This window comes from Juglans microcarpa x Juglans regia, chromosome 7D, assembly GCF_004785595.1.
Source record: "Juglans microcarpa x Juglans regia isolate MS1-56 chromosome 7D, Jm3101_v1.0, whole genome shotgun sequence".
Classification (NCBI taxonomy): domain Eukaryota; kingdom Viridiplantae; phylum Streptophyta; class Magnoliopsida; order Fagales; family Juglandaceae; genus Juglans; species Juglans microcarpa x Juglans regia.
Window position 1 is genome coordinate 22,869,453 of NC_054606.1, and position 113,987 is coordinate 22,983,439.

The 113,987-nt window shown below is 37.7% G+C and overlaps 7 protein-coding genes, 3 long non-coding RNA genes and 1 pseudogene across 22 annotated transcripts; 6 read left to right on the forward strand and 5 right to left on the reverse strand.

Annotated features, from left to right (window-relative positions):
• Nucleotides 1-1,790: 1,790 nt before the first annotated feature.
• LOC121239905 lies at nt 1,791-8,671 on the forward strand. 2 transcript variants are annotated; one of them, XM_041137277.1, is made up of 13 exons: nt 1,791-2,119; nt 2,403-2,500; nt 3,499-3,581; nt 3,771-3,897; nt 5,092-5,155; nt 6,143-6,240; nt 6,343-6,427; nt 6,928-7,051; nt 7,496-7,597; nt 7,777-7,841; nt 8,025-8,106; nt 8,181-8,260; nt 8,366-8,671. In XM_041137277.1, exons 1-13 carry the CDS (start codon nt 1,905-1,907, stop codon nt 8,421-8,423), a joined length of 1,281 nt encoding a protein of 426 aa, XP_040993211.1. In that variant the 5' UTR covers nt 1,791-1,904; the 3' UTR covers nt 8,424-8,671. The 2 variants fall into 2 exon arrangements, with proteins under 2 accessions (XP_040993211.1, XP_040993212.1); XM_041137278.1 differs by having other exon boundaries at nt 1,829-2,119; nt 8,185-8,260.
• An 859-nt stretch (nt 8,672-9,530) lies between these two features.
• On the reverse strand, nt 9,531-24,102 carry LOC121238820. 2 transcript variants are annotated; one of them, XM_041135855.1, is made up of 11 exons: nt 21,229-24,100; nt 20,820-21,059; nt 20,024-20,153; nt 17,842-18,000; nt 17,505-17,737; nt 17,343-17,412; nt 16,541-16,747; nt 13,016-13,251; nt 11,422-11,500; nt 11,193-11,330; nt 9,531-10,258 (listed from the first exon to the last, which is right to left on the reverse strand). In XM_041135855.1, the coding sequence occupies exons 1-11, from the start codon at nt 23,712-23,714 to the stop codon at nt 10,073-10,075; spliced, it is 4,164 nt and encodes a 1,387-aa protein (XP_040991789.1). In that variant the 5' UTR covers nt 23,715-24,100; the 3' UTR covers nt 9,531-10,072. The 2 variants fall into 2 exon arrangements, 1 of the variants encoding a protein (XP_040991789.1); XR_005935185.1 differs by lacking the exon at nt 11,422-11,500 and having other exon boundaries at nt 10,182-10,258; nt 21,229-24,102.
• Nucleotides 24,103-27,261: 3,159 nt separating this feature from the next.
• LOC121239808 (glucan endo-1,3-beta-glucosidase-like) lies at nt 27,262-29,727 on the reverse strand. 2 transcript variants are annotated; one of them, XM_041137135.1, is made up of 2 exons: nt 29,465-29,727; nt 27,262-28,284 (listed from the first exon to the last, which is right to left on the reverse strand). In XM_041137135.1, the coding sequence occupies exons 1-2, from the start codon at nt 29,556-29,558 to the stop codon at nt 27,338-27,340; spliced, it is 1,041 nt and encodes a 346-aa protein (XP_040993069.1). In that variant the 5' UTR covers nt 29,559-29,727; the 3' UTR covers nt 27,262-27,337. The 2 variants fall into 2 exon arrangements, with proteins under 2 accessions (XP_040993069.1, XP_040993068.1); XM_041137134.1 differs by having other exon boundaries at nt 27,262-28,335.
• A 629-nt stretch (nt 29,728-30,356) lies between these two features.
• LOC121238345 (glucan endo-1,3-beta-glucosidase, basic vacuolar isoform-like) lies at nt 30,357-31,704 on the reverse strand. The gene is made up of 2 exons (XM_041135183.1): nt 31,548-31,704; nt 30,357-31,411 (listed from the first exon to the last, which is right to left on the reverse strand). The coding sequence occupies exon 2, from the start codon at nt 31,409-31,411 to the stop codon at nt 30,359-30,361; it is 1,053 nt and encodes a 350-aa protein (XP_040991117.1). The 5' UTR covers nt 31,548-31,704; the 3' UTR covers nt 30,357-30,358.
• Nucleotides 31,705-53,171: 21,467 nt separating this feature from the next.
• On the forward strand, nt 53,172-68,157 carry LOC121239530 (glucan endo-1,3-beta-glucosidase, basic vacuolar isoform-like). Of its 2 annotated transcripts, XM_041136795.1 has the most exons (3): nt 53,187-53,298; nt 53,418-54,380; nt 67,787-68,157. In XM_041136795.1, exons 1-2 carry the CDS (start codon nt 53,220-53,222, stop codon nt 54,362-54,364), a joined length of 1,026 nt encoding a protein of 341 aa, XP_040992729.1. In that variant the 5' UTR covers nt 53,187-53,219; the 3' UTR covers nt 54,365-54,380; nt 67,787-68,157. The 2 variants fall into 2 exon arrangements, with proteins under 2 accessions (XP_040992728.1, XP_040992729.1); XM_041136794.1 differs by lacking the exon at nt 67,787-68,157 and having other exon boundaries at nt 53,172-53,298; nt 53,418-54,483.
• Nucleotides 61,791-97,462, forward strand: LOC121239529 (putative disease resistance protein RGA3). 9 transcript variants are annotated; one of them, XR_005935310.1, is made up of 4 exons: nt 79,213-81,792; nt 96,774-96,844; nt 96,919-96,998; nt 97,097-97,462. XR_005935310.1 is itself a non-coding variant. In XM_041136790.1 (4 exons), the coding sequence occupies exons 1-3, from the start codon at nt 79,237-79,239 to the stop codon at nt 96,795-96,797; spliced, it is 2,547 nt and encodes an 848-aa protein (XP_040992724.1). In that variant the 5' UTR covers nt 79,214-79,236; the 3' UTR covers nt 96,798-96,844; nt 96,919-97,462. The 9 variants fall into 9 exon arrangements, 6 of the variants coding, with proteins under 6 accessions (XP_040992726.1, XP_040992725.1, XP_040992721.1 ...); XM_041136790.1 differs by having other exon boundaries at nt 79,214-80,659; nt 80,693-81,792; nt 96,919-97,462; XM_041136791.1 differs by lacking the exon at nt 97,097-97,462 and adding an exon at nt 96,206-96,215 and having other exon boundaries at nt 79,209-81,303; nt 96,376-96,967.
• LOC121239384 lies at nt 66,740-67,794 on the forward strand (annotated as a pseudogene).
• On the forward strand, nt 81,856-82,652 carry LOC121239532. The gene is made up of 3 exons (XR_005935312.1): nt 81,856-82,012; nt 82,103-82,228; nt 82,489-82,652. It is a non-coding gene; the product is annotated as an uncharacterized LOC121239532 (long non-coding RNA).
• On the forward strand, nt 84,379-96,001 carry LOC121239534. The gene is made up of 3 exons (XR_005935314.1): nt 84,379-84,511; nt 93,663-93,671; nt 95,989-96,001. It is a non-coding gene; the product is annotated as an uncharacterized LOC121239534 (long non-coding RNA).
• LOC121239533 lies at nt 95,501-109,992 on the reverse strand. The gene is made up of 4 exons (XR_005935313.1): nt 109,982-109,992; nt 109,592-109,597; nt 96,547-96,551; nt 95,501-95,827 (listed from the first exon to the last, which is right to left on the reverse strand). It is a non-coding gene; the product is annotated as an uncharacterized LOC121239533 (long non-coding RNA).
• LOC121239531 (zinc finger CCCH domain-containing protein 55-like) lies at nt 103,031-109,268 on the reverse strand. The gene is given in 8 exon segments (XM_041136796.1): nt 103,031-103,924; nt 104,108-104,243; nt 104,361-104,633; nt 104,817-104,885; nt 104,888-104,907; nt 104,992-105,171; nt 107,510-107,686; nt 107,926-109,268. Coding segments are annotated over 8 exon segments (2,040 nt in total). The 5' UTR covers nt 108,927-109,268; the 3' UTR covers nt 103,031-103,740.
• Nucleotides 109,993-113,987: the final 3,995 nt, after the last annotated feature.

Consider the following 113,987-nt stretch of genomic DNA (forward strand, 5'->3'; position numbering starts at 1 on the left):
GGTCTGCGCAAAGGGAAAAATGACCAAGTGTAATGCACGGCCAACCAAGTGTGTGTGTGTGTGATAGAACAAACCGAAGGGAAGAATTACAATGGTTTATGGAATGTGTGATAGCAAGTATAAGAATAAAATTAAGAGTAATGTTAAAGGGTAGGCGGATTAATTACCGAAAGTAGAGATAAACAATTACTCCATAACCCCAACGAAGACAATATTCGGAACTCACGAAAACTGCACACAGCCGAAACCCAAGGAAGAAAAAAAAAAAAAAAAGAACTACAAAATCATCTAAGAGGTACAGAGAAAACAATGGGTGGAAGAAGAAAAACAGAAAAAGAAAGAGGGGCCGATTGTTCACCTTCGAAGAACCAGAAGGTTGAGACCCACGAAATCCAGATGACGCCAGCCAAGGTGAAATCACCAGTTCGCGCAAGAGAGTCTGATTAGTTCGGAAATGTGATGAGGAAGACACTCATGTGCGGAACCGAAAATAAAATCGTGGGGGCGTGAGAAGCAGTTGCACGGGAATGGAGGAAATCACGGAAATGCAGACCGAAAGCAAAATGAAGGAACGCAGTGGAGGAAGAAGAGAAACAGTGCACGACATGAAGGGAATTAAATCCCCTCCCCAAAACGACGCCGTTCTTCACTCAACCAAATCGTGGGCTGGGTTTCGCACATCCGACCAAAACAAAGGGGCTGGGCCTAAGCCCGGTTATTACAAATTTATATGCTTCTACATTTTTGCATACTCTTCATAGTGATGTTTGGGGTCCGACCACTCTCTCATCATACGATGGTTATCGATTTTATCTTGTCGTTATTTATGAATATTCTCGCTATGTTTGGCATTTTTCGATAGTTCAATCACACTTTACGATAAGTATTTGTGTCTTATGGGATTGTTCATCGCCTCTCTTGTTCTGGTTCTCTTGAGCAAAACTGTCTACCTAAATGTCGTCACCGCCACATCATTGAAATGGGTTTGACTTTGTAGGCTCATTCCTCCGTTCCATCTAAGTATTGGACAACAGCTTTTCACACTGCAGTGTTTCTCATAAACAAGTTACGCACTCCAGTTCTACAGAATAAATCTCCTCATGAGCTGGTTTTTGGCACTCCTCCCTGCACTCATTTAAGAGTTTTCGGGTGTGCATGTTATCCATATCTCACCCCGTTTGGACGTTCACAACTTGCTTGTAAATCAGCACGGTGTGTGTTTCTTGGATACTCTTTCCAACATAAAGGGTATCGATGCATGGCTGTGGACACATGTCGCATCTATATATCACTGCATGTTATTTTTGATGAACTTACGTTTCATTTTCTACGTTCACAGTCTACTTCCTCAGACAACTTGCAGTTGTTTCGGGTCCGTGCTCTTCTTCGAGCCCTTCAGCATGTTGCGCATGAGTCTATGCCCTCAGCTCCAGTGGCAGCAGCCCCCAGTGACCCCTCTAGGCCGACCTTCTTCTGGCTCCATCGTTTCCTGTTGCGTCATCTCCCACATCAAATGAGCCATCACCCATTATCTTCCCAAGCCCAGTTCGCACTCATCCTATGATTACAAGGACTCAAGATGGCACTAGACATCCTAAGGTCTACCTCTCCACTCGTTATCCTATACCTGCATGTTTTGTGGCTAATTTACAGGCCCATGCTCAAGAGCCCAAGACCTACATCCAGGCCCTCAAAGACCTACGGTGGCAGCAGGCCATGCAAGATGAATTAAGGCCCTTCATGCAAAGTCCGCCTGAAAATGATAGATATAGCAAAACTAAAAACGGCTACTTTCTATTGGATGTATTGAGGGGCCGTATAGTGCCACGTTAGCATCAACATAAACTGGGAACGAGATAAAACAGTTGGGATGGCCATGGAGAGATAGTGAGGTTGGGGTAGCTATGGCGGTGAGGGCTTCGATGCATTTAGTGAAGAGCAGAACTCCGTTGGCTTGCGCTAAAGAAGAGAGCGAGTACAGGGTTCGCCACCCTGAGAACTCGTCTCCTAATGCCCGGGTTTTGGTACTGGGAGGTACGGGTCGGGTTGGAGGATCAACCGCCATCGCCCTCTCCAACCTCCGTCCCGACCTCCGTATCATTGTTGCTGGTCGTAATAGGTGAATGAACTACAAAACGAATTACTCCTTGTCTCGCTTCTTGTTTGTTTCCCGAGAAAATCTATTGAAAGGAAAGAAAACAAACGGAAAAGATTGTTATGCTTTTGTGTTCTTTTGCTTTGTTCAACTGGATAAAGCATGGAATTTTCTTCATATCTTCCCCCAAAAAAAAAAAAAAGCTACTGCTATAATGCCATTTGTCTATCTTATCACAGGAAATCTTCACTGTTATATATTATTACTTCTAAGTCCAAAATTTTATGGAAATTGACACTAATGACAGGGAAAAAGGTGCCTCTATGGTGACTACACTCGGGGGTAACTCTCAGTTTGCTGAAGTCGATATTGAGAATGTCAAATCCCTGGAGGCAGCTTTAAAGGGTAAGTCGGAGTGGCGACCTATACCAAACAAAAACACTTCATAATGCATTTAGTTTTCTGATTCCATGAAACGTCCCTGTATTTTGAATATTGTTCAATCACATGCTCACTACATGCAACCGTCCAGTGGTTTTAAGTTAGACACTGCTGTGGATATAGTTCATGAAATGTTTGAAATGTTTAATTTAACAAGAAGCGCTATTTGTTTTGCCTTCTTCCTCAAAATTCTCATTTAGCCTGCTAAATTTACATTTCGTGAGGTTACAGGCTCAAAGTTGAAAAGGAAAAGAAAACGAAAATGAGGACTAAAGGTTAAAAAAAGGAATTCTTAACTAAACACTCGCTTGACATGCGTGTAAACTTTGAATCACGAGCACAACAAAGGAGAACCATTTGTAATTTCCCAGGTTGAGTATGGGAAAGAGGCTGATAAATGGAATTTCCATGTTTCTTGGGAGGGAGAAGTTTTGCGATTTATAATACTTTAAATGGACTCCAATTGTAATATTGACTGGCGGTTTTTTGGTATATGTCCAAATGTGGCATGGGACAAATGATATCAAAGACAGGCTTCAACCTTTTGCTCTCTAAATGGTTTTTCATATGCTTTTTACGCTGCATATGTAACCTATTCCGTTCACATTATAAATATTTTACTTGAAGTAAACAAATTGGCCTTAATCAGTCTTTGATATATTCCCAGATCAATGATCTACGGTCCTTTAGTGTCATACCTGGGATTTAGATGACTTTGTAACTCTGCTGACACATTATTATCTAAGATCAGTCCCTCCATCCATTTACTGGGCTCCATAAGGACTTTTTCATAAGCCATACAGATCTAGATAGAGTGAGTGCTAAGTAATATCTCCTTGGGATCTTGTTTTGAGGCTCTCTCTCTCTCTCTCTAGAACAGTAATTTATAGTTGATGCCTGAAACGACATCCTTCAAGTAGCTCATTATAGTCAAGCCTTAAACTTTGCAAGTTTTTCGGCAGATGTGGATCTTGTAGTTCATACTGCTGGACCTTTCCAACAGGCAGAGAGGTGCACTGTTCTGGAAGCTGCCATACAAACCAAGGTGAGGCAAAGGTAACTACTACAGTTGAAAACCTAACTTGGTCTGAAGTTTTGGTAAGTCATGAACTACTGGGAACATATACAGCATGCACACTCTCAGACATGTACATATATAAAACATATTTTTGGATAACTCTATAGATAATATATATAGCAAGTTCCCAAATAATGTTTCTCACTCTTTCCTCAGACAGCGTATGTTGACGTTTGTGATGACACAACCTATTCATGGCGTGCTAAATCCTTAAAGGATAGAGCAGTAGCTGCAAATATTCCAGCTATAACAACAGGAGGAATTTATCCAGGAGTGAGCAATGGTGCTGTCGTATTCATTATTGTCATAAGTTTTAACACACTTAATGCATATACATTCTTGAAAATTAATAGGAATGAATGACATTCAATAACCAAGAAAAGAAGTAATCGCACTTTTACTGTAAGGCTATATACTAGGTTACAGCCTGCAGGGCCAGGAGTCTTAAACATGGTAGTGGGCATTCTATTAATCATCTGTGCTCTGTGTTACACCATTTGTATCATGTTAGAAATCAAATAGTTTTTCGGTATCTCACTTGCACTAAAAAGAGGATCTTCTTCCTACATCTGGGCACTGTTTTCCACCATGTGGGCCATGTTAGAAATTACATAGTTTTTTGGTACCTCACTTGCACTGAAAATGGGATCTTGATCATAGTTGTTCCACTTGTTCAGCCCTTCAGGCTTGAAAGATTCATCCCAATAGTGGAGCACACTATGACTAGCGATATTCACAATATCCATGGCCTAAGAGCACTTGCAGTGAGATCAAGCAGAGAGAGATGTTGGACTTTGTGCAATTGCAAAGGGGGAGGGGCTATATGTAGTCCCCTCCTCGTGTAACCCACAGCTGGTTAAGGCCAGCCATTACTTGCAATGAAGTGGCCATTTCGCCACTTCAATTGCAAGGTGCAAATGCTTGGCCCTAATGACCAGGTTTTTTTTAGAGCCAGGGGAGCGCGTCCACTGGGCAACCCCAAGTTATTACAGATTATCATTTAGCAGCTTATGTTGAAGTGAGACTTCCCCATGATGCCAAGTCTAAGAGATCTCCAGTAAATAAACATGCGCTAAAGTATGAGGGTTTCTTAGATAAGACATCCTGCGATATTTTATGAGCATCTCTAATATCTTTCCCTACATGGCTCTAGGTGAAGCTGAATGGCAAAAATAATTTTTTTTTTTAGACAAGTGGGCCCTGTCAATTTAAGATGAGTTGTATCTTAAAGGTATAACTCAACCAATCTAAGCTCAATAGTTCATGATCCATTACATGGGATTGTCTATATCAGTTTTTGAATATTGGAACGGTTCATATTGGTCTTGGGACTACCTATGAAAGAGAATGTTCTACACATATGCATTAGTGTAGAAATTAGGTCAGATTATTTTTTGTGAAAGATAAAAACGTTCTCATGAATGCTACTGGGGTCCTGCATGCCACATATTAATTCTTCTCATCATTTATATGACAGTGATGGCAGCAGAACTAGTTCGTGCTTCAAGAAGTGAAAGTAATGGTGAGCCAGAGAGACTACGGTAATTGCTTCCATTTTATTTTACATGTTATTTTTTACTGATAATAAATTTTATATGTTTATTTCTTTTGTTTGGCACCACCGCTCATACATAGAACTATAGATAGAATTGAGAGGAAACCAATGTACATTTCTTTTCCCTGAGCATGTGCAAAATTCATGTTAAGAAAATCAATGAATCATGTATATCCGAGTACAATCAGGATGCAAAGAACCAGGGACATCAAAAAGTGAGGTTGAGAAAAAACTGTTAAGATTAGTAATCCTTGCAGAAAGAGTGTGTAAAATGGTTAATTTATCTTGAGCCAAAAATACAATCTCTGTGGAAGTACACTAATTCTGTTCTGTGCATGGGCCTGCAAACATAACAGAGCAGCCCACCAAGCACCCAATTAGGAGGTGAGAGACAGCATACCTTAGATAGGATAAGAAGACAGAAAAAGATGCATGTGGTTGTCTCTGATTATTTGCAAATTAAGGCTAAGTTTGGTTGTGTTTATATATAGGCTCTGATACCTTTTGTAATGCCCCAATGAAATGCCCAAACCACATGGCCTATACTCTAAAAGGACTAGTCAATGATACAATTGGAGCTCCATTGGAACCTTATAAAGTGCAAGAACTTCTCCTTCCCAAGCAATGTGGGATCCCATACACCACCTACCCTTATCCTTATTATATGGGGTATCACAATATGACTTCTATTTTTCTTAATTCTAGCATTCTGACGTATGCAGCCTGGTATCCTCATCTCAGTCACACCAAACTTATGCATCTATAATCCTAACATGATTTTTGATTGACTACTTCATGCTCAAAGGAAAAAAATAGAATTAACTATGTAGAAATGCAATTATGACATGCAAATGCAACATCTTTTCTTGTTTGCCAAACAATTGCATTATGTGTTTCAAAGGCTAAAACCGGTTTACTTTCCTCTGTTCCTTTGAAAAAGTTTGCAACTTACACTCAAATATGCTCTTGTCAGATTCTACTACTACACAGCAGGCACTGGTGGTGCAGGTCCTACTATCTTAGCTACTAGCTTTTTACTTCTTGGGGAGGAAGTTGCTGCATATAATAAAGGTCAGCTTCAAAAGCACTATACAAATAAATAATTCCTTTTCTCTTTAGATAGCTCACGATTTTGCACTTGATGCTAACTATGATGGTTGACTATTCAATCAGGAGAAATGATCAAGCTGAAGCCTTATACTGGGATGCTCAATATTGACTTCGGAAAAGGAATTGGAAAGAGAGATGTTTATCTTCTGTAAGTTCTTTTGGCAACAAAAGCTTTCAAAGCAGTGAATTTCATGCACCTGATGCAAGAGTTTCATCCATTATGTCCACCAGTGTTCAAGTTTCTGGTCTGTACATTATTGGTGAAAAAAGAGGAACATACTTCATAAATACCTTAATTGAAGCCTCTTTGTTGAATCCATCCCAAAAGCTGATGTAAAGGTAACTTAATAGGCCCTGTCTAAGTCAAGCTTTAGTTTGTTATAGGCTAGGCTAAATGTAAAGACTCATAAAGCGTATGCCCAACAAGGTTATAGACTACAAGGAAATTGGTATATATCCATTTGTAATTTACACTTCTGTGCTTCCTCAAATAAACTTTTATTAAAACTTTGTTTGTACAGTTAGATGCTGTTTTGATGGAACCAGTTGCTTTCTGTATAGCTGCTCAATGCAACACTCCAAAGCTTCTTTATGTCCTACAACATTTCTACTCAACAGAACTTTCTTTCTCATTTTTCTTCTTCTCAGGAATTTGCCTGAAGTAAGAAGTGTACATGAGGTCCTAGGAATACCAACTGTTAGTGCTCGGTTTGGAACCGCACCGTTCTACTGGAATTGGGGAATGGCAGCTATGACAAGTCTTCTTCCTGCGGTATGCTCTTGTAGTATCAATTATTGATTTCCCCCTTCTCTTCTCTTTTGGACACAATTTAGATTCTTGATATTGGTCTTGTATCCAATTTCGCATTCTCTATTTTTATCAACGTTAGATTACTCTCATATCAACCTCTTTCATCCATCACTATCATACCACGTTCCTGGGAGTGCATAGTAATTATCTAACAAGATAATCTAATTGATGTTAGTTGACCATCAAGTCTCTTGAGAAATTAGCATACAAAAAATAACAGAAACCTGTTTTCTTATGATGGTTTATACTGTGCTACAGAGTTTAATCCCTATATGACATGTGAAGGACCTGAACAATATACCAGTAATTAAGAGATAAATGGCTCACTATTGATTATTTTCGGATCACAGTAACTGCCTTGCTTTTAGCTCCATTTAATAAGCCTATATAATTTGACTATTGCAGGAGTTTCTGAGAGACAGAAGCAAAGTCCAAGAACTAGTTCAACTATTTGACCCTTTAGTTCGAGCAGTGGATAGAATTGCTGGAGAGCGCATGTCAATGAGGGTGAGATACTAATATGACTAAGAAAATTACAAAAGCTTATAGTTTGTTTCTAGTTTACAGTGTTTTAAAGGGAGTTGGTGGAAATCTATTCATTTTACTACAGTTTATAAAACAATTTAGATTTCTTATAATTCTGCACAATCTATCTTTGTTTTGTTTTTCTGGGGTTTGGAGAACAGGTTGATTTGGAGTGTTCAGATGGGCGCAGTGCTGTGGGTATATTCAGTCACAGGAGACTCTCTGTGTAAGATTTTGCTTTCCAGAGATTTATTGTGGTCAAGGGAACCCTGCCGAGTCTTTCTCTGATGTTTCCTTCAATCTCTTGATGCCCTTGTGTTATACATCACTTATGTAAATAAATTTCAATTGATGTAATCTGGGGGCCCTAGAAGCTAGATATCATAACTATAGGGTTCGTTTCTTTCAGCTCTGTGGGAAATGCAACAGCTGCATTTGCTCTAGCAGTTCTTGAGGGAAGCACACAGCCTGGGGTTTGGTTTCCAGAAGAGGTATTACAATAAATCACGTGGAGATCAAAATATTATTTTACAATGTTTGGAACTTTAGTGAAATTCTCTTGCAGCCAGAAGGAATTGCCATCGAGGCGAGGGAAGTTCTACTCAAACGTGCTGCCCAAGGAACAATCAATTTTGTAATGAACAGGTAAAAAAGAAATTCTGATCCCTAAATTGAACTTTCCACTTATTCATCTTCATTTTCTTTATTTCATTATAGTTTAGCTCATTTGTCTTTTTTCCTTCTCGACAGGCCACCATGGATGGTTGAATCAGACCCAAAAGAGCTTGGATTAGGAATATATGTATGAATGTGCTTGGAAATCAAATTATAACTCAAGAGGAATGGTATAACAGGCAGCAAAATCACTGTAAAAGCAATGATTATAGTGCTCTTGATCTGTTTTTGCATAATCATCTTCGACGAAACTTAGGGAAAAATCTACCTTTCACCCTCTAAATGATTAGGTATTTTACACTCTGGAGCCTAAATTATGGAACACTGGCACATTATACCCTCAAATTATTTAAAAAAAAAAAAAGTTACAATGTGTATAATCTATTAAGAGCTTTGTTATTTATCATCTTTACACGTCACGTCACATCACAATACATTTTCTTTTTAATTTTTTTTAATTTTTAATTTTTAATTTATTTTATTTTTTTTAAACTTATTGAATTATTCTATTCATCATTTATATATCACTATTTGGTAAGAGAAAAAAATAAAAAAAAAGTGTGATGTGTTGGGATGAAGAATAGAAATTTTCATCTATTAAATATCTAGTACTTAAGATTGTGCCGCATCACTCATTTTCACATATTTTTTATTTATAATAAAAGTAGATGAGGGTGTTAATAGTCAATTTTTAGTGGTTAGGGTAATGATGTGTTGTTGGTAGTTTGGCATGGAGGATGGAAAGTGCATTTTTGTCTATAACTTTGATGACAAATAAACCTAGGGTTGAACATCACATCCATTAGAATATCCCATGCATGTACCATATGCCCTTTTGGCAATCAGTAGCTCTCTAGCCATGAATTCATTTTAGCTGTAGGTACCTGCCAATCTTTTGTATACCGTGTCAGGTAACCTGACTAATTTTTCTTAATTTCCTCTAAAACTCATTAACTTCTATGAATACATTATTTATTTATAATACTAAAAAAGGCACGAGTTAGAAAAACCAAAATACACATGTTTGGAAAACTAAAACACTATTAACTTCTAAATAAATTTAGTATAACGTTCAAATAAATTAAAGAAAAATTCTTCTTATCAAATATTATTTACTATTCCACACCCCACACCCTATAAAAAAAAAAAAAAAAAAAATATGTGTGGGGTGTGAAAGTGAATAGTGGCTAATGTATAGAATTCCTCTAAACTAAAACACAAAATATTGTGAAGAAAATCCTTCCAATCAATTTTTTTGATCTTCCTTGTTGGATTAGCAGAAGGACATGATAAACGGTGACTATACAATCAAACATCTTTCAATACAATAAAAAAATCAACAATCGTGTGTACAACTGGTGCACCAAACCACTCTCCTACTCTAAAGAATGTTTTGAAAAGAATGCACAACAAACACCAAGAAATATAGCAAAGATTTTGGGACAAACAAGAAAATCCCTTTCTTTACACTCAATTAGTTTAATCTCTCAACAAGGATCAAACTACTAACGCCAACAAGTTTCTGTACATGTTACAAATATATTTAAACAGCTCTCTACTGATATTGTAGAGAAGCAAGCTCTTTCCTTTTTCTTCCTTTCCTTCCTTTCTTTTTGATGAAAACAGTGGAATTAAATCTAAAGAGTGGCCGAAGTAATGGCCCGTCTGCTGGAGACCTCTAATCTGAAGGTACATATAAAGTGAATCTGAACATCTGCTAGTCCCTTCCCTGAGTTGTTGATCAAAACTGAAGAATCCCATTTATGCGTGATGACACAGTTTTCATGAATTCCTGCTCCCTCTAGAGGCTGAATTACCATATGATCGCCAAACCTCCCTCCATTGCCGCCCACTGCCACTTCTTTCAAATGGATAATACTGGGCATCTGTATGAGTTCTAGCTGTGCTGCTTTCATTGCGTTTCTTTTGGGCATTCCGCATCTCTTCTTCAGCATCATACCTTGAACGCTGCAAAAAATAGAAGTCGAGCAAATAAACCAAATTTCATTATAGAGAGTTTTAAAAACCAATAATAAAGGAATGGGTTAGATTATCATACAAAATAGAGGATGAGCAGATAGTAACAGAAAAATAAAAACAAAAAGAAACCTAATCATACCACCCGGGATATTGATCCTGAGATCAGGTGATCAGTCAATTCCTTAAGCAATCAAAGATAAAAGAGCACCGAGGAAACTGATCCAAATCTGTTTAGCATAAAGTTGATTTGCCTTTCTCAGACAATCTTGTCAAACAAGTTAACCAAGCATGACTATGTTAGGAAGACACAGTACGTTTGAGCTGGTTTCAATAGCATGTTGTTCAGGGTAATCAAGTTTCGATGCTTACCTACATTCTAAAATCTAGGCATATTGATGTTAATTGCTGTCTAAATTTAATTTGATTAGAGCAAGCATACACATTATGCAAGTAATTTTTATGTGCGCCTAATAAGAATGTTTAACAAGAAAGCACATCAAATAGAGGAACAAGAAAAAAAGATTTAGCAATGCTTTAATAAATGGTTTTGGAGAAGTGAAGCCGGCCTTCCTTTGACATTAAATATAAATGAGCAATGAAGATATATATTTCTGATTCCCCAAAATAGCAGATATAGAATTTCATTTCTCATTCATCTATGTGAGAGAGTTTTTTTAGTGCCAAGAAACGCATCTTAGATTGTATACCAGCAAGCCAACGAATGCAAGATTCCCGCCAAGTAGCAAAGTCACATTTAGGATTGACTTAACTACTACTTTCTATGTTGAAGTAACATTTTGTCGAGATATTTTAGATGGGAAAAAAACAAGGGAAACAAGAAGTTGGTAAGAAGTTTCAAACTCTTCAAAACTTAGCCAAGGAAAAATAAACAGACTGCATCATGATGATATGCATGTTATACCTTGATAGGGTCTGAAAGTACAGCATATGCCTCTCCAATCATTTTAAAGAGTTTGTCTGCATCCCTGTGAACTTCTTCTGCTATCTCTTTCCACAGCTTGTCATCCCCATTGTCACTTCTTGCTAGGGATTGACCAGCCTACATAAAAAATGATTTGTTTTACAGGTTAAATAACAGTAAGAACGTAAAAATCAGCACCTTCTTTTGTTAAACGAGTGCATTCTGAAACCTTATCAGGATGATGTCTAAGTGCAGCTTTCCTATATGCCTTCTTAATTTCAGATGCCGAAACAGAGGGCTCAATTCCCCTGGAGTCAAAAACTTGAATTAGAACATGATCTCAAAGCTCGAGATTAATGACCCTACTCAGAAGTGATTGTGTTGTGTCAACAGCAAGAAATCTTACCGTGGAAAACAAAATACTTCTAAAGGAAAAACATAAAACATGCATAAAGATTTTTGAAGACATCCATCATGCCACACTTAGAATCAAAAACCCATATGCATATATGCATGTGGATATTAAGTTAAATGAATTGCTCTGTATCCACCAACTCTCTAGGTTTAGGGACTTAACAGGGAATACACATCCACATATAATCCTCAGTACATCATTGTTTATAAATGGCACAATGAATAATCAGCGTAATAATGCATGACAGTCAAGAACATATAGTGGATCTAGATGAACTAAAGATAGAACATAAGCATTACTAGGAACATATCAGGCAATGCTCATTCCTACTAGGAAGTACTCCGCATCCCATCTAATAGGACAATCTGTTTGCAAAACACCCATTGGTGCTTTAACCTTATTGTAAAAGATAGGCATTTCAAGGGGAGGATGTGCTTTAAACTTCTTGTAAGAGACAGGTATTTTGAGGTGAGGGTAAAACAAAGCTAGAAACCTAAACTTCTAACTGTAAAAGTGGGACACAATTGAGACAAACAAAAGTGACAAGAGACCCTCACCGTGGGACAAAGAGAATAAATTTAAGCCAATACACATACTTGAAAAGACCTCAAACACAATTTCCACATGCATCTCAAAGAAAGGAAAAGTGACAACCCACAGATCATCAGATATATACTAGATCAATTTATCGTGCGCCAAAACCTAGGAGGACATGATTATTATGTACATTTGCAACAGTAGACATATCTATGTAGCTATGTTGACTATCTATTTGCAGACCTAAGAACCATAAAGAGTAAACAAGTAATGAAAACTGAAGCTATGCACGATTTTCTTGACAAAGTTATGTTGCACACTTAGGCCTCGTTTGGTTATGCAGTTTAGATGAGATGAGATGAGATGTTTTGTTGAAAGTTAAATAAAATATTGTTAGAATATAATTTTTTAATATAATTTTTATTTTGGGATTTGAAAAATTTTGAATTGTTCATTATATTTTGTGTAGGAGTTCGGGAAAGTTGTAATGATGAGATGAGATGAGATGGTTTTGTGTATCCAAACTGGGCCTTAGCTTACTCATGTGTTTGATATGCCAAATATTTGTTATGGGAAGTGTGTGACATCTCATAGATAAAAGAAACAAAGATAAAAGCAATTAGCTTAATAAATAAAATACACAAGCCATTCGAGCATCCAAATGGCCTATTATTTATATCATGGATTTCATTGAGTGCCAAATTATTTTTATTTTTATTTTCTAAATAAGGTAATTCAACATCAATGGCTAACGTTGTAAAGTCTACCACACTGCAATAGACCATGAGAGGATAATTATGATCACCAGATCCACAAAGAAGTGCAGCTGAAAAAACAAAGGTTGGAATCACACCTAGAAAGAGAAACTTACAGAATATGGTACATATCCAAGGGGATTTCTTTTCTGGCTTCTTCTTCTACTTCAGAAAGCCGCAAGCGAGCTTGTCTCAAATCGTTTGCACCACTAATAGATCTATCAGAAGCTCTAGATTGATTAGTCTTCTCCTCTACTTGCTTATTTAGAAGGGATACAAGTCTCTGAAGATCCTTAGCTGCTTGTCCATAATCTCTGATCATCTCATATAGAGTTGCCCGTCTTGAGAGTGCCTGTCAAAGTATTAACACAAAAAAGCACAAACACAACCAATGAGGTAGCCGAATCACATCATCTCTATCGAAGATTTTGATATGAAATTAAATAGATAAAGTGCTAATGATCAAACAAATATATGAATATAAAATAAGCAATTTAAAAGAGTATAAACACTCACCACCCAGACACTGGCACGAACACAAGAATAACAGGCTACAAAGGCCAATCCAAGAAAATCATATTCATAAAAACAATAGAAAAAACCCTCAACTTCACAAGTCTTCCTAAAGTGCATGGGACTCAGTCAACAGCCCAAGTTATAACATCACTGCAATACTTCCTTAGAAGGCTCAACTGCACAAGCTACAGTTGATAAGCAAAATGATAAAATTGAACAGAAATTATTTTCACAAAAAGGTGATAGATCACATCACTTGTTTCACTGCTCCATCTCAAAAATGACAATAACAAAGAAATTGGGAAGACAAAGGGGCCGGGGCCGGGATCCCATTACCCGTCCCGGGACCCACTGACTTTAACTATACTGATTCCAACTATGAGAATAAGCATCCCAATCCCCACTCCACAAGGAAATGAATTCCTCTCCATTTGGATATCATAAGAGGGGTTATTTTTGTATGATTGAAAGAATACACAGATAGCATTGGAGGGTGCTGCCTTAGTGGTCAAGGTCACCCCCATGAGAATTGGTGGATAGGAGTCTGAGTTGGAGTTTATGTGGACAATGATACCAAGGGAATGGAACTTATGCTTGGTATCCCCATGTTCAACCCTGCATCGTAGGCCCATCTAGGCACCTTATCAAGATATATAGGAGATGCAGGGCAAGGGTCGGACATGGTGGAGAGAGACCTACACCATGGAAGATGAATCCCCCTTCCCATTAGGGATAGACTGTTCTTCTCTAAAATGTCTTAAAAATTTAAACAATTCAAAAAAGCAACGAGTTAAAGCAGGTTCTTACAAGCATCAATAAAATAAGGGACTTCTCAACCTTTAAGGCAACAGAGAAAAATCATTTCATATAGCAAGAAAGTCAATGTGGACAAGAAACAGAATTTTAATCAAAATGCTCAAAAAATGGACTCTTGAACTTTTTTCCATACATCTCAAACTTTAAATCAGGCCCATTCAGCTCTAGAAGGCCCTTGTATTGGCAAGCTATGTTCAAAAAATATTTTTTCCACAAGTTCAATGAAGACTACTCTAAGGCATGCCAATAATGAAATTCATATAACATGCGACGATAGAATGCAGACTAGTTAAGAAGACTATACTTTAAAATAAAAACCTCAAGTTGATTCCACCCAACCTCCAAAAGAAAAAAAAGGCTTTTCTCCCTATAACTGTGTACGAGAATGCTCAACTTTATGAGTTGATACCAGAACCTCAGTTCAAATGTTCAAGGAAAGAAGAAGAAAAGAAAAAAAAGGAGTATGCTTCAACATGTCTTTTTTCCAACATTGCTGATCAGTGACCATCATAAACATGAAATAAGCACAAGCACCTTGATCCACGTGATGCCATTCACAAATTGTAAAGAAATTAATTTTTGGTACTAATTGTAAAGAAATTTTGATCCAGATTCAACAATTGCCTGAAATAACTGTATAGATTGAAGGCTTGATAAATGGGATTGGATAAATTAAAGGGTACTAATGGGGGCACAATCCATTTTGCGTGGAAAATAAAAAATGCAGACTGAAGTGAAATAATTTAAATTTTTTGAAATTAGAGCCGACATTAAGAACATCAGTAAAAATATAAAAAATAGGGCACAGGGATCCAAAAGACAATTTAATGAGGCATCTTATTCTGACCAGACATAAGAAAGAAGCTTCAGGTTTCTTTTAGGCCTGGTTTGGTTTCACAAACCTTTGAAACCATCTCATCTCGACATCCAAACACCATTCAAACACAAACATTTTTCAATTTCAATTTTTCAACTTTTTCATCTAATCATACCTAATCATACAACTTTCCCAAACTTTCAAACAAAATACAAAAAACAATTCAACCTTTTCAAATCCCAAAATAAAAATAATATTAAAAAATAATATTCTAACCCTCTTTTAACTTATAATTTTTTTATTCAACTTTTCTCTCTCATTTCCCAAAACCCCATAAAAATCTTAACTCAAACCATTTCACTACTATTCATAAAACAAATTTCTCATCTCATCTCATCTCATCTCATTTCATCTCATCTGTGTAACCAAACGAGGCCTTAGTGTTCAAATGTGCTTGAAAATTGCTTGAAAATATATCATTGGCCCACTTCCTCGCAACTTAAGCTTGTGGGATTAAAGGAATCTAACATGGTATCAAACTAATTTGTCTAGAATCTTCTATATGGATCCTCAGTATCTCCATTTATTTCAGTTTCTGTCATGGTTTAGTCTAGTGTTCACACTTCTGGAAACATGATCAATGTGAAGTTTTTCAGGCTTTTATGTGATGGGTTGCAAGTGCTAGTATGCGCATGATATGCTTAAGCTTTCGGCAATAGAAATTTCTAAGCTACGACCAGAGGAAACCAACCGAATGCATCTCTTCTCACTCAAACCCATCCTGATGGCTGCAATTTTTTTTTTTTTTTTTTAATGATGAGGGAACCACCCCACGGAAGACCTTTCAAGACTCACTCATGGAACCTAAACCCCCGTGGAGACTAGCACAGCAACCCACCGCCATGACCTCCCACTTAAATCGCAGTTTGATCCTAGTGGAATCGAAACTGTGACATGGGGATCATGCACACAGGTTCGCCCTTACCACTTGGGCCACCCACGTGCGGGTTGATGGCTGCAAAACATCCAACTCGATGTGCTCTCCATCTCAGTAAGATGACTTCATCTGCCATCAGATTGTGCTCAAATTGATTTTCACCTTTTTAATGAAGTTTTATTAACTTAAAAAAATGCGTGTTCAAATTGGATGTAGGGAATTAAATAAAAGAGACTGTTGCATTCATTTTTAGCCCTGCCTATTGCAAACCAATAGAAATTAAATATTCCATTGCCTACAATGACAGTGGACCTTCATTTGCTTACCTCAAAGCTTTAGCAATCCCATAAAACACCGCTTTATATATTTTATATTGGTAATAACGTTGATGATTCCAAGAGAGCAGACTTGTCTACTAAAACCATGAGGAATATTACTATACTGAGTTTAACCCCCACCAGATTTCAAAACACTCTGAAAACTTCTTCCACGCTGCTTTTTATTAAAGGGCTCAAAAGATTGCATTTGTCTATATGTATTTGTTTAGAGGAAAACCTTAAGATAGTTTCCATCGAGAGCAATCGCCAGGCTGCAATCCGCAATAGCATCTGTTATCTGGCCCAATGCTTTGTATGCAGCAGCACGATTGCAAAAACAAACAGCTGCAAAAGGGCGTGACTCCACATTGAATGACAAAGCAGCAGTATAATGTTCAACCGCTTCTGCATGCAATCCTGCCTGAAAGGCTTCATTCCCTGCAGCCTGTGTTGAGATCAACAGATGAGTCAACACAAATAAAACTTTTTGGGTTATTTTTCTTTTTCTTTTAATTTAATTTTATTTAAGCTTTATTTTTTGAACTACCGGAGAGGAAAAAGAGACCAAGTCAAGTGAACCAATAACACCTATACAGTATACAACAAAGGTGATAACCTATATTTTATAAATTTGAACGTATGATCATCCTTCTGGAGTATTAGACATTTATTGAATTGATTATTAGCATTTAGCATTTCTCAAATCATCATCCGATGTATATCTGTTAATTTTGTATGATGGACAAAGGTGAAGAATATCCTTATAATAGCACTTATTGGTCTTGATTGATGGAGGATGTTGAGTAAGTAGATTCAAATACAGACCAATCACATAATTGGATTAATTGTGTCTACAAAATACATTCAAATCAAAATGAAAAATGTGAGCATGCATCAAATTGGAAATACCCAGGTTGTCTTCCTTATTATTATTTTTTTATAAGAGTTGTCTTCCTTATTTAACACAGATGTCTCACACGTTATATGGTGTCCATTTGTAGCAAACAATTTCAAAGCCCAAGAAGAGAAAAAAGCAATACCTTATGATGCAAGAGCTTACGTACAGTACCAACTAGGGGTATTAATGATTCCAGAGACTTGCTTCCACTCCTGACAGTTCAAATTAGCATCAGGAACTTTGTGTTGCAGTAACAAACCGTGTAAATGTAGGGGATCTTTCATATGAGAGGAATATGAGTTACCTATTCGTGATTTCATCTTGCTCAAGTAAAGCAAGACCCTCCTCAAGCCTTCCTAAATGAAAGCAGGCTTGAAAAGTCAGGCGGCATCGCCAAAGTCTGAAGTAAAAGTTCTCCAAATTTTCAGAACCATTCAGAGTTGTTTCCTGGTCATTTGTAGCCACTGGAGGAGAGTTCTTTTCAGCAGAACCAAGGGTCTGATCACACAGCTGAATCACCTCATCATACCTCCGGAGCTGCCAATTAATAGAGAAGTTAACAGAAAACTGGAAACAGACTCTTAATGAGTTTCAATAGTCTAAAAATAAAATTTCTCAATATCAGAAACGGAGCTACAAACCATAAAAAGAGCCTCTGTTTTCATTTCAAGTAACTTTTCCGAGTACGGGCTTATCATCAAAGCCTCAGCAATTACTTCCAGAGCAGTCTCTGCATCATTGGCTGTGCTCCTAGTCCTTGTCAAAATCTCAGCAGAGCAATTCATGCAATCTATCACTTTCTGCTAGCCATAAAACCACAAATTAGTTTGGATAACATACAGAAAGAAATATACACAGAGATTGTAGGAAAAAAAATCTCAAATGGACTCACTGTAAAGGGAAAATATAAAAGAAAATGAAGGAGTAATATCAAGCATTTTCAGAAGTGAAAGCCACATAGCAAATAAATCAGAAACTTTTGACAACATTTTGCCGCAGCTATGTAACTAAAAATGTTTTAGAGAAATCGAAGGAATATTTTAGGCATGGCCTCACAACCAGATTGGTGTAGTTTAACAACTAACGCATCAAAGTACTTAAAACTATAAAATTTTGAATAGATCAAGAGCAACAATTGTATGTAATGGTACAGCAAAATATTACAATTTACTCCCACCATCCCACAATAGTGATGTGCTTTCTTTTTCGGGTTTCTTTTTCGGGTTTGTCTCAAAACAGACAAAAATCCCCAAAATGAGATATCAATTCAGGTAACTTTTCATTTGTTTAAAAAATAAATTCGAACACCATTTTTATAATTTGACCCGCCTTTTTAGGCTCACATAGAGACCTTTAAGAAAACCTTTAGGGGATGTTTGGATGTTAGGATTTTTCATGAATAGCGTTAAAATGTATATGAATAGTCATCAAAACTTTTTGAAAGGAGGTTTTCAATAAGTTTTATAGGAGTGGTGGAACCTATTGAGAATATGTTTGGCTGTAAAAATTTTTTAGATGAGTTATTACGAAGGGTGTAATAAAGAATATAAATATATTGTTTTTTCCCTTAAAAACCTAAAAGCCACCCCATAGTGGCTGCAACCACATGGTGGTTGCCACCATGTTGTGGCCACAAAGTAAGCATTTGTTTTTAGATGGGGCAGCCCAGATCGTCCTCTTGGTGGCTAGAAAAATTTGGCCACCACAGCAGCTACAAGCTTTGGCCACAATAGTGGCTAGAAAACTTTTGCCATCACGGCGGCTAGATCAGACCACTCTTAGTGGCCGGAGGAGCCAGGCTGCCTGGTGGAACTTGGCCACCACAGATCTGGGCCACCCCTGGTGGCCAGGCTGCTCACCCTGTGGCAGCAGCCACGATGGGGCTGTTGCTGCTTGCTTTTTAAGAAAAAATAAATTAGAAGAATACTCTTTGCGAGATGGTGTTTTGAGTTTTGGTGTTTGAGGAGTTTTATACTGTAGATTTAATATGTTTGGGAATGAAAACATCTTTGAAACATCCCCTAGTCTCACTAAAACAAGCACCACTAAAAACTTTCATATATAGCAAGAAAGAAGTATATTTAAGTGATACATCAAGAAGAATTTAATGAATTCACACTCTCAAATAGTTCAGCTGCAAGAAACAATCTGCTGCAGTCTAAAAACAGTTTCTGGCCTTCCATTTCACCAATATAAAAAGGAAAGAAAAACAGAGTTCCCACAAAATATTCAGTTCTGCTCTCTAAGCTTCTGATTTTGTGTGTTCACTTCATTACTATACAGGAAACACCCATGACTACAAAGAGAGTTGACCAAAATGCTTACTTCTGATGGTAGCAACTATGATGAGTGAGAAATGATGTTCCAAATTGCCTTCACAAATACAATAACACGGTTTTTTAAATAAAAAATCAACCCTTTTACTTGTTGGGAAAACTGAATATGATTTAACAATGCTGGAGAAATGAGGAAGTTGGATCAGCCAGTCAAACACTCCAAGGAAGAAATGCTAGCTCATTGATAAGATATTCATGAAAATAAGGGTATAATCGTCAATTCTTCCATACACACTCACACGCACATACATACATGATACACACTTACATAGACATATATTTATTCTATTAATTATCGGTTTATATATACAACAGCTAATCCCGAAACAGTACACCGGAACACACCGGTACCGAAATATTCCATTCCAGTGCTTAAATCGGAATGATCACCGGAACGAGATTTAATACAGTATTAATAGAGAATGAAAAAAATGTTGATAAATACAATGACTGCATCTTTTACATTCCAAAATGTAAGTTACAGTACCTGTGCCTTTTGTAAGCCATCGGATGCTTCTACTGCAATTTTCCGGTCAACACAGATGTCACTTCCTGATTGAAGGCACCTCTTAAAATATTTTGATGCATCTTCAACTTCTCCAAGGGAAAGGTAACAACTTTAAAAATTGAAAAAAAAAAAAAAACATAGATCAGGGGATATAATCTTATATCACTATTTTAAGAAGTTCAGGCTACGGGTACCCAGATATCTATTTACATAGGCCTCAAAAAACTAGTTAAATAAAAATGTAAATAGAAATCAAAAGGAGCGGTAACTTCCACACCATAAACATCTTTCTTCTACCAATATAGAATCTAGCATGAAATTTATTTTAATGGCATATGCCAGAATACAATAGAATATAATAATACGGAAAAAGTACACTTTGCACCTCAAACCACCAAGATTTTGCATTGTGCACACCAAACTTCCAAAATTGACACAGTGCACCCTCCAACTAACAAAAATTTGCACTTTGGTGAATGAAAAATTGGTGAATTGACACATTCTTAATGATCAGATTTTAATGGAGGAAAAAATATTAGTTTTTGGTAGTTTTAGTATGCAATGTGCCAGTTACGGTAGTTTGAGATACAATGTGCAAAATCCCTGATAGTTTTGAGGATGCACGATATACTTTTCTCTAACGTCATTTATCAAGAAAGCTGTCAATTAAATGGTTACATATTCTTTAAGAGCAAACAGATTCAGTCACAGATAAACAAGCATATGCAGACAACGAAATGTTAATATGCATTCAAAATAAAATTAGAACCCTTACTTTGCAGCTCTAAGTTGCACCTTAAGGAAGTTGGGATCAATTGCGGCAGCCATCATACAATCTCCTAATGCATCTCTAATTCTTCCAAGAGCCATACGTGTTGCTGCACGGTTGCTATAGCACAGCATTAAAACCCTGAGACAACCTCTTGACGACTCACTCATAGAAACAGAGTTAACCCCTTTGGTGTAACAATCCTCTGCTTTAGAAAGATCCCCATTCATATAGGCCTGGTTTCCCCTGATTCAAGAAACAAATTGGATCTCAATGCCAGAGGGTATAATGAAAACAAATGGCATGCACATGGCCAACTTACTAAATGCCCCAATGACGAAAAAGATTAGTAAAAGAGAGAATTTTATGAATTTTAAGGACAGATGAAAAGGAAATGATTTGAATTGAAGCTAACCTTTGTCGCCACTTCTCACATACTTCCTGAGCTGCAACATTCGGTGCAGGCTCTAGCTTGATCTCCTGTCTTTTTTCCATTGCGGAATCAGTTTTAACATTTGATTGTGATATAGATAGATCTCCTTTCTGAGTCCGCCCAGGAGACAAGGGCAATGAAGTTCCGGAGAATGGAAAAAGATTCACAGAGGATGATCCATGTGAAACTTTTGCCTTGGGAGAGGAATCATACACATCATGAGCAACTTTCAACAAATTTTTCTTTTTCTGGTGGCGTTTTGAAGAAGATAATTGACCTTTAGTGGCAGAAGAGGCGGCGAATGTAAAGTTAAACCCGCTTATATCTTCCAAACTTGAAGTAACGCCAATTTGCATCCTGTCATCATTATCACAACTCTCAATATTTGAGCTCGGAATGGCTTCAGTTTCTTGTGATGTGATGGTGACGTCACTATTATAGTCCACATCCTCAGCAGCAGATTTGAAGCTTTCAGTTTCAGCCCCAGAAACAGACCCTTCCTGAAGGCCTTTTGCACCACCAATTTTATCAAAATAGTATTCAGAACTAACGAATTTTGCTTCGTGGCACATTGAATTGTCTTTATTAATATTCAAGCATTGAGTTGCTTTAATCAAACCCTCATCTATAGCATCACTCAAAGTTGTTGGTGCTGAATTAGTTGCTTCATAGTTGTTATCCAGCCTAAATGACTCGTCAGATGTCACAGAATTTTCTCTTGAGCGTCGCTTATCAGCTGGTGTTTCCTGATACGGGGAAATATCCATAGGTGAATAAGATTCAGAAACCTCTGCGTTCTCATGGGAAACACTTTCCCTAGAAACGGCATATTGACCAGGCCACAGCTTGACTGGGGTAGGATGTTTCAGTTTTCCACTCTTTTTATTCAGTCTCGTGTCTCTGATTGGTTCCTTCTTCGCACTAAATTCCATTTTCTGATTTAAGCCTGAAAATATGTTAGCTTTTGGTTTCGGTGTTTTAAATTCTACAAAGTCTGTCCCTGTTGCATCTTGTCTGCTAGTAAAGCTAAACTCAGCCTTAGGTACTTCAAAAGCATTCCCAACTGGACGAAGACCCATGTCACTAGATGAGAATGAAGCAGAAGATGCGACTTTTCCATGCAGTTTGGTATCATCTTTTGGTTGGTCCAAAGGAACTTGACTACCACTTACATTCTTACCCTGCATCCCCACCTGAAAATGGGATTCCATCGGTGTTGATTTATCAAGGTCAGGTAATAACATATCACTAAAATCTCTCGTTTGAGTCTCCTTCACATATTCTCGAGAGGAAGATAGCCCCGCATCTGATCGATTAGAGTATCCTGCCCCACTTCCTAATTTTAACTTCTCCATCTTCCTCAACAGCAGATTTTCTCTTCTTCCTCCATAAGAATCACTAGTACTTTCACTGCCTCCAAAGATAGCATTGTTTTCGTCATTGGTCTCAATATTAACATCATTCTTCTCAAAACAGTTGGTATTTATAGAATCCTTCATGTTTAAATTCTTCATCTGATCAGGAAGTGTATCTGCTGAACTTCCAGCACCATCAAACTTACCAGCTTCTTTAATGCCCAATTTATTTTTGAATTCGTTTGGGAGTTCTGCATCCACGCTTCTATCAAAGGAACTGCTCACATTGTCATCACTCCCAAACCCAAACTTGGTCTTGTCATTCGCACTTAGATTAAACCTTACATCTCTATTTTTCTTGATATTTTCGACATCTTCTAGACTTTCAATGTTCAACTTCCTCATTTCTTCTGGAAGCATCGATGCAATGCCTTCATCAATACCAGAACTCTTCTCGTCGCCACTACTGAATACGAAGCCACTACTCACGGACCGACCGGATAGACTTGAACGTGTCCTACCAGGATAGCTATCTTTGGCATTCACGAAATCCTCATTTCCGATTTTCAAGTTCCTCATTTCCGCAAGAACTCCATTTTCAAAACCTACACTAGAATCCCACTTTCCCAGATTCAAATCCGCACCCGAATCGATCCCGTTCGCTCCAAACACAAATGCCTCGCTCCCACTGTTGCCAAAACCGAAGCCGCCAGAAATTGAAGCCCCGGTTTGGGATGCAGACGAGGCTGGAATCGAACGCTCGGAAACGGGCCGAAATGGATTGAAGCCGAGGTCTGCATGGTCGTCGGAGGCTCCCGTTGGTCTCAAATTTTGGGAATTCGAATGCCTCCTCACCTTCACAAACCTCGGCCTTGAGGAACCGGTCGCTGATCCCGTAAACGACGACGTATTGAAACCAGTATTGGAATTTGAATAATCCGAAAAGCCGGAAGTTTGATTCCCGATATTGGATGGGTTCATTGGCACAGACTGAAATTTTGATGGAAGCCCAGAAAAGTTGAATGAGAGAGAACGAGAAAACTGACCGTTAAGGCTGGGGTTTTGGGGGGCTGTGTGCGCCGGAGCTGCAGGGTCTAGCAACGCCGGCAACATGTCAAAGTTGGAGTCATCAAATTGGACGCCTGATGATCCTGGTGTCGATGGAACTTTCTGATCCAATCTTGATTTTGAGATCGAATGCTAATTTTTGCGTGTGTAACCGTAGGATTTCTCAGATTCTAAGAATTCAAGATAGATTAAAGGAAGAAATTTCTGAAGTTTGTATGTATGTGCGTCTGAGGTCTTTATGCGTCTTTGTTTGGTTCGAAAGAGAAAAAAAAAAAAAAAAAAAAGTAAAGAGAAAGAGAGCGTTTCTTTTGACAAATTCACGGGCTGAAAGATGTTTCTTTCTCTTCTCTGTTCCTGATGGGTCAGGTTTTTGATCCTCTCATGGCGTTTTCAAAAAGTGCTTTTCTGTTTTCGCTTTTGGTTTTTGGCCTTCCTTTTTTTCCTCTTTATTTTTAACTTACATTTTACCATATTATTATTATTTTCTATTTTCTATTTTCTATTTTCAAAAGAAAATCCCAATTAAAGTACCATTATTTATTAAATAACTTTTCTATTAAATACCTTTTAATAACATAAGAATTGCATTATCAAACATCATGTCCAAAGTGAAATTGAGACAAAAATTTCGATTGAAATTTGTAAAATCGACAGCATTTTTTAAGATTGTACGATCTTGCATGAGATTGTCTGCTACTCGTTATAAAAGTGTTAGATTTTATTTCAATATGAGAAAAAAAATAATTTTTTTTCATATCTCAAAATATAATTGAGTTTGTAGTAATGAAAATTGTATATGTATTTTCTTTTCATTAATAGCTTATATTGTTTATGTTGACATCATATTAAGCTTAATTCCAAACGTTTAATGAAAATTTTGATTGAAACTCAAGCAAAATATGTTAACAGTGACATCAACTTGAATATATAAAATGGCTAACTTCTAATGTACACAATAAATATTTACACATAATAATCTTTATTATATTTAGCTCCTTAAAACTTTGAAGGAATCCAGAAGGCCATGGGGTGGTAGTGCTGAGCATTGGCCACTTACTATCTATTTCATTGCATCCTTGAGAAATTTTGATAGTATTAACTCTCTTTATTACTTGTTAATGACACTTGGCCCATGTTTTTTTTTTTTTTTTGGCAAAATTAAGGAAGAGATCGTCAAAAGTGCAGAGGAATAATCTTTTATTGACTGTGGATAAGGTCTTGTGTATGTTTATAAGAAATGAACAATCATCTTTTATAGAACCGATTTTATGAGATGAGTTAAGCTCATGAATTTCTTCAAAAAGAGATGATTTGTTATGGTCTAATTGGTGAACTGAATGTTTGTGGCTAGAGACTGCAAATGATGGGAGGGCAATGTGCTCAATGTTTTGGTACATTTATCAGAGATTTTCACTTCCACTATTTTTTCGTTTCTTATTCAGAAAAAACAGTAAGATAACGATATAGCATAGAGCATAGGGAGAACTCAAACGATTTTAGAGGGATATATGTGGCCTCATGCGCTCATTTCAGTGTGTGAGAGACTCGTGCACTGGTGGGAATGTGTGGAAGGGCTGGATCTTGAAAAGTTGAGGCTGATGATGCCATGCATATGGTTTTTGGAGTCACAATTTCACGACGGTATGTGGAAATTACATGTGACTTAGGCGGCAAGTAAGCCCAACATTTTGATTGGATGACTGTGATTCTGAGCTTATCTGAATGATTGGCAACTGGAGAATGCTGTGGTGAAGTAAGCGTGAATGGTGTTTGCTAGAAAGCAATAGATCGTGACTCTTTTGACCTAGAGAATAAAGGGGGGTAGAGGGCTTTTGTAGAGAGGGAGGATAAGAGAATTGAACAACAATAATTGTCAACCCCCTTCTTTATATATAAAAATAGGACAACGATTTCAAAAAAGAACAAAAAAGAAAAAAAAAGAAAAAAAGAAGAAGATGTGCTACATACATAAAGAAATTACACAAAAACAAATCCACAAACTGATGTGATTTTATGAGATCCGTTAGATTTACTTTACAATAAAAGTAACTTTACAATCTAACATATCATATCAAGCTATATTAGTTTGTGAGTTTACTTTTGTGTCTAAAGAATTTCCAAAAACAAAAAAAAAGGGTTACTTCTCCATGAATTTTAGTCCAATTTCACTCAATTATTTGCATACTTGGCCTTAAATCTTTGGTATCCACTTAAGAAACATTTTCGTGCCAACTGAAATAAGTAGTACCAAATCATTATCATTACACTCGTATTTGGCCTTGCAATACTAACCTTTCTGACTTGGTATTTGAACTCTGAGCTAAAATCTTTATGTCATTATTGTAATAGATCTCTATTACACTCTTACTGATTCCTATTTTACAACTTTGAAGATTCTGATATTTTGTTTTGTTTTATGCTATATATCATCACTAACAATGAAGTGTGCAAGGTATGTAGCTTTTATGACAATGAATTTTGAAAGGTTTTCAAGATGCAGAGAATATTTTACTGAGAGGATGCAGATGAAGGGTTGGTAGTGGGCATGAAACCATATCTAGCACAAATGGTTACCCAAAACTATCAAGGCAGGGTGGGATATTCAAAGAAAACAGAGTTCAAGATCTGTCTGATGCTCAAGATCTGCCTTATTAACAGTATCATTCTAAGAAAAAGGACTTCAACTTTGTAGAATTCTCCATTATAATTTTAACAAAAAGTGGAAAAGAAGCAGACAATACCATTAAATATTTCTTGAGTGTCTTTATATATACACAGAAACATACAACCACATACTTGGACACCTAAACACTAGGAACTTCCATAGGAATTAGTATTTTGTATAAAGTGTCTCCCAAAATTAATTTTTAGTCTCCCAAAACTATTCCTACTGAGTTCTGAACGGTTCTCTCTTTAAAAATCAATCAAAATGAACTTTGAGTTAAATCTGGAATGCTTTTTAATAGGGGCTCTTGAAGTCCTCAAAATCTCATATGTCAAAGCACAAACATACTACATATCCATGCGAAACAAACAGTACAAAGCTCAAAAAATCCAAATACTGTACAAGTCCCTTTCTATTCTACTGGCTTTCTCTCCTCTCTTTTTACTTACAGTTCTTCAATTTTGGAATTAGTCAGGCAGTCTTAAAACCTACAATGCTACAAGAAACAAACCTTACGATTTATCATAGCAAACTGGGATATTAACCACAATCAAGGAGAGACAAAAGCGGCAAAACTTCCCATATCCACCTAGCAACAGCTATGAGTCCCAAGATCTCTCTACAATGGTTAATGGCAAACCTTCCTAAACATGTATCATACTCAATTAATATTGATTATTTCCTGGTACATAATAATCTTCAAACGGTAATATTCTTCCTTTCTGATTATACATCTTGTAGCTAATATCTATAAATATGAATAAAAAGGCTCTCAACACTCTCGCGGTGTAAGAGACATTTTTACAAACACCAAGTGTTCATTGTCTTCGTAGGAAACTCGAAATAAAAGTTCCTTTTATGAGATGATCATATGGACATATGATGTTTTGACATTGTTATGGTTTAGAACTCATCATGGATTTAAACTTAAGACCAATTCATTTTTTTCGTTTAATAAAAAAACTAGCACATACTCGGATATAGAAAACATGCATCTATGTGGCTATAGTATACTCACAAAGATTCCTCTTCCCACGCAGAAAATACTATTGCCAAAACTGATTTGGTACTTGGGTTGTTTGTCAGGTAAGAAGAGACCAAAATGTCTTTCAATTGCTGTGGCCGCGCTCTTCTGGTTTTCGTCAAACATGGCGAACAAATATGTTTCTATTGCATGTCCAGGCCTCTTAGGAGTCCCACCCTTCACATGATTAATCAAATTCTTGTAGTAAGTGCCTGCATTTTGTATTGAAGCTGTAGCACCACCTTCTGATGGCCAACCGCTCTCTGATACTACAATCTGCAAATCAGGTGCACCGGCTCTCTCAAGAGCAGAGTACAGAGAATCCAACATTGCATCAAAGAGATTCCTGTATCCATGATTACCATCCATCATCACAACGCTTTGTGAAGTAAATAAGGCATATGGAAGGCTGATGGCTTGAGGGTTAGTTATATAGCTAAAGTAGGGGTACAAATTGGCTAGAAGTGGTGCACCATTCTTGACAAGGAATTTGATGATTGGGTTTATATATGAACTTGCAGAGTCACTGAATGAGCCTTCTGATGGAGGGTAGGAATTTCCCAGCAAAGTTGTGTCTATGGCTGTTGACACCTTTATTCGGTCATTAAAATTGGCAGATGCAGTTGCATTAAGAATGTTTTGCATGGCAGGTAGAACAAATTGGGCTTCATTTTCATTAGGATGTACTTCGTTCCCAACAGCAATGTATCGAAACTTTACTTCCGGCCAGTAGTTTCTGACGTTCTTCTCGACCCAATTTGTTGCAGCTGCAGCATCAGTGAGGGCTTCAAGGTTGTTGTTAGAGATGCCAATGATGAGTTCTATGTTTGATCCTCTAAGGGCGTTGAGAATTGATTGATCTGGTTCATATATCCGCATTCTTCCAATGCCATTGCTTTTATATAGTTCTATGACTTCTCCATCAGCTGGTAGATTATTGCCATTTTTTCCATAACATACACCGACAGATTGTGCACCTTCATTAAAATTAGGCCAAAATATGATGAATTTTATCATCTCTTCATTTGTTTAAATATCATCTCTTTGGTATGGTATCCATGAAGATTCAAACAAACATCTCATAATCTTTCAACCGCCAAATCAGGTGGGAGTAAACCTCGACCCAATACTCTTGATGAGTTGTGGCATAATTAGGCATGTGGGAAAGGCAAATTAAATAACGGAAAGGCATAATTAGGCATGAGTTCCAAACAGTTATAGAACTACAAGCTAAATCCAGTTTGTGCCATGCAGGTCTTAACAATTTTTTTTCAAAGCATAAAAAAAAAAAAACACAGATCCACACAACCTATTCTGAGTTCAACTGACCTAGAATTTCTTATCAAAAGAGTCATGTGGGGAGTTAAAGAAAGTGAACGTCCGAACTCACTGGTAAAAAAAAAAAAAAACAAGATCCACACACCTATTCTGAGTTCAACTGACCTAGAATTTCTTATCAAAAGAGTCATGTGGGGAGTTAAAGAAAGTGAATGTCCGAACTCACTGATAAATTTTTTCTTTTTTCCTCATCACCTGGGAATACATTTATATATTTGTCAATCTGGCTCTTCAACCGAATGCTGCTTTCTACATATAAGGACAAAGAGACCTATCTCAACAGTACACGTTAAACCCTCATTATTAGATTGTCAGGAATATGTCCCCCTGGCAATCCTATTGCCCTAAATTATATGGCTTTGATCACTACAAAACAAGCATTCTTTGATAAGAAGAGGAGGCCCATCTCAAATTATGGGAATAAAATTTACATAGAATTGGGTTGATCACTTGATCGTTTGACCTCACCTGAAAAACGCACCGTCTTTATATCTCTATCTATTGCAAGAGCAGCTTTTTAGGTGAAAAACTGAAAACGAATGAGCCCCACTCAAATGGGAGAGAATTGGAGCCATTTTCTTAAATAGGTTGCTATCGAACGTGCCTCCCCCTCTATCGAACTCACTGGTAAATACCATGGAGTACGTTTGGAAATTTTTTCGATCATCACATCTCAAAACCAAGACAGAGTCTCCAAAGATTAAACTATTAAATGTGCATGCGGTACAAATGCAGAGAGAGAGAGAGAGAGAGAGAGAGAGAGTAGACCTGTTAATTCTAGGCTCGATATCAGAAAACCAAGAAGTAGGAATATGGGAGCCATAGGAGCTTTGCTATCTTTTGCGTCGAGTAAGCCAACCATGGGAAAAGCAAATGAGAAACCCAAAAAACCAGCTCTATTGCTCAGCACAGATATCTCTAATTATGTAAAGATCAAGATCCTTGACCAGAAACGTATACATAATTTGAGTTCGCATTCAATTCAACCGAACTAACCCTGTTGTAAATTGGTCAAGGTCATGGTCGAGGGAGTCATTCTCACGCGTTAGGAATGCGACCCATTTAAATGATTAAGCTTGTTTAGCGGTTCAGAATTATTGTCAACTGAAAGACTGACCCAGTTTCTCTTTGAAAAGACCAGCAGCAAAAGCTGACCCAGTTGTAATCATCCATACATTTCTGCGACTTTAGGTCCTTTTTTTCTAGACAAGGACAAAATTACCAAAAAAATGTCTTTTAATAAAAAACATGAAAGATAGTCACCAAAAAGTCTAACCAGTAACCAAACAAAATAGAGTTGGACTACTCTGCCAATCCGCTCAGAGTCTAATCAGTTTGGCAAGCGGTCAAACTGAACAGTATAATTGGGAGGACAGAATAGTTTTTTTCAACAAAATAAAAGAGACGTAAAACCCAAGTAAACAGGCACACAACTCAACACAATTAGGTACCATTCAAAACAGATGAATTTTAGCAAGTTGAACACAGCTGCAACCTTTTCCTCATGTAACTAGCCTGCAAATCCGGCTGAAGGGATTTCTGGGTTATTTGGATCGAGTTCATACGGTCAATTAAGCTTTTCATAATTTAAAGGCAGAAGCCACTCTTATATTGCACCTATACATGCAAGGTATATATTACAAGAGAGTAAGTTTCTTCCTTTCAAGTGAAACTCGTACTATACTTTGCCGTTTTATTGCCAAAGAATAGGCCAAAGTGTCTATCAACTTCCTTTTCCTTGAGGTTCTCATCAAACAAGCCAAGCAAATAAGTTTCTATGGCCTTTCCTGGCCTTTTTGGAGTCCCTCCTTTCACATGATTAACCAAATTCCTATAATAAGTGCCTGCATTCTCAATAGTTTCCACAGCACCACCAGCAGATGGCCAGCCACTCTCTGACACCACAATTTCCAAACTTCCTGCATTTATTTTCTCAATAGCATAATACAAAGCATCCATCAAGGCATCAAAGAGATTTCTGTACCCTAGCTTGCCAACTTGCACGACAACATCTGTTGCAGTAAATAAGGCAAAGGGGAGTGATTGGTTGTTGTATTTAACTCTGTAATAAGGGTAGATGTTGGCAAGGAGTGGTGCCCCAGTACTGACCAGGAAACTAATGATTGGCTCGATGAATGTCCTTGCCTTGTCACTGAAAGCAGCTGCCGATGGAGGATCAAAAACACCCAACAAATTTGTGCTCACCGCCGTTGAGACCTTGATTTGGTTTTGCAGACCAGCATCTGCAATTGCTTTGTAAATGTTTTGCATTACGGGAAGGACAAACTGAGCTGCTCCATCCGTTGGATCTATTTCGTTTCCAACGCTAATGTACTTGAACTTGACATTGGAGGAATTGTTTTTTTTATTCCTCTGGAATGAATCACACGGTAGAACAAACTGAGCTGTTGGATCTAATTCGTTTCCAACAGCAATGTACTTGAGCTTGACATTGGAAGAATAGCTTTTTACATTCATCTGGACCCAATCAGCTGCAGCTGAAGGGTCGGCAAGGTCTTGAAAGGTGTCCTTAGGGACTCCAACGATGAGTTCCATGTTGGAGTCTCCAAGGGGTTGAAGAATTTCTGGATATGGAGAGTAAATGCGCATCTTTCCAATGCCATGTGTTTTGCAGAGACTTAACAGCTTCCGACTCAGGTGGTAAATTGTTTGCATTGCCACTTCCTCCCTAGCAAACACCGATGGATTGTGCATCTGTAGTGTATTGACCAAAGATTCAATGAGTTTCAAAGAAAGCAATCTTGCAACATGTACTACTATATCTGGTAATCATGCATAACACAAGCGCGCACAGAGAGAGAGAGAGAGAGAGAGAGAGAGAGAGAGAGACCCATATTCTGTAGGCTACACAACAGCTGAAGAAGTAGCAACATCGACATGGCAGCAATAAAAGTTCTATTCCTCATTGTATATATTGAAGTCATAGAGGAGAGGGAAGGAAATAACTAAACACTAAAGTAATTGGCATTTTGCAACATACTCTTACTGGCTCTTATGTATATAGATCAGAGGCAAGCGGCTCACGGAAGTGCCGTCTATCCCTACACATTGGAATATTTTAGTGAATAAGATTCTCCTCCAAAATGGACCTCCATTAGTGACCGACTAGAAATTTCCAAGAGTAGTGTTGCGGAAAGGTCAAGAGTAGTTTTGGAAATTTCAATCTCCTTGAATAGGATTGCCATAATTCGGTCCATCCACAATCAGGGCCTATCAATATCTGTCAACGTGTAGAAATGGTATAAGCACACTTCTTTGGCTTAGCCAAATAGCCAATGATGATTTGGATTCAGAAATGAGTTGAAAAAATTTGTGAATAGCAGAATAAAATATTATTAGAATATTATTTTTTAATATTATTATTATTTTGGGATTTGAAAAAGTTGTATTATTTATTATATTTTGTGTATAAATTTGAAAAACTTGTAATGATGAGATGATATGAGATGAGTTGAAGTGAATTTTGAATCCAAACCACCCTGAACCACGCATTTTTTTTCTTTCCTTTTCATTGTGCAAGTTAAAGTTAGTATGCCTTTTTTCTTTCTTTTTCCTCACGCAAGCCAGTCTTCGACTCTTCCCCACGTTTTTTCCCCTATCGGTTTAACATGAGCAAAATCAGGGAAAAATATCAAATTTTCCGTCTTATCATTAAAGAGAAGGAAAGAGAAGGCAGAGCAAGTGTTTGGGAAAAGTCCTCAATGACATTTTCATATTCTCAAAATTTGCATATAATTTGTATATCTTTTACAACGACTCGTAGGTCCTATTTACACAATATATCTCAAGAAAACGGAAATGAAATTTACACAATATAGAGAATTTCATTTGAAATTTACAAACAAACTTGGGACCATTTGCACCAATTCTGTTAGTGTAGAATTAGCCCAGAGTCTTCTAGACCATATTCGAGCCTTTCCTGCTGAGTTGGTATTTCAACTGCCTTAACAGTCCCCCGTGATTGAAGCACCATGGGGCAAATTGTGAGGCTTGATCGTAATTGAGTAAAACGAGTTGAATAAAGGCTTTGTGAAAACATTTGCAAGTTGGTCCTTACTAGACGCAAAAGAAACTTGTAGGGATTTAGCTGCTACACGATCTCTAACAAAATGATAATCGAGCTCAACATGCTTAGTGTGAGCATGCATAATAGGATTGAGAGTTAAGTAAGTAGCACCCAAATTGTCACAGCATAAAGTGGGTGGATCCTTAAGAAATATACCAAGTTCTTTTAAAAGAGATTGCGGCCAAATAAGTTCACAAGTAGTGTTAGCTACTGCTTTGTATTCTGTTTTAGTAGAAGACAGAGCAATTGTGGGTTGTTTCTTAGAGTCCCAAGAAAGAAGATGAGAACCAAAGTAAATACAAAAACTACCAGTTGACTTACAGTCATCAGGGCAATCGACCCAGTCAGCATCAGAGAAAGCAGACAATATTAATGAAGAAGATGGACTGAATTGGAGACCAAAATGTTGTGTAAGATTTAGATAACGAAGAATGCGTTTTACAGCTTGTTAGTGGGGAAGCCGTGGATAATGCATGAACTAACAAACTTTGTTGACAACAAATGAGATATCTGGCCTAGTAAAGGCTAGAAATTGAAAGTTGCCCACTACACTACGATAAAGTTGAGGATCCTCAAAAGAAGAACCTTTGAGTGCAATGAGTTTAATAGTGGAAGACACAGGGGTCGAGACAGATTTTGATTTGTGCATATTGGTGTGTAGTAACAGATTAGAGATATACTTTAATTGCGAAATAGACAGACCATTGGAATTTCTAGTGACCTCAATACCCAAAAAATAGTGTAAAGGATCGAGATCTTTTACAGGAAAATAAGACCCAAGTGTAGTAATGAAATCAGAAATAAACAAGTTATTTGAACCAGTAACAACAATAACAACAATAAGCTTTTCAATGGAGTCCATTTGATTTATTGAGAAGAAGAAGAAGCATGAGCTTTATGGTAGCTTTGATACCATAAAGAGAAGGAAAGAAAGAAGACAAAGCAAGTGTTTGGAAAAAGTTCTCAACCACATTTTTATATTCTCAGAATTTTCATATATTTTGTATATCATTTACAATGACTCGTAGGTCCTATTTATACAGTATATCTCAAGAAAATGGAAATGACATTTACAGAGAATTTCATTTGAAATTTTCAAACAAACTTGGGACCACTTGCACCAATTTTGTTAGTGTAGAATGCGCCCAGAGTCTTCTAGACCATATTCGAGCCTCTCTTGTTGAGCTGGTATTCTAGCTACCTTAACAATCATCATTCATATCTTCTCAAATTTTCTCAACAATTCGGCACTCATCTTCATCCTCTATTTTTAATTAAAATAAATATATTTTATTTGATTAAAAATAAAATATGTATGATAGATTTGTAAAATATAACAAAATAAGTAACCTTTTTATTATTATATCGAATTTAGATGAATAATTTAATATAAGATTAAATTTTGAGTGGGAATGGCAAAAAATAAAAAGTGCAATATTGACAAAAATTCTACAGACAACCGGCTTGATGACCAGCTATGAACTTGCTGATGTGGCAGACTGCCACGTTAGTAGATAATATTATTAAAAAAAAAAAAGAAACATCTTGTACGCAGAAAGGAAGCTTGCAAGAGAGCGAAATCGGAGAGGGAGATCTGATCGCCGTTGTGCGTCTGAAGAAATCTGGTGGTTCATTTCACGTATGGTCGTTGTCCCGTTGTTGCGGTCGCCATCGTCACAGCCTACAAATCTCTGAGTCGCGGCGTCATGGGTGAGAGAGAGGTCTACAGTCGCCGTGAGAGTTTTCGTTGGTTCTTCAACCCAGTCGTACATTATCTCAGTGAAATCTATCAGGTAATCACAAGCTTGATCTTCTAGAGTTTTGCTTATGTACCATCTTAGTGGAATCTTAGTGAAATCTTTCTATGATGTCTATGAACTATATATTTGCAGTTGTGAACAGGTTATATCTTTGCGTTGAAGGAGAGATTTGAGAGCTGCAAATTAGTTGTAAAAAGTTAAGATAGAATGAAGATTTTTTTTTTTTGCTAGATGAATAAAGAAATTTATACATGAATCATGTAATTTTTCTTGGAGATATAGCTAAGGTCGGAAGTTTTTCTGTTGTTGGTTTATGGCTTTTGGCTTCCTCTTCCCCCCACCTCATTCGTCGGTTGCTTTCTTTCTTCTGCATGCATTTGAGCTAGAGAAGTAACGGAAGGCAACGATCCACTGCTAACTTAAGTTCCTTTACCAAATTGGCTAAATGTTGATGCATCATTTTTACCAAAAGTATTGTGAGCAACTTTTTCTGACTTCTGAAATCATTTTTCATGAAAGAAAAATCCACCAAAAGGAACCCAAGTTCTTAATCTATGAGGCAATCCAAACCAAACTTGATTCTACAATCTCTATTTTCTCTTACATTCGCTTAAATTTGGGAACGTAATCAACCAAAACAGAGTAGTAACAATGTCACTGTGCCCTTGTAGGATTTTTTCTAGAATGTTGGTGTACAACCTAGTCTACGAATGTTGGTGTGCAAATATTAACAGACGAGGAGAACCACCATCTAAATGTGATTTTACATAGGAATCAAACGCATCATTGCATGCATAACCATTTTATTGAGTTTAGTTGGATTTCTGTTCTGCACGTCGAACCATATTCTTTGTTTCACAATGCAAGTAAAAAATGTATGCGCATGTAATAGTTATCTTTGTGATAGTGGGACTTTTTTTTTTTTTTTTTTTCCCTCTAATTCCCATTAAAGGCTCTTCATAAGGTTACTGGTCTATGTTCATGTTCTGCAGGGTGGGATTTGCATCTGAGACCTTAGTGTTCATATATAGAGTGATACGTCGCCCAGGGCATAAGGGGCATGATGACTTGACGTCATCCTCACCTTCCTCCGGCTTATCACCGGCAGTCTGCTCAAGGTTCCAAACTCAACGGTGGCAACTAAACACAAGGGTTGCGCTCGTTGCGGGACTTAACCCAACACCTTACGACACGAGCTGACGACAACCATGCACCACCGGTGTCCGCGTTCCCGAAGGCACCCCTCTCTTTCAAAAGGATTCGCGGCATGTTGTGATCCACTTCAATAGATGTTGTTCTAAGTTTCTGAATTTTGGACAATTATGGTATTTTTCAAACCTTACAAAAAAAATTTCAAAAACTTTAAAGTGACTTTAGGCTTAAGGGTTTTGTAAATCTTAATTTTCCTGGAAATTGGATGTGTGGTGGGGCATCTTAAGGTAGTTGTAGTAGGTATTTAAAAGACATAAGTGAAAACAGGTCAAGCACTTTATTTGATGGGGCATCTTAAGGTAGTTGTAGTAGCTTTGTGATAGTGGGACCTTTTTTTCCTCTAATTTGTTTTAAAATAGGTCAAGCACTTTATTGGCTGAGTATTTGAAGTAGTTTCTTTACATTATTATTATTTTTTGTGTGAGGTTCTCTCTTCATAGACCAGATATGGCCATCATCATCTGTGTTCCTAACTGCACCTTTCAAACCTTATAAAAAAAAATTATTGCACTTTAAAGTCACTTTAGGCTTAAGGGTTTTGTATATCTTAATTTTCCTTTAAATCGGATGTGTGGTGGGGCATCTTAAGGTAGTTGTTGTAGTTATTTAAAAGACATAAGGGGTGATGGATGTAATAGTAGGATATTTGATATGAAGACATTGCATAACGCATATCTTTGTCTTGAAATAATATCAAAATAGCTGCCCCATGTGAAGGAAGCTTGCTTTAGATACTATAAATATTTTCTGATTCCAATTATATAAACCTTTTCCATATTTGTGGCATATTTTAGTGGAACCTGACCATTAGCAAAAGTTCCCTCAATAAGATATTTATAGCTTGCATGATTACTAAGCCCTTATCAAGAATAATTTTGCCAACAAATGATTCTCTCTTTAATGAAGATATGTAAGAGATATATTGACAATGCATTTGTCTCTCTATCAGTATGGGAAACGGGAAAGAACAGCTAAAGTTGGTAACACCATCTACCTCAAATCTCCCATCCAATGTATGTTATATCATTTAATATATCAAAACTGAATTGGAATTTATTGAGTTAATATTTATTTTCAAAATACATCAATAACTTATTCCAATAACATATTAGGACATACCATTAACTTGTCCAAACATTCAAAATTAGATGTCTGGTTACTAAGGACTAGTCCTTGCGTGGTCACAGACTTTTCTGCCATATCCAGTTGGCAACCAATATCCATTCAACATACAGGTGGTGATAACATGTTATTATTTATTTTTAATAAGTTGGCTACTTTTCAGGAGTTTTATTTCCATTTTTTATTTTTATTTTTCTTTTTGCAGAACGTTGGTTACCCATTTCAACATGACATGGAACCTCCAACTCCTCTTATCAATACAAGCTCTGCTACAAGCAGACCGGTTGGCTTAGAGGATAATACCGGATGGTGGAAAAACTGAAGTGCCATGTACATCCTCTAGCATTGAAGAAAGTAATGAGGATAGACCAAATCCACGAGAAACTGAGGATGACTGTGCTGAGACATCTCAAAATGTGCAGATGGATGGTGATGATATGATTGAGGAGCCAAAGTCGGGGATGAAATTTAATTCCCTTGAAGATTTAATGAGTTATTATAAGCAATATGGTAAGAAATGCGGGTTTGGGGCGATGACAAAAAGGACTAAGAGGAGAGATCATGAGACTGTTAGATATGTCACATTTGCTTGTACCGTAGTGGGAAGACCCGAAATAAGACTTTGAATGTCACCAACCTACGTCCGATAGGAAAGATGGAATGTAAGGCAAAGATTATTGCCTTAAAATTTGAGGGAAAGTTTCGGTTGACTACAGTTCATAATTTCCATAACCACAGCCTCAGTCCAAATAAATCCCGTTTCTTTCGATGTAATAGAGAAGTCAATGATGCCGTAAAAAGGGTATTAGATACAAATGATTTGGCTGGCATCCAAATGAATAAGAGTTTCAGATCTTTTGTTGTTGGCGCGGGTGGATTCGAGAACCTTTTATTTTTGAAAAAAATGATTGTCGTAACTACATCAATAAAGCAAGACATCTATGACTTGGCGCAGGTGGTGCTGGAGCGCTTCAAGAGTACTTTTTATGGATACAGTACAAAAATCCTGGGTTATTTGTATTGATGGATTTAGATGATGCAGGGAGGTTAAAGAATGTTTTCTGGGCAGACCCCCGTAGTAGAGCAGCCTACCAATATTTCAGTGATGTGGTCACATTTGACACCACATACTTGACAAATAGATATAGGATGCCCTTTGCACAATTTGTTGGTGTAAACCACTATGGGCAGTCAATTTTGTTGGGAGCAGGCTTGATTTTCAGTGAGGATACTGAGACATTTGTGTGGTTATTCTAGACTTGGTTGTAGTGTATGGATAGTATAGCTCCGAAAGCTATTATCACTGATTAGGATAGAGTGATGAAAAATGCAATCGCTCTTGTTTTTCCAAAAAGCCGACATAGATTTTGTCTATAGCATATACTGAAGAAAGTCCTCAAGAAGCTTGGCTTTTATGGATCCTACAAAAGTGGGGTGAAAAATCACCTAATGAAATGTGTGTATGACACCCAAAGCGTTGAAGAGTTTGAAGAATATTGGGATCAGTTAATTACCACTTACAACTTGCATGAGAATGTATGGTTGCAAAGTTTATATGTTGAGCGTGAACATTGGGTGCTAGCATTCTTGAGAGATTTTTTTTTGGGCTGGAATGAGTACAATGCAGCGGAGCGAGGGCATGCATGCCTTTTTTGACGACTATGTTTATGCTAAGACAAACTTGAAAGAGTTTGTCGATCAGTTTGTGTGGTGCCCACGACCCCCATGTAAGGAGACACGGGAATCGAGATACCGGGATGATGACAACGGGGTCACACATCCCAACGTTAGTGCTAAGTGTGTGTACATGCAACAATGTACAAAAACAACGCAGCGGATAATTAATACAACTAAATATCAAAATTGTTAATACAATTTAAACAATCAGTAAAAAGGTTTAAAAATTATACAGTCATCCAAAATAAATATTTTACAAGTCTCAAACCAAAACGAGTGATCCCAGATCACTCCTCGGGTGGAGCCGAATCCTCAGGCTCATCTGCATCGAAATCTGCGTTACCATAAAATGGTACAGCAGGTAAGTATAGACCAAACAACTAAGGGATAAAAATACATTAATGCGACCAACATGCATGCATATGATGAAATATGCATTAAATCCAAAAATACTATTTTTTCCAAAAATAGATACTTTCCAACACACGCCAAAATCCCATTTTGGCCCAAAAAGTATACTCCTTCATTTTTCCAGAAAATGACCCAAATCAATAAAACCTCATTTTTCTAGAAAATAAATCACATAAAATCCTTTAAATTAACACACGCTATTTTCCCAGAAAACAGCCCATTATTATATTAACCAATGCACCATAATCTCCTCTAGGGATCATCCGCACGTCCTGGCTTCGTAGCGATGCTCAGTTCTGGGCTCAGCGCGTTCGTAGCCAAGCACCCACTACGCAACTAGCGATGCCCAGTTCCGCGCCCAGCGTGTACATGGCCAAGCATCCTTTAGCCCCCGCCAGCAGAGGGGCCACGGAGTCGGCACAAGACCATCTCGTCCGATCCCGTTGTCGCCCAGCGACAACCCAGGGGACGTCACTCAGTATATTCTGCTCCTAAGTGACCAGAGGAGCTCCACCGAGATAATATCCCATCTCGGCTTGGGGTCGTGATACACAGGCACCCAAAATCCTTTAACACATGAAAATCTAGTTTTCATGAAACACATGAACATGAATGCATGTACAAGAAAACTCAGTTTCCTTTACAAACATGATCATGCGTGCAATATGCTATGTACATGAACAACACCAAAACCAACAACCAACAATTCACAATACCAACCAAACACACAACTCCGTCCACAATCCATCCGACCCCCGAACTCCTCGGACTCAGTCCGGCATGTCCAACCAGTTCACAATAATATGAGTTAGTGCAAAAATATATTTAAATCACAATAGTTCTTTGGAAAAATACTTATAGCGCTATAATATGATTTTCGAAGGATCCCGGAGGTGCAAGAAGTGGTGACTCAGCAACGTAATAGTGTAAAATACACTGTCGCCATGGGTCTCAAAAACTCACTTTTCAACGGAGACAAACTAAGACCTGAAATTGATAGGGTAGGGCCTAGAGAGGTCGGTGAAGCCAATGGTGGTGGTGGTTTGCCGTGGGTGGCGGTGCAAATGGTGGTTTTAGGCCAAAAATACCCAAATCGGAAATGGGGTTGGATGTGATTCACCGGTGACGGATCGGAGCTGGGGTTGGGTCCATTGGGTTGTTAGGAGGTCAAGGATGAATTAGTGAAGAAACGGTGGGCGGTGGTGGCGAGACAGCGGCGCTGGAGCTCAAGATGCGCCGCGGCTTGGAGAGGCTCGTGGGGGCAAACGGCGGCGCGATAGGAGCTGAGAATGGAGGGAGGTGGTCGTCGGCCGGTGGGGAAGCGAATGGTAGGGGCGGTGTCGCGCACGGCTGCACGACGGCGGTGGGTTGGGTGGAAGGAGAGAAGCGCACGGGAGAGAGGGAGGGGAGTGTGGCGCGCAGGGAAGGAGAACCGCAGAAGAAAGAAAGAAAAAAGAAAGAAAAATAGAAAAAAGAAAAGTGGGGAAAAGAAATGAGGTCCAATCCTCACCTCTTGGGTCACAAAAAATGATCAAACAAAGATGATTTTAAAACAGCAAATCAATTAAAATAATTTAAACGTAATGATACAATGAAAATAAAATAATTAAATCCCACAATCAATTAATTTAAAAGAAGAATAATTTAAATGTACAACAATAAATAAATATTAAGAAAACATAACAATTTAATTTTCACAATTTAAAGATCATAAAATAACCCATTTAAAATATTCGATAATTATAAAATAAGAGAATAAATTTTTGAATTATTAAAAATAATCATTCAGTGAAAATACACTAAAATACGGGGTGTTACAGTTTGAGAACGTGTTGAAAAAAAGATTGGGAATGAAAATGCCACAGACTTGCACACATTTAATGTCATAATTCCTTGCATATCTAGATCTCCGATTGATAAGAGTTTTCAAGATTTGTACACAAATGCTAAATTCAAAGAAATCCAGCAGCAAGTTACCGGCATGATCAATATCGATCTAGAGTTACTTAAGCGTGATGGTGCAGTAAAGACATATCTAGTAGATGATGAAGTTCTGTAAAGTGTTCTTGTGGTTTATTTGAGATGAGGGAGATATTGTGTCGACACATTTTGGCGATATTCAAATGTAACGGGATTAAATCTTTGGCAGAAATGTACATTTTAGATCGATGGAGGAAGGACATCAAAAGGAGATACAAGTTAATCCACAATAGCTATGATGGATAGGATCAACGAGCAGGTTGTAATAGATATTCATGTTTGTTGAATATCTGTTCAAATGATCACTTATCCAACTACTAAGTTATATGCAATGATTGACTTGCATTATGCCAACCAAGAACCCCCATCGATGACCCAAACGGGTTCCAAAGTTGGTTGTATGAAAAATGATACAATTATAGTTGGTAGTTCTAAGCAAGTACTCAGTACATTTGTTATGCGAGAGAAAGGCAGATCCCCTATCTATGAGGAGAGCATCCAGGATGGAGACAGACATGCAGAAAGCTAAAGCGAAGAAAAAAATGCACCAATAAAAGAGAAACGTAAAGAGGTGCAGATAATTAATGACTTTTGTTTTTATATTTTATAATAACAAATATGACTAATGTATTTTGTACTTTCTTACTTGATTAATAGTGTGATGAAGGAGATACACCAGTCATGGGTACTTGTAAGAATTTATTCAGTACTTTGGAGATAGATATGACAAATGTTGATGACGTGCATGTATATTAAGGGTTTATATTTGAATTACAATATTGTAGAGTTTTCTGACGAATATGTATCACTAGGCTGTTCCAAACATTAGTGGAATCGTGCTCTGCAAAACAATGTTTGCAAGTCAAGAAAGTGTTAGTTTTTAATATTTAGATTGTACTATCGATATCACATTAATATTTGAATATTATTTGTTATAGATGCAATTTGGGTTGAATGGATCACAACCGGTGCAACCTGATAGGGATGGATCACAACTGGCGCAATGAGATGTTTTAATTTTAATATTCAGATACTTTTTGTGTATCGAATGTATTGGAACTGTGTATTGGAACGTAAGTGTAATTTGATGGCCATATATAGCAGGTTTGAGTTTTGTGTACTTGAATAAGATTTTTTTTTGAGCAAATGGGAATGCTTATGAGAATGCTTATGTTGAATGACCATATACAGCAGGCTTATTTGTTCATTATTTTGGAGTAAATGGGAATGATTATAACTGAGTGTGCTTTGTTGGTGGTAATCTTAGGAATAAACAAAGTTTTAAAGTAGTGCACGAGAGGAGTTTTGACTTTTGTGTCCATTAGTTCCGAGTTTACCTAAGGACTTAGAGTAAACATTAGCTGAGAATATGAGGCCATGAATCTTGTTTTACGTTATTTTGAACCTATTCCTTTATAAAGTTTGATTACTTATGGTTCTGATAACTTGATGCATGCCATTATGAGGTTTCTTGTACTAATAGTGCCCATTGCTGATGAGTCACCATCTTCCCCATTCGTATTGGGACATATACCTACATTGGGTTAGGTACGGGTTGAGTTTTGAGTTTGTACATGCACGTGCATGCACTTTTTTCACCCAGCTCCCATTCTCTGTATATCAACTATAATAAGCATGGATCAGACCAACTATAAATATACATACACATGCATATATATATGCCATGGACAAAATCTGTGACAACTCAACAAATATCAAATTACAAATTTTCCGCAATCACATTACAGACTAGTTAGATTAAAGAACATCAAAAAGTTGAACTAATCATTCATTTATACAAAATTCAATCCAAAATCACTTCAGAAACTTAAGTTAAGTACAAATTTCACAAAATTCGTTAGTGAACTCTGGTAAGCACCAACTAATTAGTCGAACATAAACCTACAAATTTTACAACATATACCAAGTTCCAAAATCACCTACATACTATTACATAACATGACACAACAACTGCAAAAGCCCAATATAGCAGGAGTAATATGCGTGAACGCGATATTTCAACTTCTTGCTCCAGAAGCCCCAGAAGCCCCAACTCTGTCTTCTCGATCTCATCCGCTCTCTTATAAAGCTCAATCTCCCTCTTCTTGATATCTTCGAGTTTCTTCTTGAGCTCTTTTTGGCTCCTTAACAGCTCATTGTATCTTTCTCGAAGTTGGAGCTCATAGTTGTGATTACTATCTGCCCACTTGAAAAACTTGCAGTATGGTTATCCCTGATAAGTTTTTACATATATAAAAAATATTAGATGTAAATAATATTAATCATTATATTAAGTATTTTACACTACAAATTATGTAGTTACCTCTATGTTGTATTTTGGACAACCTAAGAAGGGTCGTCTTGGATTTGTCAGTATTTGAGTATCTCAGTGTGGCTTCAACCTCACAGAAGCTTAATAGTTTATGCTTCTGTGAGGTTGAAGAAGTCATAGATGATGATGATGACGACATTTGGACGGAGGCCTAAAGAATGTGCAAGTAAGCAGTTTAACCAATTGATTTGATAAGTAAAGGGGAACAAAAAAATTGGATTCATTAAACTGAATTGATGCTAACAAAAATGAACACAAATATTTCAAAATCAAAACCAGGATCAGAATGCAACAAAAAACAATTCAAAGTCTAAAATCTTAACATTACTTGTGTTTTTTTATTACTTGCTATTGTTTATTTATCTTCTAAACTTATGTTGGCTGAATATAGTAAGTGTTAAGTTGTGAAAATTTATGATTCTTTATGAGATCAATAAGCCAAAGGTGGCTTTTATTACAAAAGATATTCTATAGTATTATTCAGTGTTAGCCAAGTGTTAACCAGTATTATTCTATAGTATCATATAAATCTCTATGATTGTTTAGGTTTTATGTGAATTTCATGAGTGGGGGTCCTTCGAAACCTAAACTTCCAAAGTCATGAACAATAACCTCAATCTCATGTTCTCATGAACACAAATATTTTGCACCAATTATGGTTAAATCCTCTGTTAAACATTGTTGTCTTCTAATCAAACAGGTCTAATTAAACATTGCAACATCCATTTATTTCCTTTATTCTCTATCTTTTTGTGTTTAATTGCATTAGTTTGTTGTCTTGTTCCCAATCACTATATTTGTAAAAAGCCCTTAAGCTCAACCTTAACTTGTTATTTGGCCTTGACAACGTGTCTAATTTTATATATAATATGGTACTAATTCTATATCTTCTTGTTGTTGTTGTCGTTTGCTTTTTTTTTTTTTTTTTTATATATATATATTGATTTAGTCTAGAACCTGGAAATACACAAGAATTAACCACAAACAAAAAAGTCACAAAAAAACTATTGAAATCTATTTTGTAAAAATAAAATGTGTTAAAGAATACCACATTTTATATTATATAACTTCAATCAAACTGAATTTTTTATGTCTACAAATTATGTAATTTTATTCTTAGCACATAATAGTTCCCAGAAGCAAGCACACACATGAAGCCATCAACACAAGCATGCAGTTGTGATCACAAGCATATATGGATTAGTACTAGAGAATAAAATCCATCAACATCACTTCAAATCTAATTCAAAAACTTGGATTTTCACAAGCTGGGTGCTAAAACAATCCATAAAAAATCATAAAAAAAAAAAAAAAATCACCCTTGGAGCTAAAATGTATGCTAGAAGGAAAGTAAAACCAAAATTACACTTACTTGATGTTGAGGTTAGCATTAGATTTTGGACAAATTACCTCAAGGGATTACACTGCGGGTTGGATTAAGGTTAGGATTTCGGCTTCAAATGGACTGCGGTTTCGAGTGGGAAGGTGGGGCTTTCGTGGGAATTGGGAGGGGGGGTGGACAATGCTTGATGAAGATGAATCGTGCTTGGTCGCCGTGCTTGATGAAGACAAATGAAGGTGAAACGCCGTGCTTGAGGACCATGAAGGTGAAACGGCATTGCTACAGAGAGCCACGAAAAAGAAAAGAAATGGCGTCGTTTTTGCCTGCCACGTGGAACTGGTTTCGTGATGGGGACGCAAGGGCAGTTGTCTGTAGAATTTTTATTAGAAAAACTTTGATGGAATAGCCAAACTTATGCTAGTGCTAAGAGCATTGGAGATGACCTAGCCAAATGTCAATGCAAGTCTATAATTTAGCTATAAGTAAGAAAAAACATCTATATTAGACTAGCCAATGGTCCAAAACTCAACATATGAGCTATAGTAATTTTTTAGGACTCTCCATTGCTGTCACTATTCACCCTTCATCAGACTATTTTATTATTTTTATCAACCTCCCCCTATCTTTCCTTCATTCTTTTCTCTCTCTTCAACCTGTAAGCTCCTTCATGTTCTGTTGCCTCGTGAGTCTTCAACCCTTGCTCCTCATTCGTCCCTCTTCTCTTTGTCGGTCGTCTTCTTCTCCATCTTCTTCCAAGCCAATCAAGCCTCGTTTGGTTACGCAATTAAGATGAGATGAGATGAAATATTTTGTTGAAGAGTTAATCTACATACAGTCTGCAAATAAAGACTGCTCATGCAAGTCCATATAGTTATGTTTAAAAAAAATTTAAAATTGCAATAATATCCTTTTTAAAATGACATTTTTTCATTTTTACCCCTATTTATCAATGAGACTGCACACGTAATCCCTCACTCAGGACTGCAAATAGAATTTCTCTTTGTTAAAAGTTGATTAAAATATTGTTAGAATAAAAGTTTTTAGTAGAATTTTTATTTTGTGTAAAAGTTTGAGAAAGTTATAATGATGAGATGAGATGCGATAAGATAGTTTTATCTATCCAAACTAGATAAGTCTCTTTTCCTCTCTCTTCTCCCTCTTCTCTGTGCATTTTCTCTGAGTCTCTCCTCTCCCTCTTCTCTTTCTATTTTCTCCGATTCTGATGTCAAAAATGCTAGAACGCACGACGGAGGAGGGCATGAAATGCACGAATTAAATCCATGTAAGCACCATGAAAACTCAATTTTACCCAAAATATAAAACAATCCCTCTGCACACTTAAAAAGAATCATTCGCTCCCTTTAGATCCCCCTACAACGTAATGCAAGGTACGGAGTTTTGCATCTCACCCTCTCCGTGTTGTCCTCCAATTTTGTTTACAATTCCTGTGACTTTCGCTCTTATGTTCTAGTACTATTGCTTTCTTCTGGCTTTTCGGAATGGTTTCTATTTTCTTTTGGGATTGTGAAGAAACGGTAATTTTTAAGGGTGGTTATTTGATGTGATTTGGAATCTAGGAGCTTGAGTTTCTTCTGGCTTTTCAATTTAGTTTCTATGAATGTTAAATTTGTATCACATTGAACTAATTTTCTAAGTTTATTTGATACTTATCAATGGAGGAATGTTAAGTGAGGGATGCTGAATGAGGAGGTTCGCCACCTTGGGAGAAGAATAGAAGAAACGATTTTTTTTTCGGGGAATGGGGTTTTGTACGAGAAAAGAAACGATTTGGGGGATTTCCTGTACGAGAGAGGAAATGAAATTAGTAATTCTAATTTCCAATGGTGTGATTGATAGGATGGTAGCCTAGGTTTAACTAAATTATTTTTATTGATAGGATGGTAGGCTGGGTTGAATATTCATGTATGGCATCTGATCGTTTTTGTGTGTTCTTAGACTCAATTTAGATTACCTTCCTATAACAAGCATATGCTTTGTAGAAACATACAACATGTACTTGTGGATTGGATAGCCTGTGAAACAGCTAAACATTCTTATGATGACAGAACTATGATTATAGTAATTGAATATATGAAACAAAAGTAAAATACTATTTATAGACGAGTCTTGACAGTCAACCAAATACTTTTATAGACGAGTCTTGACAGTCAACCATATATACTGAAAAAGAAAAATAAACAATGATGCCAAATATAAAGTTGTGCCAACATCACAGCTACCACCCCACACTTCCTGTGTGACACTGCATTGAATCCACCGCCGAACTATATCCTCCCCATTCCCACCACCAAAAAGAGTCCCTAATTTCAACTAATACCAACTCCCACTACCATGGTTTCTGGTCCATGCACATCTCATCTTCTCTGTCTGGAGTGTAAACAAATACATCTAAGTCTCAGTTCCACTTTCAGATGACTAGATGGGACATTGTAAACAAGTCAACCATCAAACACAAAGGGTTCTTAAAAATCTTAAAAATATTATTTTTTTATAGGTAAACAAAACTATATTAATCAAAGAATAAGGCAAAACCCGATACAATAAGAAAATACACAGTGTGCCCTAGCTAGGAAGGCACCAAAGAAATAAGAAAGTCATGGAGGTCTATGCCATTAAAATCAACAGCAATGGCCCAAGTACATAGAGTAGTGTAGAATAAAACTTTATGATCTCTCTCTGTCTTCAAACGTCTTGGCATTGCGTTCCTGCCACAAGCACCACATGATACAAATAAGTATCATCTTCTAAACCGCTTTAATCTACTGCATGCCTCCTAGATTTGTCCAGCTAGCTAGCATTGCCACTACAGTCTCCAGCATAACCCAAGCCAACTCTACCCGACCAATCACCTCATTCCACAAAGCCTTTGCTGTCTCACAATGTAAGAGAAGGTGGTCCACTGACTTTCCCCCTCCCCGACACATGTAACACCAATCTGCTATGATAACCTTCCTTTTCCTCAAACTGTCAGTTGTGAGAATTTTGCCCAACGATGTTGTCCACATGAAAAAAGTAGCTTTGGTGGGTGCCTTATGTCTCCAAAGCCTTTTCCAAGGAAAATGAGTGTTAGGCTCTTGAGTAAGAATCTTATAAAAAGAGCGAACTGAGAATGCACCTTCCCATTGGGTAACCACCACAATCCATCTGTTTGTTGAGTGCTCAGTTTAACAGAGTACAAGAGGCTGTAAAAGTTAGCGACACTGCTCTTCTCCCAATGTTGTGCTGCTCTACTAAAACTGATATCCCAATGAATCTGACCCCCTGAAAGCCTCATGACATCTACCCGTGCAACTTCTGTATCACTCACGATTTGGAATAATCACATGAAATAAACTTGTAATGGGGTATCCCCACACCAAATATCTTTCCAGAATTTAATCCTGGAACCCTCCCCCAACTGTAATCGAGTGTGATGAGTAAACACCCCATCCTTTTCTAATGTGTTTCCACAATTCCACTCCATGTGCTCCTCTAACTTCTTTAGTACTCCATCCCCCCCAAATGCCTCTATATTTATGTTCAATCACCACCTTATATCTCCACAACCATTTTCCAAATAGCGCCTGATTAATGATCCTCACATTTCTAATTCCTAAGCTACCATTGGAGATAGGACGACATACTGTATCCCAGCTTACTAGGTGAAATTTAAACTCCTCCCCCATGCCACCCCATAAGAATTCATGTTGGAGCTTCTCAATTCGATGAGCCACACTTGCAAGTATAGGAAAACGTGATAGAAAGTACATTGGTAGGTTAGAAAGTGTACTCTTGATCAAAGTGATCATGCTGCCTTTCAATAGGTACGTTTTCTTCCATCCCGCTAATCTCTTTTCCAAATAGAGGAAGCCCTCGCAACCACCCCAACGGGAGTCCCAGGTAGGTCAAAGGAAGAGAGGCTATTTTACACCCCAATGTGCTAGCCAGCTGCCGTATATTAGGAACATATCCAATTGGAACCATCTCTGATTTATTTAAATTCACTTTCAATCAGGAGACTGCTTCAAAGCAAAGTAGCAAGGCCTTTAGCACTTGAATTTGATTTCGAACTGGCTTACAAAAAACAAGTGTATCATCTGCAGACAACAAGTGTGAAATATTAATGATACCCCTGTCTGGGTTTCCAATTGAGGAGCCATCCACAAAGCCATTAGAGACCAAAGTCAATGTCATCCTACTTAAACCCTCCATCACAAAAACAAACAGCAGCGGCAACAAATGATCGCCTTGTCTTAGGCCTCGCGAGCTATGGAAGAAACCAATAGGGCTACCATTTATCAAAACCAAAAATTTCACTGTTGATATACACCATCGCATCCAAGTTCGCCACTTCACACCAAAACTGCACCTCCCAAGAAGGTAGAGAAGAAAATCCCAATTAACGTGGTCATACGCTTTCTCCATATCAAGCTTGCAAATGATTCCTGCTATACCATTTTTCAGCCTACTGTCTAGACATTCATTAACAATAAGATACCCGTCTAGAATTTGCCTACCTTTAACAAAAACATTTTATGGTTTGGTGATGATCTTCCCTACTACCTCACGTAGTCGATTTTCTAGGACTTTGGATATGATCTTATACACTCCATTCACTAAGTTAATGGGTCGAAAATGCTTCACTTCATTAGCCCCCACCTTCTTTGGAATCAACGTGATGAAAGTGGTATTTAAGCTTTTCTCAAATTCACAGACACAAAGAGCTCCTGAAACACCTTCATAAGAGCTTCCTTAATGACATCCAACAATCTTGGAAGAAGCCCACAAAGAATCCGTAGGGCCCCAGAGCCTTGTCTTTGCCCATCTTCCTCACTAGTTCGAAGACCTCCTTCTCTTCAAAAGCCCTCTCCATCAGCAATACATCCCTCGGTTTGATGGTGTCAAAAGTAAGGCCATCAAGAGGGGGCTGCCATCCCATCGTCTTGGATTGTAGTTGCTCATAGAAATCAACTAAAAGGTCATGAATTGCTTGTTCTTCCTTACATTCCACCTCGTCAACCTTCAACACCTCTATGTTATTGTTTCTCTTATGAGAATTTGCAATACTATGAAAGAACTTTGTGCTTCTATCTCTTTCCCTTAACCACAAGGCTCTTGATTTTTGCCACCAAGATGTCTCTTCTAATAATATGATTCTCTCTAACTTCGTCCCCACCAGTGCCTTCCACTCTAATTTTTCCTAAGTAAGAGGCCAAAGTTCTTAGAGTCTCTATTTCCTAGATCTCTATCAACTTGCTTTTCTTGTTTTTCCCTATGTCTCTGAACGATTGTGTGTTCCACAACTTCAAATCTCTTTTTAGCGCTTTCAATTTCCCCGCAAGAACGAAACTAGTACTACCATCAAACTGGTACGAAGACCACCATTGCTTTACTCTTTCTACAAAACCTTTAGATTTTAGTCACATGTTTTCAAATTTGAAATACTGTCGTCCTCTACGAAGGCCACCACAATCAAGCATGATAAGCCAGTGATCCGACCCAACACGAGGCATACGCTTTTGCCAAACATTCGGGAAATGAATTTCCCATTTTGGTGATAATAAGAAACGATCCAACCTAGACCAGGTTTAGTTATTAGCCCATGTGGATGTACCCCCAGCTAGTGGCAGATCAACCAAGTTTAAGTCAAAGATATACTCAGAGAACTCATCCATCGTTGACCACCCTCTTCTATAACTTGAGGGCTCACTTGGAAATCTGGTAATATTGAAGTCTCCCCCAATACACCTTGGAAGTTCCACCAAGTGTGAACTCCTACTAATTCATCCCACAGAGATGCTCTATTGTTGTCTAAGTTTGGCCCATAGACACCTGCAAATGCCCACAAAAAGTTATCTGGCACGCTCTTAAAAGAGCATGCAACCGAGTACATCCCTATGAAATCCTTCATTTTTTCCACCACTCTTCTATTCAACATAACCACAACCCCTCCTAACGCCCCATTCAAAGTCAAATGAACCCAATCCACATGAACACAACTCCATAAGCTTCTCACAATTTTCCTAATGATTGACCAAGATGGCACAATCATTTATTTACTTCGTTGAGCTCGCGGACGTTCCACGACACAATTTTGGGTCTCATTGGGAAAAGGCCAGCCCTTCCCTTTCAACCTGCCCTTGCTTCTGCTTCCCTATGTAATCATTGACCACTTTAACCTGTTGAGCTCACGCTATTTTTTGGAGTTAGCTTTACTTTGGGGTTTATGCCCTGCTTCAATGGTTGTGAGCAATGCCATAAACTGTTCCTCGTAGCTTTCGCTTCCCAAGCGCATGAATCTTTGAATAGCTTTTACAAGACCCAATCTGAGGCCTCAGGAAGGCCAGGATACATAAAGTTCAAAGGCAAATGATCTACCTCCTTGCTGTCCACCAAAATAATTTCATCCAGGTGCTCACCCCTGATCTGAACAGTACTTTGCGAGGGCACCAATTCCACCCCATCAGAGTGCCCAGAATTTGCATAAACAACCCCATTAGAGTGCTCTAATTCCACCCCAACAGACTCTTCAACAACCTGGATAGAGAGATTCGCCAGCATCACCTCCTCCTCCTCACTCCTTGTTGGCATTTTCTGGCAACCATGTGGTAGAGCGCAACCACTAGAAAGGGTCAGAGAGCCTTTCGAAACCTCAACAACCTGCATAAAGAGGCTCGCTGGCATCTCCCCCTCATCCTCATGCCTCATCGGCGAGGTCTAGCCCCCACTCGGCAGAGAACAACCAGTAGAAAGTGTCGTCGGCATTGTCTGGCACCCACGATAGCCTGCACAGAGAGGCTCGCCAGCATCTCACCCTCTTCCTAGCAACTCATCGGTGCAGTCTGGCCCTCTCCCGATAGAGGACAACCACCCAAGAGAGTCAGAGTACCCTTCGCTACAACTAACGACACACTCCGAGCTTCCTGCATGTGAGAATCGTCAACGAAAATCGCCACTATCGACGTCGGCATGTTTTGTCTACCCGCAGGCATCTCCACCTGCACCGGCGAGGTCATCGACGTCAACCCACTACAAGGAGTAGCCCTACGGCTGTTGTTGCCTTTCTGCTGAAGGCTGGGCTGAGGTCCAAACTGGCCCACTCCACATGGATGCCTCACTTGGCTACCTCCAGTTGGGCCCGTGGGCTGAGACCCACCCAAGAGAAGGGGCCCCATAACTTGGACCAAGGACTGAGGCCCTGTTATCTTGATCCACTGAGGGTCCTTCCCATTATTCTGTTTAAAAGGCTTTTGCACCAGGCTTCTTATCTTTACACACCCCCATCCTGTCAGCTTCATCTTCCTTTTTATGCCCGACAAAAGGTTTTAAGTCTGCAATTTCCTTTCGCAGTTCCCATAAACAACCCATCACCTCTTCCCACATCCCATTCCACCTTCCTGTCATTTCCCACGTTGTAATTGTCAGAGAAACTGACACCCCCCCACTTTGCTCATGGTGGGCCTCATTTGGTACGAGAGCCTCCTTGTAAGACCGCATCAATGGCTTCTCCACCACCTTCTGCTGCCGTGAAGGGCTCGCCTGGTAAGCCACACTGATTTTCCTGCAAACACTTTCCCAAAGCCTCCCGTAACATCCCCCATCCTCTTCCCTCTCCCCTTCAGGAATGAAAATGAAATTTCTTCTTCCACCCTCATTGTATTCTGCAACCATTATGCAACGGCTCCTTAAATTCGAGCACCTCTGGGCTATAAAGCTATGATACCCTTCTCTAATGGTGCTATAAAACTCCTTCTCCCCTCTCAAACAGACCTCCAACGCTTTCTGAAGCCAACCCACTGTATTTTTATCCACCATAATCTCATGATGCTTCTTCCATCCTCTCTCAATGATATGAAACCAACCTCCCTCCTTTAGTAATAAAAATAATTTTGAATCTATCACCAATTCCTTTGTGAACCCCATCCACACCAGATGATGACAAAAGAAGAGAAAGAAACTTAAGAAGAATAAACTGGGAAAGATCACCAGAAAATTCTACCAATGAACAGAGTATCTTGTGCCATCTTGGTCAATCAAAAAATAACTTAAAAATATTATTAAAATATATAATATAATATTATTATTTTGACTTTAAAATGATTAGTTTAATGTGGATTTATCTAGTCAAAAGTTGAGATTCTAGCCAAACTTTGGACTTGGCAATAATGCTCTCAGTAGGGATAACCATCATTGTAAACCAACTTGCTACCGTGTCCTTCCATCTCCTTCAAGGTAAAAGTCAAAGTCATATCACACAGACGTGTTGATGAAAAAAACGTCGTGAATTGTCAACCACCCTTTGTTGACTCAGTTTTGGATGATAGTCAAGCTTAAGTAACCACTAATTCCGGTGAACTTCTGCATCATTTATTGAGGCCAGGCAGGTTAAATGCATGAATGCATGGCTCCCAAGACTAGGACTATTCAACGACTTAAGACAGAAATTAAAGAAAATTCAGACAAACTCATGAACATTTTGCTACATGGTAGTTGGTCATCTCAGGAATTTTCTGACTTATAAATAGTAATATAATCGATCTGTTTGATAGCCGAGTGTTAACTTATTTCCTCCCTCTCCTCTCCTCTCCTCTCTGGCTTCTATGCATACAATGAGGAATAAACCTTTCATTGCAGCCATTTTGCTGCTACTCCGGCTTTTGTGTAGCCTACAACATATGGGTCTCTCTCTCTCTCTCTCTCTCTCCCCCCTTGCGTTATTCCATGATTACCAAATATAGCAGTACATATTGTTGCCTTCTTTGAAACTCATTTAAATCATTGCTCAATACATTGTGCAGGTGCACAATCCATAGGTGTGTGCTATGGAGGAAGTGGCAATGCAGACAACTTACCACCTGAGTCGGAAGCTGTAAGTCTCTGCAAAACACAAAGCATTGGCAAGATGCGCATTTACTCTCCATATCCAGAAATTCTCGAACCCCTTAGAGATTCCAACATAGAACTCATCGTTGGCGTCCCTAATGACAGCCTTAAAGACCTTGCCGACCTTTCAGCTGCAACAGATTGGGTCCAGAGGAACATTAAAGACTATTCTTCCAATGTCGAGTTCAAGTATATTGCCGTTGGAAACGAAGTGAATCCAATTGGTGCAGCAGCTCGGTTTGTTCTTCCAGCAATGCAAAACGTTTACAAATCAATTGCAGATGCTGGTCTACAAAACCAGATCAAGGTCTCAACCGCGGTGGACACAAACTTGTTGGGTGTTTTTGATCCTCCATCGGCAGCTGCTTTCAGTGCCAATGCAGGGCCATTCATGGAGCCATTCATTGGTTTCCTGGTTAGCACTAGAGCGCCACTTCTTGCTAACATCTACCCTTATTTCAGAGTAAAATACAACAACCAACCAGTCCCGTATGCCTTATTTACTGCAACGGATGTTGTTGTACAAGATGGCAAACTAGAGTACAGAAATCTCTTTGATGCCTTGATGGATGCTTTGTATTCTGCTATTGAGAAAACAAATGGAAGAAGTTTGGATATTGTGGTGTCAGAGAGTGGCTGGCCATCTGCTGGAGGTGCTGTGGAAACTATCGAGAATGCAGGCACTTATTATAGGAATTTGGTTGATCATGTCAAAGGAGGGACTCCGAAAAGGCCCGGAAAGGCCATAGAAACTTATTTGTTTGGCTTGTTTGATGAGAACCTGAAAGAAGAGGAAATTGAAAAACATTTTGGTCTATTCTATCCTAATAAACAGGCCAAGTATAGTATTAGTTTCAATTGAAAGGGAGACAATGGAGTTTGGTAAAAGTCTCTTGGAGCCACTATTATAAATAAGAGTGGTTTAAGGCCAAGTCGCCTTCTACTGCATCATGTATGAAATAGTATGAAAGAGGGCTTACATGTGATAGTTTCCATACAGGGCATTTATCAGTGCCATCAGTGATATCCTTCGCCCATGTTTCCTTTCCTAATAGTTCTGAGTAATGAGGATTTTATACTCCATTAATTTTGCTTCAAATTGTAATCCAAATTCATGAGTACTGGGGTGGTGCGCTATGCATGGTAAGAGACTTACATGTATACATAATTTGTCTTGATCTCAAATTTTGAGTTCAACAGGCCTAGAATTACTTATCAAATGAGTCAATGAGGACTTAAAGTGAATGGCCGAACTCACTGGAAAATACCATAGAGTTTAAAGATATTTTCGATCATCACATCTCAAAACCAAGACAGTGTTTCCAAAGAAAAGACTATGAAATGTGCATGCACTATAAATTCAGAGAGAGAGAGAGAGAGAGAGAGAGAGAGTAGACCTATTAATTAATTCTAGGCTCGATATCAGAAAACCAAGAAGTAGGAGTAAGGGAGCCATAAGAGCATTGCTATCTTTTGGTTTGAGTAAACCAACCATGGGAAAAGCAAATGAGAAACCCAGGAAACCAGCTCTATTGCTCAGCACAGATATCTCTACATTACCATTTGCGCCTATATGTTGTAGGCTACACGACAGCAGAAGTGGTAGAAAAGTAGATGCAGTCAAAAGTTTATTCCTCATTGTATAGACTGAAGCCAGATAAGACGGGACAGGAAATAACTGAACTACACACTCGATCGGCCTTCAAATAGAAGAAAACTGCACATTTCCGTTTATTAATTGGAAATTTCCTGAGACAACCAACATTAATATAGGAAACAATATAAGAGTTTCTCTGTATTGTCTTCAATTTCTGTCTCATTTTTCAGTAAAATCGTTGAGTAGTCCTAGCATAGGGAGCCATGCTTTTAACCTGCCTGCCTTAATTAGTGGCAAACGGAGCTTGAGTGAATCATCCAAAACTTGCGTTAGCAAAATTAATATTATTCATTTTGTTAGTGTTACTGCTTATGTCCATCATTCTATATATTCTAGGCTTTCATTTTGGTTTCTTTCTGATCCCAGATATTGTTGTTTCACATTCTAAATAGAAAAATATTATTCATCGGGCGTTCTTTCAATTACTTTGCTCTCCAAGCACACCACCCCCTTCCATACCCTCTCTGGGGGGGCACTGCACTGTCAAGTATGGTCATGATTCATGTCTGCATTGCAGGATTCAATACATGAAATGAGCTGAATAATGCCTGGTGGCAATTGCATGTACATGATGTACCTACTAGCTACTAGCTAAGCTAGCCCAAGACAAAAATGCCATGATGTAGAGCATCTCTCTCTCTCTCTCTCTGTGTGTGGAAAAAAAGAGAGAGAGATGAAAAGAAAAAATACATTTTAACGATTGCATTATTGTGGATAATTAGATCATATAAAAAGTAGGCAAGAATAAGGAAAAAAAAAAATGCAGCATCCAGAAAGCAACATTTCATAGATGAAAAGAATATTAGCCATATTATATCAACAAATATGATGTCAAAGTAATCAAGCTTATGAAGGAACGAGTATTGGCAGCCACTACTTCTTTTGAAATCTGTGAGATCACCATTTATCTCAAAAGTTTAAACTAATAGAAAGAAGTATATTTTATTATTTATCTCATATCTTATACTTTCCCTCACGTGTGGACTAGACTCTCCCTCAATGGGTGACCCAACAAGTGGAATATTTAATTAAATGAAATAGAGTATAGAGTCAGCCAATCAGGAATTGAACTCAAGACCTCTGCTCTGATACCATGCAAAATCACCACTTGTCCTAAAAGTTTAAGCTAATAGGAAGATGTAGATTTTATTATTTATTTTATATCTTAACAAAATCCATGAGCAATATGTAGGCTCACTTGATGATTGTCATTGGATATGGTTCTAGGTTTGCTATCCTATCCCACGTCACTTTTCTTATTTGGTCTCACAATTCCTCACAATTCTCGCGGAAGAGCATTTGGTAGACGAAAGCCCCCTTAATCATTTTTTGTATGGACAACTTCTTTGGAGAAGATTTCCACTATCGACAACCCAAGGAAATGCAGTATTATAGTATTGGATTGGTATTGTCTATGTGAAAAGAGTGGAGAATCCGTCGATCATCTACTAATACATTGTGAGATTTCTACAACTTTGTGAAATGCCTTTTTTGCTAGGGTGGGTGTAGCTTGGATGATGCAAAGAAGGGTAACAAATGTCTTAGTTTCATGAAGAGGTCTTCAAGGCACTTCTCAAATTGCTGCAATTTGGAAGATGGTTTCCATTTGCCTATGTTGATGTCTTTGGAGGGACAAGAACGAGCGAAACTTCGAAGATTGAGAGCAGTCATTACATGAATTAATAACTTTATTTTTTAACACCTTGTTCTAATGGTCGATTGTAATTGATTTTAATGGCATGACCATTCATGAATTTCTTGTATCACTAGAACATCACTCCTAGGCATTACTCTTGTATATGACCCGTGTACTTTGGCATTTGCATATTTCTATGATCAATAAAATCTTATTTACCGATCAAAAAACAATTCCTCACAACTCAACAATCATCAAGCAACAGTAGCTACGGTTTGGCTAAAATCTGATTTGGCCCATTAAGAGCTAAGTGATCTTTCCACTCCTATTCATTCTACAACCATTACAAGAAATAAGGCATTTTTCGGCCATTTTTTATCTGTTGGAAATAAAATCGCCGCAAGACCCTTTATTTGCAACGATTTTTCACATCCTCACAGTATTTTTATATCATTTTGGAAAATGTTCTTTTGCGGCGATTTTATTACTTTTTGCGATGGCAAAATTCACCGCAAATAATAATCTGGTCTTTTGCAGAGATTTTTTACTTTTTGTGACGAAACATTTCGCCGCAAGAATAAAAAATATGTTGCGGCAATTCATTGTTCGATGGAATTGCGAAAGTGGCCATTTGCAACTATTTTTTAACTTTAAAAATCGCCGCAAATATTAATCAGGCCTTTTCCAGTAATTCGGGTGATTTCCAAGTCATCGCATAATGTCCAGTGCAAAGTGGGAAGGAATGTGCAATTCACTTTTGTGGCGACTTTTTAACTTGTTGCGGTGATTTTGTCGTCACAATAAGGTATTGTTAACTGTTGCGGCATTAACTCCGTAAATTAGAAAAATCGCTACAATAGATAATATTTACGGCGAATGTTGTCCCCGCAAAAACATATATGGCTAATTAAAGCTTTTTAGTGGCGACTTAAAAGCGCCGAAAAACCTAATAAAATTTAAATGCCACGCGTTGCATTTTTTCCTCATTTATTTCCCTCCATCCAGCCGTCTCCCCCGTCCCCGTCCCCCGTCCCCTCTCTCTCTCCCCAATCCCTCTTCTCCCTCAAACCTTCGTCGCGCACAGCCCGTCGCCAACGACCCCACCAAGCCACCGCCACCTCACCTCGACGGCCACCCCCTCCTTCTCTCCCTGCCCCCACGCCGATCTCTTTCTAGCCTCACCTCTCTCTTTCTCTCGGATTTCTCTATATCGCCGCCGTTAGGGGCGTCGTTTGCCACCACCCACACCTCGACGCCGTCCCCAATCCTCTGTTGAAGCCCCCTTCTCCTCCACGCCTAGCTTAGCAACCCGAGGCTCTCCCTCCCACTCTTGGACCACCACTCCATGCCAATCAATTAGATGAAAGAAGGCACTTGAGGATGGCCCTTGATGCTGTATGATTCTGTCATTCTTGCTCTTTATTCCAGTTCCAGTCAGCTATTTGCTATAATTTGTAACTTTGCAGGAAATAGTGTCTGTTTTGGATGATTGAAATTTCAGGCCCGTGGAATGAATTATTTGCACAACCCTCTCCCATAATAGTGCTTCGTGATTTGAAGTCTCCAAATTTACTAGTTGATAAGAATTGGGTTGTGAAGGTGGTGTCTTTTCTCTTTACTGAGCTTGCTCAATTTATTTCATGTATCTTCCATGCCTAATCCAGCACGACGTGAACTTTCCTGCGTGTTTAGGTGTGCGATTTTGGCTTATCACGGATAAAGAATAGCACATTTCTTTCTTCAAGGTCAACTGCAGGGACAGTAAGCCATTTACACTTTTCATCTTTTTTTTTTTTTTCTTTTTCGTTCTGTTTTTTTGGATAATTCATTTATGATGGACGGATGCATCACATTCATGTCTCAGTGCTGGATATATTCTTCTGACTACATCTAGTTTCTACACACCTTCGATATGTTTCCAGCAATGGTGAAACACTCTGTTTTGTACTATACTTCTTCATATTACATCATTTCTTGAATTTATTGTGAACTATCTGTCCTTTTTGCTGCCGGTACACAGAAACTTGGTAGATCTTGTGGTGATTAAGAAAGAACAAAAGAAAAAATTAACAGTTTTTTTTTTTAATGTTCAAAACATAATATAAATAAAACTAACTACTATTGCATTTCTTTGTGCCATCTTAATTGGGTTAGCTTTGAAGGTTTTTGAACTTTTTGTTTTTAAGTTTTGACTGATGTGGTTTTATTTTGGTGCCTTCTTATTTGGTTGCAGGAAAGGGTAGTAGAAGCAATGAATATGTATCTTCTACATGCACTTGTGTCTATTTATAGCTTGTCTAGGTTTTGGTTCATAATGTCTAGACTATCTACATGTTGTAAAAATGCTCTCTGGTTATCTAATGAAGTTTTTGCTATGTGTGATGATTCAACTGGAATCTCTTATATAAATATATGATAGGGTATGGTTTAAAGATAACATAGATTCCAGCTAGAGTTTGTCTATTACATCCTCCTTTTTTCTTGATTTTGCTGACTACACATACATTTATTTTCAGATGAATGATTTTTGTTAATCCTGTCTGGTTGGATTGAATGATGCGACCAGCTCTCCCTCCCTCCCGAGCCACCACTCCACACCAAGTTCTCTTCTCACAATCTCATAAAGAAATTTCTCCTTTATTTGGATTGAATGAACATATGTGATTGTATTTGGCTTGTTTTGTGATTTGTTTCTTATCAAACTTTTTAAATCTTAGGTGACAGAGGGCCATCTCCTCGATTAGGGTTCCTTGAGGAGCTTCTTGTAGGTAGTTGTTAATCCTACTACTCTGTTCTATGCTCTGATTTATTTTTACATGACTAATGTTTTGATTAGTCATTAGAAGAAGAACGAGAGAACGTGGGAGAATGTTTTGATTATGCCAATAAAAATGTAGTGCTTTGTATGTTTCTGGTATTTCAACAGTTAGTTCAGATTTCTTTTTGAAAAGCAACATAGGTTCAGATTTCAAAGTCTCAATCTTAAATAACTAGGCTTTAATTTGGTTGATATGAACTTTTAAAATCTTGAGAAATGTGGAAAGGCAGCTAATACTGTATCATTTGATGTCACTTTTACATGTTGTACAAGACTTCTCCAGTGGTCGTCCTGATTATTTCTTCTTTCTCCCTTCTTTCTTTGGATGGATCTATGTCCTGATCCTAGGAAGGGGATTTTTCTATTTCATACTTTCACTTCTTGGAAACTGGTACTTAGACTAAAGACCTTTCTTTGACTCATCCTTTATCAGGTGAACCAGCTTAGTTAGTGATGTGGACCAATATGAAATTCTCTTGATTTCTTTTTCCCCCTCCCACTCTTCTCTTTGAGACAAAAGGCTGAGGTCGTGGGGTTGACATGCATGTGTTCATGGAACCAACTATGCCAAACACAATGTATGAATGAGACACAGAAAAACAGATCCCCTCTAACCTTTTTAATATTTCTTTCCAAAAATCTTCCAAATACCACAAGCTTCAATGTTTCTTTCTCAGCCAATGAATCACAAGCTCCATTACCTGATCAGCAACGTTATTGGTAGTCTGACCCATATAAGATGCAAAACAACATAGCACATCACCATTTGAGTTCTGAATGACTCCACCACTCACCAGAACCTGAAAATCCAGGATTACGAAAAGAGCAACCATCTAGATTAGTTTATTGAACGTTAATTACGTGACAACTTTATTAATTAATATTAAAATATAGTTTTCACCTGACCGACGGGAAGCTTTTTCCTTAAAATTAGGAACCTGAAGGATGCCAAATTAGAATACCGAAAATGAATCTCAGGCTAATTAATTAGTTTGTATTAGTCTGGTGGTGTGCTTTGCATAGGTACGCGTTGGACCATATTGCATCTACTAATGGTATTAGATGGCACCTCGAAAAGTAGATGTCGATCACTAGTCAAAGTTTGAGCTGTTCAGATTAACAAATAAACAAATAAATAAACTAATTTATTTATTGGATTCCTTAATTTATTTCTTGTTTAAAGAAAAAGCATCTTCATTTCTTGTTTAACTTTAACACGCAGGCAGAACTTGCAAGAGTTCATAAACTATTAGAGACGGCCACCAGTCCTCTGTAATCTGTATTCAAAGCATCTTTGATGGATAGAAACATATTGTCGAGGTGGTAATATTCAGAAAGTGTTTCATCTCATCTCATCTCATCTCAACATTATAATTTTATCAAATTTTTACATAAAATATAATAAATAATTCAACTTTTTTAAATCTTAAAACAATAATAATATTAAAAAATAATATTCTAATAATATTTTTATTAACTTTTATTTTTCATTTAAAACTATCTCATCTCATATTTAAATCCAAACCAGCCCGAAAAAAAAAATTTGTAGAGAGAAATCTTCGGGAGAAATGCTCGGGAGATTTACAATATTATTAACACTTTTTCTCTAGAAAGGGAAAACTTTGTTAGCATTTCTCTAGAAAGTAACACCTTTTTTTCAAATTATTTTTTTAACATTTTTAAATATTTAAAGAAAAAGAAAAAAGTTTACAATATTATTAAATAATATTTTCTTAATCACCAAGTAAAAAAAAATTAAAAAAAAAAAACAAACGGGGAAAAAAAAAAAAAAAAGGAGGGGGAGCCCGTTTATTTTTCTAAATGTAATCCCATTGAAGCCAAAAAAATAAAAAATAAATGTATTCACATTAGTCTTGGGATGCTTGCCTTCTTTATATATAAACGGCAAGAAGACAGAGGAAAGCTAGCTGGAAGTTGGGTGTAATAATGTAGTTGCCATTAATTAATCTTGGGGATACAAAAATAAGGTAAAGAAAAAGCAGTAGGCAAAGCATCTTCAGCAGTAACAAGAAAAGAAAATTCATGTTTATATAACACGCATGCAGCAGCACATGCAAGAATTCATAAAATATTGGCCACGCTCTGTGTCCTCTCTATTCAAATGTTAAAGTGAATAGGAACTTTCCCATGCAAGCCTTATAAAATGTTGCTCCCGCCTTGTCCTCTGTACGCATTCAAAGCAAACATATCCTTCCTTCTATCCCTTTAGTGATTCCTCAAGAGCCCTTTTTACCATTCCTTCACCAACCATCAACAAATGGCAGAAGCCATTCTCTTCGACGTTGCTGCACGAATCATTGAGAGCTTGGGATCCCAAACTCTCAAAGAGATCAGACTGCTTTGGGGTGTCACAGATGAGCTTGAGAAGCTCAAGAACACCGTTTCGACAATCCAAGCCGTGCTTCTTGATGCTGAGGAGCAATGGACAGTGAACCGTGAAGTTACAGATTGGCTTGAAAAGCTCAAGGATGTCGTTTATGATGTAGACGACTTGCTAGATGGTTTCTCCACTGAATGTCTGTTGCGAGAGATGATGACTCATGATAAGATGGCAAAAAAGGTACGAATCTTCTTCTCCAAATCAAACCAGCTTGTCTATGATCTGAAAATGGGCCATAAGATTAAGGCGATTAGACAGAAGTTAGATGCCATCGCAAATGATAGGAAATTCCACTTGGAGGAACGCCCTGTGGAGATAGGAGTCAGGGCAAGGAAGAGGGATGATACTCATTCCTTTGTACCCGAGGCAGAAATTATTGGTAGAGAAGATGACAAGAAGGAGATCATAGATATACTTCTTTCTGATTCCAATGTTAAAGTGAATGTAGGAATCCTTCCGATTACTGGCATCGGAGGATTAGGAAAGACCACACTAGCTCAATTCATCTTTAATGATGAGGAAATAGATAAACATTTTCAACTAAAAATGTGGGTGTGCGTCTCTGATACTTTTGATGTTAGAAAAGTTGTTGAAAAAATCCTAGAATCGGCAATAAAACAGAAACCAGACATTACTGTTCAAATGGATACGTTGGTGCATGGTCTTCGAAAAGAAATTGTTGGAAAGAAATACTTACTTGTGTTGGATGATGTTTGGAATGAGGAAAGTGAGAAATGGGATAAATTGAAAAATTTGTTGATGGGTGGTGCAAGTGGGAGTAGAATATTAATAACTACACGAAGTCCAAAAGTTGCACAAATTACCCAAACAATTGGACCATATTTCTTACAGGGTTTAGACAGCCAGAAGTCATGGTGTTTATTTAAGAAAGTGGCATTTGAGAACGGAGAAGAGCTAGTGAATTCTAGAAAAGTGGAAGTTGGAATGGAGATTGTAGAAAAGTGTTCAGGTGTCCCTCTTGTCATCAAAACAATTGGAAGGTTACTGTCCTTGGAAAATTCTGAAGCAGAGTGGGTTTCTTTTAACAACAATAAACTGCAAAAAATAAAAGAAGATAAAATCATACCAACTCTTAAGCTGAGTTATGATCAACTTCCATCACATTTGAAACAATGCTTTGCTTATTGTAGTATATTTCCCAAGGATTACGTGATGAAGAAATCAAAATTGATAAATCTATGGATAGCACAGGGTTTATCAAGCTATCCAATCAAAATGAATGTCTTGAAGATGTTGGTCATGAGTATTTCATGGATTTACTTTGGAGATCGTTCTTTCAAGAAGCTGAAATGGATGATTTGGGAAACGTGATTACAAGTAAAATGCATGACCTCATGCATGATCTCGCAATGTCAGTGGCAGGATCATTGATCACCAAATTAGAATCTAAGGAAAAAATTATTGGTGATCAGAAAACTCGGCACGTATCAGTTATCAACAATATAGAATTTTCCTTTGTAATTCCAACTTCCTCGTCTAAAGCCAGAAGGATTCGAACACTTCTTTCGCTTGGTGAATTGAAGGATTTGCAAGAGTCAAGCACTTCTTGTGAAGCAATCTTTTCAAGTTTGAAGTATTTGCGAGTGTTGGATTTACATGGAAGACAGCTTGATTTAGTACCGAGTTCTATATGTAAGTTGAAGCATTTAAGAGATCTTGATCTTTCTAGGAATCAAAAAATCGAGAAGCTGCCCGATTCCATATCTAGGTTGCAAAATTTGTATACACTAAGACTCTCTGGTTGCAGAGGGATTAAAGAATTGCCTAGTGGAATTACGAAATTAGTCAACCTCAGGCATCTTTACAATGATGGATGTTGGAGTTTGACTTATATGCCGCGTGGATTGGGGCAATTGACAAATCTTCAGACATTATCTAAGTTTGTTGTCCACTCTGATTCGGCCCCAAAGGATAGTGGCCGGTTAAGCGAGCTAAATAGACTAAATAGCTTAAGAGGAGAATTAGAGATTTCGGGTTTGAGAAGTCGGGAGGAAGACATCGCATTAGACTATAAGGGTGCAAATCTAAAAGAGAAAGAACATCTTCAGGTTTTGACTTTACGTTGGAGAAGAGGAAATGTTAATGCAGATGATGAAATGGCCTTGGAAGGCTTTGAACCTCACCCAAATCTTAAAAAGCTGAACATATATGAATATGGGGTGTGAGGGTTCCGATGTGGCTTTTGTCACTTACAAATCTGGTTCACTTGAGTTTACATGGTTGTACGAAATTGAAATATTTGCCACCATTGGTGGAGGAGGAGTGATTCTTATAATGTGGATGTCAATACGACGGGGAATGCTTTACTATTCCCTCGTCTTTCAAATTTAAGAATATGGAATTGCCCTATGTTGACTTCATTGCCTTTTCATCTGCTTCCTCCAGAAACAGTTCCAGTGAAAAACCTTATATCTCTCCAGTATTTGGAGTTAAGCCTCTGCCCTAAATTAAAGTCTCTCTCCCATGGTGTACAATATCTCACTGCACTTCAACAACTGAAGCTTAGTGTCCTATGCTTGATCTAGGCAACGATGAGCACGGTACGCAATGGAAAGAGCTTAAAAGCCTCATCTCTTTGGAGTTTGTCGGTATTCCAAAATTGGTGTCTCTCCCATTGGGGCTTCAACATGTTACCACTCTACGACAGCTCCGAATCTCAAATTGTTCAAGTTTGATGACTATACCAGAGTGGATATGCAATTGTGCATCACTTGAGCAATTCGCAATTTCTACATGCTCTGGTTTAACATCACTGCCTGAAGCAATGAGTAGGCTAACCACTTTGAAAGTGTTGACAATTCATGATTGCCCCATCTTATTACAAAGATGCGAACAAGACAGAGGTGAGGATTGGCCCAAGATTGCTCACATCCCAGAGCTGGAGTACTTTGATCCTCAACTGGAATACGACTGATCTAGGTATTTTTCTTCCAATTTTATCTTTATCGCCGCATCCACCTTCTTCACCTTCAACTTATAAAATTTAATTTGCAAAAACGACTTTGAGTAAAGAAGAAATAGGGGAGAGGGATTGAGAGTTTGTTAAAAAATCTAATGCACTGCGACTTCTACAAGTAAATAACCTAGTTATGATTACCTCGCTTTCTTTATTGTTTTATTCTTCCCATTCAAATAAGAAATATCACCATATGCACGATTCTTCACATCCAGGAGAATAGTAAGGAGGAAGAAGACCAAAGAGAAGAAATATAGGAGGCCGCAATGTTGAGGCTATGTAATTTCACGACAACAATTTCAACAGGGTCTGCATGTTTCTTAGCATGGAAAGTGATGGTAATTTGATTTTTGCTGAACTTGGGTGCTTTTTAGTCTTGATTACTGCTTCTGCAACATATACAACTTTTCTCAAGACTATCTCATATGTCTAAACTTACAGGGATGATTTTGTTTGCATCTTGGAGCACATGTATATGAAGTTGATCATAGTTACATGATGGATGATACGACCAATTGCTTTGCACTCCTTTATTTGTGTATGCTCTCCAAGAACATTTTTTGCCATCAATGATCTTGTAGCTGGCTTTTGCACAAAAAATGAGGATATTCGACAAATATTCTGGTTTTCTTCGGATGGGAGACACCTCTCGGCAGTTGCCTACCCAGGTTTTGGCCACTTCAAAGTCAACGGTACCTGACATTTGCAAATTTTATCCAAAGTAAAAATCCATCCAAGGCGTAAGGAAGTTGATGAACATGAGAGACAAATAGAGAAACAAGATGCTCCAATACTTTCCAGGCCGTCAGCTAACTTGGAATTGTGGTTGAAAGCCGTCATTTGAAGAAGGATTGTCGCTTTTAGGCATTGTGGTCCAAGATATAATCATGAGGTTGATGGAGGAGCTGTATAACTCCAATCCCAGATTGAGCAAATTTATTGAAAGAGATTCCTTGACATCTGAAAAGTTTGTTGATCTTCCCTATTCATAGTTTTTACATTGTTTTGTGTGGAAATCTATAGATATAAACATCCACTTGCTAAGCCACTACCATTTGTTGCACATGGAATTCTTCTTATGATTACAATTTATGTGTATTTTCTCCCTCTCTGCCTGTTAAAGGACAGTAGCATTATGATTAGAATAAGAAATACTAATCTTCCATATCTTTCTTCTCTCTTCTGGTTCTACCCTCAACGTTCATTTTGAACTTTTAAGAGAACTCAAAAAATACAAGAAGCTGAGTAATTTGATGTTGAAGTTAGGCAATTACTTCATCCTTCCCGTAAGGCTTATATTTCACTTCTGTAACATTTTTACTAGCCGTGTATAGAATGTCATAGCAGTCTCTTCCTCCAGCATGTGAAAGAAAAAGGAATTGCAATTATCATTGCACCAGATCAATATTTTTTAACAATCATTATGTATTTCACAATAATTACTTTTCAAGATCTACGAAACCTTAAAGTGATCAAAGTAGAAGGCAAGATTTCCCATATTATTGAAGTGAACTACAAAAAATGAATGTTCTGGTTAAAAATCATGAGAATATAAAGAACTCACTTCCATGGGTGTTGGTCGCATTCACAGGAAATGGGTGGAATCATTCCATCTAAATAGAGAAAATTAGACTCAAACAAATCGTTCAGTTTATTGAACTTCTACATCATTTATTGAGGCCAGGCAGGTTAAATGCATGAATGCATGGCTCCCAAGACTAGGACTATTCTACGACTTAAGACAGAAATTAAAGAAAATTCAGACAAACTCTTGAACATTTTGCTACATGCTAGTTGGTCATCTCAGGAATTTTCTGACTTATAAATAGTAATATAATCGATCTGTTTGAAAGCCGAGTGTTAACTTATTTCCTCCCTCTCCTCTCCTCTCTGGCTTCTATGTATACAACGAGGAATAAACCCTTCATTGCAGCCATTTTGCTGCTACTTCGGCTTTTGTGTAGCCTACAACATATGGGTCTCTCTCTCTCTCCTTGCGTTATTCCATGATTACCAAATGTAGCATGTGTACATATTGTTGCCTTCTTTGAAACTCATTTAAATATGTTATTAATAATACAATCAGTTGTTAAGGAGCTCAGAAAAGAAAGAAAAAGAAAGAATGCGAACAACTAAAACAAATATATAGCAGTACATATTGTTGCCTTCTTTGAAACTCATTTAAATCATTGCTCAATACATTGTGCACCTGCAGGTGCACAATCCATAGGTGTGTGCTATGGAGGAAGTGGCAATGCAGACACCTTACCACCTGAGTCGGAAGCTGTAAGGCTCTGCAAAACACAGCATTGGCAAGATGCGCATTTACTCTCCATATCCAGAAATTCTCGAGCCCCTTAGAGATTCCAACATAGAACTCATCGTTGGCGTCCCTAATGACAGCCTTAAAGCCCTTGCCGACCCTTCAGCTGCAACTGATTGGGTCCAGAGGAACATTAAAGACTATTCTTCCAATGTCAAGTTCAAGTATATTGCCGTTGGAAACGAAGTGAATCCAATCGGTGCAGCAGCTCGGTTTGTTCTTCCAGCAATGCAAAATGTTTACAAAGCAATTGCAGATGCTGGTCTACAAAACCAGATCAAGTTCTCAACCGCGGAGGACACAAACTTGTTAGGTGTTTTTGATCCTCCATCGGCAGCTGCTTTCAGTGCCAATGCAGGGCCATTCATGGAGCCAATCATTGGTTTCCTGGTTAGCACTGGAGTGCCAATTCTTGCTAACATCTACCCTTATTTCAAAGTAAAATACAACAACCAACCAGTCCCCAATGGAGTGTGGTAAAAGTCTCTTGAAACCACTATGATAAATAAGAGTGGTTTAAGGTCAAGTCGCCTTCTACTGCATCATGTATGAAATAGTATAAAAGAGGGCTTACATGTGATAGTTTCCATACAGGGCATTTATCAGTGCCATCAGTGATATCCTTCCCCTATGTTTCCTTTCCTAATAATTCTGAGTAATGAGGATTTTATACTCCATTAATTTTGCTGCAAATTGTAAGCGAAATTCATGAGTACTGGGGTGGTAAGAGACTTATATGAATAAATAATTAAATTTGTCTTGATCTCAAATTTTGAGTTCAACAGGCCTAGAATTACTTATCAAATGAGTCAATGGGGACTTAATGTGAATGGCCGAACTCGATCACTGGAAAATACCATAGAGTTCAAAGATTTTTTCGATCATCACATCTCAAAACCAAGACAGTGTTTCCAAAGAATAGACTATGAAATGTGCATGCACTATAAATTCAGAGAGAGAGAGAGAGAGAGAGTAGACCTATTAATTAATTCTAGGCTCGATATCAGAAAACCAAGAAGTAGGAGTATGGGAGCCATAAGAGCATTGCTATCTTTTGGTTTGAGTAAACCAACCATGGGAAAAACAGAAGAAAACTGCACATTTCCGTTTATTAATTGGAAATTTCCTGAGACAACCAACATTAATATGGGAAACAATTTAAGAATTTCTCTATATTGTCTTCAATTTCTGTCTCATTTTTCAGTAAAATCGTTGAGTAGTCCTAGCATAGGGAGCCATGCTTTTAACCTGCCTTATGTAATTAGTGACAAACGGAGCTTGAGTGAATCATCCAAAACTAGAGTTAGGTTGACAATTCAATAGGCTGTTGCTGCACTTATCACCACATCTTTCTGATATGACTTAGATCCTTACCTTGAAGGAGATAAAGGAAGATGGGTAATTTAAAATCATGTTTATTATAAAGACTTATCATGTTAGTGTTACTGCTTATGTCCATCATCTATATATAGAGAAAATTAGACTCAAAACAAATCGTTCAGTTTACTTTAAAAATATATTGCATAATCTTTGATGGTAGGATGCCCATCAATCATAGGCCCCATCCCTTTTTTTCATCAAGTAAAAATGGTTCTAATATCATTTTTCTCTGTTATTTTTTCTTCCTTATGGAATCAAGTTTCTAATGAATTCTAAAACCCGGGCCAAAACTTTTTCCTTTAATTAGAGAGTAGCCGAAGAGTAAATTAGACTATCTTAAACTACCACCATGTTCTCAACAACGTGATGTTCTCATTATATCAAAATTATTATTTCGATAAGCAATTTTAATAGTATAACTCTCAGTGATAGAACGAGAGTATCACTTCATTCATACTCCAAAAATAGTTAAATAGTTTTTCATATTGCTGAAACTTCTAGCCAATTTTCAATGAAAAGGGCCACTCAAAACAGAAACTTGTATTGATGGGTGAATTTCAGATAGTTGTAATTGAAGTTAGAAACTGGGAATGAAATGGTAGTTATAATTAAGACAGGTAAATGTAACTTTTCCAAAGCAAAAAAACAAAACTCACATCTATATTAATGCTAATTAGTAGGGGTGTAAACCGGTCCGGTCCAAGAAATCTCCACCCCGGGACCGGACCGAAGACTGAAATTTATGTAGTGTTTGGACCGAAACCGACCATGCATTTGGTCGGTCAGGTTAGTTTCTCCGGTCTGGACCGACCAGTTTACACCCCTACTAATTAGTGAAGTTAGCGTGGCCACCAGCCACTGTAAGTGAGGTAGACACTATAGCCACACATGGGAGTCAACACTTCATTAGAAATCAAAGGTTTTGATCATATAAATACCATTAAATTGGAGTACTACTTGTTACCAAAAGCCACTGCAAGCAAGAGTACTTGTTCCCAAAAGCCACTGCAAACAAGTTTGTCACAGCTATGAAAACCTTGGCAAATTTTTTTTTTTTTTTGAAATAAACCATTCCTCATTCATTCATATAAACTGTTTGATCAATACAAAGATTATCAATCCGTGAACTATTTAAGACTAACATTGGAGCTTCTTCTATCCACACTTTCTCCTCTTCAAAATGTAAAGCAGCTTTTGCTAGATTATGAGCTACTGCATTTGTATCTCTATGTGAGTATTGAACTTTCCTTCCTTGCCAGCCTTGAGCACCATCTTCATCTCTTCTATAATACTGCCATAGAAAGACAGGTCTTCAACTGGATTGTTCACATCATTTATTACTACCTGTGCATCCCCCTCAAAGATTACTTTGTCAAAATTGAGATCTCTACAAAATTCCATTGCTTTTCTCAGATCATAACACTCTGCTAAAGCTGGTTCTACCACATTTTGCTTCAGAGCATGACAAGTTGCCATGACCTCTCACTTCTCATTTCTTATTATAACACTAGCTCCCATCTTTCTTGCTTTAGCATCTTTGTGTGATTGGTTTATATTGGGATTTGTTGGTTGTTGGATATTGATGTCTTGTCTTGTACATTGCATGTTTGCACGCATGTTCATGTTTGTAAATGGAAACTGGATTTTCGTGTAATTGCATTCATGTTCATGTGTTTATTGAAAACTGGATTGTCATGTGAGAGAAAGAAAAGCGACTGTAGGGATGGTGGTAAGCAGGGATGGTGGTATAGTCCCGCCCGTGATTCCCGCCTATGGTGCACTCGGTAAAGATGGTGGTAAGTAGGGATGGTGGTTGTGTCCCGCCTGCGATTCCTGCCTACGGTGCATGCGGTAGGGATGGTGGTAGAGTCCCGCCTGTGATTCCCTCCTACAGTGCTCTGATAGGTACTCATTGTGTGGAAAGGAACTGTAGGGATTGTGGTAAGTAGGGATGGTGGTAGAGTCCCGTCTGTGATTCCCGCCTACGGTGCACGCGGTAAGGATGGTGGTAAGCAGGGATGGTGGTTGTGTCCCGCCTGTGATTCCCGCCTATAATGCACGCGATAGGGATGGTGGTATAGTCTCGCCTGCGATTCCCGCCTACATTGTCTGATAAATGGTTGGATTTTGTGTAAATCATTTTCTGGGAAAAAAATGGATTATATTTTTGGGCCAAAATGAGATTTTGGCGTGTGTTGGAAAATAGTCATTTTCGGGAAAAATGATGTTTTGAGGCTAAGGCGTATTTTATCATATGCATGCATGTTGGTCGCATTAATGCACTTTTATGGTACCGTAGATTTTGATGCAGATGAGAATGAACAGCCTGAGGGATCGGCTCCGTGAAGGGAATGACATGTGGTTGGTTTTGGATTATAGGATTTGTTTCCCTTTTGTCTATGTATTCGGCTTTTTACTTTAGTTTACAGATAACTGTATAACTTTTTAAAGGTAATTTATTTGAATATTTGTATTAAACAATTCTGATACTTAGTTAACTACTTTTAATTTATCCACTGCGACTTTTGTGGTGCTCTTGTTGCTTGTTGCACACTTGAGTACTTATCGTTGGGATGTGTGACCCGTGTTGTCATCATCCCGACTTCACGATTCCCGTGTTTCTGTACGTGGGAGTCGGGGCGTTACACAGGTTCTTGATTCTCTTGAAAATCTGTAGTCCAATGGAGCACTTTGTACTGTATACCATTAATCTCACAATTTTCCTGAGTGAAAGCCTTCATGAAATCCTCTTATGAAGTCAAGCGAATAAACACATTTCTCAGCCTACTCATCGAAGAAACAATCGATTGTTTAAGCAGCCCCATCTTGTTCTGATAAATGATCGAATGGAATCCAATGAAGGCCTTTGACGCAGGAATTTCAATACCAAAGAGAATTGGAATGGCAATGCAAACCGATCAATTTCATCCTTTGAAAAAACTACATAAACCTCTTCCTCAACCGTTTTATGAGCACGAAAAGGCACTGCAACCTTAGGAAGAGGCTGCGAGGAGTCTAGAACCATATCAACAAAGGTTCTTTGACGAGGGGCGGTCACCGAATTGGTTGGGGGCCATCGCGGCAGCCATGCGTAACCTAGTCGCCTTATGCCAGAGAAAAAAACCTAGAGCCACTTCAGCCGGCTAGTTTATTCCATCTGCCTATGTTGATGTCTTTGGAGGGACAAGAACGAGTGAAGCTTCCAAGATTGAGAGCAGTCATTAGATGAACTTAGAACTTTATTTTTTAACACCTTGTTCTAATGGTCGATTGTAATTGATTTCAATGGCATGACCATTCATGAATTTCTTGTATCACTAGAACATCACTCCTAGGCATTGCTCTTGTATATGACCCGAGTACTTGGGCATTTGCATATTTCTATGATTAATAAAATCTTATTTACCGATCAAAAAATAATTCCTCACCAATCATCAAACAACACCAACTACGGTTTGGCTAAAATTTGATTTGGCCCATTAAGAGCTAAGTGATCTTTCCACTCCTATTCATTCTACAACTCACTTGGAAGTTTGATTATGTTCCAAGCTGCAGAGATCAACATCTTAGCAACACTAGTCTTAATTCTTGCAGTAGCAGTCATCCGTTCTTTGATGAAAAATACTACTTTGTCCACTCAATTTGCCCCCTTATTTTGACACCTCATGTATTTTAATTTTTTTTTCAAATTTTTTTCTTTACTTAATAGTTAAGGAAGTGACTATTAGTGTATTAATACTTTTTTATATATTTTTTTAAAATGTTTTAAAATGATAAAAAAAAATAAATAAAAAAAATGAAAAAAAAATGAAAAGGCCAATTTGGCCTTTAGTTCATTTTCCTTTAGTGCCGCTACTTAGGCGGCAGAGTAGCACCGCTCTTCTTTGATTGCTACACATGGTTTTTTTCATTTTCCTTTAGTTCTCTCAAAACTTTTATTGAATTGGATTGGGAAGTTCTTTAATTATCTTTTATCCCATTGCAAGATTGCTAATGCTTTGGGGAGTGAAAAAATCGAGTTGGTTCGGCTTGTGCTTTGTGGTGTGCGCCTTATATCCATCCCTAAATCAGCCCTAAGGCAATATGCAACCAGTGAAGATTTAATAATAAAAAAATAGAATTTAAAATGGTTGTAGTTGGCTAGAACCTCAACTAAGTTATCCACAAATATGACAGTATCATGTCCGTCATTACATACTATCTCACATCTTCATCTTCCTGTCTAAATGTGTCCATTATTATGCGTACTATTCGAACTTGAATTGGCCTCATAATTTTCGAGTATACTTTTAGTTTATTGATGTTTTCATTGACGCGAAAAGGAGGAGAAGTTGAAGGCCAAGGTTGGAACTCCAGCGTGGGTGATTTTCTAGGAAAGGATATTCCCGAATGATGTTTGGTCGCCACCAACCTTCAATGTATGGTTTTTTGTACTTCCATGTGTTCATGGAACCAACTATGCCAAACACAATGTGGCTGACGTATGTAGGAGAATTGGTGATAATGGGAGTTGAGGATGGACGTTTATCTCTTCCCCCCTTTCCCTCCCCCCACCCCACGGCCCCTGCAACTGCAAGCCCCTCTCTATCTCTCTCTTTCAATCTCTCTATTTTTACTAGTTCTCAAAGTCCCAAATTCTTTCGCTAAACTCGATATTCTCCATTAAAATATTAAAAAGGCCGTATTAACTTATGAAGAGAGAGATAGAGAGAGGGAGGGGGCTTGCAGGCGACAGGGGTAGGGGAGGGAGAGACAAAAAGGGGAAGAGAGAAAAGATGAAGAAATAATCTACTGCATGTGTGTGTAAATTTTAATTTTTTATTTTATTTTTTAAGTGAAAAGGATAGTACCTCAATTTTATTAATAAACCCTCACTTATGGCGGAGGAATACCGTGAAAACATCCAACAGGGTTGACAAATATGCAACAAATATTACAAGAAAAACAGTCTTTCTTAGCGCTAAAAATCACCGGAAAAAAGTAGAAAAATCGCTGCAAAAGTCAAATTTGGTATTTGAAAGATCATTTTCAAAATTTTATGTAAATTAAAAGATCACGATGATGTAAAAATCGCCGCAATTAAAGGCTTTATGCGGCAATTTTATTTCCAATAGACATAAAATTGCCGCAAAAAGCCTTATTTCTTGTAGTGAAAACCAAACCTAGGTATAAAAAACAATTACCAGAATAGAAAACAAGAAACTATACAAATAATTCCAGAACAAGTCAACCATAAACAAATTTTAAAACCTTTGACAAGAAAATAAAATTCCTCTCAGCCTTATTGACTTTTCCGAGGATAAGGAAAATTTCCTTTATCAAGTCTTATTAAACCTCTTATTAAAGAAGGGGTTTTCGAAGACAAAAACCAAGAACCATTAAATCCTTTAGCTCCCATTAGTTTCCCTGTATGAATGAGACACAGAAAAACAGATCCCCTCTAAGTTTCTAACATTTTTAATATTTCTTTCCAAAAATCCTCCAAATACCACAAGCCGCAACGCTTCTTTCTCTGCCAATGAATCACAAGCCCCATTACCTGATCAGCAACGTTATTGGTAGCCTGACCCATATAAGATGCAAAACTACATAGCACATCACCATTTGAGTTCCGAATGACTCCACCAGAACCTGAAAATAATCCAGGATTACCAAAAGACCAACCATCTACGTTAGTTTATTGTACGTTTAATTACGTGGCCACCACGAAAAAGTAGATTAGGTTAAACATTCTCTAAAGAGTCTGCAGAGCTTAAGGCACATTGAGAACTAGTAATTATTAATAACCGGACTAATAGATATCAGAATAAAATGATGCATTAAAAAACAAACAGTATATTATAAAAAGCCAGGAGTCATTAGCTGTGGGAGTACTGAGAAACTTATACCTTTCTGACCATCTTGGAATCAAAATCAATTTCCCCATCACGAAGAACTTCATGCGAGCAAAGTTCATTCCTCCCGTATCACTTTTCAAGTTGCTCATTTGCTTCACTACACCACACTGGTTGGTTAACCAAGTTCCCCATTCTTGCATCATCAACATCATCACTACCATGCTCTGTAGCACAAGCCAGAGAATGCCTTGAATAAGGAGAGAGGTTATAAATTTAACCCAAATGTGATGAAAAAATCAGTGTATCAAAAAGTATCCAATGAACTAGACACAGAGAAAGAGAGGGAATTTTTTTTTTTTTTTTTTTTTTATAAGTAAGAAGTAATTGTATTGATAAAGATAGGCATAACCCAAGTACACCGGAGGTATACATAAGAGTACACCAAATTAAGAACTAATAACTGTTACAAGAAAATCATAGAAGCTAAGACAATTTAACTCTAAAGCAATGGCCCACATAAATAAAGTCTTCCAAAAAAAACTCCTAAACTCCTCCAAGGATCGTTAATGATCCTCAAAAAATCTATCATTTATTTCTCTCTAAATACACCAAAAAATATAAATAGGAGTCATCTTCTACACAACTGCAATCTATGGTGTCCTTGTGATCCCTCTCCAGCCAGCTAGTAGTTCCACCACCCTTCCCGACATTACCCTTGCTAATCTCATTATGCTGAAAAAATAGTTCCACATTTCCCATGCAAAATCACAATGTATGAGTAAATAATCTATTGTTTCCCCACTATTTCTGCACATATAGCATCAGTCCATAATTATAAGTCCACGCCTTCTGAGATTATCTATGGTTAGTATCTTCCCTAAAGTTGTTGTCCAAACAAAGAACGCAGCCTTGGGAGGTGCTTTACTCCTCCATATATTCTTCCACAAAAAATTGGGCCTAGCTTGAGCTGTATGTACATCATAAAAAGAGTGTACTGAGAATTTCCTACTCTTAGAAGGTCTCCATTTCATCATGTCTCTAGCTGGAACCGCAATAGAAATGTTATGCCTATCTTGTATTGCTATGAGAAGGTCTCACTTCCCAATCTTGTACCTCCCTAGTAAGGTTGAAGTTCCACTCCTGTGAGCCATGCCTAACTACCCTCACATCAGCCACCATAACTTCATTTTCTCGTGCAATTATGAAAATATTAGGATAAGCATCTTTAAGAGCTATATCTCCCACACACACATCATTCCAAAAACTGATTTTGCTGCCCACCCCCAAACTCAGCCTAGTATTGCTCGAGAAAACCCCCACCCTTGCCTAATATACTTCCACAACCCAACACCAAAAGTCCCCCCTCCCTTATCAGAACACCAACCCCCTGCACTCTCATACTTTGCATCAATTACCCCTTTCCATAAAGCTTCTCTCTCATGATTATAACGCCATAGCCATTTCCTTAGTAGAGCCTTATTAAAGATCTGAACATTACGTACTCCCAATTACCCACCAGCTCTCAATGGAGTACATACTTTATCCCATCCAACTAAATGAAATTTAAACTTATCACCTAATGTGACAAGATACATGGTAAACAAAAACCAAAAGGAATCACTAAAATATCAATTTGGGTTTTTTTTTTTTTTTTTTAACAAGTAAACTAAGATTTTATGATCAAGTAAATAGGTGAAGCAAAGCCCAAATACACATGAAGTATACATTGATAATACCTAGTTACAAGTCAAAAACTAGATATGGATACAAGAAACTCATGGGAACTAGTCCCATTGAGGACAATCACCATTTGAGTTCCGAATGGCCCACCGGCACCGGAACTTGAAAATCCAGGATTACTAAAAGAGTAACTATCTACATTAATTCATTGTAAGTTTTACGAGACAACTTTTTATTAACTAATATTAATTCAAATATGGTTTTCACCCGACCGACGGGAAGCTTTTTCCTTAAAATTAGGAACCTGATCAAGGGTGCCAAATTAGAATACCGAAAATAAATCTCAGCCTAATTAATTAGTATGTATTAGTCTGGTGGTCAGCTAATAGACGTTGGACCATATTGCATCTACTAATGGTATTAGATGGCACCTCGAAAAGTAGATGTTGACTAGTCAAAGTTTCAGCTGTTCAGATTAACAATTAATAAATAAATAAATAAACTAATTTATTTATTGGATTCCTTAATTTATTTCTTGTTTAAAGAAAAAACAGTAGGCAAAGCATCTTCATTTCTTGTTTAACACGCAGCAGCACATGCAAGAACTCATAAACTATTAGACACGGCCACCAGTCCTCTGTATTCAAAGCATCTTTGATGGATAGATAGATAGAAACATATTGTAATATGTCCAGGTGGTAATATTTTGTAATATAAAAATACATAGAAAGTAGAGCATGCAGTAGATCCACCGAGGATGTAGCACCAGTTTTTTAACTTTCATCTAAAATTATCTCATCTCATCTTTAAATTCATAAAAAAAATTTGTAGGGAGAAATGCTCGTTAGCATTTCTCTAGAAAGTAAAACCTTGTTTTAAACTTTATCTGTGAAACCTACAATCAAGTCGTATAGCGCTAATAAATTCTATTTTTAAACTTTATAAATTTAGTCTTACACGTATTTTTTTCTTGTTGGAAACATGTGACATTAATATTAGTATTTAAATACATCATATCTCAAACTATTAAACTTTTTTTGTTAATAAGTAATTAATATTAGGTTTTCTTATATGTTATTAGTTTGGATATTAATTATAAAATATTTTATCATGAATCTAGTTGTAGTTGTAAATTATTTTTATAGCTTTCCTCGTATTAGGTATGAGATTATACTAATTGGGTTAAAGAATAAATATATGGTTAAATGGGTCATGTTCGGATTAACCTAATAAAAGTTAATTACTAAATGGGTTAAATGAGTCATGTCCTGTCACTTTTTGTTAATTAAATGGGTTGAGATCACGTTTTAAGGCCTAACCCATTTAATTAAACGGATCGGGTTCTGTTGACCTATATATTCTAATATTCATAACTTGACACAACACAAACACAGTTCACGAACAAGAATTGACACCCTAGTATTTGCCCAAAGTCCTTTTACAAAGTTGAGAAGTAAAAAAATATGTGATAGAAACACCATTAGCATCTACTTTAACTAGACGATCAACCACAAAATTACTTTCATAGTAAAACTATTGAAGAGGGACCTATAAAGTTAGTTGAGAAAAATATGTCAGTTTAAATATTATAATACTTTCAACGACGACATTTTGCATTAAAAAACCAAAACACAAGAATGCGGGTTGAATATGATTCAGATACATGTTAGGTTTGTAGAGTTTGATTTGTTGTTGTAGATGTTCTATTTGAGGACCCGAATTGACATGTTATCAGAGTTGGGTCTTAAGATTGAATTCTGGCTCAAAACTTCATCTTATTAATTAAATATTCCACAAATTAAATATACTTATTCTAGAATATCCAAGATGAAACAGTATTGGATGTAGAATTGAATAAAATATTGTCGTTGGGAACCTTCTATACAAATGGCAAGAAGACAGAGGAAAGCTAGCTGGAAGTTGGGTGTATTAATGTAATTGCCATTAATTAATAATCTTGGGGATACAAAAATAAGGTAAAGAAAAAGCAGTAGGCAAAGCATCTTCAGCAGTAACAAGAAAAGAAAATTCATGTTTATATAACACGCATGCAGCAGCACATGCAAGAATTCATAAAATATTGGCCACGCTCTGTGTCCTCTCTATTCAAATGTTAAAGTGAATAGGAACTTTCCCATGCAAGGCCTTATAAAATGTTGCTACCGCCTTGTCCTCTGTACGCATTCAAAGCAAACATATCCTTCCTTCTATCCCTTTAGTGAGCCGTTTTTACCATTCCTTCACCAACCATCAACAAATGGCAGAAGCCATTCTCTTCGACGTTGCTGCACGAATCATTGAGAGCTTGGGATCCCTGGCTCTCAAGGAGATCGGACTGCTTTGGGGTGTCACAGATGATCTTGACAAGCTCAAGAACACCGTTTCGACAATCCAAGCCGTGCTTCTTGATGCTGAGGAGCAATGGGCAATGAACAACCATGAAGTTAAAGATTGGCTTGAAAAGCTTAAGGATGTCTTTTATGCTGCAGACGACTTGCTGGATGGTTTCTCCACACTGAATGTCTGTTGCGAGAGATGATGACTCGGGATAAGATGGCAAAAAAAGGTACGAATCTTCTTCTCCAAATCAAACCAGCTTGTCTATGATCTGAAAATGGGCCATAGGATTAAAACGATTAGACAGAAGTTAGATGCCATCGCAGATGACAGGACGAAATTCCACTTCAAGGAACGCCCTGTGGAGATAAAAGTCAGGGCTAGGAAGAGGGATGATACTCATTCTTATGTACCTGCGGCAAAAGTTACGGGTAGAGAAGATGACAAGAAGAAGATCATAAAAAGACTTCTTTCTGATTCCGACATTAAAGAGAATGTAGGAATCCTTCCGATTACTGGCATCGGAGGATTAGGAAAGACCACACTAGCTCAATTCATCTTTAATGATGAGGAAATAGATAAACATTTTCAACTAAAAATGTGGGCTTGTGTCTCTGAGAGTTTTGAAGTCGAAAATGTTAGAAAAATCTTAGAATCAGTAACAAAAAAGAAGCCAGAGATTGCGGGAATGGAGACATTGGTGCATAATTTTCGAAAAGAAATTGGTGGAAAGAAATACTTAATTGTCTTGGATGATGTTTGGAATGAGGATGTTAAAAAATGGGATGATTTGAAAGTACTGTTGGAGGTTGGTGCAAGTGGGAGTAGAATACTAGTAACTACACGTAGTGCAAAAGTTGCAAGAATTACCCAAACAATTGAACCATATTCCTTACAGGGTTTAGACAGCCAGAAGTCATGGTCTTTATTTAAGCAAGTGGCATTTGAGAAAGGTCAAGAGCCAGAGAATTCCAGAATCGTGGCACTTGGAAAGGAGATTGTAGAAAAGTGTTATGGTCTCCCCCTTGTCATCAAAACAATTGGAAGGTTACTGTTCTTGGAAAATTCTGAAGCAGGGTGGTTTTCTTTTAAAAACAAGAAAATGCCAAAAATAAAAGAAAATGACATCTTACCAACTCTTAAGCTGAGTTACGATCAGCTTCCATCACATTTGAAACAATGTTTTGCTTATTGTAGTATATTTCCGAAGGATTACGAGATGGAAAAATCAACATTGATAAATCTCTGGATAGCACAGGGGTTTATCAAGCTATCCAACCAAAATGAATGTCTTGAAGATGCTGGTCATGACTATTTCATGGATTTACTTTGGAGATCGTTCTTTCAAGAAGCTAAAATGGATGATTTGGGAAACGTGATTGCGAGTAAAATGCATGACCTCATGCATGATCTTGCAATGTCAGTGGCGGGATCATTGATCACCAGATTAGAATCTAAGGAAAAAATCATTAGTGATCAGAAAACTCGGCACGTATCAGTTGTCGACAACATAGAATTTTCCTTTGTAGTTCCAACTTCCTCGTCTAAAGCCAGTAGGATTCGAACACTTCTTTCGCTTGGTGAATTCAAGGATTTGCAAGAGTCAAGCACTTCATGTGATGCAATCTTTTCAAGTTTGAAGTCCTTGCGAGTCCTGGATTTACATGGAAGACCGCCTGATTTAGTACCGAGTTCCATATGTAAGTTGAAGCATTTAAGAGACCTTGATCTTTCATATAATGATAAAATCGAGAAGCTGCCCGATTCCATATCTAGGTTGCAAAATTTGTATACACTAAGACTCTATGGTTGCCAACGGCTTAAAGAATTGCCTAGAGGAATTTCGAAATTAGTCAACCTCAGGCACCTTTACAATGATGAATGTCAGAGTTTGACTTATATGCCACGTGGATTGGGGCAATTGAAAAATCTCCAGACATTATCTAAGTTTGTTGTCCACTCTGATTCGGCCCCAAAGGACAGTGGCCGGTTAAGCGAGCTAAATAGACTAAATAGCTTAAGAGGAAAATTAGAGATTTCGGGTTTGAGAAGTCGGGAGGAAGACGTCGCAAATCTAAAGGAGAAAGAACATCTTCAGGTTTTGACTTTACGTTGGAGATCAAGAGGAAATGTTATTAATGCAGGTGATGAAATGGCATTGGAAGGCTCTGAACCTCACCCAAATCTTAAAAAGCTGAAAATAGAAAATTATGGGGGTGTGAGGGTTCCGATGTGGCTTTTGTCACTCACAAATCTTGTTGACTTGAGTTTAAGTGGTTGTAGTAAATTGAAATATTTGCCACCATTGAGTCGACTACCCTTTCTTAAGAGAATTTCTCTGAGCGGACTTGAAGAAATAGAGTACGTATCAGATTGTAGTGACAACAATGAGTTATCTTCATCAGCATTCTTCCCATCTCTGGAGGTAATTGAATTCTTCTACTGCCCTAATCTGAAGGGTTGGTGGAGGAGGAGTGATTCTTATAATGTGGATGTCAATACGACGGGCAATGCTTTACTATTCCCTCGTCTTTCAAAATTAGAAATATGGTATTGCCCTCTGTTGACTCCATTGCCAATGTTTCCACATCTTGAAGAAGAGTTATTACTAAGGGATGCCAGGTGGAAGGCAGTGCAACAAACAATAACGAATGCCTCCTCCTCCGCTTCCTCTACACCCATTGCCTTTTCATCTCCTCCTCTCTCCAAATTGAAGAATATATACTTACAAGAAATTGACGATCTACAAACACTTCCAGAGGATCGGTTGCAAAACCTCATATCTCTCCAGCATTTGATGATAATTAAATGCCCTAAATTAAAGTCTCTCTCCCAAGGTGTACAATATCTCACTGCACTTCAAAACCTGGAGCTTATTGATTGTCCCATGCTTAATCTAGGCAACGATGAGCACGTTATGCAATGGAAAGGGCTTAATAGCCTCATCTCTTTGGAGATCGACGATATTCCGAAATTGGTGTCTCTTCCATTGGGGCTTCAACATGTTACCACTCTACGAGAGCTCCGAATCTCAGATTGTTCAAGCTTGATGACTATACCAGAGTGGATCTGCAATTGGGCATCACTTGAGCGGTTCACAATTTCTACATGCTCTGGTTTAACATCATTGCCTGAAGCAATGAGTAGGCTAACCTCTTTGAAAGTGTTGACAATTCATGATTGCCCCATCTTATTACAAAGATGCGAACAAGACGGAGGTGAGGATTGGCCCAAGATTGCTCACATCCCAAAGCTGGAGTTATCCTGATCCTCAACTGGAATACGACTCCTACTGATTTAGGTATTTTTCTACCAATTTTATCTTTATCGCCGCATCCACCTTCTTCACCTTCAACTTATAAAATTCTATTTGCATAAACGACTTTGAGGAAAGAAGAAACAGGGGAGAAGGATTGAGAGTTTGTTAACAAATCTAATGCATTGCGACTTCTACAAGTAAATAAGTTAGTTATGATTACCTGGCTTTCTTTATTGTTTTATCCTTCCCTATTCAAATAAGAAATATCACTATATGCATGATTCTTCACATCCAGGGGAATAGTAAGGAGGAGGAAGAAGAGCAAACGGAAGAAATATAGGAGGCCGCAATGTTGAGGCTATGTAATTTCACGACAACAATTTCAACAGGGCCTGCATGTTTTTTACCATGGAAAGTGATGGTAATTTGATTTTTACTGAACTTGGGTGCTTTTTTAGTCATGATTACTGCTTCTGCAACACATACAACTTTTTCTCAAGACTATCTCATATGTCAAAACTTACAGGGATGATTTCGGTTACATCTTGGAGCACATGGATATGAAGTTGATCATAGCTACATGATGGATGATGCAACCAATTGCTTTGAACTCCTTTATTTGTGTATGCTTTCCAAGAACATTTTCTACCATTAATGATCTTGCAGCTAGCTTTTGCACAGAAAATGAGGATTTTCGACTAATATTGGGCGACAAAATATTCTGGTTTTCTTTAGATGGGAGACACCTCTCGGCAGTTGCCTACCCAGGTTTTGGCCATTTCAAAGTCATCGGTACCTGACATTTGAAAATTTTATCCAAAGTAAAAATCCATCCAAGGCGTAAGGATGTTGATGCTCCAAGACTTTCCAGGCCGTCAGCTAACTTGGTTTGCTTTTCTGAAAACATGGAAGAAACAAAATTCTAAAAATTCATCAATAAAAAGAATGTCCTCCCAGATATCTGCAAATCTCCTTGGAATTGTGGTCGAAAGGCGTCATTTGAAGAAGGATTGTCGCTTTTAGGCATTGTGGTCCAAGATATAATCATGAGGTTGATGGAGGAGCTGTTTAAACTTGATGGAGATATTTTATAATTCCAATCTGAGCAAATTTATTGAAAGATATTCCTTGACATGCAAATTTTGCTGATCTTCCCAATTTATATTTTTTATGTTGTTTTGTGTGGAAATCTTTAGATATAAACATCCACTTGCTAAGCCACTACCATTTGTTGCATATGGAATTCTTTTTATGATTACAATTAGTATCTGATTACAACCTGTAATTTTCTACCTCTCTGCCTGTTCAAGGATAGTAGCATTACGATTAGAATAAGAAATGCTAATCTTCGATATCTTTCTTCTCTCTTCTGGTTCTACCCTCAACGTTCATTTTGAACTTTTAAGAGAACTGAAAAAAATGCTTGCCATGTAAAATTTGAAAATAAAATGCACATTACAAAACCACATCACCCTTATATAATTTAATAATACAATCAGTTGTTAAGGAGCTCAAAAAAGAAAGAAAATGAATTGATGATAATGGGAGTTAAGGAAGGACATTTCTGCTTTATGGTTCGGCACCATTCAACAAACTCTCAGTCCTTTATCTCTTGGAACCCTATGCAAGTCTCTGGCTATTTCAGGTCTAGTCTTGTTTTTGTTCTACACTTTCTTGTTTAATAAAAGACATTGTAAATGGTGGAAAGATATTGATGCAAAAATCTGCAGGTAGAATCAAATTAATAAAAGACATATTTCAATTGAAGTTTTAGAAACAGTTTTGAAAGCTCCAAGTACTTTTAAAGTCAACGATTCTGCTTCAAGATTTAAAATAAATGTGATTTTGCTCTTTTTTGAACCTTAATCTCAGGTTATGTTATGGATTTCGTGAGAAGTGAAGTATCAAGTGCTTAATTCTTCAGGCCATGCATTCAGCTTTTTTAAATGAAGTTATGCAGAGGAGGCTGCAGGATCTTAAGGAGGACTGGACAAGTCCTTGAAATTTTCATGACATACATGCATGTTAGCTTAGCTTGGACAGAAGTTACATTGACACAAAAGATTTGTGAAGCTAGCGTACAAAATCACACAGCCAAAACCTGCGTGGAAAAGTTCATTTCAATTGGAGAAAAACAAAACAAAAGGTTCACCTGTGTTCGACTGCTGAACCTTTAGCTAAAATTTACAAGCTTTATAATTCCTGGAAATAAAGTGAAGTTGATTACATTATTTGAAGATTATTGGTTAGTTTCCGATATAACAATAGTCCAAAAGTTGATTTGTTCAAAGCCATTGACTCAATGGAAACAAGATTCAACGAGCTTGATAAAGATGCAGTTCCTTTCCTTTTTAAGCCTTTTTGAACTACCCACAGTAGAAGCAATTTGCATATCCAAACTTTTAATACAAATACAACAGAATATTCTTTGCACTTCTACATGTCAAACACACACTTCCGACTTAATATTCTAATGGTCTTTCTAAATCAGTAAAAGGGACAGCTAGGAGATACCGTATTTCATGTTGGTTTTAGATTACTAGCAGCCAGGTACATGCAATGCATGCACATCAGAATGTCAATGCCAACAGAGAATTTCTGCAGCTCAATGTTCAAAAATTATGTGCAGAGGAAAGGTGCTCATCTGCTGTACCCTCAGTTCTCTTTCCTGTTTGTGATTTATAATAGAATAATTTTTTTTTTTGTTGGCATTGGGTGTCAGGGAACAACGTCCCGACTAATCCTGGGGTGCACAGGCACTGGCCAGTCCGATCATCCCTATGGATTGTTTGCATCCAGTGAGATTCAAACCATATATAATAGAATAATCAAAAGCATATATGATTAAGTAATAAGTATTCTTTCTTTTATACAGGAAGAGGGAGAGTTCTGAAGTTGGCTGTTTCTTTCTTATCAAGTGGAGAAAAGTCTGGAAACATAAAACATTATGTGGCATCATTTCACATGTTGCTGAACTGCTTTCATTTTTTTTAAAGCTTTAACACAATGCCATTCTCTGTATAGTAGCCAAACAGGCCCAAGCAATTATGCAATAATGCTTGAAGAAACATGCAGGTGAGAAACCTCTAATGCTCTTTTATTTCCAACTTAGGAGATATATTATATAATAATGTTATTCATAAAAATAACCGAAAACTGTTATTTTTAATATGGATTGGAATATAGCTGGAGAATTGCCTAGGGTCCCTCGAGGTTTACTTCGGTTGGATAAACTTGGGTTACCTTCTTTGAGGTGCTGTCAGAATTAAGAATCTGGTTCTATTTAGTTGTTGTGTTGGTTTGGTTAGATTTTATTGTATATGTTTGTTGTACTAATGGTTTTTTTGCAGGTGAGGACGTTGTTTTTGTAATTTTCTCTAGATGTACTAGGTTTTTTTAATATCTGGTTTCGGATTTTTAAATTGTAACGCCGGGTATTAGTATGTAATCACGGTTTTCCTCCGCCATAAGTGAGGGTTTATTAATATAATCGGGACGGGATCACTCGTGGACAGGTGATTCTCGGCTCTTCATCAAAAAAAAAAAAAAAACCGAAAACTGTTATGCCGTTGCTGGCTTTTTCCCCTCTCCTTGTATTACTTAGATTCATTTTTTCTTTTTGGGTTTGGCTTCATGTTGGTAGTACAATCATTTTCTTGCTGAAAAATCAGATAAAGAGAATTTATGCCACGATTGTAAAACATTTTCCCAGACAATTAATATGCATTCAATGCTAATTAAACAGCTTCCATCTGTATGTTTCAAGCATCTTGCACCATAAGCATCTCAAACACCACCATTGTTTTGTTTGATTGTATCTATATGGTGTTCATCATCAGGTACAGCTAAAACAAAGCTACACAAGTTGTAGTAATCATCTTTAATATTACAATGAAAGCATTATGGATAAACCAACTTCACCACTGATCCTGTCTCCATGTAAACCAACTTAAAGGCTCGGTAACTTCACCACTGACAGGATTTTCTTACACCCATTACCGCACCCATGATTGACTAAGCGTCTCCAGATCAGAAAAGCATAAACAAATTATTCATTCCAAAAAACAGTTTATGCAGTTTATGCAACTGGTTGTCCAAAAGAGAAGAAGTTGCATAAACAAATTCAGTGTTTCCTAACAGCTTGATCATTTGGTACCAATTGATTCATACGAGAAACCAGGGCAAGAAATCTTATGTTTGAATCCTAAGATCTCCCACCTGGTTTTAAAAATTCCATTTGCCAACACATGGATGAATGGTTGAAAGCCAAGCGTAAGAGAGAGTGTTGAAATAAATAGATTTATTTCTTAGTAACCACTTGTGCATTTGGAGTAATTATTCCCAACAGAAGAAAAATAGAGGTTTTCAAACTTATTATGATTGTGGTCCAAAATAGAAGGGCCTTGAAGGAATACCACCCACCTCACACCAAAAAAACAAACCACTTGTTTAGAAAGTTTTGAATGATAGAAGTGTTTTCAGCCTTTATAAAAGTGGTCCAAAGCCTATTCTACCAACCTTGGGTCAACATTTATATTAAATTAGTTTTAGGTTGGACAATGCCTTCAAGAATTAAAACAAAAGAAGGAAAATAAGTCATGTAGTGGAATTTATATAAGTGCCTTTTTTTTAAAAAAATATCTATAAAATGTCCACTTCAGCATCGCAACTGTGGGCAGTGAAGTATGTACAACACAATTGGCATTGTTTTGCCATCTAAAATGTGGGAACAATGAGAGGCAGAAGAAAGAAATTTGATGCAATAATCATAAAAGAAAAACTAAGTTAAATCCTTTATCAGAGAAAGTTTTGTGAGGGTTGGGAGACAATTGACCATCTTTTGCTTGATTGCGAGGTAGCCAGTGCTTTGGGAACACCATTTTTGGATTGTTCAGTCCTAATTGGGTTATGTCGTACAGAGTGGTAGCCTATTTGGCATGTTGAAGAGGCAGTTTTATTTACTCTGAAAAGCTAGGCTAGTTTATGGACGTTAAACACATCTTCTGTTATGTCATGGACATTTAGTCCGTTACAAACAATGGCCCCCACCCGAGAAAATAATGTTTTAAAGAAAAAAACTTTCAGCTCCTCCATTGTTTTCACATGGTTTTCGAAGCTTCTATCATTTCGCTCCTGCCAAATGTGCTAACACATACATGTAGGGACCATTTTTCAGATTGCTGCAACTTGTGAATTACCTCGAAAGCCTCTCCAGCATGCTAGAAAATCCACAACATCACCCAAGATAATCCAAGTCCTATAAAAAAATCAGCCCACATCAAACTCAAAGGATTTGAACTGCAGAATATATCTCAGGAAAAGGAAATCAAACAATCAAGAATGATAAACTATATATAAATAAATAATAAAAGATAAAAGAGGAGGGACTACTAGAGGTAAAGAGAAAACAGGATAGACTGAATGAAATAAAAATTCAATAAGATTATGGAGGCACACTTTAGGGGACCCCCCACATGAGGAGAAAATTATATTGCAGACTTAATTGGCTGTCTATGAAAGCTAGTGAAATATAAGCAAATTCATAAGTAATAGAAACAAGAATTTCGCCGCAATTATCATAAAACAGGATACATATTTGTAGTCAAAACTTGAATAAAAACTTCCCAGAAAGCAATTTGTGAAACACCAGAAAGGTAACTAACAAAACCAACTAGACCCCTATCAATTACTTATTTCTCTAGTCCTCCTGAGAGATGTCTATGGTTTGCTAACATCCATTGTCTATAAATTTGATTTCAATTTTTTTTTTTCCGAGTTCGAGAGATTTCCCTTTTCTAGAACCATGGAGTAAAGTATCCATCTCAACATATTTATGTCATTGCATAAATGACAAATAAAAATCCAACATGTTTTTGTCACCTTAAATGTTTTGACACTAGAGAGTAACATGAACTTGTCTTCTTGATAACCTGTCCATATTTCTTACATGGATGACTAGCGGTTCATTGCAAGTTAGAGCAAGCACCTTCAGAGCATCTACTGTCCTGCTCTTCTCAAATTTCCCAGAACACTAGCAGGAAAGCACTTGATGCAGTAAGCGTGATTGGGGGCAGCACAGCAAGCGACTTACCAAAATGAACCAAGAAATGTAGCCGTGAACAAAGGAGGTCATTGATAGCTTCATATAAGGATCATTGCAGATTTTATTTCCTTTGAATAAAGTTTCATTAATTGTTATTTCCCTTTCCAAATAAGTTTCCTTAGTTGGTTTCTTCTGTATAAGGGGGCCGAATATGGGATGGATAGTTAGTTATCATTTTTTTGAATATTGGAAGGATTGCAGAGTTTTATCAATAAAACTTGTGGCTCGTAGTTTGGAAAGACACAGCTCTTCTCGGATTTTCTTTCCTTGGTACGTTTCTGCTACGTCAATTGGCATCGAAGTAAGGTTTCGCCTGACTCAATGGCAAGAAACGAAGGCAACCAACACAGGAATAAGGACCTCAGTGCGCAAGCTCTTTGGAACTCTATCCAAACTCAGAACAAACAAAACCAGCAGCAGTTTGAGGGGATTGAACGCATGTTACAAGAAATTCAAAGTTCCATCACCAATGTCCATGTGGAGGGCAATAGGGACCAAAACGAAAGGCAAGGAGATAGGGCTCATCCAGGTGGAGGAAAGGGACCCAGACGACCACCACTAAACCTTGGTGGAGATGACTCCTCCAGTGATGAAGAATTCGGAGACTTGGTGGGAGGAGCAAATCATAGGAGTCGTGATGGCAATACCAACTTCAAAATCAAAATTGATTTGCCATGTTTCAACGGTCATCTTCATGTTGAAAGTTTTCTTGATTGGCTATCGGAAGTGGAAAACTTTTTTGACTACATGCAAATATGAGAAAATCAACAAGTGAAGTTAGTAGCTTACAAGCTACGGGGTGGAGCATCGGCTTGGTGGGAGCAAACGCAGAACAACCGAAGACACCAAGGCAAGCAACTTGTCCGTGTATGGTCCAAAATGAAGAGGTTGATGAGGGAACGATTCCTTCCACCAGACTATGAACAACTCTTGTACCAACAATACCAGAATTGCAAGTACGGTGCCAGGACTATCAATGAATATACGAAAGAGTTTTATCGATTGAATTCTAGGAACAATCTCTCAGAGACTGAGGGGCAGCAAGTGGTGAGATATATTGGGGGACTACGCGTTGCCATCCAGGACAAGGTCACCTTGAACACCGTATGGACCCTATCGCCCGCCCCCCCCCCCCCCCCCCAACCAGGTCACCAAGCTATGCAACGGCAAACAGAGTAACTGAACCACCAACTCAATCGAATCCACCACATGTCCCTTCATCCAGTCGTGACCAAAGGACGCAAAATATCCACCAGGGTCCCAAATCCAGCGCCACTCCAACTGGGGGCAGGGGAAGCCTCAACCAAAATCCTTATAGCAAACCTATCAGTGGCAAGTGTTTTTTGCTGCAATCAACCAGGGCATTGCTCCAACGAGTGTCCTGCTCGAAGAGCCGTTAACATGGTGGATGGTGAGGATTTGACCAAGGAGGATGAAGGGGAGTCAGGCGAAGAGGACGAACTCGTTGAAGGTGACGAGGGTGATCTAGTGAACTGCGTTATTCAAAGGCTCCTCCTGACGTCGAAGCTTGAAGATCATACCCAGAGGCACGTTATTTTCACAACTCGTTGCACCATTAATCAAAAGGTTTGCAATCTGATTATCGATAGTGGGAGTTGTAAAAATATTGTGTCGAAGGCATTGGTTTCTACGTTACAACTGAGCACCAAGAAGCATCCCAGGCCATACAAGATCAGTTGGATAAAGAAGGGCGTCGAGACTAAGGTAACCACTACTTGTCGAGTTCCATTTTCAATTGGTAAATTTTATAATGATGTAGCAGACTGCGATGTGGTGGAGATGGACGTGTGTCACGTGTTGCTCGGAAGGCCGTGGCAATTTGATGTGGATGCCACGTATAAGGGGCGCGACAACACTTATTCCTTTTGGTGGCATGAAAAGAAGGTGGTGTTGTTGCCCACGGGAGAGAAGTCCAAGGAAGTAGCAATGCCTGAGAAGAAGAATAATTTTCTTATGGTAACCGAAGATCAGTTCTTGATGGATGCAAAAGAGAGTGGAGAAGTTTTAAAGTTGGTGGTGAAAGGGAGAACTGAAGAGGACATTCCCGAATTTCATCCCCATGTTCAACAACTACTTGAAGAATTTTCAGATATTGCTCCTCATGAATTGCCTCCTGGTCTACCCCCCATGCGAGACATACAACATTGCATTGACTTGGTACCAGGCTCCAGCCTCCCCAATTTGCCACATTACCGAATGAGTCCGAATGAACACAAGATTCTGCAAGATCAGGTCGAGGACCTCATTTGCAAGGGGCTGATCCATGAAAGCATGAGTGCCTGCGCCGTTCCAGCCTTGCTCACTCCAAAGAAAGATGGTAGTTGGAGGATGTGCGTGGACAGTCGCGCCATCAACAAAATCATGGTAAAATATAGATTTCCTATACCGCGACTAAATGACATGCTAGACATGCTTGCAGGCTCAACAATTTTTTCAAAACTTGATTTGAGGTGTGGTTATCATCAAATACGAATTTGACCCGGCGATGAGTGGAAAACAGCTTTCAAAACAAAGGAAGGTCTTTACGAATGGCTGGTCATGCCATTCGGCTTATCCAACGAGCCCAGCACCTTCATGAGGGTCATGCACCAAACTCTCAAGCCTTTCATTGGTTAGTTCGTTGTTGTATATTTCGATGATATTCTCCTGTACAGCCAAGATGAACAACAACACATGGTGCATTTGCGCGAAGTGCTCTTAGTTCTAAGGGAGAACAAGTTGTACGTTAATTTAAAGAAGTGCAATTTTAACACCAACAGATTATTATTTCTGGGTTTCATTGTCGGTGCAGATGGAATTCATGTGGATGAAGCAAAGGTTCAGGCTATCCGAGAGTGGCCACGCCCATCAACCCTCATGCAAGTTCGAAGCTTCCATTGTAACACCCGGACCCAATCAAACTCATTTTTTATTATTTATTGATTTTGGTTATTTATTTATTTTGTTCATTTTATTTTGTTTTATTCACACGTAAATTTTTTTTTCCGCATGTTTTATTTTTCTTTTCTTTCTTTCCATCCATATTTCTTTTTCACCCTTAAGTCTTCCTCTCGTCCACTCCATGCACACACACGGCTCAGCCTTTCATCCGCACACACGTCTCTCTTATCTCTAGGGTTTCACCTCATATATATATATATATATATATATATATATATATATATAGAACACTCATAGGTTTTTTCCATGCTATTAGAACCTACCCAAACTGAGAACTCCACTCCAGCTACCTCACCACCTTCAAGTAGTCACTGCAACTCGACGCTCGGAAACTTGCAAGTCACCGTAAAGCGAGAGGACCCATGCCGAGGCCCAGCCACTGCCTCGAACGAGAGCTCCCTGCCAAGATCCTCCATGCAATCTCTTGCACCGTAGCCCACTGCTCAGCCGCCGCAGCACTACCTTGCACCACCAACCAACGCTGCCGAGACTGCATGAAGACGTTGCTGCAACCTCTGTTTTTCCTAGTCAAAAACAGAGCAACAACGTGTGAGGGCCAAAGCTTGATTCGACCACCCTCTTCAGAGCCGCATCTCGCACAAGAGTCTGCCGAAGATCTGGAGAGCCACTGTAAGCCACCGGCTAGCCACTTCCCATCCACCCTGTGCAACGTCGCACGCCTCTTCTTCGTCTCACGGTAAGTTTCCGTTTCTTTCTGCACACCATACTCTCTCTGTCTCTCCCTCATTCCTTCACCGTGTTCGCTCATCAGTTCTCTCTCATCACTCTCCCTCTCGTGCTCAGTTGCTCAGCTCGGCGACGTCTTCGCAGCACCGCACCCAGCTCCGTCTTAGCTCTTCCATCTCGGTGAGTCCCTGCCGCCGCTGCATTTTCTATAATTTCATGTGTATGTTTATCGTTTGTTTTATTCATAGGGTGTATTTATATATATATATATATATATGGAAAGTTCCCGGTTTTAGTCTACTGTTTTTATTTATGAAATATTGTTGGTATTTTAGATATTTCGAATATTAATTTTTATTGAGTTATATAATTATCATAATACTTATTCGATAAATTTTTTTATTTGGCACGAATTCAATCAAGTGGATATTGATGGTTTTGGGAAAATGAGGGTATTTTGGGAATTATGAAAATTTTAGGTTTTGAGGAATTAAATAGGTTATTTTAGAAGTTTAGGATTAAATATCGAAATATGAGATTAATTAGAAATTTACGAGAATTACGTGATTATTTTATAGGTGACGATTAATTATTGTTCGATATTTTGAAGGAATTTCTGAAAAAGCTAAGTCTAGGTATGCGGGATTCCTATGCTAGACCTTACACGAATTATTGAGACTGAGGTTGACTTTCTGAAAACTTTACATATTTTTGTGATGAAATGAGAACTTGGGAAAAACCAACATCGGTCGCTTATTTGCATTACTCGTGAAATCTGTATGAAAAGAGAAAATACTTTCTGACATGCATTGTGTAGACATGAGCTAAATTTTGTCATGTTGTCTCTGAAATCTGAAAAAGAGCGATATTGAGAATCTGAAAAATTGTGCATTTATTTAGAAAGATGCTCCGACTTTTATTTTCAGCATGTAAGAATGATCTGATTATGTTTTGGTACTCTGTTTTATTTTGATATGGCATCTGAAAACCTTTGGCATGGTGTACTGATTTTGTATCTGACTCTGTCTCTGCTCTGCTCTGCTTTGCTATGCTCTGCTCTGCTTTGTTATGCTCTGCTCTGTTTGGGTTGGTACCAACTTCTCTGTCTCTGAGTGCACCCACTTTAGAAACAAAGTGATTTTATTGTGGTCTTTCCTGTGTGCACACTCGAGGTTCCGAGAAGAATAAAGGAAAGATTTCACTTATGTCTCTGCCCGGTTTGGCCACCGGGGTTAGCAAAACCCTACCACGGGGTTGAAACATCGTCTCTGCTCTGTGAGATGTTTTGTTTTGATGTGATGATGATGCTCAGGTTATGTTATGCCAAAGTACTCTGGGTTTTACTTGTCATAAAACCATCGCTCTGTTACTTTTGAAAACATGTTTTGTTCTGCATGATAACTCTAGGAAATATTTTGTTCTGCATACTCTATTTTGTAAATGATCATGTTTGCACGCTAGCATATGTTCTCTGCTTACTGAGTTGTTGATAACTTACCCCTTATCTCCAATTATTTTTCAAATGATTTTTGAATAGTCCAACTAAAGATCAGGATTATGGAGCATCGGTGAGATGATTATTTAAACATAGTGGATTACTCATAGAAGATTTCTGAGAAGTGGCGGATTTTATTAAGAGATTTTGTAGTATTCTGATGATATTATATTTTGGAGTCTATAAATATATTGATGAATTGTGAGTTTTAAGTTATAGGGAGTAATTCTTCGATCCATGCGGGAACGGGGCATTACATCCATGGACTAGCCACTTTCTACCGGCGGTTTATTCGAAATTTTAGCACTCTAGCGGCACCAATTACTGAATGCATGAAGAAGGGCAAATTTCAGTGGGGTGATGAACAAGACACGAGCTTTGCTGTCATTGAAGAGAAGCTATCTATAGCCCCTGTTCTTGCGCTGCCCAGCTTTGAAAAATTATTTGAGGTAGAGTGTGATGAGTCCATTGTTGGCATTGGGGCTGGTTCTCTCGCAAGAAGGCCAACCTGTCAAATTTTTTAGTGAAAAATTAAACGAAGCAAGGCGCAAGTGGACTGTTTACGAGTTGGAATTCTATGCAATAATCAGGGCCTTAAAGCATTGGGAGCACTACTTGGTCCAATGAGAGTTCGTGCTATATAGTGACCACCATGCGCTGAAGTTCATTAATACTCAAACCCACATGAACCGAATGCATGCCAGGTGGATCACATTCAAACAAAAATTCACCATGGTCCTTAAGTACAAGTCAAGGCAGCACAACAAGGTTGCGGACGCTCTTAGCTGACGGGGGGAACTCTTAGCCACCCTACGGACTGAAATTATTGGCTTTGAACAGCTCAAAGATCTCTATGTTGAAGATGATGACTTTGCCGAGACTTGGAAGAAGTGCAAACTCAAGCTACCTACAGCAGATTTCCATATTCAAGATGACTATCTATTTCGAGGCAACCAACTGTGTATCCCACGGATTTCTCTACGCAAACATTTGATACGTGAGTTACATGGTGAGGTTTGGGAGGTCATGTGGGTCGAGACAAGACTATTGCTTTGGTTACCGAGCGATATTATTGGCCACAATTGAAGAGGGAAGTTGGCAGGTTTGTTAAAAAGTGTCCCATTTGTCAAGTGGGAAAGGGACAAGCTCAAAACACCGGACTTTATACCCCCTTACCAGTGCCGGAAAACATATGGGAAGATGTGAGTATGGATTTTGTACTCGGCCTTCCACGCACCCAACACGGGGTGGACTCCATCTTTGTTGTGGTTGATCGATTTTCGAAGATGGCTCATTTTATACCATGTCGAAAGACAGCTGATGCTTCAAACGTCGCCCACCTCTTCTTTAGGGAAGTTGTGCGATTTCATGGAATTCCGAAGTCAATTACGTCGGACAGAGATGTTAAGTTCCTCAGCCATTTTTGGATTACCCTCTGGAAGAAGTTTGAAACCAACCTCAAATATAGTAGCACTTGCCATCCGCAAACAGATGGGCAAACGGAGGTAACAAACTGCATGTTGGTCAACATGGTCCGGTGTATTTCTGGGGATAAACCAAAGCAGTGGGATATATGCCTTCCACAAGTGGAGTTTGCTTTCAACAATATGATCAACCGATCAACTGAGAAAAAACCATTTGAAGTTGTCTACACTCGGCCACCGAAGCATACTCTAGACTTAATCCCACTTCCCAAACTTCCTGAAGTTAGTATTGCAGTAGAAAATTTGGCAGAAAGAATCCAGCAAGTTCACTCGGATGTTCGCTTCAATTTGGAAAAGGCCAACTCACATTACAAGCAAGCAGCGGACAAGCATAGGTGAGTGAAGATTTTTCAAGAAGGAGATTTGGTAAAGGTGCATTTACAAAAGCAGTGTTTCCCAACTGGAACTTACAACAAGCTGCAGAATAAGAAGTTCGGACCATGCCGAATTATGAAGAGAATAAATGATAATGCTTATGTCGTTGACCTCCCGATAACATGTCAATCTCTTCTACTTTCAACATAGCAGACATTTTCGAGTACCATCCACTAGATGAAGCACTCTATCCTGACCATAGCTCGAGGACGAGATTACTTTCCAGTGGGGAAGAATCTGATGTAGTAAGCGTGATTGGGGGTAGCACAGCAAGCGACTTACCAAAATGAACCAAGAAATGTAGCCGTGAACAGAGGAGGTCATTGATAGCTTCATATAAGGATCATTGCAGATTTTATTTCCTTTGAATAAAGTTTCATTAATTGTTATTTCATTTTCCAAATAAGTTTCCTTAGTTGGTTTCTTCTGTATAAGGGGGCCAAATATGGGATGGATAGTTAGTTATCATTTTTTCTGAATATGGGAAGGATTGCAGAGTTTTATCAATAAAACTTGTGGCTTGTAGTTTGGGAAGACACAGCTCTTCTCGGATTTTCTTTCCTTGGTACGTTTCCGTACGTCAGCACTAATCCCACATTTCCTATTACATTATCTAGGGATATCTCCACCATCTACAAAAAAAAGTTTAGAAAATTCATGCCTGATGGGAAAACACCCATAATTTGATGACAATGAGCCCATATTTCTTTTTGATAAGTAGATAATGAGCCCAGATTCCATAGCGAGCTCACTGTAAGGAAACAAATTATCCAAGTTTTCACTAATTGGGTGGTACAATAGAAGAATCAAGATGCCAAAGACCTAAAAAATTATCTTCAGCACAAAAGAGAATTCAAGTTTCTCTAAGCAGGAGAAACTCTCCAAATGAAACAGAACAAGAAAGGAGCATTTACACTCTCCTCAACAACTCTGGATAACAAAGATCTCCTACATTAATTGAGAAATTAGTTTCCATATAATTCCAATAATAGTACAGACTGACAAATATGGCAAAACAAGAAATGTTTGGAAGATATAACTCGGATATGATAAAGATACATACAGGCATATGACAGCCTAAATTACATAGGAAGAATAAATGGAAAGCCAAAACTTAATACGACACAAGGAAAGAAATTTGGAACTGGAATGATGTATGTAACACCCGGTCCCAACCAAGCTCGTTTTTCAAATGGGTTTATAGACATGACAAATAGTTATTACTATTACAAGCCAGGTGGAAGGCAGTGCAACAAACAATAACGAATGCCTCCTCCTCCGCTTCCTCTACACCCATTGCCTTTTCATCTGCTCCTCTCTCCAAATTGAAGAATATATGACCCTTTCTTATATTGACGATCTAGAAACACTTCTAGAGGATGGGTTGCAAAACCTCATATCTCTCCAGAGTTTGGAGATACTTAACTGCCCTGAATTAAAGTCTCTCTCCCAAGGTGTACAATATCTCACTGCACTTCACGAACTAGAGCTTAGTAAGTGTCCTATGCTTGATCTAGGCAACGATGAGCACGGGATGCAATGGAAAGGGCTTAAAAGCCTCAAATCTTTGAATTTTACAGATATTCCGAAATTGGTGTCTCTCCCGTTGGGGCTTCAACATGTTACCACTCTACGAAAGCTCTGAATCTCATATTGTTCAAGCTTGATGGCTATACCAGAGTGGATCTGCAATTGGGCATCACTTGAGCGGTTCACAATTTTTAGATGCTCTGGTTTGACATCACTGCCTGAAGCAATGAGTAGGCTAACCTCTTGGAAAGTGTTGACAATTCATGATTGCCCCATCTTATTACAAAGATGCAAACAAGACAGAGGTGAGGATTGGCCCAAGATTGCTCACATCCCAAAGCGGCACTTGTCCTGATCCTCAACTAGAATACGTTCATCCTTGAGTAAAATACGTTCATTTAGGTATTTTTCTACCAATTTTATCTTTATCCCCGTATCCACTTCTTCACCTTCAACTTATAAAAATCAATTTGCAGAAACGACTTTGAGTAAAGAAGAAACAGGGGAGAGGGACTGAGAGTTTGTTAAAAAATCTAATGTACTGCGACTTCTACAAGTAAATAACTTAGTTATGATTACCTCGCTTTCTTTATTGTTTTATTCTTCCCTAGTCAAATAAGAAATATCACCATATGCATGATTCTTCACATCCAGGAGAATGGTAAGGAGGAGGAAGAAGAGCAAAGGGAAGAAATATAGGAGGCAGCAATGTTGAGGCTATGTAATTTCACGACGACAATTTCAACAGGGTCTGCATATTTCTTAGCATGGAAAGTGATGGTAATTTGATTTTTGCTGAACTTGGGATGATACTAATCATTCTTTTGTACCTGAGGTAGAAGTTATTGGTAGAAAGGATGACAAGAAGAAGATCAGAGATATACTTATTTCTGATTCCAATGTTAAAGAGAATGTAGGAATCCTTCCGATTATATACTGGCATCGGAGGATTAGGAATGACCACACTAGCTCAATTCATTTTCAATGAGCAGACGATCCAAAAATATTTTCAGTTAAAAATGTGGGTTTGTGTATCTGATATCTTTGATGTTCAAAAAATTGTAGAAAAAATCTTAGAATCTGTAACAAACCAGAAACAAGAAGTTGCTGCAATGGAGGCATTGGCCTCTCGTATTCGGAAAGAAGTAGTTACTGGTGTTGGATGATGTGTGGAATGAGGATAGTGAGAAATGGGATCAATTGAAAATTTTGTTGATGCTATCCAAAGATTAAAGAGAAGGGATTTATTAATCATGTAATGTTTTGGAAATCTATTACAATAAGCAAAACATTGCTTCAAATGTGAGGGAATTAAATCATAACTCAACTTGAAGTTGGTAAGATGTTATTTTCTTTTATTTTTGACAGTTTGTTGTTCTTGAAAGACATCCACTCTGTTTCTGAGTTTTCCAAGCACAACAACGTCCTTCCAATTGTTCTTATGGCTAGTGGGACACCTACACACTTGCCACGATTCTTGAATTCCTCGATCGGATCTTGTCCATCCCTAAACGTTAGTCGCTTAAATAAGGACCATGACTCGTGTTCATTTAAAACTTTGCCACCGTTTTATTGCGTGTGGATGCTAATATTCTACTGCCTCTTGAACCAACCATCAATAGTTCTTTTAAGCTATCCCATTTTTCAATATCCTCATTCCATACTTCATCCAACACCTGATGACTCTGCTCACATGTCCTCTGCATCAATGCCAACTATAGAAAAATCATGGACGCCTTCATGATTTTCCTGGATTGCTAATATATGCTTTATTCTTTAACCTATAGAAATTTAAAATAATTTCATAAAACAATCATGCCAACTATATATAGCAATGAGAGATTTGGTGGAGGCCGTGGCTCTTGTCACCCTCTTAGTTGGGAAGATGATTAATATGAGAAACAACATGATTTCCAAAGTCGAGCACGTGTGGTACTAATGTTTAAGATCCAGCTAGTGCTGCTACTCCCATCCCATCTTCACTACAAGAAATAAAGCCTCTTGCGGCAATTTTGTGTCTGTTGGAAATAAAATCGCCGCAAAAAACCTTTAATTGCAACGAGTTTTACATCGCCGCGGCCTGTTGAGTTTGTTGAATGGTGCTCAAGTTAAGAGAAGTTTGAGAAGACATGGTAAATGGTGGAAAGATATTGATGCAAAAATATGCAGGTAGAATCAAATTAATAAAAGACAAATTTCAATTGAAGTTTTAGAAACAGTTTTGAAAGCACCAAGTACTTTTAAAGTCAACGATTCTGCTTCAGTATTGAAAATAAATGTGATTTTGCTCTCTTATGTTCTGGTACTATTGCTTTCTTCTGGCTCTTGGGAATGGTGTCTATTTTCTTTTGGGATTGTGAAGAAACGGTAATTTTTAAGGGTGGTTGTTGGATGTGATTTGGAATCTAGGAGCTCGAGTTTCTTCTGGCTTTTCAATTTAGTTTCTGTGAATGTTAAATTTGTATCACAATGAACTACTTTTCTGAGTTTATTTGATGCTTATCAATGGAGGAATGTTAAGTGAGGGATGCTGAATGAGGAGGTTGGCTACCCTGGGAGAAGAAGAGAAGAAACGGTTTTTTTTTCGGGGGAGAAAAGAAACGATTTGGGGGGATTTCCTGTACGAGAGAGGAAATGAAATTAGTAATTCTAATTTCCACTGGTGTGATTGATAGAATGGTAGCCTGGGTTGAATATTCATGTATGGCATGTAATCGTTTTTGCGTGTTCTTAGACTCAATTCAGATTACCTTCCTTTAACAAGCAAATGCTCTACAGAAACATACAACATGTACTTGTGGATAGGATAGCCTGTGAAACAGCTAAACATTCTAATGATGACAGAACTATATCCTCACACTTGCTGTGTGACACTGCATTGAATCCTCCACCCAACTATATCCTCCCCATTTCTACCACCAAAAAGAGTCCCTGATTTCAACTAGTACCAACTCCCGCTACCATGGTTTCTCGTCCATGCACATCTCATGTTCTCTGTCTGGAGTGTAAACAAATACATCTGAGTCTTAGTTCCACTTTCAGATGACTAGATGAGACATTGTACACAAGTCAACCATCAAACACAACGGGTTCTTAAAAATCTTAAAAATATTATTAAAATATATAACATTATATTATTATTTTGACTTTAAGATGACTAGTCCAATATGAATTCACCTAGCCAAAAGTTGATATTATAGCCAAAAATTGAGATTTTAGCCACACTTTGAACTCGGCAATGGCCAATGCTCTCAACAGGGATAAACATCATTGTAAACCATCTTGCTACCGTGTCCTTCCATCTCCTTCAAGGTAAAAGTCAAAGTCATATCACACAGGCGTGTTGATACAAAAAACGTCGTGAATTGTCAACCACCCTTTGTTGACTCAGTTTTGGATGATTGTCAAGCTTAAGTAACCACTAATTCCGGTGAACTTCTGCATAATTTATTGAGGCCAAGCAGGTTAAATGCATGAATGCATGGCTCCCAATACTAGGACTATTCAACGACTTAAGACAGAAATTAAAGAAAATTCAGACTAACTCTTGAACATTTTGCTACATAGTAGTTGGTCATCTCAGGAATTTTCTTACTTATTAATAGTAATATAATCGATCTGTTTGAAAGCCAAGTGTTAACTTATTTCCTCCCTTCCCTCTCCTCTCCTCTTCTCTCTGGCTTCTATGTATACAATGAGGAATAAACCTTTCATTGCAGCCATTTTGCTGCTACTTCGGCTTTTGTGTAGCCTACAACATATGGGTCTCTCTCTCTCTCTCTCTCTCTTCTTGCGTTATTCCATGATTACCAAATATAGCATGTGTACATATTGTTGCCTTCTTTGAAACTCATTTAAATCATTGCTCAATACATTGTGCAGGTGCACAATCCATAGGTGTGTGCTATGGAGGAAGTGGCAATGCAGACAACTTACCACCTGAGTCGGAAGCTGTTAAGTCTCTGCAAAACACAGAGCATTGGCAAGATGCGCATTTACTCTCCATATCCAGAAATTCTGGAACCCCTTAGAGATTCCAACATAGAACTCATTGTTGGCGTCCCTAATGACAGCCTTAAAGACCTTGCCGACCCTTCAGCTGCAACTAATTGGGTCTAGAGGAACATTAAAGATTATTCTTCCAATGTCAAGTTCAAGTATATTGTCGTTGGAAACGAAGTGAATCCAATCGGTGCAGCAGCTTGGTTTGTTCAAGTATATTACCCTCTCTGGGGGCCCCTGCACTGTTAAGTATGGTCATGATTCATGTCTGTATTGCAGGATTCAATACATGAAATGAGTTGAATAATGCCTGGTGGCAATTGCATGTACATGATGTACCTACTAGCTAAGCTAGCCCAAGACAAAAAGCAAAACTCAAGTACTAACAAATCCCATAAAAATAAAACCTCAATCATCGCCTAATGTATGGAATGCCAAGCTTGTCCATGCGAATGAGCCCCCTAATATAAAATGGAACTTCGTCATAATTAATACCATAAGATCCTTGCTTTGCCAAATAATCCGCCACCATATTCGCCTCTCTAAAAATATGTCGAAACCGTACGTTTAACTCACCCACAATCTCTTTCACTTCTTCCCAGTAATTCTAAAGAAACCAATATTTGCACACTCCTGATGCCAACCATCTAATAATCACCTTTGAATCTAATTCTACCAAAATATCCCTCAACCCCAACCGCCTACACAACCGCAGCCCATCCAGGAGAGCTCTACACTCAGCAATAGCATTTGTAGCCTGCCCATAGTAGTGCGCAAAACCCGCCATAACCTCACCTCTAGAATCCCGAATATTACCACCCCACCGGATTCACCCGGATTACCACGAGAATTACCATCCACATTTAATTTTACCCTCCCTCTCTCCGGTGGTATCCATGCAATTAATTTTAACCTTCTCTTCACAATAGGAATAATTGAGCAACCTAGTCTCTCCATAACCATCCAATCATGTTTTCCCAAACACCGAAATTTCTTGACCCCACTCAATCCCCTAGAGTCGGTAGCTTTGGTCGTAGCTGCCTCAAATGACTGTAATCCCATTAGGAAAAGTCTTATTGCAAGCAAGTTTGCATATCAAACCACGCACCAATGCTGACATGTAAGGCATCCGTTTAATAAAACGGTACGAATTGAAAGTGAAATGATTTCGTAAGACAGGAGACCTTCTTCTTTTAAAATTTTTCTTCTTTTGTTTTTATTTTCAATAAAAAAAGCTATGTCAGCGTTGGAGCGCGGTTTGGCACACCAAACCGTTTGTACCTAAAAAGGCTCAATCCATAATGTTCCATTTTTTGAGTGGATGGCCTACGCAGTTTTTGGGACCATCTAATGCCGTATTAAAAGGGTCATCGGGCGAAAGTCAAGAGTCCCCTGCTCTCTTTAGGCAAGCAAAGGGAAGACAGGCCTTGAGGATGAAATTAAGGTTCTTTTCAGTTGTAAAACCCTACCAAAAGGTTTACATCATCCTATTAACAGCCGATGCAGTCTTTATAATCAAATAGTCAGCCATAAAAACTGTTTTGATGAATACTATTCTTCCAACTTGCCGTTTGAACACTCTTCTTTTGGCCTTTGGAATGACACTTTGGAGTCAAATGTGTCTTCCCAGGTAAATCGATTCTCAGATATGAACACAAAGGCAATCTGAAATCATCCCTTAAAAAAAAAAAAGACAATGATTTAAAGTGGTTCAAGACACAGTTTTAGCACCAAAGGACGTGGGATTTGGTGTGTGTGTGTGTGTGGGGGGGGGGGGGGGGGGGGGGGGGGGGGGGGTGGGGGGGGTGCTTAGTAGCTAATTTTTAACACCATGAGTAATTCCAGCTTTTATCTTGATCCCCTTTCATGTTTAAGGAAATAATTAAGGATGTCTCATAGACTGATTGGCAAAACCGATACGATTTAGGACTTTGGAGTAAGAAAAATCATTCCACTTTTACATATCCAGACTTTCCCTTCCTTCCACCCACCCCACATTGCATGGAAACCTTTATGAGCGTGGGCATTTCTGTAAGCAACAAAAGCAACTTGCATAGGAGAGACTCCATCAATCTTTAGGCTGATTGTCAGGATTGTTGCAATCATATCATATCCAAGTTATATTTCTTCAATCTTTATAAGCATTAACACATCACGTTGTGGAGGGTCAGTTTTAGACAATTCCTGTTTAGGAAAGCAGCAATTGGGCTCCATGCAGGAGCAAAAGCTAAATCTGTCAGCACACAAGGGATCTGGCTTCCACAAAACTTAGATCCAAATAAAAACATTTCAATAAGCTGAAAGGGAAAGGAGAGTAATACCCTTATACCCCAACCCGTATGGTGTCAGCACCCATGTGCCAAAAGCGACCTTTCCCCAACATGTGGGCCTAAAATAAGAGAGAAGACGAGAGTTCCCTAGAGTGAACAAGACCAAACCAAACTAACATTATAAAATGAACCTGCACTCGAGTGGTGGGTGATAACAATGAAGGGAATTTTTACTCTTATTTGTCGTGTTCTACTAGTTTGATTATCTACTGCTCAGAAAGGGAAAATTAAAAATATAAGCTGGGATGGGAAGTCATTTTCCTCTAAACTTCCTTTGTTTCTAACAAAGTAGCCTGTACATATTTGTCTCGTCTAATCTTCTGGCATAAAGTCCAATTCTACTGAACAACATCTCCCAACATAAATATGGTAAAAAGAAAGAAAATGTGTAGCTGACAGTGTGATAGAAGTTACAATCCTTTGTACTGCTCCAGTCAGTGTGGTCCAGAAACACATACAGCGTCGTTACGGCGGTAGAAGAGAAACACCCTTCTCTACTCAGAATCATCTGTCCTGATGTATGGAATATGTATTTGCTGTTAGTAGTAGTATGTATTGCCGATGATGGTGATGTACTCGTTCATATCTTCTCTATGGATCTACTCTTTGATGTAGGTATAATCTCCTATATTTTTTGAAGGATTTTTCGCCCTTTTATAAGCTTCTCTATGATTTCTGCCAAGATAAACATGAGTACTCTAATCACCAAGAAGCCTTGACCAGATATCTGCAAATTGTAGTTTTAATTTTTAGCAAAATTCAAGAAACAAAAGAATATCTGTTACCCGAAAGTCAGTCCGTTCAGCCATGCTCACGTTTATTACAAAGGCTGCATTGCAAAAGTTCCATGCCAATAGAAAACTCAAGGAATTAAAAAATAAATATATCTAAAGTTGAATCCACCATCTATTCTCTTATCAGTATAGCGAGAGAGTTTCTTGAGGGATGCACCTTGGCATTTAGATATTATTTGGAAGCTTTGTCATTAGTTGAATTGCTGAGTGATAAATCTTTTCCAGAAGAATACTGAGTAGTGGAGAATGCGGAGCTCTCATTAACCTCCAACACAGCAGCAGAATTGACAGAGAGATTATCCCCTACTGATTTGGTAGGAGAAGGCAAAAGGCTATCGGGAAGTACCTGCTCTACACTGCCCTCATGGTCAACATAGAGGGGAAATGAGCAAGAGAACATAATCAGCAATTGAGAAGAACTAGAAATTACAGATAGACACACGAACACAGAGGAGCGAGGGCAGAGCATACAACTCAAATAGAGTGATGCTTGCTATCATGGCTGACCTTCATTTTTATATGATTATCAAGCTCCATACCTTTTCTGGAGATCAAACTCTTCAGCATGGAAGATGTCCTCCTTGCTGTTGGCACTGTGATTATTGTGAATACAAGCTGGATTCGCTTCGTGCAAAAGATGATGCTCAGCAGCTGCAGCAGAATTGTCACTGTGACCTGCACCAACAGAATACATATTAATCACTACCAGCCTACATCTTCCAGAGAATTTTTTTTTTTTTAATAAGCTACATCTTCCAGAGATATAAAACCAAAGCCATATCTGATGGCTACCATCATATGGCTGACCTTGTGCAACATCTTGTTTGGTTCCAACAGATGGGAGGATGACACTTTGATTGACATTAGCATGAAGCTGAGCAGTTACGAGAACAGGAGAACCAACAGACAGACTGCGCTGGTGGTGGTGTATACGTTCATCCAAGTCTGGAAGCTGCAAATTTATCAGTCTTCTTCCTTGAAGTTCAATTGCTTGCTGTAGTTCAGTCTGCTCCTCTAATTTTCTCCTCAATATCATTTCTTGCGTATTATAAAACATTCTAGGTGCTGTAAGGAGATTTGAGATTCAGTGAGGTAAATGATTTAAACACAAAAAAGTTTAGAATGCATAACGAACTGAAAAGAATCAGCTTAAAAGTTTTTTATTGCCTTTCTAGCATTCTCACCAAGAACGAAAGGGAAAATTCAAAGGAAAGACGCAGGAAGAAGAATGCATGCATGTAAGCTTACCATGGGGCAGATCATAGGATTCTCTAGAGTCGAGCCCAGAGGGACTTGAACAAGGTGAAAACTCTCCCTCTCCAGTTGCTGTTGTTGCCTTCTGCAATCAATAAAAAACAAAAGTATAAAAACAGCAAGTGGACAAGACAAAATCTAGATGGCACAAGAGTAAAGATTTCCATACTTGTCCGGAAATTTTCCCTTCTCCTTGTAGGGCTTGACAAGCACACGTGAATCACATATAAAATGTGGATTCCCTTTGGCCAAAATGAGTTTCACAGTTTCTGAGTAGATAAATGTAACAAACCCAAACATTCGCTTCTGCTGGTATGGAATCCTCACATCTTGGACTGGTCCAAAATTGCTTCAGAGAGATAATAAATTTTAATTATATTCCTGAGTTTGACTTTTAAACACTAACAAATGCACACACTGATGAATATAACTTGATAACATGATATACAAAACTTGTTTTGTTAGCCACTCAAGATCATGCTTTCTGCTACTCAAGAATGGATCCCATTCATAAGGAGGCTGGAAAAAATACTTCAGAATTTTTTTTAAATAAAGATAGTAAATAATTTGCATTCCTATCATTCTCCAAGAACAGCATAAACCCAGAGGACACCTTCAAGTGAAAAAGGGCTGTCCAACATGTACGGTCATCTAAAGAAGTACTTCTACTCAAACACAAGCCCACCACTAAGAGAAAAACATTTAAACACTCCAGCATCTCAACCAGCAAACTATGGCCTCCATGATCTAGGACAGAACCTGCAATCATAGCTGCATTCTGTAATCTAAAATCACGGGTAAAATTTGCATACCTATCAAATTTTCCTCTCCAAAAGATGGATTTCCACATCTTCATTGACCACATATTGCTCGAAAACAAGTTAAATTCAATCGTAAAACATTTCAAATAACAATATCAAGCTCAATTTTGCAGTAGGTTCTTCAAGCACTTGCACTTGATTGATGAGTCAAACAAACCAAGTGACCAATCTCTTGTAAATAATATGACAAGAATGCAACTTCCTAGAAACTGTCCACTTGGATCCTCCATCTACACATTATATCTAGCAATACCGCTTTAGCTAATCCCAAGGAACAGTGCAGATATCAAATATACAAATTTAAAGAAACATTTAATATATCAGATATGAACATTGGATTGAATGTATCGGGTATTGCAGCTTTTGAGCAAGATACTATAGGCCTCCCTCCCTCCCTAACTCCACGTGAACTTCTATCAATAACAGACCGAATGGCTCTTGAAAAATAGGAATCCCAAGGATGCTGCACAATGGCTACCCAAGCCACAGAAGTTCTTCCATAACATTGTGGAAGGTATAAAGGAGCAAAATGGGTACAAAAGTTTTATTTTTTTTATATCAGTAAATAAGAATTTTATTAAAATAGGCGAAGCCAAGTACACGGGTACAAAAGTTTATTGAGAAGACATTTAAGGCTAAAGCAATGAACTCCGCACACAAACTAGAAGTGGATACAATGCTGTAAAGCATGTGGTCCTTTTTTATAGGTATGATAAAATTTAATTCATAAACAGTAAAGAGAAGCTAAAGCAGGTAGTCTTTTCCAAGCAGGTGCAAGCCACAACATCATAATTCCATTACGAAAGAGAAATCACAAGATGGGATACAAATTTCATCCCTGAACACCAAAAACAATTCACCAAAAAAAAAAAAAAAAAAGCACGAATGCATAGAACATAATGAACAGAACTCAAAAGACATGCTTGCTTAGGCCTGGTTTATTTTCACAGATAAGATGAGAAGAGTTGAGATAAAAATTAAAAATTAAATAAAACATTGTTAGAATATATTTTTTTAATATTATTATTATTTTGGGATTTGAAAAAGTTAAATTGTTTATTTTATTTTGTGTGGAGATTTAAAAAAGTTGTAATGATGAGATGTGTTGTGAAAACAAACAAAGCCTCAAAAGTCCAACGATGAATATTGCTAACATAACAGCTGCTCTAGCAATGGTTTATTCATCTTTATATTCATCTTCATATTTGCATAATATGTCTTTAAATTCATCTACATTGGCTTATGCATCTCTAAATTTTTACATAGCTATGAATAGTGCTTCTTCAAGTTTTTACATAGTTTGAAGAAGCACTATTCACTCTCCAAACATTATTTTTAATGTTTTTTCTCTCTCCTACCCATTAAAATCAATTTTGTGAAATTTGTATGAAGATGATTTTGATATATGAAATTTGTATTAAGTTGATGATACAAAGTGTTTTTTTGTACATATTAATATTTATTGATAAAATTGGTAATTTTGATATATGAAATTGGTAATATTTAGATATATGGAATTTATATTTTTGAGCACATAGTGCTAATTGTAAAATATATAAAAGTAATAATTTTAAGAAAAAAATTTAAAATAATAATATTTCATTATTATTTGGTTTAAAGATGTATAATCCAATGTGGTAATTTTTCCTGATATGCAAAATCAATCTTTAAAAGATGTGATTTTGAAGATGCATATAGAGAAACTAATGCTAAGGCTCCATATTCATAATTTGGTGAAGAAAACATTGTTAAACAATGCATATCAACAAATACTGTATATGGCAACCTAATGCGTGATTCTGAAGTAGAGGCGATTTAGTCCTTAAGACAATGGAATAATCGAAAAGCGAAAGGTTGGTATATTACCTGAAGTACTCGGAAACATCTTCGTCTTTAAAAGTGCTGTCCGCTGGAAAGGTCAAGTAGATCTGCCTCGAAGCCGAATTCAACTTTTCTGTAGATGCCATTGCCAAAAAGTCATTCCTCTCTGGCCGGCAGCGGCCCAACTTGAAAAAATCTTCCCCATCATAAATGCTGTCGGAGCTGCCACCGCTCTACAATGCATCAGCAATGCAGCCCAAAGAAAACATCATGAACGAACCCAAAGCCAAAATAAACTAAAGATCAATAACCCTTTTAGTCAAACACACAGACAAAGTTGAAAACAAAATGGGCAATCTGCAATGTGTCATCAAAAACAGAAAAAACTCGAAATCAGTAACCTTTACATGTGATAAACATGAGAGTAGGTTAAAGCGAAAAATGGGTCATCGCCAGTATACCTCTGGGGTTCGGTCTGCTGCTGCAAGAGAAAATTCATGCACTTGTTGTACGCTGACTGTGACGGTGATACTCCAGCCATGAACTGCTGCGCAGCCAATCTTTGCTGCTGCGCAGCCTTCAATCTCATCATCTCCTCCTGCAGTTCCAACTCCTCGAACTTACTCGGGCAACCCACAATGGGACCAGAAGGAATATCAACCGAATCAACAAACCCGCCGTGCACAAACTTGCAATTGCTGCCATTTTTGCAAAACCCTCTGGCAAAGTAAAGGCAGGGCTTGAACCCAGATTCCAAGCCAGGTTCTTCTGACGCGAAACACGCTTCGCTCGCCGAATAGCTCCGTCTGTGAAGATGGGTTTCTCCATGATTGGCAGAATGTGCCCAATTGTGTACTTCATGACCAAATTCGAATCCTGGATCGAGCAAATCTTCGGTCCTGGATGAAGATGAAGAGTCGTTGAGGAAGGAGAGGTACTCGTTGAGGTGGTGCTCGTCAATGAGGTCAGTGTTAGTGCCACTACCGTTCTCAAAGCCATTCTTGCTATATGGGAATGAACGTGAAGCAAGCGACCCGGCGCGGATATTATCGTAGGTTAGCAAAGGACTTGACTTTGGGCTAATGGGCTTGTTTGGGAACCCAGAAAGTAGCCAAGAATTTGAGGAGGCAGTAGATGGGTTTCTATGAAAGTCAAAGCCATTGGGGAGTCTAGGTGAGGAGTGTGAAAAAGGGTTGGCGTTGGTTGGTCTGGCTATGGGATTGAGAGGCGAAGGGGAGGAAGGTGTAGGGGGTGTAGAAATAATATTCGAGGGAAGACCCAACTGGGTTTTGGCTTTGAAGATGAGTGCCTGCAGATATGTCTCAGACCCAAGGGCCAAGCGTATCAAATCGTTCTCTCCAAGGTCCTGTATCAGAAGGTACCCCATGATCTTTGAGGCATTCTCTGGCTCCAAAAATTTTATCTTTGAGAATACTACGTTTGTGGCTTCAAAAGGATCCATTGCTTCTTGGGCTTTTACTTCTAGGAGAGAAAAAACAGAAGCAAGCAAGAAACAAAGGATTGTGAAGGTTTGAGGTACCCCTTCTCTCTCTCGCTTGGCAATCAGTAGGGTTTGAAATATAACAAGCGGGCTTGCTAAAAGGCAGTACTGAGTACTGCTAAGTTGCTAACAGCACTCTCTCACTATTCACTCTTTACTCTCTCTCTCTCTCTCTCTCTCTCTCTCTCGGTTTCTGTACCTGCAATCTCTCTTGAAGAGGCAGAGAGTGGTAAGAGTTCAGATCTGCATAAGCGCGAGCAGCACATAATACATACAATACATATTCATGTGTTTTTGTTATTTTGTATAAGCCATATGAATTACACAGTATATAATATTATCATTCTGTACCATATAGATTTTTTTTAAAAAAAGTTTTTTTTTTTAAATTGTTTTTCACAAGAACATGAAACCCTAGCTAAACGTGGGCCCCTCCTGTTTTTTTTTTTTTTTTTTCACTTTTCCCTCCTTTTATTTGATAATTATTCATTGGGTTGTGTAAGGTCACTTTGTTTTTCTTTTCTTTTCTTTTCTTTTTTAACTTAAAAAGATTTTAAATAAAGACTCATTCGGGTAATTTAAAATATTTAATGATTATGAGTTTTATGTATTTATCACTATTTTACTCTTAACTTTTAAATTTGAATGAAACTTTAGAAGATCAGAGATCTTAAATAATATCACTAACATATTGAAGGTATTATAAAATAAGATTTCTTATAATTTTTCAAATACTTTATTTATTTATTTTAATAACAATAAAATAATAATTAACCAAAAAACCTTCAAAAATGATTTATATTGATGCAACGAGTAAACAAATTGGTTGAAATCATAACTCACAATTAAGAGAAAGGCATATAACTAAAACATTCTTAATTTGTCTATTTATGATAATGGCCTATGCAATTAAATAAAAATTCTTCTCATCAGTTATTATTCATTACCCCACACCTTATAAAAAATATATACATATTTTAAGAAAAAAAAATACTTATAAATATAAAATATAGGACTGAATGATAATTGATGCATAACATTCGTCGTAAAGAAAATGCACAACATTGAAAATTCAAAGTTGGTGAAAAGGACAGTGAGTATCAGGACAACAAACGTCCAAAAGAGAAAATATTGCGAAAGTTCATATCATTAAGAATGATTAAGATGTTCATGTTCTTAATTTGACTATTTTTAGTGATTATCCATTGTTTTATTTCGCTTTTTCCACCTCTTTGCCAAATCAAATCTTGCAATTTATATTTTTTTTTCTTTTTTTAAAATTTCTAAACCCTTAATTTCACAATTAGGTGGGCATGCATCTTTATTATTGACATAATGATGAATGAGTAATTTTACATACAATTGTAAAGTACGTAAACGTCACATAATTACTTTAAAAAAAAGTAGAGTCTACTATTAAAAAATTAACTTATTTCATATAAGTCTCGTATTTTTTTCATTTTTTTAAAACGATTACGCGACGGTTACACAATTTACAATTGTAAATATTTTTTCTCATGATGGATATATAATCTCTGTTTTGGTCGTTTCATATCATAATATTTTAGAAATTAAATAATATTATTTGAAGACTTTTGCATCACACATATCTACGTACCATAATTTGATTTGTAAAATTTAAATTTTAAAATTTATCTTTTAAATCAAATTATGTCACGTAGATAATATATAGTGTAAAGATTTTTAAATATAATTATTATAAATTTCTTGATCATACGTGTCTTACCTGGCATTGTCATTTGATGAAATTGATTCTTACTTTGACCAGAATCAAAGATTCTCAGTCAATGCTATTTGTAAAATGTGGCTTTACAGATTTAACAATAGACTAGTCATAAATAGTAGACAAAACCCAAACCTTAAAAATGTATATAATTTGTAAATATTAGAGGTTTGAACTGATTAAAATAAAAAAAGACTCGTTGAGCTCTTAGCCTCGTTTGTATTTATAATTTATCTCAATTCATTTCATCTCATTTTATTTAATCGTTATAATTTTTTTAAATTTCTATATAAAATAAAATAAATAATTTAATTTTTTTCAAATTTTAAAATAAAAATAATATTAAAAAATTATTTTATTTAATTTTTAATTTTAATCTTAATTTATCTCCCCTCGTATCATCCCATTTACCATAACAAGCGAGGGGTTAATGCAATGCATGATCACATGACAATCAATGACAAGCTAAATCTTTGTTTGTTTTTTTACCCGTTTTCTCTCTTTTTAACCCTCCATTTGTCATAATTTCTCGTTTACAATCATGACCATGGATTCTTTTTGTTGAGCCAATCAATCGACCAACCCTTCCTTGGCACCAAAGAAGATCTTCGGCCAACTAATGTGGCCCACAAGCCATAACATCTACACATGAGAGTTATGTGCTACCCATTCGATAGCACCCTCATGGGATCTTTCCTTATACGAGATTGAACTCGTTTGAATATTAAGAATATCTCAAAATATATGTGAATAATAATAAATAATTTATAAATAATAATAAAGTATATAAAGTTATCACTTATCATAAAAGTTTAATTCGATGAGAAGAGATAAATTATATTATTTTTTTTAAATCTTAACACTATCTCTCAAGTGTGAGTTAAACTCTTCCTCAATAGGTAGCCCAACACATTAAATATTTAATTAAATAAAATAAAGTATATAGTTAGAGTTTGATGTGAAATATCTTATAAAATTACTACTTATCTTAAAAGATTAAATTAATAAAAAAATATAAATTTTATTATTTATTTTATATCTTAATAAAATAGTAAAAAAATACCTAAAAAGAATTATTTTCCAATCAGTCACTTATCGTCATTTGAACCCATCAATTCATTTCGGTTCATCATCACCCACTATACAACTTTTTCATAAGCAAGGTAGCAGCATGTGGCCCCATAGATCTCTTTCGTATCGTAGCTTTATGATAGCCAAGCCTACCTTGAACTCATTCTATTATACTACCATGGTCAAGTCTACTGTTCCATGTCTCCTCTGCCAACTCCATTGGAGATTGCTTATACAAGTCGATTATTGTCGTTCCCTACAACAACCAACAATCAGACTGCTCCAATGCTTTGGATTGTGGTCTCTCTGCCTTTCGCATCAATGTTATATTTTCGTATAGATGTGTTGTTTGTCTCGAACATATATAACTTAGACCAATGCTATGTACATGTCCTTATTTATTTTTACGTTTCATACTTATATTTTTTTATACTTATATTTTTTTATAGGATGTAGAGTGTTTTTATAAAGAGATGTGACTGATGAGAAAAATTTTTCTATAACTTATATTATATACTACACTTTTATTTTATTAAAGAGATGTGACATAATATACCCACCCATTAAAAAAAACAATAAATTCAAAGGTGGATGATAGTTGATTGTAATTGAAAATCATTTCCATCATTTATAATACACGCAGCAAAGCATACAAGATGAAGATATCTATAAAAAACAAAAAAAAATCAAAAGTGCTTGATTCTCTTTTTGTCACCAACGCAAAGTTTCGATGCATATTATACCCTAAAAGACTGAAGACTGTGAATCTATGTTCGGATTCGAATTCAGACATATTGGCATAGAAAAGAGAGAGAAGAAAAGAAAAAGAGTAGAGAGTTTGAAGTGAATATGCAAGTGCAAGCCTCCCTCCCCCATCTTTTACCAGAATTTAGACAAAATAAAATTCAGGAACTCACCTTTATGTTAAAAAAGAGAGAGATGGGAAGAGAAGGTGTAATAGTGTCAGAATCAGTAAATATTGTAACTTTGGGAAACAGAGCGTGTGATGAATCAGTGACCTTTGAAGCTCCTTTTCAGCTTTCAATGCTGCACGTTCTCCTCACTCTATATATTGAGAGAGTTCTTCCCCCGCCCCCCACCCACCATGTGATGTAATATCTGTTTCCCATTCAGAGAGTACGAATACTGCTGCTGCAGCCTGCACTGTTTCTGACAAGTTTGAACCCCCAAGAATTTCTGTATTTTTTCACCTTTTCGATGGTTTTTTTTTTTTTTTTTTAACAAGTGAAGTAAATAGTCTAGTTAGGTAGCTTGAGCATAAGCACTTTGGAGAGAATGATAGTGGCCTATAAACAACCACACATTTGTGTGTGGATTGCTCAAGGATGCCCAAATGAGCCAAGTGTGATGGAAGTAAGGGTTGTCATATGTTGAGTGTGGGGTAATTTTTCTTCAATTAATGAGTCTAATATATGAAATATTTAATTAAATAAAGTATAGTGTAGAGTTAAAGTTTTAACTCAAAACTTCTACTCTGGTATTATGTGAAATTACTACTTATCACAAAAGTTTGAATTGACGAGAAAATGTATATTAATTATTTGTAATATATAGTCTTAACATTAAGCGACACAATTACATCACTCGACTTGAAGGGAGCCGGCCTTAGCAATATAGAGAGAGAAGCTCTCCCTTCTCTCTAGAAACCTCCAAAGATCTGAATTCGCAGGGGGCTTCTCCCTCCCTCCCTCCTCCCTCTATCTTCTCTCATCCTTCTAATATCTTATTTCATCCTTCTAATCTCTTATTTCATCCTTTTCTTTTTATTTCTAAGTGTTTTTTTTAGGGCTAAGGATGGAGGAAGTCCAATATGCTGCTTTCCGACGTCCGGTGACTACCAAGCGCCCCTCTATGGGCTTCTCAAGGCGGCGATCTTTCAGACGGGCAGAGAAATTTTCCAAATGAAGCGGGGCGTGAGCCATACGCTTGGCCCAAAGGTACAAGCCACAAGTGTGTGTAACCCACGTGCCACCACTTAGAGTGCTTTTCTACTACCGCACGTGGCTGTTCTAGGTCCAGGACCACCGGCTACTTCAAACATGACTATTCGCCATTCCTCCAAGGTGGTGCGGGGCCCTCATGCGCCTTCATAGCCTCTGCTTGTGCTTTTTTTGTTCCTTCAAGGTTGAAAATGCGGATCTAGATCTTCCCAAGATGCAATCCATGTTTTTCCATATATCTTTAAT

Bases quoted from the DNA above. Each gene is read 5' to 3' on its own strand.
- LOC121239905 (XM_041137277.1), top strand. From the start codon at position 1,905: ATGGCGGTGAGGGCTTCGATGCATTTAGTGAAGAGCAGAACTCCGTTG. The intron at 2,120-2,402 runs GTGAATGAACTA...CACTAATGACAG, and splicing joins ATTGTTGCTGGTCGTAATAG to GGAAAAAGGTGCCTCTATGG. The intron at 7,842-8,024 runs GTAAGATTTTGC...CGTTTCTTTCAG, and splicing joins AGTCACAGGAGACTCTCTGT to CTCTGTGGGAAATGCAACAG.
- LOC121238820 (XM_041135855.1), bottom strand. From the start codon at position 23,714: ATGTTGCCGGCGTTGCTAGACCCTGCAGCTCCGGCGCACACAGCCCCC. The intron at 17,738-17,841 runs GTTTGTAGCTCC...ATTAATTGGCAG, and splicing joins AAACAGAGGCTCTTTTTATG to CTCCGGAGGTATGATGAGGT. The intron at 11,331-11,421 runs GTTTCAGAATGC...TTTTTTATGTAG, and splicing joins TTAGACATCATCCTGATAAG to GCTGGTCAATCCCTAGCAAG.
- LOC121239808 (XM_041137134.1), bottom strand. From the start codon at position 29,558: ATGGTTGGCTTACTCGACGCAAAAGATAGCAAAGCTCCTATGGCTCCC. The intron at 28,336-29,464 runs GTCTACTCTCTC...ATTTTAATGAAG, and splicing joins ATCGAGCCTAGAATTAACAG to GTGCACAATCTGTCGGTGTA.
- LOC121238345 (XM_041135183.1), bottom strand. From the start codon at position 31,411: ATGCACAATCCATCGGTGTTTGCTAGGGAGGAAGTGGCAATGCAAACA.
- LOC121239530 (XM_041136794.1), top strand. From the start codon at position 53,220: ATGCATACAATGAGGAATAAACCTTTCATTGCAGCCATTTTGCTGCTA. The intron at 53,299-53,417 runs GTCTCTCTCTCT...TACATTGTGCAG, and splicing joins GTGTAGCCTACAACATATGG to GTGCACAATCCATAGGTGTG.
- LOC121239529 (XM_041136788.1), top strand. From the start codon at position 79,237: ATGGAGACATTGGTGCATAATTTTCGAAAAGAAATTGGTGGAAAGAAA.